The sequence below is a fragment of the Nymphaea colorata genome, chromosome 14 (genome assembly GCF_008831285.2).
Source record: "Nymphaea colorata isolate Beijing-Zhang1983 chromosome 14, ASM883128v2, whole genome shotgun sequence".
Classification (NCBI taxonomy): domain Eukaryota; kingdom Viridiplantae; phylum Streptophyta; class Magnoliopsida; order Nymphaeales; family Nymphaeaceae; genus Nymphaea; species Nymphaea colorata.
In genome coordinates, this window is record NC_045151.1 from 514,995 (window position 1) to 655,767 (window position 140,773).

The 140,773-nt window shown below is 37.7% G+C and overlaps 14 protein-coding genes across 29 annotated transcripts in view; 7 read left to right on the plus strand and 7 right to left on the minus strand.

The window, feature by feature from the left end:
* LOC116267608 (DEAD-box ATP-dependent RNA helicase 39) overlaps nt 1–2,308 on the minus strand; it is a 6,413-nt gene extending 4,105 nt beyond the window's left edge. The window contains exons 1-4 of the mRNA XM_031649447.2: nt 1,719–2,308; nt 745–840; nt 458–646; nt 204–344 (exon numbers count right to left, since the gene is read on the minus strand). Coding sequence (XP_031505307.1) covers nt 204–344; nt 458–646; nt 745–840; nt 1,719–2,243 — 951 coding nt within the window. The 5' untranslated portion in view covers nt 2,244–2,308. The remainder of the gene's footprint in view (nt 1–203; nt 345–457; nt 647–744; nt 841–1,718) is intronic.
* Nucleotides 2,309–6,211: 3,903 nt separating this feature from the next.
* LOC116267761 (polyadenylate-binding protein 2-like) lies at nt 6,212–14,233 on the plus strand. The gene is made up of 7 exons (XM_031649650.2): nt 6,212–6,649; nt 9,500–10,278; nt 10,385–10,462; nt 10,575–10,664; nt 12,560–12,865; nt 12,996–13,220; nt 13,712–14,233. Exons 1-7 carry the CDS (start codon nt 6,394–6,396, stop codon nt 13,943–13,945), a joined length of 1,968 nt encoding a protein of 655 aa, XP_031505510.1. The 5' UTR covers nt 6,212–6,393; the 3' UTR covers nt 13,946–14,233.
* Nucleotides 14,234–16,214: 1,981 nt separating this feature from the next.
* LOC116267426 (uncharacterized) lies at nt 16,215–18,646 on the plus strand. Of its 2 annotated transcripts, XM_031649133.2 has the most exons (5): nt 16,219–16,494; nt 16,575–16,784; nt 17,026–17,313; nt 17,607–17,768; nt 18,128–18,646. In XM_031649133.2, exons 1-5 carry the CDS (start codon nt 16,462–16,464, stop codon nt 18,317–18,319), a joined length of 885 nt encoding a protein of 294 aa, XP_031504993.1. In that variant the 5' UTR covers nt 16,219–16,461; the 3' UTR covers nt 18,320–18,646. The 2 variants fall into 2 exon arrangements, with proteins under 2 accessions (XP_031504994.1, XP_031504993.1); XM_031649134.2 differs by lacking the exon at nt 17,026–17,313 and having other exon boundaries at nt 16,215–16,494.
* Nucleotides 18,647–23,512: 4,866 nt separating this feature from the next.
* LOC116267520 (protein transport protein SEC31 homolog B-like) lies at nt 23,513–47,320 on the minus strand. 2 transcript variants are annotated; one of them, XM_031649279.2, is made up of 22 exons: nt 46,699–47,320; nt 46,167–46,221; nt 45,954–46,076; nt 45,151–45,247; nt 45,020–45,056; nt 44,820–44,925; nt 44,673–44,730; nt 40,251–40,348; nt 40,006–40,125; nt 36,969–37,035; nt 35,369–35,487; nt 35,008–35,135; nt 34,361–34,904; nt 33,482–33,574; nt 32,052–32,237; nt 31,761–31,971; nt 28,919–29,034; nt 28,577–28,780; nt 27,592–27,711; nt 27,184–27,466; nt 25,237–25,475; nt 23,513–23,984 (listed from the first exon to the last, which is right to left on the minus strand). In XM_031649279.2, exons 1-22 carry the CDS (start codon nt 47,013–47,015, stop codon nt 23,895–23,897), a joined length of 3,411 nt encoding a protein of 1,136 aa, XP_031505139.1. In that variant the 5' UTR covers nt 47,016–47,320; the 3' UTR covers nt 23,513–23,894. The 2 variants fall into 2 exon arrangements, with proteins under 2 accessions (XP_031505139.1, XP_031505140.1); XM_031649280.2 differs by having other exon boundaries at nt 27,592–27,708; nt 46,699–47,319.
* A 1,158-nt stretch (nt 47,321–48,478) lies between these two features.
* LOC116267453 (uncharacterized) lies at nt 48,479–55,616 on the minus strand. Its single transcript, XM_031649183.2, has 9 exons — nt 55,265–55,616; nt 53,690–53,777; nt 52,644–52,757; nt 51,885–51,967; nt 51,553–51,667; nt 50,503–50,594; nt 50,029–50,094; nt 49,852–49,945; nt 48,479–48,825 (listed from the first exon to the last, which is right to left on the minus strand). Exons 1-9 carry the CDS (start codon nt 55,513–55,515, stop codon nt 48,715–48,717), a joined length of 1,014 nt encoding a protein of 337 aa, XP_031505043.1. The 5' UTR covers nt 55,516–55,616; the 3' UTR covers nt 48,479–48,714.
* A 1,395-nt stretch (nt 55,617–57,011) lies between these two features.
* Nucleotides 57,012–61,947, minus strand: LOC116267782 (iron-sulfur assembly protein IscA, chloroplastic). Its single transcript, XM_031649679.2, has 3 exons — nt 61,655–61,947; nt 59,902–60,120; nt 57,012–57,261 (listed from the first exon to the last, which is right to left on the minus strand). The coding sequence occupies exons 1-3, from the start codon at nt 61,803–61,805 to the stop codon at nt 57,125–57,127; spliced, it is 507 nt and encodes a 168-aa protein (XP_031505539.1). The 5' UTR covers nt 61,806–61,947; the 3' UTR covers nt 57,012–57,124.
* A 1,635-nt stretch (nt 61,948–63,582) lies between these two features.
* On the minus strand, nt 63,583–69,667 carry LOC116267580 (uncharacterized). Of its 7 annotated transcripts, none has more exons than XM_050075235.1 (6): nt 69,511–69,667; nt 69,255–69,430; nt 68,094–68,145; nt 66,027–66,100; nt 65,559–65,666; nt 63,583–64,145 (listed from the first exon to the last, which is right to left on the minus strand). In XM_050075235.1, the coding sequence occupies exons 2-6, from the start codon at nt 69,380–69,382 to the stop codon at nt 64,130–64,132; spliced, it is 378 nt and encodes a 125-aa protein (XP_049931192.1). In that variant the 5' UTR covers nt 69,383–69,430; nt 69,511–69,667; the 3' UTR covers nt 63,583–64,129. The 7 variants fall into 7 exon arrangements, with proteins under 7 accessions (XP_049931192.1, XP_049931194.1, XP_049931189.1 ...); XM_050075237.1 differs by having other exon boundaries at nt 65,559–65,648; nt 69,511–69,665; XM_050075232.1 differs by lacking the exon at nt 63,583–64,145 and adding an exon at nt 64,432–64,793.
* Nucleotides 69,668–72,510: 2,843 nt separating this feature from the next.
* Nucleotides 72,511–85,286, minus strand: LOC116267529 (uncharacterized). 2 transcript variants are annotated; one of them, XM_031649302.2, is made up of 15 exons: nt 85,148–85,286; nt 82,752–83,410; nt 82,338–82,650; nt 78,731–78,877; nt 78,439–78,527; nt 78,217–78,309; nt 77,855–77,981; nt 75,543–75,607; nt 75,281–75,455; nt 74,915–75,106; nt 74,784–74,831; nt 74,289–74,435; nt 73,851–73,933; nt 72,944–73,059; nt 72,511–72,847 (listed from the first exon to the last, which is right to left on the minus strand). In XM_031649302.2, the coding sequence occupies exons 2-15, from the start codon at nt 83,342–83,344 to the stop codon at nt 72,765–72,767; spliced, it is 2,271 nt and encodes a 756-aa protein (XP_031505162.1). In that variant the 5' UTR covers nt 83,345–83,410; nt 85,148–85,286; the 3' UTR covers nt 72,511–72,764. The 2 variants fall into 2 exon arrangements, with proteins under 2 accessions (XP_031505162.1, XP_031505164.1); XM_031649304.2 differs by having other exon boundaries at nt 82,752–83,413; nt 85,148–85,260.
* An 18,807-nt stretch (nt 85,287–104,093) lies between these two features.
* LOC116267777 (probable WRKY transcription factor 51) lies at nt 104,094–107,843 on the plus strand. The gene is made up of 3 exons (XM_031649670.2): nt 104,094–104,374; nt 105,227–105,361; nt 107,285–107,843. Exons 1-3 carry the CDS (start codon nt 104,097–104,099, stop codon nt 107,562–107,564), a joined length of 693 nt encoding a protein of 230 aa, XP_031505530.1. The 5' UTR covers nt 104,094–104,096; the 3' UTR covers nt 107,565–107,843.
* Nucleotides 107,844–110,163: 2,320 nt separating this feature from the next.
* LOC116267778 (DCC family protein At1g52590, chloroplastic) lies at nt 110,164–114,044 on the plus strand. 2 transcript variants are annotated; one of them, XM_031649671.2, is made up of 5 exons: nt 110,180–110,939; nt 111,746–111,803; nt 113,146–113,253; nt 113,454–113,546; nt 113,695–114,044. In XM_031649671.2, exons 1-5 carry the CDS (start codon nt 110,738–110,740, stop codon nt 113,774–113,776), a joined length of 543 nt encoding a protein of 180 aa, XP_031505531.1. In that variant the 5' UTR covers nt 110,180–110,737; the 3' UTR covers nt 113,777–114,044. The 2 variants fall into 2 exon arrangements, with proteins under 2 accessions (XP_031505532.1, XP_031505531.1); XM_031649672.2 differs by lacking the exon at nt 113,454–113,546 and having other exon boundaries at nt 110,164–110,939.
* A 149-nt stretch (nt 114,045–114,193) lies between these two features.
* Nucleotides 114,194–116,188, minus strand: LOC116267776 (pentatricopeptide repeat-containing protein At2g42920, chloroplastic-like). Its single transcript, XM_031649669.2, has one exon. It carries the CDS (start codon nt 116,050–116,052, stop codon nt 114,493–114,495), a length of 1,560 nt encoding a protein of 519 aa, XP_031505529.1. The 5' UTR covers nt 116,053–116,188; the 3' UTR covers nt 114,194–114,492.
* On the plus strand, nt 116,101–123,018 carry LOC116267775 (uncharacterized). The gene is made up of 4 exons (XM_031649668.2): nt 116,101–116,211; nt 117,620–118,331; nt 120,931–122,387; nt 122,527–123,018. The coding sequence occupies exons 3-4, from the start codon at nt 121,119–121,121 to the stop codon at nt 122,887–122,889; spliced, it is 1,632 nt and encodes a 543-aa protein (XP_031505528.1). The 5' UTR covers nt 116,101–116,211; nt 117,620–118,331; nt 120,931–121,118; the 3' UTR covers nt 122,890–123,018.
* Nucleotides 123,019–127,582: 4,564 nt separating this feature from the next.
* Nucleotides 127,583–130,989, plus strand: LOC116267421 (uncharacterized). The gene is made up of 3 exons (XM_031649124.2): nt 127,583–127,826; nt 128,986–130,390; nt 130,525–130,989. The coding sequence occupies exons 2-3, from the start codon at nt 129,122–129,124 to the stop codon at nt 130,885–130,887; spliced, it is 1,632 nt and encodes a 543-aa protein (XP_031504984.1). The 5' UTR covers nt 127,583–127,826; nt 128,986–129,121; the 3' UTR covers nt 130,888–130,989.
* Nucleotides 130,990–133,183: 2,194 nt separating this feature from the next.
* LOC116267718 (translation factor GUF1 homolog, mitochondrial) overlaps nt 133,184–140,773 on the plus strand; it is an 8,298-nt gene continuing 708 nt past the window's right edge. The window contains exons 1-13 of one of the 6 annotated variants that reach the window (XM_031649587.2): nt 133,184–133,688; nt 134,415–135,165; nt 135,374–135,530; nt 135,669–135,723; nt 136,404–136,471; nt 136,548–136,652; nt 136,726–136,797; nt 136,878–136,991; nt 137,395–137,535; nt 137,631–137,690; nt 139,094–139,262; nt 139,968–140,053; nt 140,459–140,620. In XM_031649587.2, the coding sequence (XP_031505447.1) occupies nt 133,350–133,688; nt 134,415–135,165; nt 135,374–135,530; nt 135,669–135,723; nt 136,404–136,471; nt 136,548–136,652; nt 136,726–136,797; nt 136,878–136,991; nt 137,395–137,535; nt 137,631–137,690; nt 139,094–139,259 (2,028 nt within the window). In that variant the 5' untranslated portion in view covers nt 133,184–133,349 and the 3' untranslated portion in view covers nt 139,260–139,262; nt 139,968–140,053; nt 140,459–140,620. Of the gene's footprint in view, nt 133,689–134,414; nt 135,166–135,373; nt 135,531–135,668; nt 135,724–136,403; nt 136,472–136,547; nt 136,653–136,725; nt 136,798–136,877; nt 136,992–137,394; nt 137,536–137,630; nt 137,691–139,093; nt 140,054–140,458; nt 140,621–140,773 lie in introns of all 6 variants that reach the window. The other 5 variants (XM_050075271.1, XM_031649585.2, XM_050075272.1 and 2 more) reach the window with 5 other exon arrangements.

Consider the following 140,773-nt stretch of genomic DNA (forward strand, 5'->3'; position numbering starts at 1 on the left):
ATGTGCACTGCCTTGCCCTCTTTTAAAAAAAAATAGGAACATATACTTCCCTATGAAATATATTGAATGCAATTTCTTCGATACAAAAACAGGATAAGCAGGTCAAACAGCTGCGTAATCTTTAACTAAGGAGTTTGTTTAAGCCCCAGTGGATTGGGACAAAAGACTGTGTTTATGCAATCCAAAAGTAGCCAACATACAACCTTTGTCAGGGTTGCAGTAACCAAAACTGTTTGGTATCCTGGGTCATTGGGCTTGGCTGCACGGTTCTTCAATGGGCTCAGAAACTTGCGAATATCAGGACCAAACCCACGATCAAACATCGTGTCCGCCTCATCTAAAACCTGTCATAAATGCAAGAAAAAAAACACAAATAATGCAAAAGCAGCTATGTGGTGCATAAACCCATCCAAGATATAACAGTAAAGCAATCATAAGAATTGAAGCTAAACCTTACCAAGTATCTAATATCACCGTACACCATATTGTCATTTTCTATATGCTGAAGAATCCTCCCTGGAGTCCCAACCACCATGTCAATTGGCTCACCCAAGGAATCCTCTTGTGGCCTTAACCTTCCACCACCACTTATCATGGTTGAACGAAACTTTGCATGATGACTGATGGATTTTGCCACGCGAAAAACCTAAATGTATATCAAATCACGATCACCTCTAAGAAGAAAAAGGAAGGCAGATAGATAGAGAAAGCTATTTCAACCATGATACATGTACAAAGAAGAACCTGTTCAGAAAGCTCCCTAGTGGGACACATGACAACTGCTCGAGGACGCTTAGGCTTCATAAGCATACCAAAAGTAGCTTCATCTTGCCGCAACAACTGCAGAAGATATCAAATCCTTTCAAGAACTGTTCCCAATTATAAATAACAAAACCACGATTTAGATGTGAGGAGAATATCAGCGATCAAATAAAAATGGAACCTCACAAAAAAATAGCAAAAACTTCAATAAACATAAGATACAAAAACCATTTTACTCCAAGAAGAAGTGGGCAATTTCCACTTACACATATCTACATCGACATGCGTGTAGACTTTGTCATTGAAAGCACTCCGAGGAGTTCAAACGATTACTAGAATTAGTCAATGGTTAAGAACATAAAAAATTTGTGACATCGAAGCTCTACATGCATAAGGTTGGTCTTAATAGACATCTAGAAATGGGAATGGTGTGATACCTACTAAAGTAATGCATAATGAAATCAAATTGAGTGCCCCTCTTTCAAACCGCCCTTCCCCCTAGACCCTTCTCTCGGATATAGAAGGATTGTGATTCACAGAGGCGAATAGCTTAAGTTTACAAATAAGATAGCAGATCTCGCAATAACTCAAAAGAATGTTTGACATCTGTACCTGTCACAAATAAGCGCACATACGAAGACGTGTACATGTATTCAAGTAGCTCTTACATAATTAGTAGACACAAGGTAATACTATGACTAATGTTACTAAAAGAAACGAAGACCAAATAAAATCACTTCCCTTGACTGCACTTCCAACATGACATGAAGCACTAAAACTTCCTTCAACTCCTAATAACTTTGAACAGAAAGGGACATGTATTTTCTTACTATGAAGCCATAGTTAGCTCAGAGACTAAACAATAACAAAGTAACAAGGACCGGTACCCGCTTCAGAAGCACCATTACAAGAATTAAAGGGAGAAATGTATCCAAATTTTCCAATAACTTGGGTACCTGAACCAGAGGAAGCATATAAGCCAATGTCTTTCCAGAGCCAGTATGTGAGCCTAGAACCACACTCTTCCTATCCAGCACCGCAGGGACCCCAATGCACTGTATCTCAGTGGGAACCGAAATCCCCATCTCATTGACAGCACCCAACACCTCTTCGCTCAGACCCAACTCTGAAAATGAAGAAGCAGCTACAGCCCCACCACCATCCTTCCCTTTCTTGTGCTCTTCCTTAACAATAGTGGAAGGTGATGATGGCCGACTAGGCTGCGTCTTTGCGGCGTCTTTGAGGTGCCTGATTCTCAGTTTCTCTAGAAGAAGAGCGTGACGCTCGGATTCCAGATCTTGGTGTGTTAGTTCAGTGGTGGGAGTACTGGTGGTGGTGGTGGTGGTGCAAATAGGCCTAAACCCTAGAAAAACCTTAGTTTTTGAAGGGTGGTACCGCCGAACTGCGGACTGGAGAAGTGGGTAGGTGAGAAAAGATCGAGAAGATGAGAGATTGATGAGAGCTCTGCCTGCATAACCCATGGCGGCTTCGCTTTTGCTACGAGAATGGGCTCCTCAGGCCAACCTTCCCATAGGAGCTTCATGCCAGATGATAAGAAGGGCTTTTAACATATTTTTTTTCTTTTTTTTCTTTTTCATCCCCACGTAAGTAGGTGAAACTCGGTTCTTTTCTTTCGTACTTTGGAAATACAAAGATTTTTCAATGACCAATTCATTTTTCGATTGTCAAAATCTTTCAATAGGACAAAGATTTGCATGAAGATCGTATCAGCTATTTGCCAGCATAATATAGAACCTCTATGGGTTTTTATTTTTAAATTAATTTTAAATAAGAAATAGCAGCACACTCTGACATGTGGGTACATATTTTAACTTAAAATGGAAGCTAACTATAGAATAAGTAAAATTCAAATAGTAATTCTATGCCCATTGAAGTGAAATGTTCCAAGAACTTCATGAAAGCAAATAAAACTACCCAAGTTTTGAATTTAATGAAAAGCTTTATTTAGTTCAATTTTTCATCATGAAATGGCGATCATAAATTTCTTTCGAAGCCAATTAACTTTAATTGTCATGAACTTCAAGTATATTTGAATATGAAATTGGGATTTTTGTTTCTGCGTAACTTCTAAACTTCAAGTTTGTATTTGTATTCTTCGAAAAAAAAGGTAAACATTGGTGACTTTGACGGGGTAGAAAATAAAACTTGACATCTTATTTGTTTCAAGCAAGTTCTTCATTAATCTTGTTCTATCAGTATTTCACTGTGTGTGTGCACGTGCATGTGTCTTGGAGTGACCATTGACCAATTTGCATGATTGTATGACGCAGTTTAAATCCAATGCAGTAACTAATTAAGTCTTGTATATGTTTATCCACTTTTAAGTACTAAAATCAAGTTGGTATAAAACAACCTCCAATCAAACGAAATCAAAATAGTTCAACCAAATGCTTTAATAAGTTGTTCTTGAACCCATATGAATTGTTGAATTTAAAATCAACCACAAGAGTATTAGTTGGCATGATCACCCAAAAAACTATATAAATAAAAGTGCATTTGTTATTAAGGATAAAGTGTTTGTGACATTGTTTCAATGATGTTTGTCTCATTTTTATTTTTTGTAGAGGGCATTTGACAATTGGAACAATGCCTAAAGTGTCTTAGAGCATATCATGTTTCATGAATATACCTTAATTTGTGAGACAAATTTATGAAACACAGTTAGTGTTTCAGAACACCAGAAGGCATGCCTGTGAAGCATATTTGTGGAGACATATTCAAAGGTATGTAGGTATGTGTGTGTGTAAACGATGGTGAAGGGGTAGTTTGTCCATACATTGTATTTATAATATCCTTCCAAACATCAATTATCCATCTCTCTAGTTTAAAACATCTCTCTAGTTTAAAAGTACATATCTAAAGCAAATATAACATATTACTGAAATGGTTAGTTGTGCCCCCCATAAACAAGAAAGAAATAAAACATTTTGATGACTTATTAGCCAACTAGTCACCATATGACATAAGAATTAATGCCATTTCATGCAAATTACATCAACTTGACCACTTTTGACTGGTAGTGCCAACAAAATAAGTAAATTATACCAAAGTAAATCATGTAAAATCTGAGGAATTTCATAACAATGACCAAATGAACAATATTCACTGTTACAGCCAATCCAAACATTTACTTTATGGGTAGATAGTTGGTAGAGTTCAAGTGGATTTGTATATGTTTGGCAAAAAATGGAGTGAATAAGAAAAGCTATGACTGGAGTCGCAAAATGTCACGAAGACGACAACACAATAAACTAGGTTTGTCCCTTGATAGTATCTTCAACCTTCTACAGACTTGTGTCTGCCCTTATTTAAGTGACACCTAAAATTAGCATGTAGTGGCCTACTTCCTTCCAATGTGACCTAGTTTTGCTGTTGTAAACAATTTATGTCCTTGAAAAAGTTACGAGAAGCTGGTCTTTGAGAAACTTCAATGAGATTAAAATATTTTTTTTCAAAAGAAAACTTAGTCTATAGAGTCCAAGTAATGGTGGAGCTAGGATTTTTTTAGTCATAGGGCACCTGCATTGGTGACACAAATTTAGTGTGGGCAATGCATATAATTTTAGAGTCGTAACAATGTAATTTTGAGACATTATAATGAGATTTTTAATGGTCTGGTGTGGGCAGTGGCCCACCCTAGCCCACGAGTAGCTCCACTACTGAGCCGAGGAAGGAGGGCTCAGCTCCATTCTCTCCTTTAGTACATAATAATATAAATGGTCATAACTAGCAAATATAGGCTGCCTACCATAATAGTCATTTTATGGCTGATTCTTTTTCATTTTATGTAAAACTACAAACTTTGTCCATTTGAAGCCAAACAACATCTACAAAAGTAGATAGCTTTGATGAATAGCAATAGTGAAGCTACCATCTCTAGTGTGGTTGGCTGTAAAATGGCTAAAAATATATATTTTTTTGGTAGATTTCTTTAATTCTTAACCAATTAAGTGTTGCCCTGAGGCGAGTTGGTGCACTAGCTTAGATTAGTGGCCGATAGACAGTTGGTATTTGATTAAGAATGAGCATCCCCCTCTTTTACGCCAATTGATGGAACTAATATATTAATTGACATGTATCGAGGACTCTGTACTAGACACCAATGCAGCCCTACAACCTGGAGGTAAAGGAAAGAACCAGGGTAGTGGAGAAGGGCTTAGGTTCTCATTCAGGTGATGAAATACTCATTTTGTTCAACCAAACTAATTACTTATTGAATGACCATGACTTGCTGCAGCTAAAAATGGCCATGGTGGGTTTGTACTTTGTAGGTATACAGTTAGTCATGAACTCAAACATTATTTATAACTTGATATTGCTTGATTGAGTGAAAGTTTTTGAAATTTAAGGTTCATGTATCTGGAGAGAGTTTATAGTCATTGTAGGTGGAGAAGAAGTGCATAATCTTGAGAAGAAAGGGTCTTGATTTAGTTCTTTTGTGCTGTTGTCACAATACATTTGATTTCCAACGCCACTTTTAATAAATTAGTTCATTTATGTTTCATGTAAAGGTAATCTTCACTTCATTCAAGGCAACCAAATACTTGGTGAGGAAGTAAAAATTTTTCTTCCACCATTTGATAAATTTTTAACCTCCAAATAATGGATATAAGCTCTTCATAGGAGCGGCGGGGTTCCCTTATAAGATTATATACTGTTCATATCATCCATTATTCAAATTCTTGCAACCAAATATAAATTTGGACCTCAACCTTTTAAATATGAATTCAAATTCACATAGCATAAGATCTAGCACTTATGTAATTGGCCATACTTTTATTTGGGCATCAAATTCAAATTAATAGTCTTATTGGATTTTTTTTTGGGGACCAACTAAACATATTTTCAAATGGATCCATATTATTTATATCCCTACTCGGATTCAATTGAAAAAAGTCCAATAAAATGAAAGAAACTTAAAAAGAATTCAAGTTTTTAAATTAGAACTTGGAAACCATTTTAAGCAAAGAGGGCTGCTAATTTTGGTGATACCCATTTTGTTAGTGTTTCATATATTTGTCTCAAAAATCGTGATAAATTCATTAAATATTTTCAAAAGTGTTACATGAATTTATCTAATTTACCCATTTTGTTAGTGGTTCATATATCTCTCTAAAAAATCGTGATAGATTCATTAAATACTTTGGAAAGTGTTACATGAATTTGTTTAATTTTTGAATTGATAAATAGAACTAATAAAGTGTTTGCTAAATAGCAACTCAAGATTGAATCTTGAAAGAAGATCCTTATCTTATAGGGTTAAATAGATAAAACAAAACCCTAAATCAAGTCATCAATTTTTAAGATTTTTTTTTTCCTTTTTGCTTTTTTAACCGAGCCTTTTAACCGCAGGCCCTCTGAGTAAAAAAGAAGAGCGCGGAAATTAAGGGGAGGATCAAAGCCGGGGCTGCTTTTCTTCTTTTACTTTTTAACCTTCGCGCTTCTCTCCTCCTCTCCCTCTTCTCTCTTCTCTCCTCTGTCTCTCTCTCTCTCTCTCTTTCGCTGGTGCAGCTTCCCTCTTTTCTTGCTGAATTTAGCGGCAACTTCCTAAAGTAAGTTCCGCGGGGGCGAGGAGGACGAGGACGCTCGTTTCTCTGAGAGGAGAGAGGAATGGCTGCCCCAGCGATGCCGGCGTCGCCGCAGCCTCCAGCGCCGACATCTCCGGCGGCGACGGCCATCGGAGCGCAGCAGGGCTTCGTCAACTCATCGCTTTACGTCGGCGACCTCGACCCGTCCGTCTCCGAGGCACAGCTCTTCGAGCTTTTTAGTCAGATCGCCCCCGTCGTTTCCGTCAGGGTGTGCCGGGACCAGATCAGGAGGGTCTCCCTCGGATATGGCTACGTCAACTACAGCAGTCCCCAGGACGGTGAGTTATTTGTCTGTTTGCTTCTTACTTTCCTCGATCGCTTTCTTGGTTAGGATTTTCGCTATCGGCGTCATTCGTTTAGGACTCTTACTTTATATTTTCCGGCCTCTTATTGGGTTTTTGAGTTGCTTTCTTGATTAGAGGGTCGTTGAAATTTCTGTTGACTTGTTGTGGGCGATAGTGGGTTTTTGTCTCTCTCCTGAATTGACGCCTGTGATTATCTGGGGCACTTATAGCGATTTTGTTGCTTGTTACTTGACGTTTCTTTTCAAGATTAATAGGCGATTAATATTTTATTTCCCGATCATAAGGGGCTCTTCGTGTACGTGATTCGATTTGAGTGGTTGGTCTTAGTCCTTGCTGGCACTGTCATTGTCATCATTATTCATTAATCCGGGATGGCTTGTCGTCATTAGTTCAATCTGTAAATGATTCACTAGGTGGTGGTGCAGTTTTTAATATTGGAATTGAAGTGCTTGACAAAAGGAAGAGAGGGACGAAGTTGTTGCTGAGTCTGGGATTAGGTACTGTTAATTGGCTGTTTTAAGCTTGCTCGTGGCTCAAAGGGATCACATTGAATTTAAGGGATTGCTTACGGTGCTTGGATTATGTAGGGTTTCTGCCTTGCTGTTCTAATCACACAAACTGGTTTGCATAACTGTAATGATCGTAGGGCAATGCATTTATCATAATTCATAACAGATGAAATGCATCTCGCAGGGAGCACTCTGTACACTAGCTTGCCACTGTAAACTTGATAATGGTGTACCTCTGGGAGTTTGGGTGTTATAATCTGGTGCTTGAGGAGAACCTCATGTTTATTTTACCCTCTTAAGTTATGAAACAGAGATCACATTCTTGAGTCTCGGACTTATGCCACCTAAGACATGTTGCAGTTTAGCAGGTTGAATTAATAGATCAAGTTAGACCATAAAAACACAAACTAGATACATAAATAATCATTTATTTTCTGCAAAATTACTTAACAAAAAGCACACAATGGTGGTGATTAAATGGTTTTTCATGTGAGATAGCTTTTTTGGCCAGTTGGTTTAAGTTCGTAAAATGAAAACATAAAGGTTTTTAAGAGGCAACTTAAATATATGTATTCGTCTTTGTTCAAAATATCATGTCGTCATATGCATAGGTAGGTCAATGGTCCTGATCAGTAAGTGATTTGGGGTCTGAACCGTCTGATCCAAGTCGACTTGGAGTCTTGGACAAGTCGTGAGTGGACTTGCCTAGTGTGCTAAGTTGCTAACTGTGCATGATGTGAAATATTATTAGTGGTAAGGTGAGTTTACACAATTGAGTTATCAGAAGTCTTAGTAAGCTTTTAATAGTTCTTGAAAAGTGGAGCTATGACCAAGGTTATTGTCTTACTGAAAGCCCTATCAAAAGAGGGGAAGCTTGCTTGGGATCTGGACTCTGGAGACTTGTTGCTTTCGAGACATGCAAGAAACTTACTTTTCCTTTGCTTCCCAAATCTTTTATTTCTCACAGCTTTTCTTCTTCTGCTTCCCTTTTGGTTTCTGTTATGTTCTCTTCATGCTTCCTAAAGATTTTCTCCAGTGGTTTTTGTGTGTTTTCCTAGTTACCCTTGTACGGTCTTCTCTTGGTTAAATGTCTAGTCAACATGAATCAGACCTCGTTCCTATGTCAGGGCTGACCACTTCTTCTTTTATAACTTAATTATATGGTCCTTGGAAAGGCTGTCTTTGCCTTTTAAAAACATGTTTTGGCACTGTTGAACATTGTTCCTTTAGTTCTTTTTTTTATAACAGAATATATTTATGCTGTATTTACTATTTTGTCCACTAACGACTTGTTGAAAATGGAAAAGGAAGAAAAAGGAAAATGATCGTGCCTTCAGCCCTTCCTGGAAACATATACCAGTGGTTTTGGTCCCCACCCCATGCATGATTGGCTTCTGTCATGCATCCTGACAATTAATTGTTAGAGTCAGAGAACACTGTAGTTTATACTTTGTAGTTTATACGTGTGGAAGTGGCTCTACACCAGGGCACCTATTGGACATGCTTCTTACTTGTCCTGAGAGGAACTTGCATTTGCCAAGCAATTGTTAGTGAAATTTTGTACTTTGCATGCAACCTATGTCACATGGGTGTAGACTGTGGGTACAGTATGGGCTTGGGTACGGCGGGATGGGTTCAGACATGCAATTTTGAAATGGGTATGCTGATACGGCAAATTTTATATTCTCAAAAATGATAAAATGAAAAAAAAAGCATTAATAGTCTTATAATTCACAAAAATTCTCAAAATTAAAGAAAAATGGGAGGAAAATATAGAATCTTAGTGGAAGGGAAATATAAAAGAAGAGAAAAATCAAAATTAGAGAAAAAATTAAGTTTGAAAAATATAATTTTAAATGTTTTAAAATGCAGCGTACCCACGTACCCGTGTCACCATACCCACTTACTGACACGGGTACCTGGGAAAAAGTAACGTAACCGTGTCACATAGCATGCAACTGATTTTGCATCAAGGAATTTAAGGGGCATATGCTTCCATGAGCAATCCCTTGATATATATATATATATATATATATATATATATATATATACATATATATATATTTATTTATATATATATATATATATATATATATATACATATATATATATTTATTTATTTATTTATTTTTGTGCTGTTCTTGCGAATACTTGGCATATGCTTCTATGAACAATTCCTTGATAGCTGTTCTCACAAACTCCTGGCCATTTATTGTTGGAAGCAACATTTACATTCGGAGATCTTAATTAATGTGTAATTGATATTTGATTTATTCTGCTTGCATCTCACAAATGTCTTTGTGTGGAATTGCAGCTAGTCGTGCTTTGGATGTGTTAAACTTCACCCAAGTGAATGGGAAAGCAATCAGGATCATGTTTTCACATCGAGATCCTAGTATTCGGAAGAGTGGACATGCAAATATATTTATAAAAAATCTTGACACCTCAATTGACAATAAGGCCTTACATGACACTTTTGCATCATTTGGTACCATTCTTTCTTGCAAGGTTGCTACAGATAGCAGTGGTCAGTCAAAGGGTTATGGATTTGTGCAGTTTGAAAGGGAAGATGCAGCACAGAATGCCATTGCAAGGCTCAATGGGATGTTAATAAATGACAAACAAGTATATGTTGGACTTTTTATTCGTCGTCAGGAAAGGGACCGTTCAAATAGTTCACCAAAATTTACTAATGTATATGTGAAGAACTTTTCTGAAGCAATAACAGATGAAGAGCTCAAGAATATTTTTGGAAATTATGGTCCTATTACTAGTGCTGTTATTATGCGGGATGTAAATGGACAATCTCGAGGATTTGGCTTCATTAATTTTCAGAATCCTGATGATGCTGCCGTTGCAGTTGAAAAACTAAACGGTTACACATACAATGATGATAAGGTCTGGTATGTTGGAAGGGCTCAGCGAAAAGCTGAAAGAGAGGCTGAGTTGAAAGCCAAGTTTGAGCAGGAAAGAAATGGACGCTTGGAGAAACTCCAAGGAACAAATTTATATTTAAAAAATTTGGATGATTCAATTGATGATGAAAAACTTAAGGAGATATTTTCAGAATTTGGAACAACAACCTCCTGTAAAGTATGCATCTAATCTTATTTCATCAACCCTCTTTTTTGAAAGATTGCTCTTGCCATCTGTTTTATGAAAAGAGAGTTCAGTACTGTGTCTTATTCTCCTTCTACAGGTTATGTGTGATTCTCAAGGGCAGAGTAAAGGCTCAGGTTTTGTTGCATTTACTACACCTGAAGAAGCCACACGTGCAGTAAGTTTTGGTTTAGTTTTGCAGCTTTTCAGATGGTCATGAAATAGATTTGCTTGTGTTGCTTACAGTGTTGAAAGTTTTCTGAGTATGTTTGCTTATTATGGCTGTTTAGGTTGCTGAAATGAATGGGAAAATGATTGGAAAAAAGCCTTTATATGTTGCACCAGCGCAACGTAAGGAGGACAGAAGAGCGAGATTGCAGGTTAGCTGTGTTTCAAGTGCTCATACTTTTCTGAAAGCATTTCATGGATGTTAAAGCATATTTAAATATCTATTGTCAGTTTTTTGGCGTGTAAAATGATCGCCTCCACTTTGTAAGTGTACTTATTGTTCGAAGGCATGAGAGTCTTGTAGCTTAGAAGCTTAATCTTTTCGTATTGTCTTAAAAATTTAATATTAAGTATAATCATGTTGCTATATCTATTCTGGTTCTGTGCCTCTGCATTGGAAACACCAGCATAAATATTCTAAAAGCCTTGTGTATTTTCAAGTGATTATTCAGCCTCCAAACACATCTGGAACTGGGCTATATTATCATTCTTTACCCTATGTGCCAAAGTTCAAGGCAGTTCCCAAGCCAAATCTGTCTAAATGACTAGAGTTTGGGTAATGGGTCTCAGTTTAAAATTGTTACATGTTTGCCATGAAAGTGTAGTTATAATTTGAAAATCTACTCACTTCTAATGTGTTGCTGGTAAAAATGCATACAACTAAGAAATTTAAAGCAGCCCATAATAATTAGATGAAATATTTTTTGCTTTAAAATTTAAATTACAATCAAGTAATAACAAAACCAAATTAAATTCCGTGCTCATTATCATTGGTCGCTAAGTTTAAGAATAGTATGGAAATAGTGTAAATATGTAGACCGTTGACCATGCTATTCAAGAACTTGTTTACTGGACTTATGTGACTATGCTATCCAACAGATCACCTGAGTTTTACGTGTACGTGTGATGGATGACTGGAGTATTGGCACATGTGCTTGATGTGACATGAGAGTTCTTGAGAAATAGAATGTAAATGACATGGCCAGACACACACACACACACACACACATGTAAGAAAAGGTGTTGATGCAATACATGCACTGTAACTCTGTATATATATATCATTATAATTAAAAGCTTAATATCCAAATTAGAATGTGATACAATTGACCCTGAGTTTTTAAACAAATACAAGTGAGTGCTAATCAAGATAAAATAGGTTGGCAAAGTCCATCGGTAAGCTGTTCAGTGTTCACTTTGTAAAAGTTGCGGGCTTGACCATGTCCAGGAAGTAGTGCCTTCTGTGTCTGAGAATTTGGTATGTGTATGGGATGGACATCTAAATGTTTGTGTTACATATTCATATATATGTTTTGGGCACACAGAGAGCGAGAGAGAGAGAGGGAGAGAGAGAGAGAGGAGTTTCACCCCTTTTTCTTTAATGTATGCATAAAAAAGTATCAATCAACTATTCATTTCTGGATACTGTAGGAGATATACTTTTCAGGACAAATCTTGAATGACAGTGATTTTGAAAAGCTTTGAGGATTTTTTCTTAAATACTATGGGCAATATAAATTAAGTTGTACTTAGGAATAATTTTTTATGAGCAAGAAAAACTCAAGTATGAAAATATCTTTTAATATTTGTTAATGCTGATTGGATATGTCAACAGCACTGATAGTTGCAGTAATGCATTTTCCTGTAAATAATGGCATTTCAAAATATCAACTTAGTTATCACGAGGCCCAACTAGTCGGTTGAGTTGGTTCTCGACTACGCCGTCTTTCAAACCAGTAACTAGTTGGTCAGACTGGTTGTTGGTCGGTTATTTATTTCATCCATTCCATGACCAGAACAAAAGGAGATACACACGAGTAATCTCTGACATGTAAATATATATGTGCATCTTTGTATAGACATATGTTTTTGTATTTATTTTATATTTCTTTATTTGTGGTGTACTAACTTGTACTGAGTTGGACCAAATAGTCTTTTTTGAGGGTCTTGAACAACCTGTATCTGACTTCTGATTTTGACAACTTAGACTATCTCAAGTGTTTATACATTCGGATTTGAGTGAGTGTGAGCTGGTTTGCTTCTTCAGGCACATTTTGCACAATTGCAATCTCCTGCTGGAGTGGCGCCTGCAATGGCATCAAATTTGCCTGCATTCCATCCTGGTGCACCTAGGCTCGCTCCTCCACAGTTGTTTTATGGCCAAGGAGCTCATGGCATGATTCCTCCTGGGCCAGCTGGATATGGCTTTCAACAACAATTGTTGCCAGGTATCCGTCCTGGTGTTGGTCAAATGACGAACTTTATAATGCCATACAATCTTCAGCGGCAAGGACAGCCTGGACAACGAATGGGTACAAGACGAGGTGGAGCACAACAGTTGCAGCAGCAGCAAGTATTTTCTCTTCTTCTTTATTCTATTTGAGATGCCTGCAACTGCAGTACTGTTTGAAGTGAAAGATTTGATTTATTCTTTCTCCATTTATTAGCTGTTTATTTTTTCTTAATTTTGATGTGAGATATAGTTAATTCAGCGGAATGCAAATCAAAGCTTTAGATATCTGCAAAATGCACGTAATGGAGTGGAACCCCAGATGATTCCGCAGGGATTCATGGGCCCTATGATACCAATGCCGCTTGATGCTTCTGGGATGCCGCTGTCTCCAATGGAGGCTCCAAGGCCACAGGCGGTCCCAATTACAACACTTGCCTCTGCTTTGGCTTCTGCAAGCCCTGAACATCGAAGAATGGTATGCCAACATTCATTTCTTATGTTTCTCATCTTCCGGGTGATTTTGGTACGGGAAACATTTACTTTTTTTGTTGTATGACTATGACGCTGCCCATCTTTCTTTCTGTCGCATAGCTAGCCTTATAAGTAGGCTGTCTTGACTCATAAATGCCATTTTGTAAGTTTATAGCAGTGGCATGTTTGTCATTTGAAAGATCATGCATGGTAACTTGAAAATTCAATAACTTGCTGCATGAACGGACATGCATTTTAACATCAGTTTGATCGGGCTGTTGCTATTGCTTCAGCATTCATATTTTCCTATGGAGTATTTGGTTATTATGGGTATGTGACTGTTACGTGCTAGTACAGTGTGATGTTTTATGCTTTTCATCACCCTTTCTCGTATATCTTAAACCATTCACTTTCATTGCATGAAGTGGTGAGCCACATATGTGATTGTCCTGTTTTTTACTTGAACTAATATTGCGTTCATTGCGTGGAGTTCAGATGTTGGGGGAGCAACTGTTTCCACTTGTTGAACGCATTGAACATGACCATGCTGGAAAAGTGACTGGCATGCTGTTAGAAATGGATCAGACAGAAGTTCTTCACCTGATTGAATCACCAGATGCTTTGAAGGCGAAGGTTGCTGAAGCAATAGAAGTTCTACGATTAGCACAAGCTGCTGCTGCTGCTGCAGATTCAGCAGATCATCTTGGGTCATTGGCTCTCACTGATTGATCGGAAGCGGGTGGACCCTATTTTTGGCGAAAAATTAAGTAGTTGCCCAATTTTTTGGCAAGGGCTTGAGTTACATAATTTTTCAGGGGTGGTATTATTTGTTTCATTGATTTTGATTGTCTTTGGCTTTAGAAGTTCCCAGACCTTTTGTCTCCGCTAATGGTCATTTATGTGTTTGTGTATGCATGTTGACTGTGTGGGCTCATCTGTGCGTGTGTGACTATGCGTGTCAAGTTTTTGGAAGACATGAAAATATTGGATTTAATTTTCGCAGACAAATTTCTTTTATTTTGTTTTTTTCCTATGAGCGTGCAGTGTTTTACTCCATTAATTTGTTACTTCTTGTTTTTAGGTTGTACTTTGTTGTTCAACCTGTTGAGTTTTTGCCCATGGCATGTTTTCTGCGAGTGTTGGAATTTTTTGTCGGAAATTACAAGGCGTGCCTACAAGTTTGCCTATTAATATGAATCCTCTTGAGTAGACCATTTCCATGGTACACCCAAAAATAGAGGCTCTGTGGAAAACTTTCGGGCTTAAACGTTACAGCCTCGAAAGAGTTTTGGAGCACTAAAACATAGGGTTCTAGAGTAGGTGCACAGCTTCTCTTTAATTTGATGGAAAAAAGTTGCATAGAATTTTTGAAACAGACGTTTTTTCAAAAGTAAATTATAGAGATTAAGAGGAATTTTTTTAAACTGACGTTTGTTGACGTTTTTGATTAAAAAAAAAAAATCATATGAAAATTGCAAGGGGTTCCAAAGCTTGAACGAGAGGAATCAGTTATCTTGAATTGAGAAAAGATTTTTGATTTATAATCCTGTTGCAGGAAATAGTTTTTATGGTTTTTTCTTTGGGCTACTTTTTTAGAACGTGTATACGAGAGTTCTGTCTTATTGCATATGAGTTCTCTCTTATTGCCAAGAACGTTCTGTTAAGGAAATGTTGGTCCGTCCGATTGTGCTGTTCCATGCTCCTTCAAGCGCATTTAGCATCTGTAGTTTTTAAAGATTTTGGCTAAAGCTGATAATAAGACCGGTCTCTCTCTGCCACAGCTGATGTTCATGTAGCTGCCATGCCTGGGTGTGATATTCTCTAACTATTCTCCATATCAACTTTGCTTGGGAGATGGGTATGTGTGCACGCACGCCACGCACTTAGTATTCCTGCATGGATGTTGGGTGGCTGCCGAGGTCTTTGTATTCGTAATTTTCTTTCTTCCCAGTAGCATGAACGTTGGGTGTTGGTGGGAATCCTTGTGAACAAGCAAATATTCCCTGAACAGCTGAAGCCTCTTCATGATGAACCCATCCGTTTCCAAAATCCTGTCGAGCTTCCTTCTTGTTTGCCTAAACTTTTCGGAAGGACCGAGTTGGTGTTGTTGCGGTCGATCAGGCCAAGGTGGTCGTCATGCGAATGGTAGCGGTTCAATTTCAATGGCTGTTTGTGAGATTACAACTGCACAACCTGAGGACTAGATTTACTAAAGTGTTTGTTAATTACCAAACTTTTTTCTTTTCCAACATGAATTACCAAAGCTTCTAAATTTAATTATCACTGAAAAGTTCATCAACTTGAGGGGTTCACTAAATTTAATTATCACTTTGAGATATCAGTTCTCAAGAGTAGGATGGTGACCTAACATTTGAGAATCGGCCCTCTCTCTCTCGATTTCTATAGTCTCTCTTTCTAATCGTTAGGGTTAGGCTTAAGGCTTTCAAGGTGAAGGAGGTCAAAAATTCAATGTCCAAGGTACCTCTCTCTTGGTACAGCTATAATTCGGTAATTTAGGGCCTTATCTTATGAATAAGTTACATCTTGAGAGCACATCAAGTCAAAGCTTTTTCCGATCTCCAAGGGGTTGTTTGTATGGTGGAGCTCATTACAACGTCAGAGATGCGACCGTTGTTTGGTTCTCATGAGCATCTGCTCTTGTTCAAACTAAAGTGCAGTTTAACTGATGAGATCGTGAGATTACTTGGACTGAACAAAAACGTTTTTCTGATTTTCTTTTAAATATGACCTTTATCTTTTCTTGTTTAATGCAAAATGGTAGCTGAAAGATGATCAAAACTGTTCTCTACAATTCATAGCTGTCGGTTTGATTCGGGGAGTTGAGAATGAATTAGCGGCAAATTAACACAACTTCATTGGCTGCTTAAACGGTGCCACATTGCCCATTTTTATTATTTTCGTAGTTCTTTTTTTTTTTATTTGCCTTTCACTGTATATAATATTGCTTTTTGACGAAGTTACATCGGAGTCTGTTCATCCAATTCGCTGTCCTGTTCGTTTCAGACATCGGTTTTAGTAACATCGGTTACGAATTGTGAAGTCATTTAGCATGAAAGAGTGATGAATCTGACGATGAATCTGAAGGTTACTCCAGGAACCATTTACCATAAAAGAACCAATTCAGGGAGAAGGGGAAAAAATGAAGACACCCACTTACGCAGTTCTTAAAATGATATATAGCAGAGGCTAGCCAAAGGCCAAGGTTGTCCGTCACTTCTCAGGCCATGGCCGGAAAAGGGCGAGTAGAATACGCAGTGGTAGATTGGTTTTGCGCCTTTTCCTTGAACACGAATCACAGCGCTCGTCCTTATCTTTTGGTTGGCCTTTTCCCGAACAGGTAGATGCATTCACGGAGTCCCCTTTTGGTGGAAACCCTGCGGCTGTGGTGCTCTGGTTGGGTGGCGCCGACGCGGACGCATGGATGCAATCGGTGGCTAAGGAGTTCAATTTATCGGAGACCGCCTTCGTGTCGCCTGAGGATGCGCCGTCGTCGTCGGGAGAGCCTGGCCGGAGGTTCCGCCTCAGATGGTTCACGCCGGTGGCCGAGGTCAGTTTCTACTCACTGACTGCCTCCGAGCTCCATTGCTAATCTTGTTGCTTGAGAGTGGTTCCTTTTTATTGCGACTAACGTCAATTGTGATAATAGGATCTGGGTTGGACCCAGCGGCTAGAATTGTTCTTCAAGTGCTCTTTGTTCGCCATGACTGCCTCCGTTCAGTGGGCTTGAGCATAGCTAGAATGATCCTATGGATTAATTGTTTGAAGTTTTGGAATGGAAAATGCTGCAGGTAGATTTGTGTGGCCATGCAACGCTAGCATCTGCCCATTTTCTTTTCTCGTCTGGGTTGGTCAGTGGAGACAAAATCGAGTTCCTTACGAGGTCTGGACTTCTAACCGCAAACAAGGTTGGACTTGGAAGGACGAATGACTTGATGGAGGGGAAGTTTGCAGTGCAGCTGGACTTTCCTATGGCAGCTCTTGAAGATTGCGATCCCTCTGATTTCTCCTCGATTACAGCAGCACTTAATGGAGCTACAGTTACTAACATAAAGAAGGCTTCCACTGACGATTTACTGGCAATATTCCTACTCAAACTCTACTTCTGCTCTTTTTGTGTCGTGTATGTGTGTAGCTGTGCGCGTTGGCGCGCATCTTGTGACTTAGAATGGTTGGAATCTCCTTTGGTTGAATCACATGCTCAGCATGATATGCTTTTCTCCTAAGGGAAATGCAAATTTCTTTTATATTCCAACTGCCTGTGTCGATTTGTACGTCTATAAACTGTCCTTTAGAAGGTTTTCCACTTTTTACTTGCCTCGTCTATTAGCAATCTGTGATTGTTATGATGGTAAAATTCATCTATTTGTAGATTGAGGTTGCTTCAGAAAATATGTTGCAAAATCTGCAGCCACAGCTTAATGTGCTGAAGAATTTCCCTGGAAGAGGAATCATTGTAACAGCAGCTGCTTCCCCCAGCTCCGATGTTGATTTCATCAGTCGTTTCTTCTGCCCCAGATTGGGTATTGATGAGGTAAACTGATAGGCGTTGAAGTGCCACTAAAGCAACTGTTTGAGCTTAAATCTGGTGTTGCATCCTCCCATAACATACTTCACTGCTATACCGTACTGCTATCTCATCTCAACTTCATAAGTTCATCACCAACTTCATCACAAGATCCTGCCGGGCTCGTAGTTTCCACTACCGGGAAGTTGGAAGATAAAAATGATATCCCGGTTGCAAATGGGATAAAATTTAGAGCCTGAAGTCTAAGTGTTTATTACTCGTCTCTTGCTTCCTGCCTTCTGTTATTCAATGGTTTCCTCTTAAAAATGGTCCAACATTCTTTTTCTATGGGATAAGTAAACACAAGTGCGTTTCGTGCATTTCAGGATCCTGTTACTGGGAGCGCACACTGCGCTCTGGCGCCGTATTGGAGCAAGAAGCTGGGTAAGCACGATTTTACAGCTTATCAGGCATCCCCAAGAGGTGGGAAGCTAATCCTTCAATTGAAGGAAGACCTTGGTCGTGTATTGATTCAAGGTGAAGCCATTTCCATCATGGCAGGATCCATTCGAGTTTGATAATTTATATTCAAGGCTATATTGGGAAAAGCCAAGACTAGGAAACTAGAAGACGTTTGTTGAGCTCAATTGTTTCCTTTTTCGGGTCAATGCTCTTTGTAAGGGCGCAGCCATCTTAGGCAGTAAGCAGCAGGTAGCAGCACGGTTAATGCTAATGCAGGTGAGGTTGACATGAAAGGAAATAGATGGAATTATTGAATGATATAAGGCAGAGGCATGGCTTCAATTTGGTGTTCTGATTAGAGGAGATGTTTCCTCCACAACACACGATTACTGTTTTCAAAGACTTGAAGCATTAGTCATTTTAATGAATTACCGTTTCCTTCACCAACATTAGCCATTTTGTTATCTCCTCTTTATGTTTTTGCCATAACGGTCTTGCTCCCTAGTACAACACTGTCAAGCACCATTGTCTCACTTGATATCTGATCTAATACAGAAGCAACTGACAGTTGATTAAAGTTTCTGCCAAAGTATGGACTCAATCAATCATATATTTAATCCCTATGCTCATAAAAGATGCATTTAGCGAAGCACAAGAGGCACTAGAAGTATGAGAACCTAGGGCCCATTCCAAAAATCTTTGAGCAACAGGATACAACATGCAGAGAAAACCGAAAATTGCACGAATGTACTTGAAACAACCTAAATGTATAAATTATGGTCCACAAATAGCAAATCAGGATTCAAAAACTCTAAAATTAGACTTGCAAAGATGGATATCTCATATTGTATGAACCCTATGGTTGATCCTATCAGCAGCCCTCAAGCCAGCATTTTGCAGTCCTTGTTTCTCCAAATATTTTTGAATGAGCAACAGGATACAACATGTAGAGAGAGAACCGAAAATTGCACGAGTACTTGAAGCAACCTAAATGTATAAATTATGGTCCACAAATAGCAAATCAGGATTCAAAAACTCTAAAACTAGACTTGCAAAGATGGGATGTCTCATAGTGTATGAACCCTTTGGTTGGTCCTATCAGAAGCCCTCAAGCCAGCATTTTGCAGACTGCCATGTCCTTGTTTCACGTAACCAGAGACGCTCTGTGCTGTCTCTACCGCATGAAGAAGATTATGTTTTCCACAAGAAACTCTACATCGATCAAAAGTTCACATGTTTGGACCTGAAACCAAATTTGATTTGTATACTAGTCTCCATGCGGTTGCACACTTCAATGGTTGGTGTAGTCAGTAGAATTTTGCATCCCTTTCCATTAGTTGGCCGAGGAACTCCAAGCTGATTTAAATCCAACCAATTCCTCATATCCTCTAATATTAGCAAACATTGTTCTTGTTCCAACCTAGAAAAAATTGCTCTAGCAAGTTCATCACTACCAGCATCTTCAGATAATGATATCTTCAGTTCTTTAGCTATACTCGACCGAATCTTGCGAAAATCAGGTTCGTCGGTTACCTTAATAACGAGGACGTGATGAAAACCTTGGACCCTGCTTCGAACTTGTTGCACAAGATCGGCACTTTCGATCGCTTTGATCCCGTAGATCCCGATTATTGTTTTGTGATCATCTTTAAGACAACCAAGAACCGTTTCGATTATATCAGGGCCTTCGTCTTGTTCATCCGCTTCTGCACCTGGGATGTCTATTACGGTATCATCCGGAACAGAAAATGCCGCTTCATCAAACTGAGTTCTGGCGTTGAGTTCACGGACCTCCTTGAGTTTCTTCTCAGCTAGTTTTCCTAGTTCATGGCGTTGATAATAATTGAAAATCCACCTTCTTAAGGGTCTCTTCTTCTCTTCATAGTTGGTGTGAATGAAGTCCACTTCTTTCTCAGCAGTATCTGCTGCATCTAGCCAATCTTTTACCACTGTCCTGCAGGGTTTTCCTCTTCTTCCTTGTTCCTCTACTTGTTCCTTGATCTTCGACCTGTTTTCTTTCAGTATGTCTGTCTCTCTCTTGAGATCTTCAAAATGACTATGGTGGTCTTTGATGTGGTGGAGAACTGGTGCAAGGCCATGGTACAAAAATAAGAAAGCTTGCAAGAATCCACTGAACTGCTGCCAAAGCCATGATTGCATTGGTGAGATAATTGCAATTTGCAGGTAATGGCTGCAAGGCTTACAGAGTGAAGATGGTGAAAGGCAGCACAGAGGACGAACAAGGTTAGGATCTTTTGACAAAATTATGCGAGCCTCTTCTTCAATCCTTCTTAACAACAAAAATAGATGTCTTCTACATCCTAGAGATTTGGCCTGGAATTATTGGAACAACCACCATCGTTGCTACGTGGGCATTTGCTTATTGAAGAGGAAATGTGAGCTCACGTTCTTCCCACTTCCTGCCTCCATTGCCACTCTTGCAACCATTTTCAAGTTTTAAATAAAATTTTAGATTCTGAAACTTATTTTTTTATTTCTTGCGAAGCTTATTGTTTCGGATAGAAAAGTATTGCATTAAGGAGGTGGCGGACAAGGAATGAAAGATGTGGAGCAGCATCCATCTAACAGGGGTTCAACTGCATCCACTCCCAATAGCGAAGGTGTCCACTAAAAATTATCCATCTCCCAGTTACATTTCGGGTCGTTTGACATCCTTTTTTTTTGGGAATTTCAACCAACAATTTTCCATCCGTAGCCAAATCCAATCATGGAGGTTAGAAACCATCAATCCGATCTAGAGAAGCTTCTCTTTTGGTAGAAGAAATAGTTTTCCCTCTTTTATGGATAATATTGAAAGTAAAAGGAAAAGTTCTCGCCATGGAGGTTACAATCCGATCTAGAAAAGCTTCTCTTCTGACAAGAGAAATAGCTTTCCCTATTGAACCTAAAAGGAGAAGGCCTCACTTTACATTTTATGAGAAACATAAGAATGAGTTATATATATATATATATATATATATATATATCAAACTCTAGCTTTTTAGAATCACCCACCCATCTAACTAGGACCCTTGGATTCAACATGATTGACGGTAAAAAAAAAAAGATAAATATTTTCATCATCTAAGATAATTTTTCACATTTTACTCGTTGTTTTTCTCTCAGACCATTCATCTATATTAACACATTTAATAAAAAGAAAGGAAAGATGGATGTATGTTCTTGCTGCCATGTACCGAATACTGTCAAGTGACTAAAAATTCAAAGTATGTCGCTAAAAGTATTATGAGTCATTGCTAAAAACAATACGAATAGTTGTTTTATCATAAATCACTATTAATGCTTATGTGACAGCTGTTTTTCATTGACAGATTTTTTAATTTTTAGCGATCCAGCACTACACCATGACAGTATGAACTCTCTCTCTCTCTTTCTCTCTCTCTCTCTCTTTCTCTCTCATGCAACAGCCTTGTTGGGTGGAAGGTGACAACTTTGCCTTGAAAAGCCTGCTTCTTGACTGAATATATATATATATATATATATACGTATAAGATTATTAATTTTATGTTGAAATAGCGGTTAAAATCTTCTGTATATTTACTTTTTTGTCTTGAAGTTATGGTTCAAATTTCTGCTAATTAAGGACAAAACCAAACGAAATATCATTTGGATATAAAGCGTGATCTAAATCCAAACTCTAGATTCAGGGCATCATAAAGTCTCTAGCTCCTCTTCTAGCTATTTCTGTGTTAGTAAACATATTTCAGGGCCTTAATATTCCTCTTTTACTCCTCCACGGCCGCGTCCTTTCTTTTGTTTCTCCCCATCCAAACTCCATATTTTTTAATTTTAAGGATTGACAACCAACAAGGCTGTTGCATGTAGCATCACCCACCACATCTCTCACTAGTGACAAATATCAGGAGTTGTTTATCCCAAGCTCAACTCGTTTGTAAATGAGTCGAGCTCGAGTGTAAATATGTACTTGAAATATTAAACGAATCGAGTTTGAGTTGTAAGAACTCAACTCCTTTAAACTTGGCTTGTCTCAACTATGTAAACCTGGTTCGTCATAGTTGAATTAGTTAAACTCATCAACAAGTTGACGAGTTAAACGAGTTAGAAAAATAAGACAGGTTAACACAAATGAGTTAAATGAGTGGAGCTCGATCTCGACATTGTATAGTCGAGTCGAGCTCGAGCCTGTTCTATAGAACTCGACTCGAGTTCGAGCTCTAGTTTTTTGTGCCAAGTTGAGCTCAAGCTAGCCCCTATGACTGCATTAATTCAAATCCTTATTCTCATGCCCATTGACCAATTGCAAGTTGGTTCAATCAAATTCTTAAATTCGAAGCTATCTATTCCTTATTACCTAGGCCAAAAGAATGCCAACCTCCACAAAAATGATCAGTGTGTAGGGCCTGACCAGTCATGATAGCTACAGAGAGATACTAGAAGACCATGAGAGCTCAATCTCCTGTGTCACATAAAATGCTTAACCTCGCTGTTGTTGTACCTCCATTGCATGCGATTTTGCCAAATGAAGACTTGCATGAGAAGAGACCTGTCTGATTCCACAGTGTTTCAGTTCAGATTGGTTATTACAGGCCTTTTTCGGTAGTTGTTCTTAGAAAGAGAGGAAAGATGAACAGATTAGAGTAGGATTAGTTATCGAGCGCTACACTTGTTTGTGGCCAAACTCCTTTGCTCATACATGTGATATTTTCTACTTTTAACAATGTTATCCACCGGTGTTTCGTCCTTTTTGGATGGGATCCTCGCTTTGTGCAGATGCTCGCAGTGGTTGCTTAACCAGAATAGATAGATCCAGTATGTCTCGACAATTACCTGTGAAATTTAGTTTTATTATACCGTTGATTTTATTCCCTTACAAGAATTCGATCTTCTTATTTTTACGTGAAATTTTTATGCTTTTGAATTTGAACACTTTGCAATCGCTCGTATAGTGAGATCCGGAAAACGAATCACAAGACCAAACGAACAGCCATAGAAGCCATGGATGGTGGATAGACATGGAGGCCGGAAGGCAAAATAATTAATGATATACGGGAAATTATTTAACAAATTTTCTCAATCATACAATTTATTGGTGGTAAAATGTCCACGAAAAACATGTTTTTAGAAAATAAGCTTTTGAAACATAATGTCTTAAATCAATCTTTTTGTCCAAAAGGTTATTTACATTCTGTTGGCGGCGAATACCTGATATCATCCAGTAGACCGAGATCCAAAGGTATGTTCCCACTTCATGGCAAGTCTAAAATTGGTTTAACATTCCAATTTAGGTAAAGTTATTACGGAACGAAAAATAACATTTGAGAGCAAAATGGGAAGGCTGATAACATGGTATATATAAAATCTAAAATTCACATCTTCAACAAATTTACATCCAAAATTACCAAAAGTAGAACAATGGAATCAATAAAGGACACAAAAATTGCTGGAACCATAAACTGTTTGTTTGTTTGTATAACTCACAACAATGCCCTAGCTTGTACACCCACCAACTGAAAAAAGAAGCATCGAAGGGCACTGTGCTCAATGTTTCATCAAAATGAAACGACTGAAAAATTGGCACTACCATGTGGACAAATTGTTTCCATAGATGAATGATGAAATGAGACTGAGTCCACGATCATAAGGTCCGTTGCAACTCTTTTTTGGCATGGGCAATCACAGAAAAGCCGTCAGATGCTTAAGTTGCTTTCTTCATCTCACATTTTGCTTCATCTTTATCATTCGCTTGAGTGAAGAAAGCCAGAAATTGCACTCATCCCAATCACTCGTCGTCAGAAGGACCTATAAGAAAAACAAAATGAAGCTGTCACTGGAAACTGGCATTCGAGCAACAATTATGCAGTGTAACTGACCAGACCAACCAAAACTTGCGAGAAACAAGGACTAGTTTGAAGAGAGTCTGGCAGAAGATTCAAGCAAACACTATATAGTAAAAAAAGGCTAAAGTACATTGCCGATTGCTCATACAGCAACAATAATCGATGAATGTCAGCAAAAAACAAGGTTGAAGCTGGGTGTGCTCACAGGGAATAGTGGGACCTCCAGGGTTTTACCATCCAATGAGAGGGTAGTAGTGTCCTCTCCCCTAAAGATGCCGAAATAAAGGCTTCTGACAGTGACCAGACTCATCTCTAAAATTTGGTACTTTTCCTAACAGAAAAATCTTTGGAACAAGATTCTGAGAGGAATGAATCAAAATAAAGGCAATCCAAGTCTCTGAGATGCAAGAATCATATTCATTTTTCATAACCAAAAGAAGATCAACTCTCGTGTGAAAAAGCCTCAGGGCTTCAGGCCCACTTTTCTTTGACTGAATGAAATCCGTAGCCGGATTCGGCATTAACCCGGTATCAGAAAAATTGGAATATGAATCAAAATCGGCCAGGTTGCCAACTTGGTGAATTGGTCCCTTCCACAATCAGCTGATTGTGAATCAGACAAAGTTATTATTATTATTGTTAGTTATTACTACCATTATTATAAAACATAAAAAGATAAAAATACTTAAAAGATAATAATAAAGGACACACGTCACCCCTGTATAAGCCACTGAAGCTAAACGAATTGCCACCAATTTGTTTCAAATCAACTATATCCAGGACAATTTTCATAACATCGGCATGAATCTTAAAAAAATAATAACCAAAAGATGGGAATACTAGCAAAATTTTCTTTAACATGAATAATCACAAGATTCACAACGCAATCCTTTTGAAACGAAACAGGAACCTTACTGAAGAACATGTAAGTACCATCACGTTGGGTCACAATTTTATCAGGCCTCCCAGACTAACCTTAAGGCAATTGGTATATGCCTTGCATCTGGACATTCTTATGGACAAATACCATGTAATGTATCTGCTAACAAGGTCAATCGCATTCCAGAACATCATGGTGCACAATTAGAGAATGGTTCTGGAGATGACATAAGCTACAGAATACTATATACCTTTGTGGACCTCAAAGAATGAAATGAAGCAGAATGTGGCAATTAATCATTGTAAACTAGACCAGGTCATACAGCAATACATACCTGAATATGGAGAGCACCAGAGATATCCCCTTTGTCCAAAGCTTGACACAACTGAACAAGCTTGGAGGCAGCATTAGGTGAGATATCTGCAGAGTTCAGTTTAGCAAATAAAGCCCCAATTCTCTTAGAGTTATCATCAATCTCACGTTTTCTTGCTGCAACTGCATTTGGAGCCCCTAGTGCTTTGGATGTATCTTCATAGAGTTTAGTCAGTGCCCCAATGACTGGTCTCAGTTCAGCTGAAACAGGAAGACAAAAAAAGTTATGGTATAATACGGAGTATCTGATGCATTAAATATAATTTGTCAGCTTATGATCATCACTCACACACAATATAGCTTTATGCAATGCTTAGAATAAATAAGTACGAGGTCTGTTTGCTCTATCAGCCATCTTATCAACTTGATTAATGGTACACAAGGTTACTCTACATCACATGGATACAGGGATAAGGTCCCAATACTTGTGTTACTATGCCAACACTGCGATGCAGGCATGGAGTCACATCCTGGCATGTTTTGGATCGGGTTTGGGTCAGACTCAATCCAAAATGCTTAACCCTTTTTAAAAACTTAATACCCATTGAACTTTGCATGCTTCCACAGCCCTTCACCAACCTCAACTAGTAATGGCCAGCAATGTAATGACGGTCATTGGCTGGCAGCAAGGAAAGTCGTGATTTTTTAATTTTTCTTAAGTTCTTTTTTGTCAAAGCTGAAAAGGCATCAATAACTGAAAACCTTCTCAGGGGAGGGACAGAGAGAGAGAGAGAGAGAACAAACAAAAAATCCTCCCATGCAAGGGTTTTGTGTGAGAAAAAACGAGAGAGAGAAGAGCCAACTGAAACCCTCCACCCTTACAGAGAGGAGGGAGGGCTTTCAGAGAGAGTAAAAAGGAGAGAGAACCAGGTGATTGGGAGGGTGCTTCCATCAGGACAAAGAGAGAGGGAGACGGGCCTCCAACATCCCCTTTTAAAACATTGTCATTTTTATTGTTTTAACTTTTGTTAAAATCTCTATTCAAGTCCTATAGAATTTATTCATATTAAGAACACAAGCTTAAGCATTTAAAACTTGCAAATCAATGCAACAAAAGTTACAAAACTATAAATTTCTCAAATATGTCTATACACACACAAATACTCTCCAATAACCCCATACCCGCATTTTGTAAAATTGCTGGGCACTGTGCCCGCACACATCGCCATACCCAGGACCCGAACACATACCACCAGTATCCATGTGACTTAGGTGTTACATGTAAAATTAATTTTCAAAGCCAAATAATAGCACTATCCACCTTTTCCAAAGCACATGCAACACCTTTTGGATCATCAACTAAGTTGATTGGATGTACCATGACCAATGCACATAGTTTTCATATTAACCTAGTATATATATATATATATATATATATATTATGGGCATATGAGACTGGCTTTTCGACCCCCTTTTTCTCCCTTTCCACCCTTCTTTTTTCTCATTTTTCATTTTCACAACGACCCTTCCACACAAGGATTGGCCGATCCTGGGAAGGGAAAGAGCCCTACAAAACCAGTCCCAAAATGGGACTGGTTTTACTTGTTTCACACGCACATATATAAGAGGTGTGTGCGCATGTAATTTTGTTGAAGAAATACATATCAATTCAAATCTCAAGTGCAGTGTCACACAAATATCTAATTCATCAGACCAAGTGACAATAACATGTGATGCAAGCGACAACAATCCCAAAAGACAACAGCGGGTGCATGTGGATGCAAAAAAAAAAGAAAAAAAAGACGATCATAAAATAAAACAGATTAAACTTAACAGCCACAATGTTTACTCTTGTGTCTGAAATGGTCTGTTGTACAAGAAGTCACATCATGATGACGAAGGACATGGTATCCTAAGCGTCCATGAAATGTAATGATTTAAACAGTTGAGCTAGCATACAAAAACTTACCAGATACTTTTGAAGTATCAACTGTCTCCACCGTAGGTGGTGCACCTTGTCCTGATGGTGGGGGAATACCAGATGATTGTGGCTCTGCTACTTGGGCTGGTGTTGATGGCTGGGCAGGTTGCTGAACAAATCCTGGGCTTGTTACTGGCATAAAGCCCTTAGGAGCTGATGCAATTTGACTCGGCATTTTATTTGGCAAGAAAGGAGTTGGTTGAGATGTGTTTGCTACATGAGAAATGGAAGTCGGCATTGCAGGTTGGAATAAGGGAGTAGTAGCATTTCCCTGAAGGAGTAAGGTGTCAGCAACAGGATTACCAGCAAGACAGTGCAGCAAAAATATTCTTGTTAGTAAAAGAAAGAACAATTACTGAATGAAGATTTGGACATCAACAAAACAGAAATACCCACAGGATAAAGATGGGCAGCCAACGAAGATTGTTGATACTGCTCTACATTTTTCAGTGCAGGTGGGGGAGTAGGAGAAAATTGTCTGATCGGGGGTGCTGATGGCATAGCTGGGGTGAACTGCTACATCAAAACAATGAAAACATGGGAGTGAGCAAACAACACCAGCAAGCATAAATAACCAAACAAACTTCTTTCTAGAGAACAAAAATGTAACAAACAACACCAGCAAGCATAAATAACCATAAACCAAAAGATGCATTTCAAATATAGAATCAAATCAATGTGGTAAAATACAAAATAGATGTAGCACTCAACTGAAGATGTCAAATGACAAAAACATATGTAAGGTTTAGGGTTGTCAACAGTTCCAGTGTGGGTGTTGGAGCGGACATCCAACCCAAGCTCACTAAGCTGGGTTTTGTAAAAAGTTAAAACACGTTTAACTGAATCAGACTCAATTTCACTTAATCAGGTTTGAAGATGGAATCAGATTTCAGTAGATATTTGATCAGATCCCCATCATCCACTCTAAAAAGACTAGACCACCATGAATTAAACATGCAAGCTGTAAGCCTGTAAGTAATGACATCTATCCAACAACCACAATAACCACTTTGAATTCTCAATGCTATAAACAGCCATAAAAACTTCACAAAATATGTCCAATTCTCATTCTAAAACAGATAATCAGTCGAATATCAGTTAGTGTCTTCTTCCAGTCAGGAAAAAGTTAGGATTCATTTTCATGCCTTCTATATATGAATACTTGATTGTAAGGGTATAATTAGTTCTGTTTGGTAATGCCCATAGATGACACATCAGATCCCTAGTGAGAATAGAAGGATGCATCTAAAGGACTATAAATGATAATGCAATTCAACAGAGCAAAAGAAAGAAAAGAAAGGAAAAAGCAGACAAAATCAAGATCACTGTCAGAAGAAGACAAAGGACAAATGAAGCCTAAGAATACATTACAGAGACATACCTGTGGAACTTGCTGAACCGGTTGTGGGACAAACATCTGGGAAGGTGTTGCTGCTGTTTGGTATGGCTGGTTCACATAATCTTGGAACTGCTGCCTAGGATCAACTGGCTGATAATTTGCTCCATATGAGGCAGCAAAAGGCTGCTGATAACCTTCTCCATAAGGACTGCCAGGTAAACCACGTGCTTGTTGTTGTGTGTGCTCCTACATGAGAAGAAATAAGGCCAACAAGGTCTGAAAATTAAAGATGTTGGGCAGGAGGCTTAAAGACATTCCCCATACTAAAAAACGCCTGCATATAACTCGAACAAACTTTTGAAATACCAGCAGCAGAAATGCTACCTGATAGTACTGCTGAGAATTATCAATCCTGTTGAAGTCTGATTGCTCAGATCCATATGCCGATGTTTGTTGGGGATGCATGCTATCCAAATGTGAAGCCTTTAATCCCTCCTTTTCTAAAACATCAACAAGCATAATAGAAGACAGAATTTTCATTGAGTATGAAACATGGATCTTGTTGAAGACTATTACAAGATAACTAAACATTAAAAATTTAAAACCATAAAATTTTTTGTCCTCAAGAGATGCATGGAAGATAGACAGATTTAGAACCATAAGATTCATGTGCAATTAATCAGATTGTTATCTAGACAAATTCTTGCAATTAACTAAGCTGGGTCACCAGAAAATAACAATATAATCAAACAAAAAGCATTATAAGAAGACATCAGCATGATGAGCAGTAACTGCAGCTGACTAGACCAACCAGGAATGAGAACAAAGATTTTATTGCATAAAAGGAATTTGACAAGACAAAACTTTCCAGCTTTTATGGAAAATATATGATGAAGAAAATGCTCATCACACAGACACAACAGTAACATAGTATGCACACACACATTTACTTATATTTACATATGGGCTATCAAAGTTGAGTTCCCATAATTACGGAAGTCAAACCTAACAACTTGAATCCAGACAACCAGGGAACTCCCTTTACCACTCTCCTCATGATAGAGAGATACAGAGAGTTTTCAAGGTGTAGCCAACACTGTGCTGTTAAAGATTGACTGTCTGGCAACATCCGGTGCATGGCAGCATTGAACTCTCCTATATATATATATATATATATATATATATATATATATATATATATATATATATATATATATATATATATATATATATATATATATATATATATAGCGAGAGAGAGAGAGAGAGAGAGAGGATCATGACAACAGAAAAATGCTGAGATTTATGAATCTCCAAAGAATTTTCCCTATCTAACACTATGGAAGTTTATTATGGTCCATTTGCTTAGGATAGTCAATTGAAGTTTCAACCATGTTTCTTGATGAAAAGTATGATATTTTTTAGGATAGAAGATCCATGAAAATTAGGTAGTTCATAAATATCTACATATAGATCATAATCAAGCAATCTATGTAACAAAAATCAATCATGCACAAGTGCACATGGCTTATTGCAAAAAGCAGATAGAATTACAGTAGATTGTAGTAGAGGTACATTGTTAGCTTAGTATTTAAAATATCTAGTAAACCGACAGGTCCAAGTAGTCTGTTGAGTCAATTGTCAACCGACTTTTGCTATCAGATCAGTGACTAATCAACTTGGACCCTTTATAAGTCTTTTTATGGTCTCAAACGACTTGTATCCTACTTCCACTTCTGACAAGTTAGGTGGCTGGCATATTCCCATTGGGATAAAGTTGGGGGATCCACATTCCCAAAACTCCTAAAGTAGCTAAAAACTTTAAACAAGAAACAGAAGGATAAAAAAAGGAGAAAGAGGTCACTTTTCTAAAAATATGGAAACCTTAGAAGATTTTTTGCAAAGTAGAGCAAAAGCATCATAATATGCAATTAACCATGATAAGTAAGTGATGTGAATAAAGAAAAATACAAATTGAGTCAATACGAATAAGGCAATGTTACCAAGACTTCAAGAAAGTGTAGGAGTCAATGTCCAACATTGCCAGACACCAGCACTCTTCGATACTTCATTCATTCATTGGACACTTGTTGCCACATATATCACACCCTTAAGTGTCTTATATATTAATTATCCATCAAGTGCACCACAGTAAAATTTGTTTTCTTTGTTTTCATACTTGGAGATTTTGAAGAGTTAAGCCTAGTTAACTAACATCTTGAGATATTGTCAAGATTAGACACAAAGTAAAAAAAGCACTCTCTCTCTCTCTCTCTCTGAGTCTCTCCGCCCCCCCCTCTCTCTCTCTCTCTCTCTCTCTCTTGCCCCCTCTCACTCTCTCCACTCATTTGTGTGTTGCTACAGTAGTTCTGTAGTTTCTAAATACAATCTAGTAGAAATTTTTCCTCTTTTCTCTTCTCCTTTTTCTTCTTTGTATATCCAACGATTCCAACCTGACACATGTAAACTATAGGGATTTATGGAATCAACTTTTGAATTGCTAGAACCTAATATGCATCAAGGTCTTTGTAATTCAGAAGTTAGTGCCTTAAAATGCATCAAATTTGTAGTTTGAAAAACATGTTCCTGGTCAAAAACCATGAGTTGACTTAATAGGTTTTGGATCACGCGGAACACATCCACACCAAATGAATTGGGTCAAACAACTTGGATGTGAAATACTAACCAGATAGCAAACTTCAAATGGCTCCAAACTTCCAATATACATGTCTACATACAGGCATATGCACACAAAAAGTTTGAGAGGATGACAATGAACCCTACAGATGACACGCACATGCAAAGACACAGATACACAAAAAGCTGAATTATAATAAACATCATAGATTGCACCGAAACAAATAAATACATTAAATTTGCATAGGTTCTTGCAAAATGAACAACTGCCATTGTATAGGCTGTACAACTGCAATGCACTAACTACAGTGAGCGAGCATAAATAAAAAAAATTTTTTAACAAAATTCCATTTCATGAACATTCAGATTTAAGAGGGTCTCAAGCCTAAGCACAACCTTGCACATTGACCAATGAAATAGTGAAGACCATAAAGACACCAGACTTACGACATCCATAAGAATTATCAAGATGATGATAACAGGGAACATCTGACACCAACAAAATAAATCTGAATAGCATTTGCAATCACATGGAGGTGCACTTAATGTAAAATGGTGGATATAAGCCAGAAACCAGATATGTTATCACCTTCTGCAGAGAAAGCAATACGATCTCGGAGAATTTCCAGCTCATGGGAGGAATTGCCAGTTCCCAACAGTTTTAGATACTCCATTGCTGTAGTTAGAAGTCCTTGACTAGCAAGAAGTTCAGCATAGTTCTCCAACAGCTTTGACAAGGAGGAACTGAATTGCTTATGTTCAGTTGCCAAAGCAAGGACAATTGTCTTTTCCATCAGATCCTATACACAGTACATGAAATTAGTGACACATAGCCTGAACTACATTCTCATGACTTAAACTTTTAGCAATAAGGTATCACCTGAAGACGATCGACATAGCTCCTTCCATCATGATCACATCTTATACTTCTTGACCAAATGTCCACTGTTTTATCAATATTTCCAGCACAAATATAGCACAATGTAGCAGGTAATGTGTTTCCTGCTATCATTAGTCTCGAAGCAAGGTTGTCACACAGAGTAGTCCACTCATCTCCTTGTGCATACTGAACAAGATAAGTTTCAAAAGAATATAAAAATATAGTTTTTTTGGCTTCCAAGATGGTCTGCAAGATAAGCCTAAAACATGCAAATGGACCACAAAGCTCAACTAATGAACATAAATAAACGCATAAGACTAGTCAATACAAGAGACGAAAATGTGGGTTAATAGTATGAAGCAACATATTGTCCATATTTTTACAGTTTTCCGTGCTTAAACAAGCATTAAAAAACATCTATATTCTAATTGTTTATGCCTTGTTTTCTAATGCAACATGGACATGGGGAGAAGGTCCCCGTACTTGCATCAGTACACCAAAACTTAGTTGCGGATACTGTAACACACAGCACTACATATTGGATCAGGTATTGGACAGACCCAATCCAAAACCTAAAACATTTTAGGTGTTCGGCCAATGCGCATCTAGAGTGTTTGATGCCAAAATTCCCCTGACGCCTGCATTAAGTATTCCATCCAGTTGACCATCGAAGATGTGGAGAACAGAGATGGTAGGTGTCTGGCAATGGGCACTAATGGATGCCGGCAGAGAGGTAGGTTTTTTCTCTCTAGGTTTTACAAATTTGGTTTTTTATTCAACTTTTTTCCCATTCAATTTCAGTCAACTGGCAATGGGAGGTGATGGACATCTATTTCCGGTTCCTGCTTTTGTTTGGAACCTGAATTTACTGTTTCTTATTATCTCAGCTGTTTTTTTACTGGCATTACCTGTTGTAGCCCAAAGGTCATGTCCTCCCTATTGTTTTTCTCCCCTTTATACTGTTGTTATTTCCTCTTAATGTGCTGCTTTTGAAACAGCAAGTTATTCATACATTCTGAATGTGCTACACTGCTGCTTTTGGTTTGAATGTGCTGCACTGTGATGAATATTCATGCAGAAAATATCCATGCTTTGTGATTTTATGATTAATGTGGTTTGAGTATTAGCGTTCTTGTTTTTGTATGTTACTCATGCAGGTTGCTGTTATTGTTCTGAATTTTAGAAACATTTTGTGTGTAAGATTCATAAGTTGTATGTTTGTAAGTAAGTGCAGAAGTTGTATTTAAGTTCTAACTGCTTCCATTTGCCAGACAGAATAAAAAAATATCTAGTAGAAGGTCACAACACCTTAATATGCTAACAGACTAGATATTGTTTCAAAAAATTAAGTAAAAATTTCTAACTAGAGGATCATGTAATTTGATTTGATTATTCAACCCCATGAGAATCGGAAAGACAAAATGGCATACCGTACAAAGAAGGGCAAGTGTTTCCCTCCAGGAACTCAGAGGCCTGGTGTTGACAAGGTTCACGAGATCATTTCCCACTAAAGCAGATATAACCTGCACAGAAAGATACTCTGATGAAGTTACTGATCTGAAGATCCACCACTTCTCAAAGTAGAGAATCTAGTGATACTAAGACACATGATGCATAAACATTAAACATGGTGAAACTGACAAGGAGATACCCCTGCAACCTCAAACCTAATGCTTACATGGTAGGGCCTATACTGCTTTGTAGATTTAATGGATACCACAGGGAGATGGCACCCATAAAAATCAGAAAGTAACTGCCAGCAAGCAGTCCACTCCAATAACCTATATGCCAACTCCTTCGGGTCTGAGTAAAAGAAGTATGTGAAAGATTTATAAAATACTGTCACTATGACATGTTCTGGAGTGATGGGAAAACGAAAGCTAAGGTATGCAAGTTATGATAGTTGAGTATTTGTGCTCAGGAAAAGAGGTGATGAGAATGTCTGCATTATAAGACAGTCAATTACACTTTATTTTTCTCTCTCTTTTCGCATCATTGACCTTTTTAATAACTACGAAAGAAAAATGTGCAACTATGTGCTCAGAACGGAAAAACAAAGGACTGCAATGCAAACATCATAAAGTTTTCTTCACTGAGAAGGTGTAAGATCAAAATTCAAGCTCCTAGTAAGATTAAATAATGCAGAAATCACTTCACCGCATGTGAAATTCACATAAACATCGTACTTGAAAATAAAGCAATAAACACATAAATTTTCATAAAAATACTGCAATATCCATCTCTGATCAAAGACAATCCACTTTAATTTGCTGCTGTGTTAAAAAAAAAGTTAACGAGATAGATGAGACCTTTAGATAAGAGGAATGACTTCTTTTCAGGTATTGATCCCGAGTGCTCTCCCACATACCACCCCAATGAGCAATAACTAGGGCATCTGCCATTCTGTTTGCAGAGAGGCAATGAGAGATAGCACCCTTATAGTCACCAACGATTAAAGCATGCTGAATAACTTCATCAATGGATGATCCTGGGCTTCCACCCAATCCTTCTGATTCCTGATGCACTTCTTCACCATTAGGAATAGCTGCATTTTCAACAACCACATCTTCCGAGAGAGAAGCTGGCGCTGCTTTTGGGCTTTCAAGATTGTTAAAGAAGTCTTCTCCATTGTCTGTTTCTTGTATCCCCAGGAAAGAAGCATCCGCCCCTAATTTATCAGTTATTTTTTCATCTAAAGAAAGAGAGTTCTCCATTTCCTGGCTAAGATCATCATTCACATTCATGTTTTCAGCAGCAGGAAAACCCAGATACGTGCGTAGCTCTGTCCTGGCTGCACCTTCAATGTCAAACATCACCTTAAGGAAGCCCCATGTTTCCCTCTCATCTTCTGACCTGCTCAGAGCAACATATGAACAAACATATGAACTTTGTCCACCTCAGACAAAGGACAACAACCAATTAAGATCTAAAGCAACATTTGCAGCTTAAGACATACTGGGTCTCTTGAGACTTAATCTGGCAAAGGTTCCTCACTGCAGCCTTATCCCCATTTCTAATCGCCGCTTCAAATTCAGTTGAGCGGTCCACTAAACTAGTTTCTGTCACCAAATTATGTACATAAACCTGCACAAGAATTGAACATATGAAGCAACAAGCAAAATTGCAAATGCAACATAAAATTAACAAGGGAGGCAGTTCAAGGTAGAGAAGCAACATTAATCACTTGGGCTATGATAGAACTCTTCTAATGCATAAATTACAAATTACTAATCACACTCAGATAGAGAACCTGTCATAGTGCCATAATGATCATGATAATGAGGAAAGCAAGCTGAAAAACAAATAACTCATTTCACCTCTGAATTTCCAGGAGCACCTGCTGGTCCAGAACTAGGACGGAATGAAGCAAGCTTTCCACCAAAGCCAAAACCAACCCCAACTGGACGTTTCAACCACTTGGGAGCTCTCAAATGAACTAAAAAACAGGAACATAAATTATCAGTTTAACTGCTCCCATAACTTAATTTTCTAAATAATATCTGGAAGGGGCACTGACACGCCGCTTTGAAGCTCTAAAATGAAGAAAGAAACAGGAACATATAGTTTTGCTGCTCTCGCAACTTAATTTCCTAAATAATACCTGGAAAGGACAAGAAACTTATACACTACATGAAATATCAACAGAATCCTAAAATACAGAACCGATTCATCATTAAGATTAGACACAACAATTCTTAAACTAAAAAAATATCCAACCTAAGTAGCATGAGACATCATAGCTCATTTACATGGGAAACTCTGTGTCTACATGAAAAATGACCCACATGGGTACTGAAAGTGCCAGCATCACATAGACACGGCCCACCTGTCAGACATGGTCAACATTGTTTGTATATGGAACCGTTGCCATTTGACAAGACAGACACGGTCAACATTGGATTTATGTGTGCATGTTTGTGCACATTTTTGTGACCATGTGCAATGCTACCAAACTCAAACCCAAAAACACAAGTTTGGTAGCAAATGCAATCTTAAACATCCAGAATTCACTGGAGGAGTCCAAATTCATTAAAAAACAAAAAGAAGAGAGGAATGTTTTACGAACCTTATTGACCTCTGGAAGACTTTTCAGTTTATAAGCTTTTCTTGTTTTATAAAACTTGTAAGCATTAGTCATTCAGCTTCATTAAATTTGGCATTTAGAACTTTCAATTATGTATATTATCATGTCATAAAATGTTTAATGTGTTTGTAATTTTGTATCATGCAATTTTATTGTTTTATGGTTACAACTTACAACTATTATAGTTACACGTTTTCCATTGAGAAATATTTCAGTTTTGTTGCTAATTAAAACAATCAGTATTGCATTAATGCATTTCACTAGTTCCCTATGCGCCTAAGCCTACCTATGCTACATATAAAAGATACATACATACATACATACATATACATGAGTGTGTGTGAGAGAGAGATTTAATGTAGCTGTTCTGTATTTATTTAAATTATTCCAAATAATTTTAACAATCTGTGACTATATGTAACTAGATATTAACTATATATAATAACATTCAGTATTGCATTTCATTTGTTTGTACAACATTTTTTACCACTTAAAGCACGTGTAAGCCCTAGGTGCTACTCATTGCCTAGGCTCCACCCTATGCTTTTAACAACGTAGGTAGGAAAAGGAGTAATATTACAATGCTAAACAGAAACTTCCGTCTGCATGAAATAAACAACCTAAATGTTAAAACTTAAAACTGAGTTTGTTGACATTAGGCTAATCATTTCTCAGCCCCAATACTACCCAAACACAAAAATAATTCGAGATGCAAGGAAGGTCAAATGCATGCAAGTGCTTGCATGTCTCCAAACAAACATGCAGACATATATAACATAAAACTCACACACATAAATGTGCACACTCCTCCAACTTTTTACTAAAAAAGGTACCTGATGCCCCTGATGTTGATAATGCACCACCAAAATCATTTTCCACAGATGATAAACGGCTGCAAGCCTGTATTATTTTAATAAGTTAGAAGAGATACATAGTACTTAAAAACTTTCTGACAGATACATAAATCATTGAAGAAATAAATGACACAATTAGAAATGTACTGAGTTAATATGTAGGACAATTCAACTATGTTTTAAGAATTTTTAAAAATAAAGCACCCATGAACGATACTGTTGTTATGAACTATTGAGGCAAACTATAAAATTCATAATAACATGAAGACATCTGCATTCATGCACAAATCTCTAGATTAATCAGTCACACTTCCAATTTCTGGATGTTTACCATGCCTCCACTTCCATGAATTTCTGATACACTGTAACATACAGCTTCTTGGCATCAGAAACAATTTATGAATTACAGTTTTAGCCCTAAAAGTTACTGAACTCTACTGTGTTTCTGTGTGTATATTGCTAAGACACTACATCAGAATTTGAAGCTAATAATACATATAAAAAGTATACAACCTAATATTGCTCGTGTCTCAAACTAGACGGAAGATGGATTCGCATTCAAACTAGGAGTCCAAAATAGTCCAAGAACCAGACAGACCAGGGTATTGTGGTCATTTGGTCAGCGGCAAACTTGTAATTTTCAGTCATGACCAGTGGTAGATTAGTGATTGGCTAGTCGAGATTAAATTATAACAATCGTGATTAAGCTTAGCTAATGACAATTTAAGAGCTTAAACAATAATTAATGACATATAGAGCTCTTAAGCTATGATTAGAAACTAAGCCAAACTGAAACTGAAACTGAAACTGAAACTAATCATTTAAATCTGATTAAGTGAACAAACCTCCTCAAAATATATTATCACTTTTCTAAACCTCCTCAAGATAGATTATATAAAGTATGATATAGTAAATAATATAAAAATAATAAACTTTGGCTATAAATAGGGGTTGCCACCCCCATTGGAATGCAACGAGAGGGAGAAGAGGAAGAGAGAGAAGAGAAAGAGATGAGCGGAAAAAGAGGGAGGAGAGAAGAAGAGAAAGAGGGAGGAGAGAAGAAGAGAAAGAGGGAGGAGAGGAGAAAAAGAGAGAAGAGGAGAAAGAGAGAAGAGGAAAAAAAGAGAGAAGAGGGAGAGGAGGAGAAAGAGAGAGCAGCGAGAGAAAGTGTCAGTCAGCAACGAAACTTTGCTGAATCCTTCCTCTCACACATTGTAATCACCTGGAGCAGGGACTTTGCTAAAATATCAGCTATATGAAAGTTATTATAATTTTTTCGGTGATATGTAAAATCTTAGATTTTTAATTGTAGAGATTTTAACTACTTCTTTTAAGCTGCACTCTGTAGCTATTCTTCACGATTCCGACAGATCGGAATCGTGAAAAACAGATCAGGCTGATCAGTAGACGAGATGCTGCTGAGTTTTAAAACTTTTAAAATTATATTTCAAACTTAATTTTTCTCTAATTTTTTATTTTTCCTTTTTCATATTTTCCTTCCAATAAAATTCTATATTTTCCTCCCATTTTTCATTAATTTTGCGATTTTCTGTAGAATATAAGACTATTAATGTTTTTTTTTCATTTGATCATTTTTGAGAATATAAAATTTGCGTACCCGCGTACCCATAATTTTCAAAATTGTCGTATCCGAACCCGTACCGCCGTACCCGCACCCATGTGACATAGACTTTATGTAATGTTTGCTCATGGCCTGAGTTATCATTTTGATGTGGGAGACGACCTAGGGCCGGTTTTATATTTCTGGGTCGATGGTATAAGGGAAAGTCCGAGAGCGGCCCAGTATACTGGAAATGAAAAGCCTGAGATCGGCACATGTTGTGACTATAAAGAGTCGAACCCAACTGCAAAACATAAAAAGGGCCAGGTGGCGTAGGGATCCAGGGACCCGTGAGCAGAACCTTCCCTGAATGCTGGGATTGAAAAAGTGCTCCTTCCCTGAGCTACTTAGAAGAGTATCCCCATCTTAAGGTAGCGAAAGTGGGACACAATTACTGCAGTAATACAATTGACCTCAACGAATGTGGAGTCATGGCAGTGGTTACCCCAAACTGTACCAATATTCCAGTGACTCAGTGCTTGGGCCACCCTAAATACGCCAACGAAATAGGTGGCGTCATTTAATCTTACTCAAGCGGTGTGTGTATGTATTATTGAAAATCATGCTATTATTACTAATGTGATCACTGATCATACTACGACTCAAATTGAATTTGCTTCGCTGGAATGTCGAAGAAATCGACAAACCAAACTTAGTGATCATTTGAACTACGATTCAAGTATTATCACCAGTGTTAGAGTGAGCTTGCCTACAGTGATGATACTCACTCATTATTATTTTAACAATCAATACAATACATAAATTTTACACTCAAATGATAGGAGATCTTGTGATGATTTTCATAGTACTCAGTAAATGTGTTGATGCTATGACTATCTGCCTTCATTAGGTTCTCACTATGTCATGGATGAAGCTCGTTGATCGAGCAACTGAAGAGATGGGGGATTTCTAGAAAGCAATGAGACAATATCACATACATTTCTCCTATGTACTTTTATTTGTACAAATGTGTACAGCTTTATGGTGTTTGAGACTAAGACTTCAGAGTCGTGGCTCTCCAACATATATATAAACTATAAAGTAATGTTTTTTTATTAATAGGTGTTTTTCATTAGCAACATTAACTGCTAGGACAGATCGTGCCATGTGCTAATTACGCAAGCAAGTTATTTATACACAATAGACAAATCGGGCCTACGCCAACTACGTAGAGTGTGATTGTTCTGCTTCCGCCACAAAAAAAGAAAATACTCTATATCTAATTCCCTTTTGTGTTCAGTTGTGTATGACATTGGAGCGTTACATACACATTCTCATAAGAAATTTGCCATGTTTGGACACTTACCATATCCATGGCGCTTTACAAATCTAGTAAGTTCAAACTCCAAAGGCAGCACCTGGAAGAACTAACAAGACAAACATAGATTGCTTTACCTCAATATTGTAAATACCAATTTTCCCATCAAATGAAGATGCTGATATGACTCCAGGAATCTTTGGGTACCAGTGAATATCAAAGTTCCAGTTCGTGCTTGCAGGCAGTTCACAAACTATCTGCACATGGGACAAATATTTTTCAGTTTTCAGAAAGAGAAAATGGAGAAATATGAGAAGTCAGACACAACTGTATTTTTTCTGACTCCCTGTTCTCATATAATGAATCTAAATTATGAAATAACCTCTCCAGTAACTGTGTCCCAGCACAATGTTCGATTATCTTTTGCACATGTAAGTAAAAAGGCACTATCCTTAGGACACCATGACATTGCAATGACACCTGCAGAAACACACAATCAACCAACTTAAGATAAAAAGGAAAAATAAATTGATAAAGATGACTAATTCATACCAAATAACGGATAAAGAACAAATATATTTGTTTACCATAGGCATGCTAAAAAGATAAACAAATATATTTGTTTACCATAGGCATGCTAAAAAGATAAAAAAAAAATGCACTCAAATATATTATGTGCTTGGAAAAACAAACATAAAGGAATATGCAAAAATGCAGGTGAACAAAAAAGGAAATGAAGGAATGTGAAAGCAAAGACATAGAAATGTAAAGACAATCTCCATCTTGATAGTGTTCTACATGATATACAGAAAAAAATAACAGATATTCAATATCCTATTGTTTAAAAGGCAAAAGAAGAAACATAAGAACTAAAGATAGGTTTATCCCACATGGATGTAGATATAGGTGCACCTACCTGCTGCTTGCAGACATAGGTTCACACTTCAAAGCTACATATATATATATATATATATAAGTCATAATCAGACATTGCATATACCTGCTTAGGCCTATACAACCAAAGTATTAATAACTAAGTCACTATAAATGCACACAGACACACACACACTCTCTCTCTCTCTCTCTTTCTCTCTCTCTCTCTCTCTCTCTCTCACACACACACACATATATATGCTGGTAAAATTGGACCAAGACCAAATCGGAGCAAAAAATAAACATGGAGTTCCTACACTTGGAGCTGTCTTCATCATTGGCATACCCATGGCCACCTCCTGTCTTGCAAACAATAGTTAAACACCCTTGTAAGAGCAGCTTTGAGACATATGACAGGCTAATGTGAAGTTTAACCTAACTTTCTTGCTGCCAGATGGCGCCTCCATAATCCCAACCAAAGATGCTAAATAAGTCAAGTCACCTTCTAAAAGCATTGAATCTCGAGCAACCAAGTGAAAAACTTTTCCCCTAATAAAGCTTCTTTTGAAAAAAGTAACAACCATCGAACACTAAAATGCTCGTTTCAGAAAAAGAGCCACCAAAGTGTCAAAGGAGGATCATCAACTTTGTCATATCAAATAGGAAACTACAATCCCATAGTAGTTGTTTAGGTTTCAGAAAATTGAACTTTCAAGGGCCCATTCACCTAGATGGTCAGACAAAAGCAACTGTGACTCAAAACCCTAACCTTCACCTTTTTATACCTTCATGTAAGTGTCAAAAATTAGTACTAGATGCCACCTCTTCAACATTTCAATAACCAAGAGGACATTATACACTATAATTAAAGTACAAACCAATATAGGAGTATGTTGCACTAATACAAGAAAGTGTCATGCCTTCATCATGTCCAACTCTCACGTGACCCCAACTTGCTCCAGCTCTCTTTATAGGTCCACTCTTGTTGCCTTACCATTACCCTTTGACAACTGTATTATTAATAATGCAGCTTGCTTACCTATTGACTGCCTCCATATTCCATAACCAATGCCTCTACGTGTCGGGTATTACAGATTGTATCACAGTGTTAGGCACAACAATAACAGCTCTTAGGCATTTTGCTCAAGTTGTTTAGTGTAAGATCCAACTTGATGGGAGCTCTAGGCAACCTTTCAAAAGAAAGAAAGGGAGATTTAGTAACCAGTCAAAAAAATGGAGCAAGTGAGGTTACCAAATGAACAGTTAAGACTTAAGACATTTCTCAAGTGAGGGTGGCAGTCCAAAGAATAAAGATAGAGAAAATGAGACAGTCATGGGGCATTCCATTGCACTGCATCTTCCAGTACAAGTCTATCCTTTCATAGTTACAGTTTTGTTTGAGTATGGTCTAAAGAGTTGGGGCTCGGACTCTTAACTCAAAGTCTAGCACCTTTTCATAAAAGGTGTTTTTCTCTCATATCAAACAAAATTGAGTGAGCGCTGGAACACTTGAAAAAATATTTCATATCCAAAGGGAATCCTTAGAGAACAAACATTGGTGGATGACTGACTTGTGGACATGGCTTCTCTTGATGAATAGAGATGGACATGGGGCAAGTCAATAGTGCATACCACAGGCTTTATTGCCAGGTTTTAGGGGCAAACACCAACACTGACCCCTAAAACTCCCAGATAATGAATTAGAGGAGACACCATATCATTAAAACAAATGGCACTCAATGATCTGTATCATTCATACCACAGACACTCATTTTTTTATTGATTGATATTTCATGGTGTCCTTTAGCAGATGTTCTCAAGACAATTGGTTGATAGGAACAACCCTATACATATCATACCCTATGCCATAATACTTTCTGTATCATAATGAATTTACCTTCAAGGAGCAGTGGTAACGTGTAGGGTGTATCATATGGTACACCTCCATAATATAGCATAATACAAAACAAAGTAACAAAAACCTGCAAAGATTTTATTTTTTCTCCTAAGTTCCTAACTCAAGCTCTTCAGGCCTATGTCATATAGGGTCGGAGTGCAGATGCGAGTGCGGCATTTCCCCCAAAATGGGTATGGGTCCGATGAGGATATACATATATATTTATATATATATTTGTATAAATAGATGAATTCACTCTGATACCAAATATAATGTCCCAACCCACTCCCACACTGGGCTCTGGCTCCTAGTTTGACGGATCCCAACCCCCTCCTAGCAGTTTCAGTTCCAACTCTAAAAAGGCTAGAAACTAACAATCGATCACTTAACAGCTCCCTTTGTATGTCCTTAAAGATATCTCACAATTTTCAATATGGGACTAAACTTTTGATGGGGTGCTACAACGTGCATCTGCCACTACATTAGCAATTCTCAAATGGTACTTTATCTTGAAGTTATAATCCTTTAGTCTAGATACTAGAGCCATCTCCTCTATCTTACATTCAATTCCTTTCGAGATAATAAATACTTAAGAAACTTATGATCAGAAAATATCTCAACTTCCACACCATAAAGGTAATACCTTTTTTAGGGCAAGCACCACAACTTTCAACTTCATTTCGTGAGTGAGACAGTTTTTCTCATATGGTTTTAGTTGTCTAGAGGCATATGCTATATTTTGTCTCCCTACATATGCGCTGCTCCATAACTTATTCCTAATGCATTAGTGTACATAACAAACCCCTTTTGCCCTGTCGGCAAAAAACTAGCAACAAAATTGTTTGCAAGTAATAAAAATAGTAATTTAACAAACTATGATGTTATCAATGGTTCAATGGAAAAGAAAGGAATTTGTTTTGCACCCACACTACAGCCAAACCACAACAGGCATGACACAGGTGTGGCAACCTTTTTTTGAAGAGTTCATGTTACTTAGCTTCAGATTCAACTTTACACACACTCAAGAGTTGAATGTGGAGCTTTTAGACCTTCAATTAAGAAAACATCAACTTGGGGTCAATTGATGCAAGAAGAGCTTCCCGACATATTGTATACATGAATCCATTTCTACCTATAGACTACTTTCCCTTTCATCCATTTATCAATTTTTTAAGAAGCAACAGAAAGTGGTTTTGCCTTTGCAAGTTTTTACATAAGTTGGTGAACGGAAGGAGAGCATAATTGCATTGACCCGACTTACAAGTCGAGTAATTTGGTTAACTTAGACAGAAGCCAAAGGGTAAGAGTCAAATGAAATTTTGCACAAAAAAATTACATAGGTTTGTAAGTATAAATTTTCACAAAGAGAAGAGAAAAAATATGCTTGAGAACTGATCAAACACCAAGCTATGCTGTCAAAACAACTAAAACAAATGACGAAATTGATTTTGTAATTAATACAATGCATTATGCACCATGGTTGACAAACCGGACAAATCAACTCGGATTGCCAAGGGACTCGGTCACAAGTAATATACGTAAATGCAATCGAATTTTAGAGGACTCAATTCTAGATCGTCTGAATCAGTTGAATCAGCTCAGTACCACCTGATTCTATATTGCTGCATTCAGCACATATATTTTAACTATTACTCAATATCACTAGGAAATAAATGATGGTTATTTATTAAAAATAAACTAATCTAGAGAATAACGTTTACTAGTCATTATTATTTTGTATTTGTGTTCATCAACTATAACTATGTAATTATTTGATTGTACATACTTGATATTTGTTATTTTCTAAATGTGTTAAACACTTCCATTTCATTATCATTTTGTAGTAAAAATACTAGAAAAATACAATATAAAAATTTATGGCTGCTAAATCAACTCGTTAACCCATAATTCAGTAGCCAGCCAGTCTGAGTCATATCCACTGATTTGCTAACTATGTAGTCACAAGACATGGTTGCAGCACAAGGCACTAGAGAACTTGTAATAGTTTAGGGAAAGAAAAGAGAGGAAGAAAACCTTTAGAGTGCCCCACAAATTCCTTCATTGGTGATATTGTGTTTCTCATGTCCCAAACCTGAAAGGAGTTTCACAAGAAGCAAACCTTAAATGTTACAAAACTAGGAAAAAAAATATTAACAAGTTAGATATATGAAGGCATTTCACCCTCAAGGATGGAGATCTATCATCATCAGAAGCAACAATCAGCTGAGTAGCGATATCAGGATTCCACTGCAAAACAGAACATCGCCTTCTAATTGAATCTGAAAAGCTGTTTCACATGTTTGGGGATACATTAGAATTTAAAAAACCACAGCTCATATGTAGAAAATAGCCACCTAATCTCATATGTCAGAACAGCTTACCTTATCACTGGCTTCTGTCTCTTCAGATCCCAAACAACTATACAATTGTAAAGAAGATAAAGGTGCATGAGTTGGCCTACAAAGTCGGGACGTCTAACCACATAATGTTATAACCTTAAATATTTGTTTACCAGTAGTTCCATTATATGAAGTGGAAGCCAATATGTGTTGCACTTTATGGTTCCATGACAGAAATGAAATTTCACCTTGTGCACCAGATCCAACACCCTAGACAAATAATAGGAATCACATTGTCAAATTTTTTGAACAAATATCCACTCCTATCAAGTTCTCTGTCAATGTACATAAATAATCAGAAGTGCCAAGACATTGTGAAAGACATAGGGACAAGTATCAAATTCAATGAGTGGGAGCAATATAAAATCCAAATACCATTCTCTACAACCAAGGCACAAAAGAAATTCTGATGTTCACATCCAGAAGTTCCAACATGCTCAGACCATCAATTGTCATGGCCATGACAACCCTCAAAGGAAACATTCACCAAACACTCCATTAAAGCTAACCATACGCATGCACAGAGACACACATATTTGCATATAACTCAAGATTCTTTAAAATTTCTCAGCACCTGCAACAACGTAATGTGGTAACATAAATAGGCGTTTGAATTATCACCACTGGTGAAGATTTAACTTGCTTGTATCACTTGACAGCGCAGCAGATGGGTTGCCCAAATGAAGGAACTGAGAAGAATAAACATGACAAACACTCCCACTGCTTTCAAATTCAAACACCAAAATAGGACTTGCAATCATACAAATAGGAAAGGAAAGTCAACTTACATTCTTTTGGCATGAAAAACTAAAGGAGATGACAATTAAGGTATTACAACTTACCAGACATTCAAACTACAAGGGCAGGAAATATATGAAGCAGTCATTTTAATCAGAAAAAAAAGGGAGAATCATACCTTAAGAGAAGGAAAGTGTGAAGGCTCTGCGGGATTTGAAACATCCCAAATGCAAAGTTCTCCATCCTCCGCACCAGAAGCAAGAAGGTTGGGTGAGCTCACATTGAATTCCAAGCCACGTACCTGCAATACAAGCAACATGACCTCGGCTCCATGTTTGCCTATTGAAAAATCATCGTTCGCACGTTAAATTGTTTCAAAGTTAAAACTCACTGGTCCCGTGTGCTTCTGGAGGCGTGCAACCAGAGAGCCTTCAGAATCCGTTGAACTGTAGAACAGATCAAGACAATAATAAAATGACAGTTCGTGGATAAGCGAGAAGCTAAATCCCCAATAATTGCAAACCAACACCAAATCCAACCACACCCCCCCCCAACGCACCCACCCACACAACACCCAAAAAAAAAAAGTGAAGCTCAACACAAGAGTTGGATATCAACACGGAGTGTCTCATCCTAATAGAAACTGAAGCACAATCAGAAGTTGGGAACTACCCTACTAGCAAGGAAAGCCTATTATTAGAGAGGTCAAACTTGCCAAGAATAATACATGACATGAGTGCCAAACCTAATTAATTCCATCAGCCTAAATGAGAAAGAAACTATACCACAGAATGATGAAGAATCGGGCACCACCATAGTTAGAGTCTCAAATGCCAAAAACCAATAAATGATAAGTTCAAATCCATGGCTGCCGTGTAAAAAATGAAATGAATGAACTATAAAATTCCAGGATAAATAATAACCCTATTAATTTTTGTGGGTTCCAGACGTTGATGCTCCCGTCGACAAGCCCTCCTGCGATCAACCCCAGAGAGTACTCTTCGCTGCCGGATCCAGGCTTCCCCCACGACAATCGATTGAAGCGCTCGCTGCTGGGGCACTCCCCGACCACAGGAAGCTCCCACTCATCCGAATTGAAGTCCAAATTGAAAATCTCCAAGCTAGCCGACGAGCTAAACGACAGATCAACAGCTCCCGCCATCGTCCCCGCTGCCAGGTGAGACGAAACCGGCGAGAACGCCGCCGATGCCGATCGCGAGGCGCCTTTGATGCACGCCATGGGCACCGATCAGGAGGACCCCAATTCCGAACAATATTCCGCCCTATCTACCCCTCGCTTAACCCCAATTTAGAACACGTAGAGTCCAGATCTGAGGCCACTCTCAATCTTCCGAAGCTAAATTCTTCCAGAAATGGAACCTTATAACTCTAAAGATCTCGATCTCCAGATGACCGAGACCGCAAAGAAGTAAAATTTAAGGAAGAAGGGAACGGTGGATTCGCTCTACTGCTGCTGCTGCTCGGCCTTCTTCTTCCTCTTCCTTCCCTTCGTCGTCTCTCTTTCATTTCTCCCTGAAAGGGTTTACTCTTACGTGCCCATAATCGTTATGTGTGGGAATGGGACCAACAGGTTCGAACTTTGGATCCAGATCCATTTAACATTTTCTCTTGCATCTACTTTGTGGATCCCGTTGTATCAGACCACTGCACAAGAATGTCTCTGTCACTTCATATTTATATTTACATGCTTGAATCATGTTGATGAAAGTTTTTAGTTAGATTCTCATAAGTATTATACCTCTTAAAAAGTAACCCTAAACCTTGAAAAGGCGTTTAGATTTGGATCTTATGATCGGATGGTTTTCGAGATTGACTTTTAGATGGGGATCACAAATGCGTAGTTTCGGATCTCAAATGCTTTGGGTTTTAGGATCTGGATTCGGATCTTACATGCTCGCTTTTTTTGGATATTTTCAATATGATAATATTTTGAATTCACCGCAGCAATATTTCACTCAGACAATGTCATAAAAAATTTAATTTTCCATATTCGTTTGGCATAAACTGGTACAAGTCTGGCTCGAGCATCATAGTTCAATAAATATTTGGGATTTTCGTAAGGGTGTCGATTCAGTTGAACTTATTTGTATAGAAGATAATTGAATAATAAAACACTTCTTTTGAGATATTAAAAAATGATACCTGACACGGCTGTAAAACGGATCTGATTCGCTTTAACGGACCAATTTTCATGGACGCCGATTTAATTTTAGACCCAAGCAATTTTTCATTTCAATATTGTTCAAAACACAGGTAAAATGTCCAATGGTTAAAAATATAAATAATTTTATGTTAAAATTTATTGGATAATCAATCGGCACTTTTATCGAATGATCACATTCGCTGGATGCCTTTAAGGGACCAAAGGTCCAAAACCCGTGCATGAACAAATTGTTTATAAATTGTTGCGTTCAAATCAATTTTTAGAGTCAACTTATAATTACATATATTTCTAAATCTTTGCTTCTGGCATAAATTGATTGAAGGATTCATTATATATATATATATATATATATATAATTTTCTTTTCACACACAGCCGCCTTCTCCACCCTTGGAGGCTTGGATTGCTGGGTCTCAAGGAGGGAGAGAGACTTCAAAATCCATTTGGAGCTTATTTTATTTATTTCATGTTATATATATATATATACACACATACATGAAATTTAAGAACAGTAAAGTCTTTATGTAATCTGCTTTTACATTTATTAGGTAATAATATATGCCGCCAAGCCTTAAGAGGTCACCTAAGTGCTTCCAAGAGAAAGAGAGAGAAAGGCACAAAAAGGACTAAAATCATTTATGTACAGGATACCTACTTAGAGGACAGAAAAATAGTTCAACAGAAATTTGCAAGAATAAATAATTAAATAACTAAGGCAGAGCCCGAATATATTTAGCAGCTGCCAAAGTATCTGATCATCTGGAGATGGCCTTCATGAAACGATTTAGCGAAGAGAAAATGCTCATTGCACCACCCAACAGGGAAGGCCCACTCTCTGACTTCTCTGTCACATTGCCAAATATTATCTACACAGAAAGGAACACCGAAATTAACAAGAAAAATCATGTAGACATGGGATATCTTGTTAACTCCATTGCCTTATATACTGTATTGCTGCAACTTTTATGCTCAGAAGAAACAATTTCTAACTACAGTCAACAGAAGCTTCCCAAGATAGATGCTATTCATAAGCAATACAAGCATATGAATCAACCAGGTTAATTATCTGATCCTGGTGTTTTTTTTAATGAAGCATAATTGGTTCTAAACTCTTGAAATGGGCCTTACTGCCAACCTGGGCCTACTTCCTAGATGAGATCTCTGTTAGAAACGAGGCTCTCTCACACTTTCTTAACGCACAAAGAGAATAGAAATCAGAAGAAGAGAAAGAAAAAGAACATAAAAGTATTTACGTGGTTCGGAGATAAAGTTCTACGTCCACGGCTGCCACACAAAACAGTTTTGACTATCACGAAAGAATTACGGAGTACAAGCCAAACAACGCCCTCATAAACATGAGATTAGGGCAAAACCCTGTGGAAATTAGGGAAGGCTATCAAGTATGGATCAGGCTCCAATTCCAACAATCTCTTCCACAGACTTCAAGGGAAAGGCCAAGGAAAGCCTTTGGATCCTTACCTATTATAATTTGTCTTACTAGATACTCTCTTAGCCCGTAGTCCCTACCAGAGGGTTTGAACTTTGAACCATTATCCTACACAATCATGTTCCCTTGAGTTGTCCAATTCACTAAAATTCACTACTTGTGATTCTAACTATATGTCTTAACTCTTGCCAACCAGACATACAAGACAGAGAATGTAACAGGATATGAAGCAAATTATGCAGCTTCAAACTGGAATCTGCCTTGAGGTGCAGGTCTTAACTGCTGACTTGTACAAGAGAATACCTCCATTTTACAACCATGGCATGAAAGCCAATTCCATTGGTAACAATCGTTTCAGGCTTTCAGCATTTCCAAAATGCATGCTCATGCATGGGGATACAGGGAAAATGATCAGGAAAAAAAGGACCAAATTGGAGTAACATACCTCAAGTTCTTCTGCATCAGGGCGAGATGGCTGCTCTTTTGCTAATAAATACCGGTTTGGTCTGTCCTTATCATCATAGAATACCTTCCATAATCTTGTAAAATATAGTAACTCATTAGCCTAGACAATGCATACTAATTCACATCAAATTGTATTGTCAATAGAGACTTTTCTTACCCAGGATAGCATCTAAAAACTGCACCAGCTGGCAACGGTCTCATGGAATATACTGTTGTGAATGTGCTGCAGTGGACAGGCAAAATCATCCATAGAACATGAATGCCAGACTCTTCATTATAGATGAACTTACAATGTAAGAAAATCAAGGCAATTTTTCCATACTAAAATAGATCATATTTTTTTGGTCATTTCTCAAAGATCGGGTCCATTTTCAGACCAATTCCTTCAGCCATTGTCCAATTTATTTCACAAACACGTCAGCAAATGAAAGAAATTGATGCAAGAGAGTAAAAGAGGCTTCATGAGAATGATCTAACTTTCATGTTTATGCTCATTTTTCATTTCCATCAACATGGCAGCAAATTACAATAGCTGTAATACTTCAGCTGTCGAAAGCTAAATTAAGAAATTTGCATATGCAGAAAAAAAAAACATGAAAAAAGAAAGAGAATAAGATAGCACATTTCTTGCCTTAAGAAATATTTCCTTAGCTGCCGAACATTAAAGCCAACGCCAACATCTTCACTTATGAGTCTTGGATTCCACATGATGAGTGGCCTTTGCTGAAATCATCATCAAAGGAACAAAAAAAAAAAAAAGAAAAAAAAAAGAACTTAGCAATCATTCACTTCAAACTCTAATTATATACATGGTGAGTCGGTGACATGTCATAAAAGCATAATAAATTGCATGCTTGTCAGATTCTTGAAAACCTAATTAGAGATCAAATATCATAATGTGAGAAACAAACAACCAGTTCGACAAAGAAGAAAAATTAAATAACAAAATATTCTACCGGAACAATTATCAAATTGTAGCATTATTAGCATTGCCAGCTCATTGGCACGTACACGAAAGTTCCTACAAACTTCCTAAAAGTAAATCTAGAGTCCAAGCAAAACGAAATTATTCAAGGATTGGTTACAAACCGATATTTGAACAAAATTTTCCACGTGAATGCAGAGGCTGAGAAAAACAAATAATTCATGGATCATCAAGAACCATGTAAGCCTCTAAATTCTCAACTCAAGCGGTCATCTGAAATAATGACATGCAAAGATCGTAACAATCAACAAAGAAAAAAGAAAGACATGATACAATAGACATCCTACCCAAATGTGAAAGCCCAGGAATGCATGGATGTGATGACATCCTGGAGAATATAAGAAGCTTAAGCTATAAAATATTACTGTCCAACTCATCACATACATGAATTGCTTTGTCATGTACATGGACATTGTGGCCTATTTTTCCCTTTCAACCAATCTCACAGACCAAGCATTCGGTAAAAAAAATAAAATAAAAATAAAAAAGAAAGGACAAAAAAAATGTCATGAAGATCCAGGATGTTCTGTAATTTGTAAAAGAACTTCATGGATGATGAACAACAGCTTTTCATCACCTCCACAACTAAAGGATGAAGAGATGTATGTCTCAAATTTTTACAGATGCAGGGAACAATTATGAAGTATATTCATTTACAGAAGTATGGCAAAACATGCCTGCAAAGTAAGTACCTACCGGGAATTCTGATAGCAGGGCTGCAATTTTTTCAACATATTCCAGCATTTGATAATCAGGGAGCACCAAGACTACAACTTCATCCTCGTTATCTACAGGTTTCCTATCACTTAAGCTGTATCACAAACATAAAACAATTCAAATTTTCTGTTTAGCATGTGATAAGACTGATAGAGAGGCAAATGAATATGCAAGACGTAATTTAGAAAAGCTCGATAGTGAATATTTTGGAAACCTTGATAGTTCAAATATATGTTCTAGCCATTGCAAAAGTTCTTCTTCACTCTAAGAGCTCAAGCAGAAAAGATTTGAGCAGAAGGCATTTACTTGACCTGGAAAAACCAAAACTTGCATCCTTCCACCGATATTTGAGAAGAGCAGCAGCTCCAGCATCAGGAAATACGGCCTTAATTCTCTACATAAGAAATAGATTAGCTAGCTTACTGAGATAATAATGGGTACAACATAATGAGTGCAATTGTAGACGAAGGGAACAGTAACACTTCTGCTGTAATCATTACTATTAGCAGCCCCATCAGTTTTGGATGCTTTCTGAATGCACTATGAACCATCTTCACATGTTATGAGAGTAAGTTTTTCCAGGTAACCCCCATTAAATTAGAACCTGTGTAACAGTTAGAATTGAAGTTGTCTGCTTTGAAATGTCTTCCAGATTAAGAACAGCATTACCAGTGTTTGACTGGAAGAGCTTATATGCATACACATTATCAGCAGATGAGGTGCATCCATAAGGTCCATCATTGTGGAATCAAGCTTGTCAGAAGGTGATAGTTTTACCTTATTAAAACCTTGATTATAAATTTTTGATGCAGCAAATTCGTTGCAACATGCAAGAAAGAGTTGTTTGAGCACTGGAACAGTATATTTTTATATTTATATTGATCTCTGATAGACATGACAGAGCTTCTTCAAAAAAAGATATACATGGTTCACTCATGGTTTAACTGCATCGGTTTGGTCGTTGTAGCAGATGATGCTTCTTACAACTAAAATCAGCTTCTTTATTCAAAAACGTATATATTACATGAAGCAATTGAGAACTTAGCCTCAGGTATTATCTTACTCATTACCTGGGATCCTGTTTCTTCTCTAAGCGACTCCAGATAGATCCTTGACAATTCCCATAGCTCCACTTGAGCACCTTCATCATCAAGAAACTGAAGCTCTGGTATCAAAAGTTCCACCTGCATTTTTTGTTGGGAAATTGGTCCAGTGGTTACAAATCTTTTGGAATTCCAGATCACAACAAAAAATGGTACAAAATTGGATGAACTGGGGTATACGTGTCTATATATATATATATATATGCTACAAGTACAAATATTTGTACATTCAATCTAGTTAATTTTTTAAATTTTTCTAGCTTTATTCTTTTTTTAGTTTCAACCTTGTAAATGTGATCTATAAGATACATAAGTGAAGAACAGTAGGATTGCCAGAAACGTACACGTATCAAGCTTTTTCTAGTGATCCAAAATCAATGACCGAAAATGCATAAAAAATTTCTAGGCTCAATCACCTTTTTTTTGGGTTAAAAAAAAATGTTTCCGGTTAAACCATGCCATTAGATTGGGCCCAAACAGCATGCTTTCCAAAATCTCATGTACATATAATCATTTTGAGCAAATATAAATACCCTCAGACACCAAAAATAGGCACTTTACTGAGTAAATTTCAAATATATATATATATATATATATATATATGTATGTATGTATGTATGTATGTATGTATGTATGTATGTATGTATGTATGTATTGAGAGAGAGAGAGAGAAGACAATTTATATCTCAGATAGATCCAGTGATTTTCCAAAAAATTTAAAGATAAATAAACGTCATAACTATTGATCTTTGGAATACTTGATTAGGCCGACGTGTCTAATATTTTACCGGAGGATGAAAAAAAAAAAAGAGAGAGAGAGCAGTGCCAAGCCAAAAGGCTTTTGCTAAATTAAACTTAATAGCAAAATAAGCTGTCATAACTCATAAGTAATATGAGCATAGTAATCAGAAAATGTTGCAGAATAAAGGATACACGAGTAGAGAATATAGCATGGTATCAGTAAAAATACAGAGAAATAAAACAAAATGAGGTTGATTCTGGAAGACACTTACAATAGCTCTAGTTCCTCCAGAAGCAATGAACAAAGCACTTGCATGACTTGATTGCCGGATTGCACCTTCCATGTCCGACGGCAAGACACTAATATATAGATGTTAGTACTGACATCCGATCTTAGTCTCGAAGAGACAATATATCAAAATAAAGTTTCTTCAAATGCTCTTAGAAGGTTATGTGGTACTCTTATGTTAGCTTCTGTTCTAGTTGAAACCTGAAAGGGTGAAGATGAACTCTGGTGAGTTGAGTTACAACGCACAACAACCGTATGACCACTTATTGGGCTATGAATCAAATGAGCCACTATCATAACTTCGTTTGCAGTTTGCAGGGAGCCCTTTTGATTTCGGAAAATTGATTTCCAAAAGCAGTACATGGACAAGACAGCTAGAGAGCTCTAACCTTTAGGCTTGTTTAACCAATAAAAATAACGCATAAATTATATCACGACTATAATTAGATTAAAGTTTTAAATTCTAAAACTACCTAAACTTTAATTCTAAAACTACCTACTTTGCTTGTAAAAAGCCAAACACATTACAGAGCGTTTCATGAGACTAAAATTTTCGGGTGTGCTGGAAGGGTGAAATTTCATCGTTCGTACACGAGGGTCCGTAGTACATCGCTCTTCAAACACGGTGGCATTTTTCTTAAGGCGGCTGGGGGTCCAACTGTATCTTTCAACTGCAGTACGCACCAACAAGATTGACTTTAACATTTTTCCATGCCATCTGGGCGGGTGCTATAGATGCTAGCCAATAATGTGAAGTTTAAAATCTATTGTTACTTCTTCTCACTAATATGTTTTCATTTCGAAATGATCAATTTGAGCTTTATAGCAAAAGCAAGGTCTAAGTTCTTCATATTAAGCACCGTTCGGAATTGTTTTCACGTACTCTTCATACTTTAAAAACAAAAAAATATTTTTCTTCTTTCAGAATAATACATAATAAAATTGATTGGGTGCCTTCGTTCGCTTAAAATAAAAATGAGATTTAAGGGGAGGGGCGGTGCTAATGAATTGATGATGGCATTGGGCAAGGATGGTGGCGACAGAAGTCACGGTGGGTGGCGGACTATTGTATACTGATGGTGGAGACACGCGGTGATAGCAGCTGCAGCAACAGTCACAGATATAGTGATAAAGGTGGCAGGCGGCGGCAGTTATAATGGTCATGGTGGTGGTGGCGACGGTAGCAGTAACAACGAAGCGATGATCGGCAGAGAGAACAATAGCGGTAAGTTAACGGTGCGCAATGGTGAAAGCAAAGACTATTTGAGCCGATTAACTTGAGCTCAGGTAAGTTTCCGAACGATGTTGCGGGGGAAAAGCATGCTCCGGAAAAGTATCATCTGTTGGTAAAAGTTCATACAGAGGCGCTTTTTCAAATTGTACTAAAGAAAGGCCCCTAAAATGACATTTGCCTATTTTAGGTAATGAGAGATTCAGAACTCAGAAGCTTCCTTGCAGACGTCACTTGTTATCCCCACCAAGTCATTCACACACACACACAGATGGCACAGCTTTGAGAGAGAGAAAATGATGAAAGAGGCGGGGAAGGATGCCTAACCTGTCATCTTCCTCGGCGGGTTCAGCGGCCTCCGGGACTCCCCCGTCGTCATCGCCGTCGGCATTCGCTTCAACGTCCTCGAACTTCTCAAATTTCGCGCGCGCGTGGAGCCTCGCCAGCCGCGTCCCGCCAAGGCCGGCCGCTCCTGGAGCACGAGAAGCTGCCGCCCGTGGGAAGGCGGCGGGCTTCGTGCGACTGGAGAGGAGCGGACAGGGTGAGAGACGGACGAAGAGGGAGGCGGTCGATGCCATCGACGGTACCGTCCCTGCGATCGAAGGCTAGCGTCGTCTCGGGTTCGAATCACGCTGGGTTTAACCACCTTACGTTGTTGACGTAGAAGATGACAAGCCAATTTGGAGTTCGAAAAAAATATAAAAAGGAAAAGGGAAAAGCTACTGCAGCGAATCCAGAACGCGAGTGAGAATGGATCGGATTGGATTAGGTTGGACCCACTACGGGACCCTATTTCGGATCATGAGCTAAATCGGATCCAAATTTGAAGAATAACCCTTTGTTTGGATGGAGAGAGAGGGAAGTAAAAAACAATCAATTTTTTGATTAGTTAATTAATTAAGAAAAAGAGAAAGAAAATAAAAGTAAAACAGTTGCAAAGGAGGAAAATGAAAAGGAGAGAATGAAAATAATATTTTAATATAAATTTAGTCCTTCTAAAATTAAAGAAATTGAAAAGAAAAGAAAAGACTCATCGCTTTCTACCATATATGCCCTTTCTTTCTCTATGTGCATGCATGAACAAGGTTTTAAGTAGAAGCATCTTTTTTTTATCCAAAATCTCTTTTTACCACCAGCAAAGAACTTTCTTGAGGTTTGTCTTTTTTTTCTTCTCTATCTTTTTACCACAGTCTACAATGCCCTTTTCCTCGTCGTTTGGCGCAGATATTATTGTAAACTAATATAAATTTTATCCATTCATTTTGTTTATCTAATTTAAACAAAGATGATTTTAACAATTCATTCCTTTTTATCCAAACATGCTCTATCATCACATCTTTCCTTTTTCTTTTTTTTTTCTCATTCCCTTTCACTTTCTTTTTTTTCCTTTCATTTCCTTTTCACCCCTTCCTTTCTTTCCCTTTCCCTCCATCCAAGCAAAAAGTAAAAGGAGAGTCAACTTTGAAAGTCATGCTCATTTGAATATGATCCAAATCAAATTTTTACATGACTCAAATCTAAATTTTGAACCGAATTTAATTCTTTAGGCCAGGTTAGCCGAATCGTCAGCCTTGCAAATTTGCTCAAAAACCGATTTTTGTAACACTGGACTTGAAGCTGATGTAACCACTGTTGTAGCAGATGGAGTTGAAGCCGATAAACATAAATGCTTGAAGCTTGAGTTCGCTTGCTGATTAATCTTGCGGGACAGAAATATCTCAGTATAACAAATTAATTTGCGGAGAGCAGATCTACCATTCCTGCAACACTTTAAGCCAAAATCTTCTCATATATCCGACTTTTCGTTTTGTAGGATCTAACCATTCGCAAAATGGTGTTCATCCATAATAAAGGTGTCAATCAGTTGATTACAAGACCATCACAAGATTCATAGAACCCTGCTGGCACTTTGATGTAGATATAAATCATAAATGAAAAGAAGCGGGCGTATCTTCTCATGGAGATGGCCCATCCGGTGAATACAAATGAAGGTTCACCCTTTCGATGAATATATTTGACAGCTGCAAACTTCCCTAAGAAATGGTTTAACAGGAACAAAGAGAGCGGAAGGAAGAAAACTGAAAACAGAGATGGAGGATTAGTAAATCTGGTATTTGCTATTTTATTTTACATATGTGGTGACAAGGTCGTACAAAAGCGTTCATTTATCTGTTACATGATCTACACTTAAGCTGCGAAAGATTTCCCGCATCCGCAAGTTTGTGTAGCATTTGGGTTCTTGAAGGAAAAGCCACCACCAATGAGCGCATCACTGAAATCCAATTGCATGCCATAAATGAAGAGGAGGCTCTTGGGGTCACAAACTGCAAATTGACAATACAACAGTACCTTTATTATTTTTCACATGCACATGGACAACGAAAAGTAAGAATAAGACATCCAGCACAAGAGAAAGACAAGAATTCATGAAATCAATGCGGATATATGGAAGCATACAAGCAAAAAGTGGAGTTGGCTTCATATGAAAATACAAATAGACAGCCAAGAACAACAGTTATGGATTTGAATTGTTGAAACAAATGGACAACTGGTCTAGTGGCCATAGCGGCCACATTGGAGCAGTCACATTATTCACCAAAGAAATACCAAAACGAAGTATAGACTGCATAGACAGACTACCAAGATCCAACTTTTGGAGTAATGTACCCAACGAGCAATGACTAAGCCTCTGAAAGTAGTACACACATATGAGCATGTGTTAAAGTGCTGCAATGATACAACACCTTAAGATTTTATCCAAAGGTTTATCCTTGTGAGAGAGAGAGAGAGAGAGAGAGAGAGAGGTTATCCAAGCCAGAACATTTTCATTGTTTTTAAATATTGGATAGGAGTCATAATGAAACCGAGAGCTCTTTGGCTGCCCAGAACTTGAACTTTTACCAGGAGATTAGTTTCAGATTCATTAGACGTTGCAACAATCTCCTGTCAGGCTGTCACTAAGTGTTCTTGCTTGGCAGGAAAATATTCAGCCACAACAGATTCATTTTATTCGCCTCAGTCAGCTACAATAGAGCAAATCTGACGGGAAGCTCACCTAAATTACTAGACACAATTACAACATTGAAAATGGACATAACCATGTATTTTTCCCGAGGAATGAACTTTATAGTTTTGGGATTTTAGAAATTTCCGGCAGCTAAAACAGACATGTTCCTCTTCAATTTGTAACATGCATTCAAAACAGGAAAAAAGTGGTGCTGGTGACGTTTAAGGCAATTCAATTGGGTTGAAAGCAACACCATGGCTTCTTTCTCTGTTCTTAAGACATATTATTGCTGGTCATCATTTAGTGTCTCAAGAATCCCAAAGAGAAACCACAAATGCAAAAACTTGATCCTCCATGGAAAGTTGGTTCCACATAATCTCAAAAGTCATAGAAAAATTGAAGTGATAGAATCATGACACAGGCATCAACTGACAACAAATGCTTAATTCGATACCCATAAAAAAGTTTCCATGATAAGCTGCAAGGGACAGTTTTCAGGGTATGAAATGGATATGAGAAGTAGAAGAAAGTGTCAGAAAGCATTATGAAGCAGTACATGTTTCTATAGTGATTGTCAAAGTGGGAAAATTGCAGTAAGTTACAAATGAAGTAGATATGAGTAAGAAACAAAGTCAAACTGAGCAGAAAGAAAGAAACAAACAAAAAACAATAAGATGTAATTAAAAAACTAAGAAACGTGGAAGGAGTCAAGGACAAACTCGAGAGAGTTGGGCGAGAAGTGAGAAAGGATCAACTAAGACACACGGAGGAAATGACAATTTCTGCTGCTGTAATAAAGAACGAGCTTGCTCAATCCTTCCCACTTTTGAGAGAAGCACGAAGTTTCCACTTCCAGGGGAACTAACCTTCCCACCAGGAAGAATTCTTTGACAACAATCTCCAAGACCCTTTAATTAAGCTCTATTGAGTCCTTTGAACGATACTGAAGGTAAAGGAGTGATAAATGTCTTAAGGAATTCTGGGCATACTTGGTGAAAATCTGGAATTTATGCTTTCTTAGATGAGAGTCTCAGACTTGAGTGATATTGAACAGGATTAGCTACAAAAAAGAAAACTTGGACATTTATTTTTCCGTCCCTTCCAACTGTTTTCCTCTCTCCATGGGAAGTACAGGCTCTCCATTGATGTTAGCCCATCTCAGCATCATTTTCAACCCCAAATTTCGAGACAACAACCTCAAATTACTTGAGCTGACCTAATGGAACAATCTGGTCCAGTTACAAAATTGCCAACTAGCAATAGGATAACCAGTGACTTAAACTCAGATAGAGTATCTAGATCATTGCGATTGCATATGGAAAACTGACTTTGATTATAGTAAGCAGAAAAGAGAGCTGCTGAAATGGACAACAATTTAAAAAACTAACAGAGAAAAGGCCAACGCCAATGTTTCCATATAGACCATTATACGAAGTAGAAATAAGATAATTAGTAACTCAAACTGAGCTCCAGACTATTTTAAACGCTATATATGAAGAGCTGATTTGGTAATGAAAACTGAAAAACCAAAAGTATAAGATGCAGAACACTCAGCGGCAAAAACTATTTAAAAAGGTTTGCTAATCTTTGGGCTCAAAGTTTCCTTACAGAATAGATCCTAATGCAACCATTTCCACTGGACAAGGCATAAAGGTTATAGAAAGGCAACCCTCCCAGGTCGTATGGGAATATAATTGCTTCTTGATCAGAGCATTTGTTTCTGTAATCTTCTGCATCAGTGTAGTCTCTGGATTCACAAGGAGGTTTTTCGTAAAACATTTCAAAGTTAGAGGATGTCAAAGACCTCACTGTAGGATCAAATTCAATTTGTAGATGACAAAGTAAAAAAAAACACTTTACAGACAGAAAACAACATGCAGGCAAAAGTATGAAACCAAAGGTAAAAGAAAGATGATGATGATCATCCTCTAAAGCAAAGAAAAACTGAGAAGCGTACCAATCACGAAACCGTCATATTCAATGACTGAATCATCTGGCCTCATATTGGCTTGGTCCTCAAAGTCCATCAAGTAGGACATACCAGAACATCCACCTTGTTTCACCCCAATCCTCAGACAAAGGTCTGCTTTGCGCTCAGATCGCATCTTATTCAAATGTTTTAGTGCATTATCAGTCAAGGAGATGGCTGGTTTAAAGCTTTCAGAAGCAACTGCAGCTGAAATATTGCACAATATAGGTAATAAGAACAATACTTTTTTATACTTGCAATAAGTTATCATGGATGGCAATAACAAGTCACAAGGCAAGGACTAAGGACCGTACGTTTCATTTTAGCGAAACTATCAAAAACTAGTTAAGCCACAGAGATGCCAATAAATACATAAAAGAGAAATAAAACCGAGTGAGCCTCGAACACATTGCTAGGAAAAGTTTACTACAGGGCCATAAGCACAGAAAATTAGTCAATGAAATTAGAGGCTTATGATCAAGTAACTTAAACCAAAAGTTCTAGGTGGCCTTCCATTCGTCACTTGGAACAGAAAATGATATTGAACTTTTCCCAAGAACAGCAAATAAACCCTCATTTCAAGTGCTATATGGAATAGGCGGTACCCCACACTATTTCAATTTAAATGGAGAAGAAAAATACAAAGAACAAGTACCACAAGGAAGAAGGGACAAAAACTTGAAAACAACACAAAGGATTTGATTTGGCAACTAAAAATCAGGCATTTTTCCCTTCTTACACTCCCCAAAATTATGAAGCTTATCATATTTGCAAACACAGTGACCTAGAGAACTAGGATAATATAATCATAATCCTGCCCATATCTCAGTTGCTCGATGAAATGCTGCGACCTAAAAGATGTCAACAATTTCATAGTCATGGTGGTTTGCTTAATGGTATCCTGTCACGTGCCTCATTCTAGCTTGTGCTTTCCCATTTCCAATGATCTATCGTATAGAAGCGTCTTTGAAGCAGAACAGCTTGACTAAAGTAGAATAAGTTTAAAAATATCGACCCACGATTATTACATTTTTAACAAGTTTTACCATGTTTCTCATGTTTGTCTCATGTTTATACAGAAGAGGATGTGATTCCAGATGCATAAACCATGAAAGCTGGATAGGGTAATTTATTTCCTTTGAACCCACCCAATGAATCTGCCTCAACTGCCACCAAGTAGACAATACAAAACCAATCGAATGAAAACAGAAATTTGTGACAAGGAAAACTAAATAGTGTTCCGCCTGGGGAAAAGGTTGTACCGTTGTAGCCATTTCTAACAACGTAAGAGCTACTCCAAATAAGGCCCAACTTCAGAGCAAGAAACCTCAGGTGGAACCAGTTGAGGCAGCTAAAACTGCATGCATCAAAGATATGAAAGAAACCCGCCATCTGCCTTCTTTAATAGGATTGAAATAAAAATGTAACAAAGAAATAATTGCTGTCATCGGCCCTAAGATCCAAAGGTTACTCTAAGCCGACGTTAATATATCATAATTGCAACAGGGTGCTCCGTTTTGCAACATGATAGAAAGAGAGAGAGAGAGAGAGAGAGAGAGCGTTAAAGGACCCATCTCCTGTAATCTAATAAAAGCAGGAGAAAAGGAGGAAATGCCAAGACTAAGCACCAAATAATCCCAAACTGCGCTCAGAGTCAGGTGCTGTAGATCACATCCAATGGAAAAAGGAAAAAGAAACACCGAAAAATGGGGCACAAAACCTGAAGACCAAGAATTCTTACACGGAGCAGAGGTCGCCCGGACGGAAATTGGTCTTCTCTGGCGGCCAAAACTTGAGGACAAGTACGAAACGGAAGACGGTCCGTTGCCAGAAGGGGTACACTTCTTCAGAGGAAGGCAAATAGAAGGAGAAGGCGTTGAAGAGAGAGCCATGGCTATGTGGGGAGCGGGCACACCAGAGCTCCCAGAAACGCTTTACAGAAGGATCTAGAGAGGGCCAATATTCTGGGGATGCCTGTTCTGCCTGGTCCTTGTTTCAATCAGCAACACGCAGTAGTTGGCCAGAATGACAGAGCCAGAGCCCAAGTTTTTTGGGATTGATATGCAGTGGGGCCGTGATCTATTCCATTTTACCAAATAACCCTTCCATTTGGCTCATGGTGTGTGGCCTTAAAGAGCTTGGTCAGCAAGTGGTTAAGGGCAACAAAGGAAAAAGGTAGTGGGACTATGTGGCCCGGAAGACTCTAGTAGGAAGTCCAACATTGACATTTTTGTTGGCATTCAAGAGTATCAAAATGGGTAGCTCCTCAGTCTTCCTCGATTGTTTTGGAACTTGCAACTAAAAAATGATGTTACGGAGAAAGAAAGTAGTTTTGTTTATATTCATAAGAAGCAAATTGTAGTTGAACGAATTTCTCGAAGAGAGATGGACTTTGAGTACGGATCTCTTGATTTATTATGTTTAATAACCTTTTAAATTCATTGGCACAGCATAGCTGGTCGGATTTTGATTTCTTATGTTTAATAACCTTTTAAATTCATTAACACAGCATAGCTGGTCGGATTCAAGTGGTGCAGTATAGGTGATTGGGTAGGCTGGCACGTAAAAAACACGTTGTTTGTTCATTTCTTATGGGTGCTACTCTCTTAGACCGTTGAAGGAAGGAGTGCGACACTTAAGTTGAATGATCTAAATAGACAATTGAGAATCTTAGAAGCAAGAGGAGTGGCAGAGCCTTTGGATCTAAAATAGGATGGTCAATTGTGTGCCTCCCACTCATCAGAACTTCTTTGGCAGCGCTCGTTTGCATCTCAAAATCAACCTGCAATTCCTGCTTTTTAGAGTCCTCCGTGTGCAAGCAAAGCAAGCACTGCAATTGACTCTTTCAAAGCTATCCTTGTTTTTCTCAGGCTTTAGCAACACGAAAATAGTGGCGGTAGAGTGCAGATTTTTGCATCGGCTTACAAAAGTTGGTTCATCATTGGTCTGCTGAAAGAGACGAGCCTGAGCACAAGCTTGTCGGTGTTAATACATGAGCCAAGTATCGACTCAAAGGCATTTGGCTCCTATTGAGGTCCCTGCGGTATTGATTGGTTCCAGAACATACAAAATATTATATCGAGTCGTACTTTTATCCGGTAAAGTGTAAGGAGTTGAGCTCGGTTTGGCTCACTGCGATATATCATGAACCAAAGTACATGTTTGACTGAAAAATAACGTTTTGGAGTGCACTAATCCAGAAGGAAAGGTTGATGTCAGACTGAAAGTCCAGGGAAAGGATACCCTTAACCTGGCTGTGTTAACCAAATGAGAAGTTACAGTGGATGAGACAATTTGAAAAAGAACATTAGTAATTGGTAGTAGAGAGGAGACTAATAACTCATCTCACTCCCACACCAGGCTTGGTCTTCTACAGATCCTAACCTACTTCCTACTAGCAACTTCTGTTTTAAAAACTATGACAATTAATCATTTAACTACCCCTTTATAAGTCCCATGATATTCCTCATAATCTTATATACCAGGAGTAAACATTCCACGTGTTATATCTACCTTCCTTTAGGCACACATATGAATGCATGTAGGACTGAACTAGCTTTGATACCCCTATTATAATCCAACCTACTCCCACACTAGTCAGGATATTTAACCATTTAGCCGACCACAGTATAAATTCCTCAACATATCTCACAATTTTAAGTACAAGACTAAAATTTTAAAGTATTAAGGTACATTCATATGTAAATGTATATAAAGATACGAACTCCATGGGTTGAAATTCTTTGCTGTGAACCAAAGCTAGGTATACCGTCTGGGGTCATGGAAAGGACATCATTAAGGTTTAGAACAGCATTCTTTCCACACATTTTCAAAGCTCACTGGTCCCCCTCTCCCCCAGTTAAAAAGACTATTAGCGCTCGTCCTTATTCAAACCATTTACATTCATGGATTAGGGCCACTCATTAGTAAAGCAATTGTTCTTGTATAGGAGGCCACCCATAGAGAATTCAAGACGCAATTGTAAAGACCAACAGATGCTCTTATCGAACATAATTGTCAAAGTGCCCCGAGTATGAAAGTGACTCAAGTTCTTATGGAACTCTCATGTTTCCCAATAAGTCAAGCGTAGGCAGCCATCTCAGTTCCAGCCACTCCAACTTCTTCATGCCTACGAGTTTTATATTGAGCTGCAAAAGCTGGATAGAAGACCAATGCAGGAGCTCCCATGCTGGTATTTTTCAGCACATGTGAAAAATTAATTGTCTACAACACTGCACAAATGGACTCCTCGTGAGCAAATTGAATACAATACATGAAACAACAGATTCCTTTTCACATAGTCTAGGAATGAAGAATCAAATGGAGGAGGAAGGGTTTAAAGAATCACCAAGACCGTGAGGAGGCGGTGGACTAAAATCAGTTCCAAAAGAATGGCTGCTGCTTTAAAAATTTCAAGCACAGAAGACTACTTTAAAAGTAAACGCCAATTCAACAATGAATACTAGCGACATTAAATAATTATGCAATCATAAATTTACATCATTGACTAATACGACATGCTAATGAAAGACATTTTCATCATTTTCATTAATAACAGAAAAAAGTTCAAAGTAATACAAATCACTATCAACATGGAAAAACCAACTTGCTATCAATACAATTCAGCAGCTGCTGAAATTGTAGGAAAACAGATCATTGGAGCAAGCATGCAAGTGAAGACCTCCATACTTTACTTGTACATAAGCATTTCTTTACGATTGGTCTGTTCACCAAATCAAGGCAGAATTCAAAGAAAAGAATTACAATATTATGAAAGTAGATCTGGAGTTCCCCATGACAATTTCATGCATGTTTGCGATGCCACCCCAGTTTATTGCTGTTAGCATGATTCACATTCCCTTCCTGGCACAGAAGAAAATCTGCTATAGCTTCAGAAGATTAGAATGACTAATTAGTAAAATAAAAATAAAATAGAGAGGCCACAACAGTTTGTCTTGAGATCCAAGTTCGTGGCAGTTTCACCAGTAAAAATGCTTGAAATATTTTAATTCTTCTGATACAGTCATTGTGCTCTACATAGATAAATGTATATCTACAAATGTTAAAAGTTTAAAACCATTGACAGTCAAAGACTCAAAATCTATGGAAATGAATCATGCACAACTACGACATTTAGGGGTGATAGATATTGTTTGGGTGATTGTTCCTAAGGACTGAATGGCAAATACCGAGACAAAACCAGAGAATTTATTTGTGCAAAAGGTTGGTGGAGGAGCATAAAAATTTCAGGAAGGCTATATATCATTTTTTTCCAAGAAAAAAAAAATGCATGAAATTTCTCAAATATCCAGGTTCTATGTGTGCCACGATAGGGAATCTTATATGAGGCCCTTGGGTTTGAACATCCACAAGGGAAGTACATCACTATCAATGGATGAGAAAAAAAGAAAGAAAGGAGGAAGGGAGTATTAAAATAAAAGACTCTGTGATGCATATGCAGTAGATCTTCAATCAAATTATTCAAATCATACAACATATGCCACTGTAATTTCATGATGGAATAAGAAGGTTAAAGTTTGTCGTTCTTAATTTTCAGATTTTTCCATATTCTTGTAGCTAACAAAAAATGTTAGCCTTAGGCATGAACTTTAAGTGTCCCTTATGCTGAAAGAAATGATGCTTGCCTGCTTCGTGAGTTTAAGAAGACAAGGTACAGTGGATCTTCAGGTGAGAGCTTAAAAAGCTCGATAACAATGTAGAGGCATGTGGAGATGCTGCAAAACAAGATGTAACTAAAATTCAGATATATATGACTCCATACTCCCACATAATGTGCTCATTTGCACACAGGTGGGCTTGTGAGCATATGAAATGCATAGAGTGCACAAGTTGAAGAATCAATTCAGCTATTTGATACTCACAGATATAAACCCTAAACATATCTGAGACAGAGGAACTAGCAACTTAAATCGTTGTCAGTTCCATTTATCATACTATAATGTCCATAGGATCTCGCAAAACTTTTGGATAAGCAGGACTTGAAAATCAATACTTGTTGATCAGTCAAGGGAAGAGCTTCCCAATGATCACCGAATTCCTTTTTTCCAAATGTATTATTATTAAATGTACAAAAAAATTTTGTAAACACTTACCTGCCAAAACATATCAACAAAACTATCCAAAGAAGAGCACCAAAGCAATTAGATTCCTTGTAGATCACCCAGGCCTACGTAATCAAGCTATTGGGATTAAAAGAAAACTCATCATGAACAAATTGGCAGCAAAATCAAGTTTAAGGATGAATAGGCAACATAAAATGAAACTATACATACATGTATGCTATTTTCTCTTGTTAGAAAGAAAGTCATAAGATCACCACAAAGAAGGTCACCTGCTAAATTTCAAACAACATAGATCTAGTGTCCTATGTCACATGGGTGCGGGTGCCGGTGCGGGATGCTGCAAATTCCAAAAAAATTGGGTACGGTTGAGGCAAGAGCATATATATACATCTATATATATATATGTGTGTGTGTGTGTGTGTGTGTGTGTGTTATTTGTTATATAAGAAATTTTATTTGTCTATATTTTTAAACTTTTTTTTAATCAAGGTTACCTTAACCTCACACAAAATTCAAACTTTTATTAAATAAAATAGGGGAAGAGAGAGAGAAGAGGGAAAGGTAGGAGAAGGAAAAAAGTGAAAAAAAAAAAACATGAGAAAAGAAGAGTGGGTGTAGTCAGCAGCACATGATTCGGTTTCACTGAGTCGGGCCGCACCCGCATTATTTGGTTAACCCGTGTGACTTAGCTAGTGTCTCATGGTCAATATCTGAAAATCAGACAAGGATTCAAGAAAACTAAAAACCTCACAAACAGACAGACTAACTAACTAAATATATGTATATTTTCCTCACCATAATGGATGTGGACATTGTGAAGAAAGATAGTTTCAGGTGCTTACTAGTTCATCTGGACCTGCAGGAAAGACCGACCTATGGTTTGACCTTAGGGGACCTTAGGGCAATGGATGCATACTCTAGGTATTGATCTGTAGTCTGCATTCAACTTGGAGGCTTTAAACCACCCCAGCTAGCACGATCCTCCATGGGAAGTGGCCAACCCCAGGGCACTGGGAGTGCATGCTGATCCTGTCAAAATGATTTGCAATAGGTTGGGTTTGGGTCAGGGTGTGCAATGCCCACCCTGCAGCACAAAAATCACATATGCCCCATTCGTTTTGTGTCATAATTTTTTTACATAATTTTCATAGATCTCTCTCCCTCTCTCCACTTTGTGTTAGTTGGCATATGATCAAATGTCTATAAATTATTTTGCTGAGATATTGTTATCATCTGTAAGTAATTGGTAAGTAAATATGTTGTTGATCTTTGTAAGGAAGTATTTGGTTGGTGGTTTCTCAGTCATATAACTTACACTTCATATTATCTGTCTTCTGTATGCATGCTTATGGAACAGCTATGTCCAATTTTATTATGTCAGTATATTGCTTACATACTTATTATACATCAGATGTATAACAAGTTCACTTTTTAATATTTATTTACCTTTATTCTGCTACATACTTTTGTACTTAGTCTAAGATTCTGACTCCTTGACTGCTTGTGAGGGAAGGAACCGAGTACTCACAGACACAAACCAAGTTAACCAATTCACGAACATAGTTCCCTAGGACCCTAGCCATCAAAATTCAGACATTGCTGTGACAGCAATAGTAGCAACAGCAGCAACACAATCAAATACCAACAATAATAATAGAAGACCTCACCATGAGCAAAGATCTGCTGTAATATTAGATAACAATAAGAGAGCTGCCTACTTGCCTACCTATTTTCTCACTCAGATACCACAACATCACATGAATCTCATCAAATGAGAGCAACCACAAACGAGAGACACAGAAAAACATGTCCGACCACCAACACACTCACATCTTACTCAAGATTAACTCATAAGCTTAACCTCCATACGACAAACTAGAACCTTTTGTCAGGGAGGTATGATATTTTTATGCTTGCATCATCTGCATGTCACTTTGAACTTCAGACAAATGGCCACACCCATTAGTCCCATTACCACATCCATGTGACATAAAAATATGACTTCCAGCTAAGCATGTAACTTTTGCAAATCGTGTCAAGATGCATATGCATATACACACACAAATTATTGTTGAGAAGTTTAGAAAATTCTCATACCCAAATTGCTGCAACATTGATATAGAAATCAATCAAAGTTGCTCCCATCCACCTGCAGAATTCCAGTACTTGAGCCAGCATAACTTTAAAAAATAGTACAAAAAAGAAGGGTGTGTACACTAGGCAGTTTAAAGCCTGCTTACTTAGTCTTTTTAGGTGGGTGGGATGAAGGTACTGCATGTAGTAAGAATACAAATATCTTTTCCGATATATGCACTTTTTGGAAAAAATATGCACTTCCGTGATGTTTTCATTTGCCAACTACATTCGCAAGTCACAAACGGGTGAATGCGTAAGCAACCAAAGAAGAAGTTATCTGCAATCCCAGATCACTAGAACTTACCTTGCTAGTCACTGACCTGTGTTTCTTCCAACAAACAAAACATAAAATAGAATAAGGACATGAAAAAGCCTCATTCATGATGTTTAGATTTCTCCTCCACAGAATATCATCAGCTCAAATCATGAGATTTTCCACACGAAGGTAATGTAAACATATGTAGACAATATGAACTTTGAAGAATTAGGGAGACATATACAAGAGAAACTCCTAGAACAAACAGTAGGTGATATATCCAACTTGAACAGTATAAGAATGGAAGAAACGACGTAAGACAGACCTTTTCAACAGCCTGCTGTTTAACACTTCATAGGAATTCAACTTTTCAAATAAGGAAGAAGTAGGGAGCACTATGACTTTACAACTACAGGACCGACAAATTTCCGTAGATAAACAACCAACAAATAGAAGCATTACGTCTCCAGAACAACAAACGGCTACAAAAACAGTCCACATCAAATAAGCAATCCTTTCTCCAAATTGTCTTCATCATTCTAACTTCTCAGGCATTATGGCATGATTATTATGAGAGACTATGTGGACATGTCTTAATTTTTCACCCATCACCTAAAAATTCAATTTTCTTAAAAATTTTACTCTGCTCTCCAACCATCGGATGCGAGTAGAAAGCAAAGGCAAGAACGAAAGAGAGAAGTTGCTTCTCAATATTATCTTTGATATAATCGTCGTGCAAAAGCCTGTGGGCTTCTCCCAAATTTCCATCTATTCGTACAAAAATGACTTATTTATTATTCTCTTCAACACCCACCTCTGATTTGAGAGCTAAAAGAGCGGAAGAGGAAGGGAAGAACGGAAGTTACGGAGTCAGGACTTCTTTCCGAAAAGGAGAGCCGTCGGTGAAGATAGTGTAGAGGAGAGTCGCCAACATGAATAATCCCAGCACGCTGAACAGCACTCTCGCCGCAATGACTGGTGTGATCGCCACCATCTTCTCTTTCTCCTTTCTTTGCCTCCTCCGGTCCTCCTCTTCTCCCTTCTGCTGATTGTGCAAGCAAACTAAAGAGACCAACAAAGAAAAGTCTTGGAATGACTGCAGCAAGAACACGACAGATTTACCTACAGAGAAGGCAAAGCCGCGGAAGCTCAGCTACTGGATAAAATTGTTACACGTAAGACGCGGGAAAACCGGAAATGGTGAAACGTGAGAGGCGACAGCTCGAACAAGCCCCTTGAGTAATTTGGCGCAACGTGTAAAGAGAGAGAGAGAGAGAGAGAGAGAGAGAGAGAGTCGTTGGACCGTGTTGCCTTTCATACGATCTGTGCCATCGCAGCAAGAAATTCCGAATTTTTTGATGGATTTTTTTTTTCTCAAAACAGGAATGGACGTGATCATAGATATAAAAAAAAACATGAGTCTTCTTTTGCTTTTGGGTGGTGAGCGTTTCATTCTTCCAAAAGTTTGTATCTAATTCATCGTCTTAAAATATAAAAGATCTATTTTTGATGTCTCGAGTGCCATCCTCACAGTTACATTATATTACACAAAAAAAAAAACAAGCTTTGAAAGTTTGAAATTATCAAATTTCTTTTAACAATTTAAAAATTTAGTTTTGTATTAAAGATTGTGAGTCAAAAATTAATAAAAAACATTACTAAAGTATTTGGTTGTCTTGGCTTTTAGTTTTTTGAAGCTGAAAACGAAACTGTTGAGAGATGAGTTGAGATCCGTCAAACGAAGAGCGTACGCGTAATGCAGGTTGGATCGTTACAACCTCTATGACAAATGTATAAATCTATTGAACTTCATTTTCAGTTTGTAGATGTTATTTGCTGATTAAATATAAAAGGTGACTTTTTGGCTTCTAAAATGTCACACGTTTCATGTAACTATCAGATAAGAGCTTAAACTTTTGACATTATGGTTTAATATAAACATTCACACCCATCAAGATACCTGGATTTGTATAAAACAGCAACACCATGGTGAGGTGCCAAGAGAACCGAACACAAACACCAACGCGCTCTTGATCTTCTTCAATTGAAGACATTAAGATTAAGTTCCTTGGCAGGAGGATTAAGCTCTTGTTGGCAGTGCTTTTTGTAAGCCTAGTACTCACATGCTATTGAGCACCACCGTTAGCTGCAGGGTTGAGCATCCATATGCAAGCGCTATACTGTTCAACCTTCTAATTGCATTGCATTGTCATCAAAGGAAAATATGTGTAGAACAGTTTTAAACGGAGATAATTGAATGGGTGAACTCCTTCCCCGAATGGTGTGGCAGAAGCAGGGGCAGAGGAGTAGGTAATTGCCCACACAGGCTCACAAGAAGTGTTTATTTTCATATTGAATGTCCATGGCAGTTTTTTTCATTTACATACCGGTGCCCCTTAAATTTATATTATATAAATAGTGCCTCTTAATCAAAATTTTCTAGCTTCGGCAGTGGATAGAAATAAAACACAAGAAGCAAAGTTGACCCCTCCTTCGATCGGATCTTAGATCCACAGTTTTTAAATGTAAAAGGGATTTGAAAAACCTGGCCTTCAAATCCCCGTGTTTGTTTAGGCAATGAATCTCTTTCAACACGGGTCTCAGTTTACCAATGGATCTTAGATTGGAGGCAATCAAACGCTCCCTGCCTCAGAGAAATGTACCAAGCTTGTAAATCTCTTTGCATGATGAGTTGATGAGATACCCAAGAAGCGAAGGTGAATCTTATATCTAGTAAATGCAATCACAAACAGAAGCTGGAAAATTGAACATTTTCTTATGGAAATAGAGACTGTGAGCAATAACCACCTGAATGAGACCTTCCTAATACTCCTGAAAACTTCTGCATTGATTGTATGGGTTTTTTTTATCACAATAATAAACTGGTAGCAGTATGCCCCTGGAAAGTAGAAAACAAAGGGATAATATTATATACCAACCACATGATTTTCAAGATCACTAACCAACAAATATTTCAGACCTACGTTTTATATCGTTTGTGTTTAAGTAATTGACATTATATAGATATAATATTTTTTTTTGACAGGAAGTCACTTTCCAAATATATCCTTTTATTTTTTGTTGATCATACTTTGTAGCTGTGCTTGGACGAGCATCTCTAGCTTGAAGCAATGAAGAGTTTTTCTCACACCAATTGAGTTGGACAGTTGTTTTGCAAACACTTCTGAAGTTTGGTTTCTAGAAACTCAGAAAGGTGCAGTTGGGAGAAGTGAAAAGCTTGTAGAACTGATAGTTGCAGTTGTAAATGCTCTCAAGAAGGTGTTTTCTGTTGTCATGTGTTGCTGGATATTTTTGTTCTTACTTCTTTAATGCTTTTGTTGCATAGATCGTGTAAATGGCTGTTTCTCAATGAAATCCGGGTGATCTCCCAACAGTCCCATTCGAAAAAGTAACTTCAATATCCCCACGTTGAGCAGAGCGATCAGATCCAGCTTCATTTGGAAAAACACATTTCAGTGTCTTCCTTTTTGGCCAAAGTAATCTGCTCTTGTTTGAATATATAGATATCATCTGCGGCCGATTTCATCTATAATCCATTCATATAGTTGACAAAAAACCATATTCCAAAAAGATTTAAGTCCAGAAATTTGGAATTAAAAAGCAGTTGCAGACTTCTCAACGTTTGTTTCTATAATTTGATAGAACACTCAGTTATTTAAATAAACTAAAAATTATATACTTTTAACACCTTGTGCGAGTAAAGCTTGCCAATTTCGAAACATTCTTTGAGAGAAAAAGGGATGCTCAAGAAGACATCAGCTTTTCAACATGAGCCCGCAGTTTCTCTCTCTCTCTCCCAAAAAACAAGAAAACTTTTGTCTTCAGAGATTTTACAGAGGGAATATGATGCGTAGGCCTCAAAGCCATACACTCCTATATTCAAATGACGAAATTTTTAAGGCTGAAAAATAAATTTGAAAGCAAGGCAAAATTTTCTCCTTCGAAAACAATTCCTCGTCCGGAGGTGTATACTGTAATTTTTACCCTACCTTTCTTGTAATCCGAAATTCGCAGACCACCTGGTTATTCTTTTCCTCTTCCTTGCGCAGCAAGCACTTAATTTAGTAAATTATTTCACATTTGCAACTGAATTCGAGAACAGAATACCAAGTGACAGGCTTTTTTTGCCTTTATATTGCACTAGAATAATATTTTTGCATACAAATGCTTTGATTTATAGAAGTAAAAAATATTACAGCGGCCATAAACAGTTGGGATGATTTTTTCCTTCAAAGAATCAGAAACTAACATGGATGAACTCTATAATCAATTTATAACCGTAAATAGTAGGTCAAAAGAAAAAAGGCCTACTCGGTATAAATTTCTAAGGTTCCTATAATGTGTGGGAAGCAAAATTATTTCTCTTTTGATTCAGATGAATCAATATCATCGCCTTGTGCACCAAGCCTGACGATGTCTTCCACGAGGATCTTCCCTTCTGTTAATTTAATGTAGTTTGTAAGCGCAAGATTACATTCTCTGTATAATGCAAAAGGAAAACAGTAATAACTTGAAAAGGTAAAAAAAGGAAGACCTCTGTCTTTTGCAAGATTGCTGACGAGTTCTTGAACTCCTTCCTGGCCTATCGTGTCTTTGAGGTACATGGCTGCAGCCGCCACTTCTTCTGGAGTAACCTTACCATCATAATCTCTGCAAATGTAGGAATTTACGTGCTTAGAACATTTGTATGTGAGATAATAACTAGCACAATATAATCAAGAAAATCTTATTGTGGAAATATTATGAGAAAAGCAGAATATCCCAGGTACCATGTCCATAGATTTATAAGTTCTAACAATTGCATGGATGAGATCATGTGAATGCTCGAAGAACTATAGCATGGTTAATGGTCAGTACAGTATTACAGATGAGTTGTATGCAGTCCATAAGAACCACAAGAACAGGCATTTTCCAGACAATGCAGAAATCACGAAAGTGGTGCTAGCAGGAGCACCATACTCAAGGTTCAACATTTGCTGGCCAAAAGGTTGGTACAATGTAATGACTATTCCAACAGGTTGATTCGCAAGGCACATCTTTGAGAATTTCAACTTAGAAAGGGGAAGCAATGATTGCTACAGAAGCATTTTACTGCTGTTTTAAGAGAAAAACAAATAAAAACATGCGATCTGGGTACTTTTTCATTTGTTTTTTCTTACAGGTACTGTAAACTATCCAAACCATTGACACGACAATTATGGCAAAGTATTTAGTTTTATGCAATTTCAGAAACTGTAATCCAGAGGTACCATCTCAACTGGAAGCGCTAATTTCCTTGGAGCTTGGCTTCCTGTCCAACTAACGTACTACCTCACTTGAAATAAGAATGTCAGAACTGATAATCCTCCAGAATTCAAAGCCCCACAAAGTTTCTTGAAGGATTTTATTTCATATTGGATCTTTCCACTGAATACGGGTGAGAAGATTTTGACAGAAAATACCTATCAAGCAGTCTCCAGCGATCACCTATGATGGCATCCACATCATCAATTTCCTTCTCCAGCTTTTGAAGCATTGCATCAACCTGAAACATGGTCAATATAGTATTACATTAATGCAGACAAGTTTAACTGATTATAGTAAAGCGTACCTCAACTTGCAAACTAGGATACATAATATTCACATACAACTGATACAAAGACAACCTTAAACGTGACAGATTATAATATTCATGTTCAACTAAAGACAATGACAACCTTAAATGTGACAAGAGTATGGACCACATAAACATCGAGTAGCAAAAAGGGAGCTTTGCTCCATGCCATGAAAAGTAGACAAAGACATTGTCTGGGAGTGGAGCCCATTTTCCGTTTTATATACGGAGATGAAGAAAGAGAGATAAGATCTAGTAACAAAAGGATTTGTGAAGAAGTCGTTACTCTATTAATGAGTGCAGATGACACTTTGTGCCCCATAGCCATTTCAGCTGCATGGTCACTTTCTTCTCTTGCAGCACGATATGCTTTTTTAGCTTCTTCCTCACCTTCTTCACCTTCTTTTCGCACCATGCTATTATACAACTCTATCTGTTAAAGAACATCACCAGAGTTAACGCACATATGCAGTACGAGGAAAATTGTTGACCTAATGTTGAGTTTAGGAAAAGAAAAAAGAAGAAAGACATTTGACGTCAGATAAATGTGCAACCACACAATTATGAAGGAAACTGTAGCAGCATAATAGAAGTAAGACAGCAAATCTCAATAAATTTCTGCAAGATAAAACTAATTCCAGCTTCCACAAATTCCTTGTTACACAGGCAATGTTTTGCAAAACTGGCCTCAGTGTGGAACTCTGGAAGATCATTAGTTCTGAAAGCAAAGAATCCGACTTTAGCAAACGCTGAAGGACTTTTTCAAGTGTCTATGGAGCACCTCTTTGTTGACCAGGCTTAAAAACTCCTCACGCTCCCGGCTGACAGACTGAATAAACAAAAACATACAAATAAGCATCCGACCCACTAAAGAATAACTGACAGGCTATGCTTAGCACAAAATTGTTATACCGATGCAGATGCTAGGACAGCCAGAGCACGGCTGAGTTTGCATAGCTGCTCCTCCTTCTCCGTTGCTTTGGCCTTTGCTAGCTCCTGTGCTTCCCTTGCAGTGGGAATTGTCATCTCCCTCAAAGCAACATCTTCCCGATCAACTGCAGATTCCTTTTTCCGTGCTTGCTCCTCTTCCTCTTCAGCCTCCTCCTACAAATGGTGATCAAATATGCATCTTTCAAGAACCAGTGCACAGGCCAACAAAAGCAAGTACTCTTAAGTCTTAAAGTGGTAAGCTTAAAGAAATAAAGAAACTCACAAGCAAGATGTACAATGAGTATACCATCTTGCTTGAAATAATGATAAAAAGGCAGCGTACTGTACCTTGATTAATTCTTCTTGCATTTCAAGGAACTCCAATTTTCTCCTCCTCTCAGCAAGAGAATCTTCACTTGGCAAGGCAGTCACACCGACTGTATCAACAACCTCATCTGGAAGTGAGGACAGAGTGGCTTGAACAGCCTCCTCGGGTTTGATCTTTCCAGATACGGTGAAGGCTCTGAATTGTCGTAGCAGATCAGCATGGACATAGATAACAAAATTTCAACATTTCTATGTTATGGGTATCCTAATACGAATCTCATACCTAGACAGAATAAGGAGAGAGGATGGCACTGAATGGTTGAGAGACAAGTCCAGCCAATCACGAAGCTGCAAATGAAGAAACCAATAAAAAACTGGAAGATCCATGATGATATAATCATCCCCATTTTACCGGTAGTCAACTAGACATGGAAAGATTTGCGACATCATCATATCCATGTTGATAGTTCATTGTGTTCAAAACTTAAAAGAGAGAAAACCATCAAAGCATATAAAGAAAAAAACTATCACTTAAACAAGAGCAAATTTTTATCACAAAATTCTATTATTATGAGCAGTTCATTTCTCTTGTTTGTGCATTTCTTTTTTATAGTCCAAGTGAGAAAGCCCCTATTGCCAGCCATTGCATGAAAACCCGATTGGTAAGACATTCAAGCCTCCAGGTCCTCACCCACCATGAAGTGCATCAAACTTTGACTTGAAGAAAAGGCCATCCACCATGTACTCATAAAATCTAATCATGAAAATGAACCTAATTAAGTAAACACGTTCAACATGAAAATCCATCCCTAAATCCTTGAACCTCCTTTTTCATTTGCTGTTGAAATCTCTAAATGGTTCCCTTTTCCCTAATTTCCTTTCCCTTCCACAAAGATTGTGTGGGGCCTCCGGAGTCTTGAAACTCATTATAGCCTCACTCTCCTACTTTTCTCTCCACCTTGACAACTATTAAGCCTCAAGAATTCTGGGACTCCTCAGACAACGCTTAGTTATGTGCTGAAAGTACACCGGCACCTCTCTCTCTCTTTTGAAAAATCGTCTCTCAAAATGGCATTGTGCTTGCTTTTCATGGATGGGTTTCTTAGAACCACATTCCAGTGTTTGATGGGCATACAAGGAGAAAAGTTCCAACAACTGGAATTTAATCATCGTTTTGAAATTTTCTAAAAAAAATGTGGGGGAGTCTTGAATGTTTTAAGGAGTATAACTATTCCTAAACATTCTAAAAGGTAAGGGACGTGGATGCAATTTTTTAAAGCATGTCTCCTTTTCAAAATTCACACAAAAATCTGGGGATTTCATGAAAATTTCCTTAAACAGGTAGGAAAACATGTTTGATGCTTCTTTTTTCATTTTCGCTTTAATTTTCCCCCTCTTCTTTCCACCCTTTGAGGGTTTTACTATTCCATCCATCACTCCAGCCTGCTCGAGTGACTGGAAAAGCATTGAAGGGCCACAAAACGGGTGGTGACTTTTGACCAAGGCACCAAGCTTTAAAGGAGAAAACCCATCGCTGAACCAGGTGATTTTCTGGGTTTTTTTTTTTTCACCATCAGAAAACGATAAACCAACTAGGCTGTTGGAGAAACCTCTACACCAATGCTGCTGCATCGCCTGTCGCCACAGCAGTCCCTGCACCCAACATATTACAATTTGGTAATTGGGAAAGGTTTTCTGTTTTTTTTTTTGGCTACCAGAAATAAATGGTGCTGACCTCAATGAGGGCCAGATAACACCGGATTTGGTGCTTCACGCGTTGTTTTCCTTCTAGATGCTGCCTGGGGTTGGTTGTAGAGGAAGAGAAGCGGGCACTGGCTATGGGAAGACAATGCATTTTTTTTTTTTTGGGTGGGGGGTGTGGGGGGAGTGAGCAACCTGCAATTGGCAAAAATTTGGTTCTGGAAAGCTCGTCGCACCCCTTTGGGTGGGACAAGATTCCGGAAAAGGCATTCTGATTTTGCTCTAACAGGCAGGAATCATCTCTAGTGTTTGCTGGAGATGGAATGCAATTTAAAAGTTTGAATTGTTTTCCCTAAGTTACAGTGCATTTTCAGGGCATCAAAACATGCCTAATTTTTTTCTAAGGGAAAATGTTGTGTTCTGCACAATAAATGTATCTTGGCAACAAATTCAAAATATCATCAGATCTTCCGTTTATTTAGTTTTTGCCAGTTTCCGCAATATTGTCACAATATTTTGAAAATATCAGCAATACAAGTGACAATGTCAAAGACAACTATGATAATGTTTTAGTTGCTTCAAGACTAAAACAAACAAATCAACCTTCAGCCAAAATCTTCAAACTTGAAAGTGAGAGCCACTTCCACTAACATCACCTCAACCAGTTCCTTTTTTGTAATTTAATCTGGAAGCACCTTTGGCTCACAAAATGACTAAAGAGCAGCATCCAAAACTATTAATGTTAACGAGATAAGACTGAAAAAATTGTAGTGGGAACAAATAGATGAACATTTCTAAATTTTCAATCAAGTATTTTTACAATAAAAAAAGTTCACAACCTTGAAGCACCAAACCATAAATATTAGCAAAAAAAACTGGTTAAAGCCTAAAAACCTGTTGGCGCATCTCCTCAACTGAGAGAAGTCCCAGTTGGCCTCGGTCCCTGCAAGCTTGCCGAAGTTCAGCTTCTGACAATGACTCAATGCCCTCGGCTTGGATCATCTTATCGTCATTCTTAATCCTGTAGAGACAAGACCACTTTTCATTCAGAAGGTCCCTTGAAATCTAAGTTAAGAGCTTCCTTCGGGAAATAAAGATAATTCACCAAAGTTGTAAGCAAAAGATTTTGCAAAGTCAGCAGTCACATTTTACATGAGCATGTGAGCATCTGTGTGAGTCTGCACGTATCTGTGTCTTTCTATGTGCTGAAGAACGACAGCATTTCAGGTGTTCATTCAATAACTCTGAACACTTACCAAGCCAGCCTCTTACGAAGCATGTAACGCAGATATGCATCTGTCCCATAAGGGCTGATTCCCATGTACTTGCACATGTTTATTAACCTCGGTCTGCAAGAGATGTAACAAAATCAAATAAGAAATACCCATGAGGCTGTTGGTAGTCTCATAAATCATGAGAACAGAATCAAGCATCAGATGCAAAAGAATTCATAAAAAGGTGATCAAAGCAGTAACTACCTGCTGATGTTGTCCAAAGTTAACTCGTCATTGAACAGCTTTGCAAATGCCAATATTTCCTCATTGCTGACATGACCACCAGTCCTAACCTATTCAAACATTTAAATTTGCACACAAACAGAATCAAACCACCAATCTAACAGATATACATACAAGGGTTTGCAATAAAATGGCCAATGACAAATACACAAAAAAAGCTTGCCCTTGTTTGGAAGGTTCATGCACAAAACAATGCCATCAGAGAATAAGGACAATATTAAATTGTTTTTATGCCATGAGAATTAGAATCCACCTTGTTGAGGAATTCATCAAGATCCTCCGCTGTCTTCTTAATTTCTCCACTACGAGTTTTTTGTACTTCTTTTGCCATTTCCTTAACTGTGTCTTGTAAGAATTTTGCATATTCGATCCTTGCATTAAGACGCCTTTTAAGTGCCTCCTGTAACAAGCATGCGATTAGCAACCAAGCTCAGAGGACTCCATATAGCAAGAAAACATAAGCACATTAACATGAATTCACATGTAAAATCTAGTCAATAGCCACTACAGAATTTTGTTCCCATAAAAAAGATAAAAAACAGAGAGAAAGTCTCAGAAATGTGAGCCAAAATGTGCATGAGGAAACCAGAACCGTACTTTCCCTGCATTCAACATTTTGATTTCTCTTCTTTTATTTTAATGAAAATCACATTTCCGTGTAGAAAACGTAATTGAATATTAAAGCATTTGCTAAAGTGTGTGCGAGTGTTTACAAGTCTGAAATGTTTATAGCACTCATTAGGCATCTGTAACTTGTATGAAGTGATAAATAATCATATACAATACTATCACACTGATCACTATAGATAGAACAAAGAATGTTGAACACATGTAGGAAACAACCTACGCTTCCTTGAAATTGTTAGTGGTGTCTCACCATGAAAACAACATAGACATTAACATACATAGACATTTACAACAACAATTTCAAGAAAAAACATTGTCTGCCAGTGAAAGATTGGATGGATATTGCTCAGCTTCACCACTAATGGAGTAAAGACCTGTGATTAATGACACAAGAACATAGACTAAACAAAGAGTCACTGGATTTTCTAAAGAGCTCCACAAAGCAGAAGCGAAGTGAAAAGCTGGACCAAAAGAAACAACATTGCAACAAGTAGAAGGTTGATATGCAGAGTAAGATAAGGCAACCATGCTTGATGCTGCCCACTTGTCAGAGAATGTGATAACTATCCATGGCCTTGGTAACACATGCAATAGGTTAATAAGGCTTTAAACTTAACATGAGCTCCAACCAACCTTGAATACCTGTTCCTGTGATTGGCTTCTTCAAGCTTAAGCTAACACAATAAAAAAACCAAAAAGTTGGTTGTTTATGTTTATTGGAGATAAAGGGACAGGCTTTAAGGAATTTTACTGCAAAAGAAGAGTTCATTTTCCCTCTCTGTACTTATTGCGTTTTCTAATAAGAAAAAACTTGAACAAAAATCAATCAGTAGATTACTTTATTAAAGTATCTAAAGTGGTCCTGTGTAAGTCAACTTTAAGACATCTGAATCATCTGATAATTGATATTATCGACAGGGTCGAAATGCCATGTATTATTTCATTGTGGACTTTGTGTCAAGCAGTTTACTTATAATAAACTGACTCCCTATTTTTCCTCATTCTACATTCAGTTCCTGCTCTCAACTTCCTACCGCTCCTATTTGTATTTTTCTTTCCCATACACAAGTAAGCACATTGTCTTTTGTAATTGGATAATGTTTTACATTAGAAGGAGACAAAATGACCAGAAACCACCAGCTAATATTTCAATCAACCATGTGAAGATTTCCAATGTTTTCAGACACCTTGAGCCCTTGACATATGTCCAATGCATCAAATAAAATAATAGAAAAGTCCTCTGCGCAGTTTATTAACAAGCACACACGATTGCAAAGCTGGTGCCATCAAGCCACTGCATTTTGGACTACAATTTCGCAGACCCCATCAGCAACATCCCAAGAGATTCAGCAAGATCAGCCTTCAAATAGGCACCTGGAAGAGATTTTCGGCCTTTCTGAGTAGGCCAGGTTCAATCTCAAGTTCTCTATTCAACAGAAAGCCTAGTTCAATTCAGCTAATAATAAATATTAAGTGACAAGAGTCAGGGTAGAGTTCTTATCCATCCAAAACACACTTGGGCAAAAAAATGAAAAGGGAGTAAAACAGTGAGCAAAGGACTCTAAACCTCTCAGGAAGAAAAAAATGAATTGATTTTAATAGAATAAGTTGCTTGTACTCTTGCTTGAGAAGGGATGTCAATATTTGGCTTGAGGTCATCCTGGCTAATTTGAAGCTGATCAGTCTGATAACTTGATAAGTAAATATGCAGAATCAAAATATTAGTCAGACCTGGAATTTTTATGTTGGCATGAAAAGTTTACTTGAATCTGAATTTGATTTAGAAGCTAGTTGACTGAATCTGACCTGCTTACCTTTCTAGCCTGTTTCGAACAATAATAATTGCTAATATCTACTTATTGCCTAGAGACATTAATTAGCCCTCAAGCTGAACACTTAATTCATGGACTTTTGAGCAAAGCTCCCAATGTTCCAGCTAATATCAGAATGCTGCCCTGGCCATTTTACTGGATATATATCCTGATGCATTGTAAATTTTACCACCTACAGAACCAGAGACTACAATCTATCCATTTTTCAAGTACATAGATACGCATGTGTGCATACACAGAAACATGTGTATCAGTATATTCATAGTCTCATACATATATATGTTTCCTAATTGGGGGTGGCCAAACAATTTGGTTCCATGAGGTCGATTTTGCGATTCACCATAATTATCAAGAAAAAAAAATTCAGAACTTTTCTTATAAGAAGTCTTAACCAGTTATGATTCTAGTGAGAAGGCTGTACCTACAACATAAGGATTGTCTAAGGAAGTTGTTGCACCCATACCACAACTGCATTGGGTGGTGGTGCATGTATTGGTGCAGCTCCAATTCACCAAATTGGTTACCCTTGTAGAATGCAGCCAAGCGCGTCCATCTGAACATATAGATACCTTTATGCACACTGGACTCAACATTGACCCAAGTTAGGTGATATCAAATGAGTCATAAACTCATATAATCATATATTATTTCTGCTACGTAGCATTTCTAGATTTTGCTTTGCTTGATATGAAAAATTATGGAATGGTTCATTATTGATTGACTTTTTTCATAAATTGATAGTTTCATGTCAACTAAATGTTTAATTTCTAAACTGACAATAGAATTGATGCTTTTAGATTTAATTTTAGTCTAATCATTTTTAGCATTTATTAGTTACCGAGCAACAATTGTTACCTTATTGCCATAATGTACGATCAAAGTTTCTCCTAGTCAATAGGTGTGCTCCATGCCAGCACCAAGAATTCTTAAGCTGTTTACATAAATGCACTAAAGGTTGGGGGGTGAGAATTCAGTCTACAGATGGACAACCCGATAAAAAATTCATGATAAAGAGAAAATAGCTCAACTTAGTTGCAAAAAATTGGAGAAATCAAATAGTTCACAGTTCCAATTCTTTTTCCAGTTTCCACTGATGGTTTCATGTAGCATAATAGAAATTAGAAAGAGAGAAATAAAGCAAGGATGACGCAAGAAAACTTATTGGCTCAGAAAAATATGAACAGAATAGAATAACATACTAATCAGCAGAATTAACATTTTCATACTTTTTACTTGCTTCAAAATGAGCATAGCTTCTAAAAAAGACAATAATAAGAGACATCAACTAGCTAAACAAAACTCCTCCCCACATTGTACACTTCATTGGCTCTTAGGACCTGCCTGTACTTATATTTGATCCAGAAGGTGTTTGAGTTTTCAAGAAGATCTCTCAATAAGTACCTGTTCTTTCATTTTGTCCTGGAACGTAGACGGTAACATGTTTGGAAATACTTTCAGAAACACCGGCAGCAAGAACTCCATGAATGGAACTATAATAAATACTGCAAATGGAACTAGCCTGAAAATGTCAGCTGTAGTTCTGGTTAGCTGCTGCCTTTCCCTTCTTGAAAGGTTTCTTCCACCAGCAAGCTTCAAAAGCAGTCTTGAACAAATCCTAACATCAGCCCAAAGTAGCTTTGTTCCAAGCCAATAGTGTTGGAGAGCTTCCCAAAATTCATTCTTCCAATGAACCAGTTTCTTAGCCCAGTCTTCCCTGAAAGAAAGAATAGAAAATCAAGCAAAACAAATAGTCCCTTCAATCTTTGATCAGCTGAATATTAGGAGGTGACAGCAGCAGACAATATTAGCAATAACCTGCTCATAGAAGCAACTGCACGTAATGCAGGTCCAACTCCCAGAAGAACAGCCCATACCCTCTCTATAGGAGATTTTGCTTTCTTCTGTGATTCTTGGAACTGCTTAGCTTTGGCTTTTGCAGAACTCAGACCCTCAACTGCCTGATCGCATTCCTCTGGTGATGCCTCCTTTATTTGCTTCTTGGTCTGCTCTTCATTAGGTTCAACCCCAGAATCAATGCTAGGTTCCTTGACTGTAGCTGTTGAAGCAGTGCGTAAAGATTGTGACATCCACCTGACTCCCAAGGGAAGCATCAATCCTGTTCTTCCATTCCCAGGGCCAATTTTTGATATAAAATAATGATCTGAACTCCATAATTGTTTTGTGGGTGAATCAAGGAGCCTCCCAGCAATGCCCAGTTCCACAACCTTCACCACCCTTTCATTGTTTTCCTCTCCAGGTGACGGGCCAGAGACACATTCAGGGCCATTTGAGCATTGAGAGAAAAGTGGCGGGTTGCATAAATTCGAATAACTAGAAACTGAAATGCAAGACAACTTCAGACGATCTAGAACAAACTTTCTGCTTCTAATTAATGCAACAGAAGCCATTGTGAATTCTTCCCTTTGACTTGTCTAGGAGATGAACAATGGACATATCTTTCAGGCACTGTCAATCTGCTATATCCATGGAAAACACCACATGAAAAACATGAAACGAACATATCAGACAAAAATCAGACTTCCAAGTCAAACAACAGGAAAAAATCCTTCTCCTCTTTAGAGGTTGTCTTTTATATGAGACAAGCAGCAAAAATCAGCAGGAGGTGCATGATGAGGACAAAAGAACCAACTAACAAATTGGCTGCTTTCAGAAACAAAAAATAACCAAGGTGGAGAAGAGAAACCTAATTAAATAAGACCAAAAAGTTAAAGAATCCTAATTTTCCACCACTTCAAGCAATCTATGTAACCGGCAACCTTCATAGCAAAAAAAAAAAAAGAAAAGATAAAAGATATCAGAAATAGATTAAAATGAAATATCTCTTCATTTCCAAACAAGTGTATTGGAAACAAAATACAAGCAAGACCATAGTAATTTTCTCATGTCCAGTGATAATTCCAAGAATACCATGTATTACACCGATAGTATAAGCTGGACCCAAAATGGCAACAATATCACCGAGATATTTTTCTAGTTATTGGTAATATTAGGGACCGTCATCCAAGATCAAAAGCCGAATGTGGAGAGTTTCATAAAGATGACATCAAATTACCATATAACTCGTGCATTATTAAAAAAACATAAACACAGATCACATCGTCACACCTGACCACAGGAAAGTTGAACTCAACATAGGTGATACAGTAGAAGTTATCAGAGATAGGTAACAGGTAGTAGTCCTTGATAGCTCAACCTTCACATCAGGTCGAATTTAATTTTTCCAAATTTCAACCGTAGACATTGTCGACTCCCCCATTTAAACCTTAAAAGAGGCCAAAATATCCATCTATCGGTAATCTCCAAACGTAAAAATGATTGCATCGACAACCTTTCAGGTGATAAACTTTTCTTTATTTGACGAGCCAACAATTTTAAAGCAAACACAGAGAAACATGACAAGCGAATGCTTCTTCATCCCTTTTTCCTGAAAAAATGGGAAAAATAATTGGATCTGTAGACGTCTGAGCTTCTCTTTTCTAAGTGAAAGATTTCGTAGAATAGAAACGGCCATCCCTTGCTGCGATGGTATCGATACGAGGCTGAAGATCCAGCTGACTCCGGCTCTTTGACGAAACAATGGAATTTATCGTCCATCGAATACATAGGTTCCTACTCGTGGTGGTCTCTGAAATCGACTCACGTGAAAACTGGAGTCTTCGAAACTAATCTCGCCATGAGTGAGTCATTTACAGCAGCACGTGGGAAGGAGTCAGCTTTCTCGATGACATGAAAGAAGGGATGTCACAGCCACAGCAGAGGTGTGCGAAGGGATATTTGGTAAAACAACAAAAAAATGGCTGCCGCCAACTATAACAAAAACAAACTGGGGGAACAAAGGAACGTAAAATCAATAAACCATGCAACCATTAAAACTCAACAAACCTAAAGCGATACAGAAACCAACCGCACGACGAGGACTAAAGCTGATCCAAAATAATTAATCAAGAATGAGTAAGGAAAAATAAATTCAAAATCAATCATCTCGTCCTTAAGAAGCTATACAGAGCTGACGGAGAGCAATAAAATCGGTAGAAGAAATCTCCAAAACTTATCTAATTCAAATTCCCTCGCCCCAACCAAACCCTCGCAAAAACCCCCTCCTCCTCCTCGCATCCAACTCTGAAACCGAGTAAAAAACACAAAAAAAATGGACTAAAGAAACACATAAGGAGACCAAATAAGCATGTTACCTTCCATATTGGAATCCCCAGCCTGCCTCAACCTCCCTTCTTCCCCTCTCTCTCACTCTCCCCCCTCTCTCTCTTTCTAGTCTCTTCCCTGTGAGTCCGGAGCTTGTTAGGCGAAGGTGGAATGCCGTCGCCGATGACTTTTTTTTGGGGGCCAGAAAGTCGGAGCATTCCAGGAACCGGATCCAAATCAATGCCACTTCGCTACTGATCCATATAGTTTGCTTGGACGAGTTTCTTGACTCGAATCGTTTTCTAAATTTTCTGAATCGGATAAACACTGTACACGAGTATTTGTGAAAACTGGAAGAGAATGCTCTAAGAGCCATGATTGATGGCTGTTTGGTATAGCTTGGTATAGCTAGAGTAATTTGATTCATGTGAGCACTATGTCTCATTTGATTCCTGTGAGCACTATGTCTTTGTGTCTTAAGCTCTAAAGTATGGTATTCGAGTTAAAATGTGCACTGCTGTCATCGCTAACACCCATATAGTTAGGAACCATGAACCCAAGATAATGGTCAGGGGGTCATTTGGATGCACGTTGAAAACCGTAAGAAATTTTTTATGTAAGGAACTGAATTACAGTTTCTAAATTTCGACTAGAACCGAAATATTATTTTTTTAAATTTTTTATATAAAAGAATGAACAAAAATTTTAAATATATATATATATATATATATATATATATATATATATATATTAAAATTAAGGTAAAACTAAGGACCAAGCGAGCCCTACCTTGGAGAAGGAGGTTTTTTGAGGTTTTGTTGTTGCAAGTATTATTTGTCTGTTGGATGAAATGGGTAGAAGATATCAAATAGATTGGCGTACTTTTCATTTACATATTGGGTTGTGTAAATTATTTTATTAATTTTAAGCAGGCAATTGTGATTTTTTGAGCTCGCTTTTTACAAATTCATCAAAATTTAAATGAATACATTCTTAAACTCCTCTACAACTAATATCGCCGCCTTTCCCATATGAATAAGCTGCCAGTTTATAAAATCATATGTCACAGGCAGATGATATTTGACAAATATCAGCGTTTTTCTTTTTTTTTTCTGATGCGTCAAGCATGGTTTTGAATTGGTAATAAAAAAAATTAAAAAAAATTAAATCTCTTTCTCTCTCTCACACATCGAATCTCGGAAGAATATGCTCTCATGTCTGGATCCGGAGCAACTTGAAGATTGTGGGCCATGTCCGGTCCCCTATTTTGTAGGGAAGTGTGAAAGCCACTTGCTGATTTTGCTTATAAAATAATTGAATCTTTTGCCTCAAAGGAACATATCACAATCGAGCGTTAAAGTGGTTCACATTTAAGGAATTATAAGTTTTAATTCAGTGATTGTGATGTGTTATTTTTCTGCACTCCAAATGGTAATAAGACATATATATTACAAATTAGGACAACAAAAGATTACGAATGTCAACGGATCAGATTTAGATCAGATATATTTTTTCATATCTACTTTTTTGGATATTCATATATTCCAATTTAAATAAACAAAAAGACCTGTCCAAACCCCAATCTGAAATTCAATTTTACAATCCAAATCCAAATTTTATATACATCTGAATTCGAATCCAAATTTTGAACCAAATTTTGTCAATTTTCAAAATGTAATAGCCTTAGATACATGATACTTGTCTAAAAATGAATCAAATCTGAATCCATATCCGAATCTGATTGGATATTTAAATATATCTGAATCTGATCAGATGTCATTTATTAAATGTGAATCCAACCCGATTTCTTAATTGGATATTAAATTTTTTTCCATGTCCAATTTTTTTTATCGGTTTGGTCAGATATCCGATTCAAATCGGATATATTGACATACCTACCAACAATGCTTTCCTCCCCCTCAGTCTATTTCTTTGTTGCAATAAGGGTTGCAAACTAACAGCTCTCACCTCTCTCTCTCCCTCCTTAAAAATTTTTGTTAACGTATTGTTAAATAGATTAATTTTTTTCTTGACATTTTTGCTTTTGACATACTTTACTTTCTTTCTTGTTGTGATATTCTAATTTTTCATCTGTCATTGTATGTCCAAGTAGCCTGCTATAAGCAAAGTCGTAATCCTTTTAATTTTTTCTTATTTTACCTTTAGATTCAGGTGATTTTCTGTTATATAGTGTTAGGTAATAGTTTATGAACTGTTTATAAGTTATAAACAATGATCAATACGAGTTAAATGTGCTCTTTTATATGTAAAATGGAGCAAATTGTCATGCTTCTCGAAACAAACTTGGATTTAGTGAAAAGAGTACATGCCAAGCCGAAACTAGATTACATTAGATACTAGCTACTTCTCACTAATGAAGACATTTGGTAACAGGGGATGCTGTATTACCTGAAATATAATGTTTCATGAATCTATCCATGTTATGGTTATAATGTTATATGAATGTGTCCATTTTATGAATATGCTTGAAAAAAAAATGGACATATTCATGAAACATTATATTCCGGACAATTTGTCCGCCCCTATTAGCAAATGCCTCTATAGATGCACTTAACAGTGACCTACTTCTTCACATTAGTCATGCCCTAAATGAAATTATTGAGGAATAAGTGATATTGATTTTTATATACTAGCTAATCTAGCACGCGTGCACACACACACACACATATATATATAGAATGATTAGAGTCATCTTTTAATCTAATCAAGACGGTCTGATTCAACATAATAGACAGTTAAAAAAAAAAAAAGACATCTTTGACATCTATTTTTAATTTTTATATTTTTCTTCATGTTTTTCTCTCAACCATCAATCTGTATCAGATGGACACCCCTTGTTAGATAGCTAGTTAACTCTGAATAGCTATAGTTATCATTCACTTACTCTTATATATATATATATATATATTCTGAATAGCTATAGTTACCATTCATTTACTTTATATATATATATATATATATATATATATATATATATATATATGTATGTATGTATGTATGTATGTATGTATATATCATATGGATACCCCTTGTTAGATAGCTGGTTAATTCTTAATAGCTATAGTTACCATTCACTTACTCTTTATATATATATATAGCCCGGTGTTAGGCTGGAATATCTGAGGCGCTCTGCCTAAGTTTGGTTTTCGTTTGTTCAATCACTTCCTCAAGTGCAAATATTCAAGAGATTAAATGTAGCATACACCTATGCAAACATGAGATCGTTTTAGCCATCTCTTCAAGGCAGCTTTTTTTTTTTTTTGGGTAAAATTTTCAACTCAGAATCTTGATGATAGTAGCCATTAACGTTTGTTCTCAGTTGCTTAGCTTAGGTGACATTTTGTAATTGTTCAACAGGCAGCACTTGAAGGAGAGTTTGCGGATAACAGTTTCTTCTTTTTGAACAAACTTTCCATCAATTGAGAAAAGAAAAAAAAAATCTAACATCAATAAGTTTTCATTTGCACTCATAAGTGCTCTTCAATGTCTTCATTGATCTTCATGAAAATCAAAGGGGTAGTACTGTCTATATTAGTGGTCCTTATCCATCATATTAACAATCAAAATATGATAAAAAAATATATTCTTTATTTAATAGGGCTTCTTCCTATACTTATGAATTCCATTCGGCCCGACGAAATCTTTTTTGTCTCTCAATATCATTAGGTTGATTATTTTGCTCTATCGGGAAAATGATCTCTTAGAGTTATTTTGTGGATCTAAAAAAGAGTATTTGGATCCTCCCAACAACTAAAAAGTGTTTCATGCTCGTATCCGACTGAGAGGCGGGCAGGGGCCTTGGTCCCACTTAGATGTTAAAAAATTCAAAATTTTTCTATGTAAATTTTAAAAATTTAAGTTTAACATATAAAAAAAAATTATTCGGTCTCTGTTAATTTTTTGAAACTATAGTTCCACCTCCGTAACAAAAAATTTTCCGGCTCCATTTCTAGCTCAAGGTAAGTCTTCTTTACCCAGCATATATATCATTTCATGTCAAGCCACATTTGTGTTCTTCAGCTATTCACAATGCCTACTCTGTAGGAATTTGAACTTTTTGATGTGCTGCATCTTGAAAATATGCTTATTCTTAAAGCCATTTGGATTTAATAATCTACAACACCTGTCTGTTTCGTGCAATATGCGACTGTTAAAATTTTATTATTAATTACTGTTGCTGAAGGCACAGCCGAGGGACGTTATTAAAGAACCACGAACATAAAAAACAAATATGGTTGGTCTCCGTGCAGAAAATAATATTCTATATTTTTTTATTAAACACTGATATTTTTAAGTCATATATTTTGATAATAATTTATTCTATTATTTATTATACATTCAAGTAAAATCTAGTTTGGAGTTTATTGTCGACGACCCAAAATAGTTGTCCTCGAGACTACTGCACGATAAACATTCCCTTGTTCTTGGGATGGCTTGGCAAAAATAGATACATGTAATATTTAAAGGGAAAATTTTAAGATAAATAATATAAAGAGAAATCCACAAATAATGCTCAACTTAACCGTGGTTTTAGGAAGTATCAGAGGCTTTTTAAGCACCACATCAACTCTTTTACTGTTTTAAAAATTATTTGGGAAGATTATTATGCATGAAGCATGATTTGGGTGGTGCATGAGTAAGCCTGGGCCCAAAAAAAAAGGATGTCCGGTCGGTTTGATAATTTTTAATATTTATTTTATTAATTAATATTTTATTATAATTAATTATATATATTATTTTATATTAAAAATAAATATTTTTTAATTTAATTGTGTCAGGCCTGGGTGGGGCTCGGGCTCAAGTTTTAATTGTTATGTCCAGGCTAAGCCCGGGTTTGAGGTCTCTTGCCGGCTCGATGCCCAGGCTTATATGGGTATAAAAGAAAATGGTATCAAACTGATTATATACAAAGTTTGGTTGTAGTGATGGTCTCTAAAAAAAAAGCCCTTTTATAAGAAAAAAAAAAGTAGAGAAAACTAAAAAAAAAAAAAAACATGCATTTCAGAAAAAAAATCATTAAAATACCTGGACTCCCCTCTTCTTTTCTTTCGGGTGCATATCTATTACTTGCACCACCTTGATGCACACAACCCACTCCCGTCCTATGTTCCTCCAATCTACATGTGCCCCCGGACACATAAGACTAACTCCTCTCTGATGATAACATTAAAGATCAGTCGAAGTTTTCAACTGCTTGAGAGGATCAGATGTGTTCTTTCTCCAACTTAAATATTCCATCTTCATTTCATCTCCCACACTCCCCACCTAGAGCTTTAGTCTAATTCCTAGATGAAAGATCTTACTTTCTACAAACACATTAACATAAATCAAAACAAATAAAGCCTAAACAAGCAAAGAGATTTGAATTTGAAACAATTTGAACCCCACTAGTTTTGTCGTTCTTAATTCAACGTTCGGACCTCCTACTGCATCTTCCATCTAACTCATTGGGTCTCTTGCTGGTTCAGTCCTTGTCACGAACTTCGAGCGTTCACAAACCCTGGAAATCGGCCAGGTTGCTTTCTATTCTTCCATTGTTCATCATCGTCTTGCTCCCCTTGTTCATGGACTTGCTCCTCATGATCTTGCTGCCAATAATATTGCCTTAGATTCTTCAACGTCGGTTCTAAATCTTTCCGCTCACCGTCGTGATAGAAGACTTCCTTTCCTGGGCTACCAATGAAGACTTCCTCGGTATGTGTCCTTTATGGATGCCTTGCAATTCTTGAACAGACAAACAAATGCCCACCAGCTATATAGATTTTTCATTTTTTGGTATCATATTGAACGTTGCATTCACCTTTGTCATCGCTGATGCCAACACAGCTCTGGACCCTGAAAGCAAAAGAAAACATAAGAGCTTTCAGGCCTCAAAATGATTCTCTTAGATTGTCTTGGTTTGTAGTTGAGAGCTCTTCCATGCCTTTCACACCTTTTGGTTTTCTTATTTTCTTAAGTCTTGGTGGTTTCACATACCATTAATTAGGTCTTAGTCTAATCCATTTCAATGAGAAAGATTGATTAGAATTACTGTAATCTTCTCACAGCCCCATCTTGATTTGGAACAGGGAAAGTTGGATTAGGCATACTCTTGCTAGTTTATGCAGAAATGCATGTGGGCAATTGCTCACACTAGTCCCTTGTATTTTTTTTTAAAATTTTCATATTGGTGTCATCCAATGTTTGCTGTTTTATACATATGGATGCCTCTCAAAATACGAGAGTTTCATAATTAGCACTCCTCTGACCAAATTTTCTGGCTCTACCACTAGGACAGGGGTGAGACCAAAGTAGGGCCCGCATGGGTCTTGGCTCCACCTCAAGAAAAGTGTTTCTTTTTTTTTTTAATTTACATGTAAATTTTAAAAAAATTCACTTGTTTTATATTAAAAGCCCCTGCACTGGGATGCATTTGATAGCTCTGACTCTTGGGTTTCCTCAAGTTGAAAGCCTTAAGTCCAACTTCCTCGTCGGTAAGGCGAAACTATTTTCATGCGCAGCTCGCATAAGATCTTTCTCATTCTCCAGATATAAAAGGATGCACGATCCTTCCTCGATCTCACTGGAATACCATGTTGGTAGTTGAATTCTAGTCCACATAGTTTATGCTGAGTGTTTTTTTTTTAAATTATTTTGAACATGTAGAGGTCTTTGTTCTACCTTTACTGCTTCTTATAATTAAGGTCCCCTTGTTTTTCATGACACCAGTTATTTTATTGGTTCATTTTGATCACCTTTTGATCCTCTTGTAAGTTTAATAGCCTGTTGCTTAGTTGATAATTGGGAGCTTACATTGTTACTCAACTGTTAACATTTATTTTGATCTTTCATTCATGCATCATATTTTGGCCGGCTGGCTTCGTATATGGTGCGGGTAGTCACCATTCAGTATAGTTCAATTGGAATCAGTTACATCCCGATTTTGAATGTATGAAATATTAAGCAGATTTTGAGTTTTTTCTACATGTAAATGAACTTAAATATGAACCTTGATGTAGGAAATTGGACATTCCACGCAGAAATCATGTACCAACTTGGAATTTGATGACTAGCTGTAATTAAATTGTCTTACCATTAGTTAAACTGGTCCATTATCTTCATGTCTAGAAAAGCATAATCGAAGAAAGCATTTTCATCAATACTAAGTTATGCTGAAAACATCCATCTGGTCTTCGGAAAATATTTGCAACATAGTTTTAGGAAGGAGAGAAAGTTGTGTGCGCAATGTGCAAGGTACACAGTAAAGGAGGGAATAACATTTTTGTTAAAAAGAAATGTCTTCTATAGTTTTTTTTTTTCTCATTTTCATTTTTGTCTTTACAAAAAGTATTTCTTTTTTCAGCGTGAACTAAGGGTATTTTAGTCATTAACTATACAGGCACCAAAAAATTTGTACCAATATGGTGCATGTAACCAGGTTCGCTTAGAAAGTAGTACTGCCACACCATCCTATTCCGCGCAAGACATTTATATGCACCAAAGGAAATTTTGTGCACCAGCACTGCACTACAGTGGTGCATATAACCAGTTTCACCTAACTGCAATACCATGCCTAATTAGAGCATCTTAAGCTTTAGCTGAGCTTAGCTCGAGCTGATGTAGATCTGCTGGACATGGTCTAAAATTTACAAATTAATTGACTATTTGTTCGTACCTTTTTAAACTAAAAACTTATCTTTTTAGCCTACAATTTGATAACTTTTCGTTTACTAATTATTTTTGAATCACAAAAGAGACCTTCTTACATGTTTCATTTTGCAACAATTCAATAGCTAATGGCCACTAATTTCACATGCAGATATTTTTTAGTGCATGGAAAATAATTTAATTTGAAATACTAAGAAGTATGTGTAGGATATATATATATATATATATATATATATATATATATATATATATATATATATATATATATATATATATATATATATATATATATATATATATATATATATATGTAGTCCTAGAATGATGTCTTCATAAATATACCTCCTACACATATTTCTTAGTAATGAAAGTATTTTCCATCAATCTAATCATATAAATAACTAGATACAAAGTATATGAGTGTAAGAGCACCAAAAAAGAAAAAAAATCTAAATTCGATATTTAGAATGGACTCTATGAGCTATTGAGAAAGCTAAGACCTTTAGCTCTGAAACCTTATGAAAATTAATTTTCTGATGAGTAGGAAGTTTAACAATCCATCTCCTCGAAAAGACCAGTCCTCCTGGGGTCCCAAGCCGAGTTTGGGCCTAAGTGGTGTACGGTACACTCATCAATTAAATTGTTACCATCGCACTATTTGTGGTCCAAGAAAGTAGCACTCACAAAAATCAAATAAGCAACATTGGTTTTATGTGCATGTCCGACCAGCTATGCTACATACTCTCTCACACACTCACACACCAAATCATGGTTAGTGCCAAAGGCAAAGCCGCATATGGGCTCGTGTGGGCAACACCAGCCCTTCATTGTTTTTTTTTTTTTTTAATTTTGATATTAATATTTTCAAATATTTATTCGTAGATATATAAGTTTGAGAACAAGTGCCCCTCCAAATTATTTTTCTGACCCAGTCACTAGCTAATGCTACCCATGGGGCAGGGTGGCGTGTTATAAGCACTTCCTTGATATGATAGAGGAATGTTGATTTGAGGATGACGGGCAGATGATCATGAGGCTAATGTAGCTGGGTCGTTCTCTCTTTCTTTTCTCTCTCTATATGGTTTTTCCACGCTTTGGCCACAGCTAATAAGAACAAATGGGGAAGACTTACTGAACCTTCCAAGGGGTTGAACTGCACTTGATGGTGTTGATATATATGGCAGATCCAACATTGATCAATCAATCAGTGTCATATCAGCCTAATCCTTTTGTCACGATGGTTCATAAGTGCTGGTTTTGAGGCGAGGAAGAAGACTCCATCCACTTGCTTGGAAGCGTGGTCTGGGAGCCGGCCATGGAGGTCAAGGCGAATTAAGCATGGAAATCTTCATGGCAGATCTCTACTGTAATCCCATGTGACCGCTCCTGTCCCACTGGTTCACTCGATGCCTTTTCGTTATAAATCAACGTAGACCATCGTGGGGTCCTCTGGATTCTACTGGTCTGCAGTGGAAGGAGACGCACTGTCCATATCTCACTTGGTCTTCTTTTCACACTTCCATTCGTATTGAGGTTGATAATTAATAAAGAGATAGCGTAGATGTTTCATTTGATTGTTTATTATACGATGCCAACAAGTTCAACAAATCTTTTGATCTACAAATCTTTTGTTGTGTGCATGGTGATGAACATTCAGTGAAAAGAAAGATACCAAGGGTTCTTAAAGTTGGTAGAATTCAATCTCTCTCTCTCTCTTTATACACATCTTACTTAACTTTTATTTCAATTAAATTAAGGTTTTCATGGTTGCATGCTTTTACAAAACCTGTCATATGAATTCATCCTGCTGCCCATGACCCAACCTTTAAAGAACCTGCTTTTGGTGTCATGCAAAGAGTTGATGTCTCGAAGATTCAAAATGAGAATTGACTGTCAACTATCCTCTGCTTCTACTTTGCACCAACCCTCTTAGGGACAAAATCAATCATCTTTATATTTGAAATCTTATAAACACATATGATTATGAAGATGCTGCATTGTTACTAACTAGATATATGATCATGTCATAACAAATTAAGAATCCAATCGTTTTTTACATATAAAGCTCATTTTATAAGTTGAGAACATATGGTTGTTTATGTGAACTACCTTTTAATGCTTCTAGACATGAAGATGTGAGGTGTGCATTTAATCTTATCTTATAAACATGGCACTTTCGAGTGATGGAAAGAATAGATGGGTCATGGTCCGACAACCGACCAAGTAGGGAAACGGGCCAAAGTTCTACTCCCCACAAAAATTGATTGACTATTGACTGTTGGCCTTGACCTTCTAGTGGTCTTCACTAAAGATTCGCAAACTCAGTGGCTTTCACCCCTTTTTCATTCACTCAAACTTCCTCACACGTCGCTCGCAATTGTGCAACATTTACTCTTCAAAGAATCATGTTTGATTTTTCATTTCCCAAAAATTTGACCAATGTTCTTTGTCATACATATCATATCTACTCATTGAAAAGATAAGGTTTCTAGAAAAACCATTTATTTTTCCTATTTCGTTTAGTATTGGTCCCCGAGTAGTTGGTGACTTGGTGCAAGTATAGCTTGTGGTGTTTCAATGTGATTTTTAAAAGTGTCAACTTGAAATACTGCAAAAAGGGTCACTAATGCACAAGTTGAAATGTAGTGGGGGTGCTAACATTCTGAGTAGGGGTGAGCATTAGGCTGAGCCGACTCCATGTTGGCAGCCCGGCCCGGAGTTGGGCTTCTGGGTATTATATATAATACACACACACAATATATATATATATATATATATATATATATATATATAATATAGAAAAAAAATATAAAGACACAATTAACATTAATTAAAAAAATTATTTGGCTAGGCCGGCTTCATTAATTCTGGGGCACTAAAAACAAATTTTGTACTCTAAAGAGTTAATGGGTTGGATGAAAGCTTATGCTCTCTGTTCGATGGTGAGTCTTTCTGATGGTGAGTCTTTCTGGCGTACTAAAAAATCTTGTTTATTATTTTCAAAAACAAGAAACAAGATTATGCGGGTCGGCGTAAAATGGTGGGGATTGATCATTCAATAATGTTATACTTGTCAACTTACATGGTGGTGCCGACGCTGACAACAATGAATTTAACAAGAAGGCCGTAACTTTCATGGCGTATGTGGCAGCCTATTTTAATCAATGAATAACCTTTTATGGCTTGCAAATTTCCAAGCAATTCTAGACGACAAGTTCTTCTTGTCGTTCAAAATTTCACTTTCATATCTCATTCAAGAACTGTCTAGGCTTAATTCGATATCCTCACGGCTAGAAAGTCAAAAGCAAACCCAAAAACTCAAGGTTTAGAAGCATATTCCTTTCTGCAACGATAATGAAAAGAGTGGAGGATCGATTTGCAGCCGGATTTTGGCGGTTTTGAAAGGCAAGATGCGGTCCACATCAAGGACATTCAGGCACATATGAGGCTTCTTGTTTTTGTTTTCCCCAGTTCATATTATTGTTTTCAATTGGTAGCTCAAGCCCCAAAGAAGAGAATGGATGGCCTAAGACAGACATATATGCCAATATTAGTTAGACATGTAAATGGATTAGAGTTATTCCTGAGAGGTTGGTGCAAGGGTTGGGACTAGGGGTGAACAATGAGTCGAGCTCGACTCGTTAAAGCTCTGTTCGTAAACAAGTTCAAGCTGAGTCATTTGCTTAACAAGTCCAACTCAAGTTCATGAGTTGACTCGTTTAAATAATCGAGTCGAGTTCGAGTTCACTGAACTCGAATTGTTAAGCTCGACTTGGCTCGAAAATGATGTGTAACGATTTACCTCATTTTTTTAAAATTAAAAAACTGGTATATTGACGTTAATTAATTATGTAAGTTTTTACTCCTTCAAGTTTGTTGAGCCTTAATCAAGTCAAGCTTGATTCATCAAAAAGTAATAGTTCATATATTCAAACGAGTTTGTCGAGCCTTAATCGAGTCATGCTCGAACTCATCACATAACTGCCAAATCGAGCTCGAGCTGCTTCTGTCGAGCTATTATCGAGCTCGAGGTTTCATTAGTCGAGCCGAGTTCGAGCTGACTAAACTCGGACTCGACTCGGCTCGTGTTCACCCTTAGTCGGGATGGGGGCTGGCAGGCGGCCAGTTTTTTGTTTCGGATTTCTGTCGCATCAACTCTTTGTATCCATATTCAATTTATAAAAGGGTCCGATTTCAGCTGAAATCAGAATCCAAATCGGTCGGATTCATTAATAGTGGGTCGGAATGTTTAGCAAACCCCTTCCTTTCGGACCACATGTCATATTATTATTCTATCACTACATCAAATCAATGGCAGGGGGCCCAAAAAATAAATTTATTATTGTTTATATTTTCTGAAAATGCTAATTTGTCCCTTACAATAATTTTGGAAGCTATGCAATGTTCTAAAAGTTTAGTTCCATATCTAATGAATCTTGAGGAACTTATGAAGATTTTTAGTTGTTAAGTGATCAGTTGTCTTTATTTTTAACCTTTTTTTTTAAAAAAAAAATTGCTAGGAAACGTATTGAGATCTATTAGACCAGTAACGAGAGCTTGATATAGGAGTAGATTAGGTTGTTACAAAGGTATTAAAGCAAGTTCAACATACGGACCTGGAGGTCTCATATGCACAAACACATGTGCGTTAAGGAGCTATATTGTAACATTTTAAAAGTTTAATCATGTATCTAAGATTTTGAAGAATGTTGGATGACTTATGATTGGTTGTCTAAGTTCATAATTTTTTTAGGTTGGATCCGAAACTACTATATGGAAGGTTGGAATCTATCAGATCATAAGCCCAAACCTAATGCCAGAGCTTGTTACAAGCTATATAATGTGTCCCCAAAATTCTGGTTTTGTCCTTGTATTTAGTGGTCTATTAATCTAAATATAGTCTTTTTGATCACACCATACTTTCCTATACAAGAAGATGGGAGTTTACCAAAAATGTGTTCCAAGATCATCTTCTTATCAAATTCTCTCTTAGAAAAATAGGTAAAACCTCATTTCTAAGCTAAGATTACCAACAAAAGTATTTCTTTGGTAGTAACAGATTCTTGTTTCCAAATAAGTTTGCACTTTTTGTATTAGATCATTTAAAGTGTTGCACACTCTGGAAAAAATTGTGCAGTTGATTTCCATGCCTCCTAGATGCTGCATCAACCTAACATCATCATAATTCACTTTTCTTTACTTTGGATTACTTGCCAAGTTCATTGTAGAATTCAAGTCCCTTTCACACCTGAGAACAAACATCAAATCAATATCCTATTCGGGGTCAATACCAAATTGACGTCAAATCACAAGAGGGCTCCACCACAGTGGCATTGGGAAAGTAATCAAGTGGTAAAATTAGATTTCTAACTGCTATGCCTTAACCGGTGGGCATGAGCATATAGGGGCAGAATTAGATTTTTTTTTATGTTAAAAGCTCAAATTATAGTTTCAAAATTTTAACAGGGTAAAAATAGAATTTTTTAATTTTTTCATATAAATTAAACTATAATTTTGAAATTTATAAGTAAAATTTTGATTTTTTAAAAAATTTAGAAAAGAGCCATAGTCCCTAACGGTCGCTTGTCATACATACTTTCATGTACCATAAAAGTGGATATATGATGCCCTAGTTGATAAATATATTGCACTCCACCTTGAGTCAACACAAGTAGGGGTGAACACAAGCCCAGTCGAGCTTGAGTTCAATCAGCTCGAGCCGACTAATGAAACCTCGAGCTCGACTCCATTCAAGGTTGAGAATAGTTCAATGGAAGCAGCTCGAGCACAACTCGGCAGTTATGTGTTGAGGACGAGCTCGACTCGATTAAAGCTCGATAAACTCATTTGAATAGAATTAAAATTCATCGTTACGTATATATATATAAGTTTATATGCTTATCTGCTTTGGAGTTAGATAAGCACGAAAGATTGACAAAAAAGAGCTGATCTGGTGAATTATGGTTCTTTCTTACATGCATTCTCTTTCTATATTAAATATAATTGAACTTTGTAGGAAGATAGGCAAATGAAATCAGAGGGTCCCAAAACCTAGCGTGAGGATTGCGTTGCCTTGCCTGCCATTATCTATGATTCATCATATCCTGTCAAACTTAATAGTTTAAATCGGCCAACCCCTTTTGTACGTCTGCAACTTCAGAAATCTCCTGTGAATTTACTCACATGAAGTTTGTTTTCATTCGCCCTTGCCTTTTTGTGTTTCATAATTTTGCCGTTGGTGATGAAATTGAAAGGTCCCCATCACCGGATGAGGCTGCGTACCGTGAAATCATTATCAAAGATCAAATAAAAAAATCCCCACCATGTTATGTCGATATCATAAATTTTTCTTCTTTTTTTTTTTTTTGAATTCTCAAACATTAAGAAAATTCCTCTTAACCTTTGGGCTTCTTTTTCGAGCAGTGAGTTGTTAACCTCCTACCCACCTTAAAGTATAGCAGTTTTAAAGTTTAATTGTTGCCTATAATGAAGTCAGTAAGTTCAATTATAGAATTGATTTGTGGAGCAAGAAGCATGACTTTGTCATGAAAGGAAAGCAAAAAGACAATCAAACTTAACTTTGTGTGAATCGGCCAAACTTTTCTTCAATTTTCAGGCCCAATATTTCCTTGTATGAAAATTTTTTGAGCTTTTTATTTGGCCCTGTAAAAGTTTTGAAAAATATTATTTACCCCATAAAAATTAAAAAAAAAAAACTTAATATAGTTAGGCTCCTTCAAGAAAAATTCTTAGCTCCGCCTCTGTCTGCACTTGTCTCTGTTATATACAGTTCAACTTTTTCGGGGTTTTACACCATCAACTAAGAAAGTTTTTTATGACTATGCTCAGCCCGAGTGGCACGTATGGGTGATAATATTATACATGATCAGGATTGATCATCAAACTACTTTAGTAACCAGCCACCTTGGTGACAGTAACAGCTTGTGGAATGTGACAATATTCCCTATATATATATATATATATAGAGCTAATGGGATCCCTTACAAGTCTTTTTCTAAAACTACTTTTTAGTTATTTTGGTTTTATATAAGGAGTTGTCAGCATTTAGCACTGGCTTGGATCCACAAAGATACCAAAGTTTCAAGATTTACAAAAGATCTTCTAAGATATGTGAACCCTAATTGTGTTGCCTACTACTGTTGAGCCACTGCAACTATATTAGGATCTTCAAGGCTTAGCAGGGTTGGAAATCTCCATCTTATTCTAAGGGCATAGGCCCTAAGCCCTCTTCTAGAGCCAGAGGGTGCCTATCCCACCCAATATCATGCACTCATTAGTGACCTAATGAGGCTCCTAAGTTTGAGATAAGATTCATCATTTTTTATTGTTATTTCATGTCATTCTTGTTGCCTTGGCTGCCATGTTTGTTTGGGTGTCTGGGTTGGAACACGGGCCGTATTGGACCCTTCACATGTGACTCTATGAGGGATAGTTTCATTATTTCAAAAAAGTTATTTGTTTCCAGTTTTATCATTGAGAGGGTTTTTTTTTTTCACTACAAAGTGCGTGTTGTTTGACTATTTGTGTAATGCCTCATTTTTGAAAAGTTTAGTGTTGTATCTAAAATTGTGAAGAATCTTTCAAGACTTATAAAGTGGATTGTTAAGTAGTTGATTGTCTTAGTTCATAGCATTTTTTAGGTTGAAGCCGAGGCTGATAGAGGATGGGTTGGAATCTACCAGACCGGGGGCCAATCCTGAATCAGTTCTTCATTTAGACTTGAGATCCCACACACGCATAGATGCGATGCATGTGCCTTAAGAGGCAGATTGTAATGTGAAAATTCTTAAATGACTTTTATACAAGGTTGTTAGGTGGTTGGTTGTTTCGATTTCTAACCTTTTTGAACTGAAACCAAAATTGCTAAGAGGCGAGTTGGGATCTACTAAATCAAGTGCCTGAACTCGGTGTGTAGAAGTGGACGAGTTATAACATGCAATTTGTTCTTTTAATAAAGAGATCTTTCATATTTTACAGATCCTCCTTCACTTCATGAGAATCAAAGTGATTCTCCTCAAAGTAAAAACAATCGAACAAATGTTGAACAGATGCAACCCTTAATTTTTCGATCACTAAACAATTTTTCCTACTCGAAATGAAGTAAAAAAGTTGACCGCTACACAAGTTCAACTTCCTTCACTTATTGAGTGTAAACATAAACATCATGGGAAAAGAGTTGGCTCCTATTTAACCCCTTTTATTGCCAAGAGAACTTACACAAAAGGAATTTACGAAACATGGAGAAAAACAAGAGGAAGAGCCAGAGCCAATACAGAAGGTCCCAGTTCTACTTGTCTCAGGCATGTTATCCCATTATATTGCCGTGTTTGAAGGGAGGAGAGAAAGATAAGCCCGACAACTTCTGACAATGGGATGCACTTTATAGTGAATAGTTTGTTTTCTTGCAAGAGTTGGATCACAAGAAGAATGTACTCCTCATTCACTAGAATTCTCTCTCTCTAGGGATGTTAATAGATCTGATTTGGTTTTCTGTCTACCCAAACTGCTTCAAAAAAAAAAAAAATCCAATTAAGAAAAAAAATATTGGATTCAGACTTCAGAAATAACAATGCCCAATTGGATTCAGATTCAGCTTAATCAAATATATGAAGGGATTCCATCTTAACAACACATTATAATGGGTTTTGGATCTAATTGTGCATTTAGAGGTAAGATTCAGATATGAAAATAAAAGTCGGACTTGGATTGTGTTCAGATTATGAATTTTGAGTCAGACTTGGACATGATATAGATTTTTCTTCATGCATAATGGAATATAAGGATACGAACATCCAATACCATATCTAATTTTACTGGATATGCATGGTTAAAGGTACATCTTATTCGAACCCCTTACTTAAAAATCTCCAAACCAAACTTAAACTATGTTCTGGTGCTTTCTCATGCTCAAGACAATTACAAGGAAATGTGAGCCACCAACATCTTTCGACTCATTTAAACTTGAAATTTGTCTTCTACCAACAAGTCTTTGCTTATAATTTGCCATGCTTAAATTAAATTTAAGTTACCAAAAATCTTCATGTGGATGAGATCGTTTTGCATTTGAAAAATATGTAAGAAATACTCTTCTTCAATCTTGCAAGATTTACACCCATCAAAGTTGAGCAGTTTCCCATCATATGCATCGGATTTTAATACACCAATAGCATCATTTTGCCGGAGAAAGATTCGAGAAGAACTTGGTTGCAAATGTGATGAATAGATCTGCCATTGTGGCTTTCCTTTTACTCATTACGAGATCTTCTCATTTCGAGTTTTTCATTTGTATGTCATGTTCATTCTTATGAGGCTCTATTTTGAAGACTTGTATGTCTACAAAGCCTTTTGTGCTTGGATCTGCTATGTTGTTACTATTAGTCAAATAATGTATTGGTGTTTCTTTATAATCTATCACTTCATGAACATAGAGGTATTTAGCAATTTTTGTGTATATTCATTACGCTTTTTGTATAGTGGAGGCTCCTTGATTATCACAATACAGTTGAATTGGCTTGTCGTGTAGATGCATGGGGGGATATCACCTCATCAACGGCGAGGAGTGGAGGTAGGGGATGGCAAGGGCCATGCCTCCCTCCCCCTTCTTAAAAAAAAAAAAAAAAATCAAAATTGTACTTATAATTTGAAAAATTATGTTTTGGCTCTTTTTAAAATTTTGAAATTATAATTTTGACTCCTACATCCAAAAAATTCCCAGCTCTACTCCTGCCATTCATTTGCTGTAAAAGAAACATGCTGTAGAAACTTTAAGAGTAGGGATTTGTCTTTTCTTAAATTTTTACCAAACCCAAACTATATATTTTCAAGACTTATAAAGGGCCAATTGAAATTTTTTATAAATGATAGTGTGCATTTTATAAATTAATGAGACCCCAACATAGAAGGCAAAAATGAAGAATACATCATGCTTCAATTCTTTAATGTTATCAAGAAGCTCTGCGGAGACAACTGATAAAATCTGAACCATACAGAGAAGATTAGCACGACCACCGTGCAAAGACAAACCTCACTAAAAACTACATGAACTGAAGACCCTCTCCCCATATCTAGATTTTGTTTGTGTGCCATCTTCTAAAGTCAAATTTTGATGCTCAACCACTGGATGGATGGATTGAATGTGAGAAGAAATTTTGCATCTTGACTGGCCTTATCCCCACCCAGTTCATTTTCTTTGTTCTTGTCTTTTCTTCTTCATGAGCTCTTAATCCCCTGGAATTATATCTTTTTCATAAAGAGCTCTCAAAATTTTCCTTTTGCGGTTTTCTTCCCTCATCCATTAGACCACATAGTTGTTGTGATTTACTAAATCAAAACCTAAGAAATCACATTATTTGTATGAGAGTTCATTCTTTTTCTTAATGTTTACACGAGGAAACCACCCAAGGTGTAAAACCCTTAAACCATGTACCCTTTGTTTGTTTCAAGATCAAGTAAACCTACAGTACACCATTCAACTTGAGTTAGTGACTCAATTATAAGATTTTTCAAATTTGAAGAAAAAAATATTAAGATAGCTAAATTCTCTAAAGTGAAAATCTCGATGTAAACAACTTTTCAAAGTGCAGCTACACAATTTAAATTTAAGCTCTTTCATAGTTTCTTTTATAGCAATTAAACAAAAATTGGAAAATGCCGTGCAATTTCTAGATGTACCTTCTTGACTACGAAACAACAAAGATGCAAGACCGACCTCGTGCCGTCCACTTTATCTGAAGACCAGATCCGACGGTCACCGTCATATGCTTTTCCACGTGGCATGTTCCCGACCGTAGAAACGTCTGGATGTTCCGCCAGGATGTTGCCGCCACAGAAAGCTACGTGAGCGACGCCTTACCTTATCGGTTCTCTTCCATGAGAAGCTTCATGGCAAACGTGCGGTGTCCAGAGGTGGTGACGTCACAGGCATGACGTTCTCGAGGACCAATAGCTGGCCGACACCTGTCAGTTAAGAAACTTCACCGTGGGGCTCAAGGAAAGAGCCTCATAATGACGGGAACTGCGAATTACGGTAATCCATCACCACGTAAATGGATCCGGGTCGACTCAGATCCAAATCATGCTACGAATAGAGTGGTTCAGGTGACGACCTTTTGGATCTGGACCGGATCCAGAAGGTCCTGACATGACGAGATCGAGTTCTGAAGGCTACTTTAGTCATTTTGGGAAGCCCCATTGCGAGGAAGCTGTAAAGGGAAAAGCGTGGCAGATCTGTGATTCTGTGGCGTTGCGAGGGCAGACGTTATTCACGGGGGCCTATATAATTGGCCTGGCTTCCCACGTTCCGGAGAGGAGATGCGAGTCTCGCCCCACCGAAAGATGACCGACTTGTGCAAGAGCGCGAACCCGCCGGATTTTTTTCCGGCCAACTTCCAAGAGGACCACTTCCCCTTCGATATAGCAGACCTCCTGAACTTCACCTACGAGTCCGACGAGTCGTCCGACGTGAAGTTGGTGGACTCCGGTACCCCGGTCGAGAGCCCCAACTTCCCTGCTGCCAATTCCGGTGAAGCACTCCAGCAAGTAGGCGATTCCGGCGAAGTGCCCCACCAAGTGGGCGATTCCGGCAAGAGGTGAGTAAACTTGGTCTCAATTCACAGTACACTAGAAGTGCTAGAATCAGCAAGAATCTATGTTGGTAGGCTATATATATATTCTCACTAATTTGTGATTAGCAACTATAAGAGAGGTGATGTTGATCCTTCCTTTCTGAAACTGAGGAGGAAAGGAGAAAGGACAAGTTGGTAGGCTATTTATATATATATATATATACACTAATTTGTGATTAGCAACTATGAGAGGTGATATTGATCCATCCTTTCTGAAACTGAGGATGAAAGGAGAAAGGACAAGTTGGTGCAGAGGGGTGTGGCTCATGGGACCAAGCAAGCGTCCAAAATTAGCCGGTAAGTTAAAAGAGATGGGCCAGGCTGCTTGGGACCTGCCGGACCAACTAACAATAAGGCCGAGCCTTCCGGCCTAACAACCTACAGCGTAGGCCGCCGGCACAGTCTCCTCCTCTTTCTATGGGCCAGTTTAGCCGGAGCAGCTCCAAGAACTGATCGACAATCATCTAAGCAACATAATTCAAATTCAACCATAACTATAGATCTCTCTCTCTCTCAAAAAGTTTTTAGTTCCAATAAAATTTCTAATCTATAAAATCCTATGTATAAGACCTGTGGATTTATTGGTGCAAAGTTTGGTTGGAAGGAGAAATCATCCGGCAGATTTTTCCATCATTGGCAGTGTTTAATTACATTCACCCACCATCGGACCTATAAGAAAAGTCTAAGATGATCGGAAGATTTCTAATCGCCATTGAAGAAAAGTCAAGATGACCGGAAGATTTCTACTACTTGTCATTATATTATAGATGTACATGCATTAGAGAGGTGCTGATGATAGTCTGGGTTTTGGTTCAGGAATGGATCGAAGAAGAGAAAAGGAGAGCCATGCAGGGTTGCATTCAGGACAATGTCGGAAGTAGAGATCATGGACGACGGCTACAGATGGAGGAAGTACGGGAAGAAGTCTGTCAAGAACAGCCCCAACCCTAGGTAACCTACTTTCACGTCAGCTGTACTAACTCTATCATATCATATCATTCTTGTTTATGCCCTGTGAAATCTTCACCTACTAGTACAAACTCCCACTCATTATACAATTTCCACTTTTGTATTATATGTATATATTATTAATACTTATATAATGATGTACCCATGACTAAATTAAGAATACCTTCTGTAAATTGTAGTGTCTTCTCCAAGTAATTATTTTTATTTTTTTTTAATGAGGAGAGCAAGGTATGAAAGTAAATGATCACAAACTTTACAACAAAAATATAAGCGAGTTGAGACTTTCAAATATGGTCTTGAATTTGACATTTTTTCCATCAGTTTGTCTTGATGCTCTAATTTAGTTGAGATGATGGGGGAAAGTCCTATGGTCCTTGAGTTTTGGCTGGTGGAGCCGAGGGGGTTGAATTAAAGTTTTTAAATTTTGATTATGACCAAAATATTATTTTTAAAATTTTTTATATAAAACAAGTAAAATTTTTAAAATTTAAATATAAAGTTTTTTAAAAAAACTTTTTGAGTTGAGGCTAAGGTTCATGCAAGCCCTACCTTGGCTCTGTTGCCTGTGGGTTATCTAATGCATTGGGGTCTTCGTTTAACCAGAACTTTGTAGTTTTTCATTGTTTAGGTCTGTGACAAATAAGAAGTGATTTTTTTTCTCAAATCTTGAAATTGTACTGTTTGCCTCCGAAACAAACTCCATGAAACTACTTACTAGACTTTATAGTTACAACACACTCAACCTCTCACTCACTCAGGCTATACCATCTTGGAAGAGCATATATGCGCTAATTAAAAAAGCATGGGACTTTAGAAATTGTGCGTTTAGATTACGTTAGGTTGTCGGCTCTATGATGAGCGTAGTCAACAACCAGTCAAGCTTCAGCTTGACTGGAAGGTTACGCTTGAATTCATGAAATCAGTGGTTTTGAACCACAATAATTGACCTGGTTCTGCACAGTTTTTCTTGTTTATTTTTTTAAAACGCCGTTTTTAAATTAGTTTTGAAGAAAAACGACCAACAAAGTATGGTAATTGAGAAATAGTAAGAATTATGATCAGTTATGTGCGAAGGGATCTTTTGAACGGATTTAGTGGCCCTTTTTTGATAAGGCTCGACGCATTTATATGCATTCAAACTTACAAAGTTGACGGACTTAAGAGAGCCGTGTCAACTTAAAATTCTTTTTTTTAGATAATTAAGAAATTTCTTTGCATCATCCTACCTTATTTTTGGTCCCAAATTAGGACGGACGTACATGTTGACGTACATGTTGACCGTGACTTAAGTATTATGTCCTTTCACCTACGATGGTAAAATGATTCGATTACCTATGACAATGTTGCAGGTGAAAAAACATGACATTAATATGTTGTTAATACCATTTCCACTTTTTACTCTATAACTAGAGGGATATTTTCATAATAGTATATAAAAAAAAACTTTTAGATTTTATTTTTGCCCATATAAGAAGAGTATTTTATATAACCAAGAAGATTATTTTGGTCATTTCCAACCTATAAGATATGGTCCTTTAGCTATAACATGTAACCTGCTGTATTACGCCGATTTGTCTTTTTTTTAAAAAAAATTGGTATTTTCTTAATTGAGGCTACAAAAAAATCAAGGCTAAAATTAGGGCATTTAAACTTAGTCCATCTTTTTCATTTTTTAAACTACCGCTTTAATTACTTGAATGAGACCCTTAAAACTAAAACTGGTAAGAGAAAAGAAGTTGGTATTGTTGATTTTACTGGGTATCGTTGTACTATATATATATATATATATATAGAGTGAGAGAGAAAGAAAAGTTGGTATGTATGATTTAGTTATAGATACACACATTATTAAATGGCTGAAAATCCCGCTACTAAATTCAAAAGAATCTTTACATGGATTTGCAGAAATTACTACCGGTGCTCCTGTGCTGGATGCAACGTGAAGAAGAGAGTAGAGAGGGACAGGGAGGACAACAGATTCGTGATAACCACGTACGAGGGCGTGCACAACCACGAGAGCCCCTGCATCATCTACTGCATCGCTCCTCGCCCAGCCGATAATCTTGGTCAATTGTTCCACGTCAGTAACCCTGCCATTAATGGGGCTAACCAGACGATTGCAGCTGCTTTCATGGCGCAAGACGCGTCCCTACAACTTCTGCAGCCATTACAGTTGCCTCTGTAGCTGCAGATGAACAGCGCCGCTTCTATGAATGTCGACTTCATCCTATATGGAAGCCACAAAAGCGTACCTGAGCCCTTCTGCTAGGGAAGATGAAGGGGGCGCAGGTCGTTTACAGAGCGGATTATCAGGAACTTGCTACCATCTTCCTAATTTCTTTCGTTTTCGCCGTTTCGGAAGGTTGTGGTCTTCCTTTTCATGGGCTCCTTGAATCGAGAGTTCAGGTACCCTTTTGTGGTTTCCTCATCTGTTTATACAGTAATCGCCATTTTAGATTCAGAAGCTTTCAGGAATGCATTGGCTGGGGGATGATTCCGAATTGAATTGGTTAAAAAATAGAAGAAATCAAAACAGATCAACAACCAAAGAACAAAAACTACAAGGTTCGAAGCCCATTAACTTGCCCTTGGTTTATATTCAAGAGACAATCTCAGCAGAAATAAAGTCTTGACAAATCACCATCCCATTAGCCTGTTCTACAGAATGCATGTATACAGAACCTAATTACAGTTTGCAGCAAAACATCCCTGCAACCATCTCTTCACATTTCCACAATCCATCCTCTCCAATCCGTAATCAACCACAGAATGGAAAAAAGTTTCCGGATTTCAGCCAAACCTCCATGGCATATTTGGCCTCCTTTGACAAGATTGTTCTAAAAAGACTTCACAGCACCAACACGCTAGTCTTCCCGTTCATTCTTCATTTCTTTGCAGGCAAATCTCCCCCGATTCCGCCAAGCAAGCTCAGAGCAAAAATCCCCATGTGGGATTCCTTGCACACCGAAGCAAGACACCACAAATTTCCAAATCCCCGGTGCAACAGGACAATTGAGCAATAAATGAGTCTGGTCTTCGCACGCTCTGCTGTCCAACCAGCACATGGAAGCCATTACAATGCCAACATCTGAAGGCTTCCATCAATAACCAACCGATTAGAACAGCTGACATGTACAAACCAGCAGGCACGAAGGAACGACCCACCTGCACTAATTCATCTTTACCCTTTTTATTCTTCTCCGGGCACATATCTTTTTTCTTGGCGTCACCAATTTATGAGAATCATTCATGTAACAACAGGAACCACATGAGCCTCCGGCTCTTTGTTCAACCGATTCCAACTTGCACCTTATCTGTTTTGGTTTTAGTTTTAAAAGTGTTGGAAACAAGTGACAATTAATCATTTTAAACAATCCCTTTTATAAAGGTTGGAAATTTCTCACAATCTTCAATAAAATAGACATCGGTAAGAAATTCAATAAGATTTTGGAAACCGGGTCTGTATAAAATTGCTCGGGCTAAGCTCAGCTTGATAATATATACAAATATGTTTATTATATTCTAACCTATTTTTTTCATGAAAAATGTGTTTTTAAAATTTATATACTTTAAATATTTTTTTATTATAACTGAGTCGAGATGGCCTTGGCTTCGGTTGTGCCCAAGCCAAAGGCTCAACCACTGGGCCAGCTCGAGCTGGGCTTCGAATCGGGCCGGGCCCAGCCCTAATAGCATATCCTCACACTGAGCATGCCCTGTAGATTGCCTGGTAATTCTGCCACCTCATTCATTGTTCCTTATATCCATCTACTGCTCTTTCATCAATTCTTACATGCCAAGTAAACTTCTTATTAATGGAGAACATTAAATTCTTCCACATTTGGGGAAGCACTTACTCTTTGTTCTTCCAGCGCTCACCAGGTATTGTCCTCTTACATCATGCACCTCATGTAAGCAAAATCAGTGGTGCTGACCTCAGCAATTTGAGAGCATCTTTCACGATATTCAATGCATTTTTCTATTCGAATTCGAGTTCCGAAGGGCCAAGGTAGGTGTGGACATCGTGTGGGCAATTACCTATATTGGCTCAAAAAAGTATTTATTTTCATTTTCAATAGTTTTTCTCATTTACATACAAGTACCACTTATAAATTTAAAATTATATGATTAGTGCTTCTTCATTACTCGAGCAGGAATTTTAAAATGAGATTCCAGTATCCATGGAGAACTGTCAGGACTCGAGCTGAGGAGAAAACAAACAACCGGAATTTTGTTTGGTTTTGATCAAAATCAGCCTACTGCTCCTTTTATCCACGCCAGATTCGATTACTCAAGCACATACGTCATCAGATCAAATCGTTTTCATGAAAAAAACTTGTCTTTTCTCGGCTTGATCTTTAATCCTAGCCATACAAAAAAAAAAAAAAAGTACACATTTTCCTTTAAAATTCTTGATATATACTACAAGAAATGCAGTGTGACGCATGTGCAGTTCGCCATTAAATTATAGCTGTAAAATATTCTATCGCATTTTTTATCACGTGGCAATAATACTTTTACTGACATTTTTCTTCCAGCGCTATTGATGGGAGGAATTCTTCCAATGAAAGTGCCAGTTCGTTGTTTATATTTACTGACGTTTACAAAAATTTTCACTAGACTCCGATGAAAATTTTGGTTTAAATTATATAATATTAACTCTTGTCAGGAAAAAAATTCTTTAACTCTGCCCCTGGAACTATATTTTATCCTAGGTGTTAATAAGATATTATGTAAGTCTTAGTGGGTGGTGATCAAGTCGTAAGATGGAAATGTAATGAGCAGTAAGCTAAATCCTAGATTGGTGTAATGCCCTTGTCCTCTCAAGGCGTGTTTGAATGGCTGACGAAGCTACCATGGATCCATCTTTCAGGCTGCGTGCAAACACGAGATTAAAAATTACGAGATGCTCGGTCTCTTTTTCTCCCTTGCATTTTGGCTGCGCTGATCTCCACCATTCAAACATGCCCTTCAAAGCCAACCAGTAAAATATCTTGACCTTTAAAGTAAGCAAAATCTCTTTAAAAGCAACATTTCTTTAATACAACACATAAAAAACTGTAGTTTAAAATAAATAAATTCGGCAAGGAAGGTCTACCACTAATTAGAGGGGGTTGCCTGTTCTCATGAAAACCCAAGGAAAAAAAAGGGGGAAGATGTTCCAGCCGTTTTAGGAACAAGCCAGATTCGACTCTGGATTTTAGTTATACGAATGCTGACCACTGATATGAAAAATCAAGCCACATTTTCCTTGACCCTTCCTTCCCTTCAAGGCCAAACTAGAGGCACTTAACCGTCCGCGTATCTTCCTCAGCCTACACACACACACAGAGAGAGAGAGAGAGAGAGAGAGAGAGAATGGCTATGCGGCTTGTCTTCCCCAATTGTCCGGCATCATCATCGTTCTCTTGCTCAAGAAGTGGCCACCATCATCGTGTGTGGTGTTCGGCTTCCTCACCCTTACCACCTGCAACTGTGTTGAAGAAGGGAGCTGTAGACTGGAAGAAGGCCACCTCCCATTTCTTCGAATCCGACACGAGACCCATCATGCTCTTCGATGGTAATCTCCCACTTAAATTCTTTTGCTCGCCCTTTCAATCTCTTAGAAGAGGAACTTGCTTTTGTTAATCGACTGCTGTGCACAGTAAACAGAGAACGCACGTGCTAAGCATTCCAACGGAGCATGCATCCAACTTCCAAATCCAACACCTGATTTTGTGAAAAGTGTCCATACAAGAGTTTGTTGGTTCTGAGATGTTTCTGTAGTCTAGTCTGGTGAAATAAGCATCTAACAATTGGCTATTGCCGATTCAACTGTTCTCACTTATGTTCTACCTGATCTAACAGTGGTATTTCTTGGTTGGGTAGAAATTTGGGATGCCATTAGAGTATGTAGGGATTTTTTCGCAAGAACATATCGGAATCGTACTCAAAAATTTGATATGGCAATATAACAATAGGTCACTTTGTTGGCTGTACCCAAAAGTATACATATCAATGTTTTCTTTATTTTCACCAAAAAAACATGGATTTTCATCCTTAAAGAGTGAATCTTGCCCTTATTTATAGAGAGAAATAAATGAGGAACAATGTAGGAAAGCAGAACTAATGAGGATAAAATTTAATAGGTTTGTGTCGGCTATTAATTATCGTTAAAGCGAAACTAGTAATACAAGTACATGTTTGAAAGTTTCAGAGAATAAGACCTTTGTATCAGGTGCAATTTTTGAATAATCAAGAAAAATCATGCAATTTTTTTGAATGATCCATCATGTGGGTGGGTAGAGGGGAAGTTTGGGAAATGGTGTTTAGTTTTACTTCATGTTCCCAAAGTTTCTAAAGGCTCGTATCCTTTTACTGCTGTAGGTGTCTGTAATTTATGCAACGGCGGAGTAAAGTTTGTCCGTGATAATGATCACAACAGGTTAGTGTTTGTTCATACCTTTTGCATAGTACCTTGTCCCTCTGCACTTCTTCTACTCCAAAAAATAAAACAAGTAATTGGTGCATTCGAAGAAATCATATTTTAGATACACGTGCGGTAACAGCAGAATCTTCAAACTCGCCTACTTTACTTTGATTAATCCTGTAGTTATGACATTTGCAGTTTGAAAGTTTTCATCCATCTTGGGCCAGGTGCTCAGAAAGATTGGTGGCAAACACAGATATGTGATGGCTTGAGTGAAAAAATTAAAGTTGCTAACTCTTGATTGAAGTCAATTCACTTGAATGAAATGGACAGTGATTTTTCATCTTCCATTTCTAGATAAAGTGAAGGAGAATGAGCAAGCAACAGTAGCAGTTGGATAGCTCTTTAGTCTCACAGTCTGGAAGTCTACATATTCTGTACCACAATGCTCTATTTGGCAAATTAGAGTAAGCTAGCAAGTAATGGTACTTCAGTGTCATGCTAATTGTGCTGTGTCAAGGTTAATCTGTCAAGACGCATACAGCAATCTCTTGTGACTTTAGTTTGGTAAAAATTCGCAGCGTGAGTAACGGTTTCCAAATGCTTTCTCCAAAATTTGCAAAAGATTTTGGGTTTATGAAATTTAATTAAGCGTCTGTGTTAGAATGTAAGCTGGATACATGGAAAAGCAATTCGGCTTCTACTGATTGTGGTTCACAAGGTAGCAGAAAACAAAACCAAAAGAATGAAATCTATAGGTAAGAAAAGCAAGGGACTAGAAAACCTTGAACAAAAAGCATATGGCCGCTGTTCTTTCTTGTCGTTCTCGTCAAAAGCAAAATTGCAGTTTATATCAGAGGAAAGTTGTCTGTGAGGGGTGTTTTGAGGTACAGTAATTTGTATAACAATCATTGAAAGGGAATAAGAAACATTACTCCAAAGATACCGTTTTTGCTAAACAGTTTGCCTAGGATCTAAGCAGTTAAAATCTGGTGATTGCAGTTTTACTTGTGTGCTCTATGCTTAGGGGCTTATTTTGTACCAGATCATATTAAACCTCTAGAAGGCATTTCGTATGGGACAGGCTAACCAGGTTATCCATTGACAGGGATGTATCGTTCTAGTTGGACACCCGGTATATCTTTGATTACACAATTCAGGGTTCCTGTAATAAGTCAAAGTTTTGCTTTTCCCCTCTATCCAGGAATCTTGAAGTTTGAGTCACTGATTATATTAAGCGTTTATATGTTCTCTATTAGTGGATTATCTAACAGGACCTTATACATGCAACCAAAGTTCCTAAAAAATAGCATTGAAACAAAAACACTGGACTCATTAGATGTGAACTATTAAACAGGAGGATCAGATATGAAGCACTTCAGAGCGAGTCAGGTAGGAAACTGTTGCAGAGGTCTGGCAGGTCACCTGATGACATTTCAAGTGTGGTGCTTGTTGAGAAAGATAGGTGAGGTTCTTCCTGAAGGAGCTCCAGATTTCTGCTTCGAAAGTCTGAAGCAATCGGTTTGGACTTACTCATATCCAAAACTTTTTGCACCTATGAGATCTTTCCTTACTGCTTCCTATCTTATTATAACATCTAAAAGAGAGTGAAACTTTGTTCCTGTCATCGCTATGTTCTCACCAGTTTCTGCCGTAAATAACCAGGTCGTATATAAAATCAGAAGCAGTGCTCAAGATCATGGAATATCTGGACATGCCTTTTCCTCAACTGTCTCTTTTTATTAAGCTCATACCCTTGTAAGCTTCCAATTGTTTTCAAACAATGCAATTCAGAAATTCCTAAACAAATTTTCTGCAATTTATGTTATTGGTTCTAAATTTCTAATCTGCTTCCGTACATCAACTAACTTATGTGCCTACTCGGCGTAACTTGCATCTCTTCCAGGTTCATGAGGGACACTGTATATGACACAGTTGCAAACAATCGATATGCGTTCTTTGGCCGATCTGATGCTTGTGAAATCTAGGAAATCTTCACAGCCATCTTATCTGAATTCAATGACACGGCTGGATATATTGCCATGTCGACTTGGCAACTCTCAGGCGATGACTGTAAGTCCTTGCCAAATACTTGACCAGCGCACACCGTCTGTGGTGTTACCATGTAACAGAGCTTTGTAATGTATCTGTATTTGAAGCGTCAAGATAGAAGTCATTATTACTTATTTGTCTTCTCAGACATCTGTACAGTCACAGTTTACGTTATAAATCACATAGAGATGCACACTTTACATCTTCTCCATCCATTTGAATCAGGTCAGCTATTTGTACCCAAAAAGGGTTGGTGGATCTCTTCCATCTTAAAATACCCCTGAAAGCCAGGATCTCAAATTCCTCATCCGATGTGGGAAATAAATACATGGATCCATCAAATGCATAACCTGAGATCGTCCAACTGTTTCAGATGCTCTCTAAAGAAGGATGGTCGAGTCTGTGAACTGGAAGGATGGTCGAGTCTGTGAACTGGACCACCGCCATCCATTTTCAGATCACTGCTTTTGAGATTCTTGGGGCCTCACATCAGCCCCAGAATCGCAGAGGCAAGGCATTCAAACGTTGCTAATTCCATATCTTCAAGCAAATTTGATAATGTATCTTCCATTTTATCGCTGCCTCATTTTCTCTAGCTTCTTCTTGACAGTGTTCCACACCTCAGTATGATGGCATCTGTATTTAGGGGAATCTAGCCACCCTCCATTATCAGGGTTCTCGCCATTATTTCAAGCATCTCAAGAGTTTCTGTAGAACAAGGATGCAATGAATTTCCAGCAAGAAATTCCTGGATTTTCCCATTCACTTCTATAAAACTACAGCCCGGTACCTTCGTCAACCCTTTGTCATCAATGGATTTCCTAACGCTATTAGCATCTGCTAGCCAGCCAGCTGACTTGTACAAATTGTACAAAAGTACACGAGAACCACAGTCATTCATTCCGAATTGTGCCATCCGCTTACGAACCCGATCTCCAATTTCAACCTTTCCATGTATCCTGCAAGCACCCAATAAAGCTCCCCAGATATTGATATCAGGTTGAGCTGAAGCATTTGCAAACTTTTCTGCTTCATTAAGATAACCAGCTCGACCCAGGAGGTCAACCATACATGCATAATGTTCAGGCTTGGCATCAATCTGGTAAACATTTACCATAAGATCAAAGCAGTGACAACCATCTTCAACTAGGCCTGCATGAGCACATGAGCTGAGTACAGCAATAAACGTTACGTTGTTTGGTCGCACTCCTGATTTCTGCATATCAGAGAAAAACTCAAGTGCCCTCCGGGCATCCCCATTCATTGCAAGTGCAGTGATGATACAATTCCATGATTTCACATCCTTCTCCAGCATCCCCTCGAAGACCAACAATGCCTGATCGATGCATCCACACTTGGAATACATATCGATTAGCGCGGTTCCAATGAAGACATTAGGTTCCATGCCCATCCTTGCAATGTATGCATGAAGCCAACGACCCTGAGCCAGCGCCCCTAGGTGGGCGCATGCAGACAGCACGCTTACAACTATAGATTCGTTCGGTTCTGTGCCAACAAATTGCATCCTTTGAAAAAGCCCCAGCGCCTCCATGAACATGCCCACCCTCACATAACCCGCAATCATCGCACTCCAAGACACCGTGGTCCGCTCAGGCATTTCATCAAACAATTGACGAGCTGCAACGATGTCGTTATTCCTTGCATACCCATCGATCATCGCCGTCCAAAGCACAACATCCCTCGCGGAGCTTCCATCAAACAGTTTGCGAGCAGCGGCCATATCGAGATTCGACGAGTACATCTGAACGAGCGCACTCCGAACAAAGACATCAGAATCGTTGACGGCACCGGACACGACGACGTGGGCATGAACCTGGCGGCCGAGCTTTCCGGCGGGGTCTGATCGTACGGAGGCCTTGATCAGCGGCGGGAAGGTGAAGTTGTTGCCCTGGCCGCCTTGTTTGAGCAAGTCCATGTAGACTAGGACAGCGACATGGGGGTTGTCGGACTGAGAGTGGCCTCTGATGATGGTGTTCGCCATGAAAAGGTTGCGTGTCCGGGAATGGCGATAGATGGAGCAGGCGTAAGAGAGGGAGGAAGAAGAGGTCAAGAGGAGGAGGAGGAGGCGGCTGAGGGGCAGCTGGTGGGAGTCGAGACCGGATTTAAGGAGGTAGGCGTGAAGCTGCTGGAGGCTTCGGAGGCTGCGAATTGACCTGTGCAGCAGAGCCACCACCTGCTGCTGCTGAGACATCCTTCCAATCGGAAGGACGACGGAGGAACTTGTCTGATAACATTGTCAGAGCGACACTCGATCTGTCACCCATGGTTTCGCGTATGTACAACCCTCCTAACAAACGTGTCCTTCCCGGTCTTCCCAAAGGGCGAACCAAGAACACCGAGCAACTTCCGAGTAAGCAGTGAACAGTGACTTTCTTTTAACTCGTTAATTCATTTTACTCGATTAACTCATTTAATTGCTACTTGTTTAACTATTTTTCATTATAATTCAACATTTATTTTTCACTATAATTCAACATTTATTTTTCACTATAATTCAACATTTATTACTTAATCGAGTAGAGCTTAGTTTTTATAACTCAAACTTGACTCCTTTAATATATCAAGCATACATTTGAACTCGAGCCCGACCTGTTTATAAATGAGTGGAGTTTGAGCCGACTCGTTAGCTCAAGCTGGCTTGACTCGTTGTGTAGACCTATTCACCACCTGAATGAAGGCCGAAGTATAAGGCTTGCTTTTGGTGTCTTTATGTATTGCACTTCAATTTGTAAGTGGTGACCTCTTTTTTTGCTAAAAAGTTGATGCTTAGTGATTAGAAAGCAAGACTGACACTTGCCAACCCCAATTCCCTTGCATATCAGAAATACCTAGTAACTTGGAACCCACCTACTTTTTCCAATTCCTAGCCATACTAAATGCTTAAACATCCAATCACTTTCAAAAAAACGCATGATGAATGCTTACTTGCCAAACTTTTGTTCTTCTAGTCACAAAGCATAATCATGTAGATCTGCCAAGCATAAAGTAGTAGTTTTGATGTGCCTAATGTGGGACCTTTCTCCCACAAACAAATTTTCCCTTGCAATTGGATCTTATAACTTCACCTTTTCGATGAATATAATGTTAGACTTCGAGAAGTATAGCACGATATGTGGGTGGCTAATAAGCAGTCAGTTTCTATTCCGAGTGGCATGAGTGCTCTTCTCATGTCAATGGATGTCAATGGAGGTAGTGATGTATAAGTTGAACTGCATTGCTGGCTTTTACGACCCACCAATGCAGTTCTAAACCCTTAAGATAAAGCGATAAAGCAAAGGGAGGATTTCAATTCTTTTCTTAAACTTTTTAAATGAAATACTTATCCAACTCACTCAACAAATGAATACAATGTAAGAGGCCAATTTTACTTGCTTTATTCTACTCTAATTGTCATCTCCATCTTCAAGCAACCTTCTCCTGAATTTGCCTTCTCCAAAGTCAATTAAAGTTGAGGGTAAAAATCTAATTTCCAACCTTCATAAGAACAATGGAAATAAAAGCCACCTAGGTTTTCCCAACCTCAAGATTGCTCCTCTAGAAGCCATGGCACGCCTTACAGTACTTAAAATGTTATTAAAATCGGCCTGATTTGAATTAAATCAGTGGCAAACGGATTCAATTTCATGAGCAGTTGATTGAGAAAGGCCATGAATCAATTTTGTTGAATACTTTTCTATTCTCAAATTACTTTTTTAACATTCTATAATTGACACTTGATCTAGTGAGAGATAGATGACTGACTTTATGTGATCAAACAGATTGTGGAAATGCAAGCACGAGAGCCGCAAAATTAGTCGGTGCTTACGTGTTGGGAGCTAATTAATTTCCACTTGAGCGGGAAGTCCGTCTATTCCCTGGACAGACTTACAATCTAATTCAGGATCTATTCTTTTCCGTTTTACGCTGGCTTCCGATTGAATCAATCGAAGTCTTTTTTTTTTTTTTTTTCCTCTTTCTTTCTTTGGAAGGTGAGGGGAACGAAGATGCTTTCATTTTAATCTGATGATGGCAGATGTAAGTGGCGCATATCAGATCAGATCAAAAGTTATGAAATGCCGATAAGTGGCTCATAAATATGAAGAAGGACTACCAATCTCGGGTTGGAATTAGATCTGAAGTATGAAGAAAGAAACGAAATCGAGCTCTGTACTTGATTCTGAATTTAGAAGACGCGTAAGATCAAAGACCCCAACATCAGCAACGAAGACATGCAATTGGATCGAGTCTCTCTCTCTCTCTCTCTTGTTGCAGTGTTTGATTCTGAATGTGCGTTTTGCCTGCACTGCAAGTTGGGGGAAACCCACCTTCTTTCTGAAGTGACTTTGCACCTTACGCACACAATCAGAGCCTCTCTCTCTCCCCTTCATAAAGAGAGGAGCATCTGCGACTTCGAAGATGCAGAAATCTATCTTTCTCTCCATCTCGGTCTCCCAGAGAGGACGACGAAGAAAGCCAACCAAAAAGAGCAAGGTTCTCTCTCTCCCCCCTAAGAAATATCTTGTTTCCCTTTCTTTCCTCTCTGGGAATGTAAATCTTTCTACATTCGCTTGCAGATTTCCGGTATATTGGTTAGTTTGTTCTCTCTTCTTGATTCAGTTGGAAGTCGAAATATTTCTGGTTTCCGATGATGGTTCTTTTCTGGAGGTTGAAATTCTTCCCGATGAGTTCCTATATTTCTCATCCGGTTGTAGGTTGAGACGAAAGGGTTCGTCGTAGTGTTTTGGGTTGTTTCTTCTTCCTGGTCGCTTCCGGCGGTTTCATTCCTGATGCTCGAGGAGATTTCTCGTGTTTGTAAAATTTTTAGATCATTTAGATCATATTTGCTAACTACTTAGACTGATAAATGGATGAATGAATGACTTTGCCTAGAGGGAAAAGGGCACCAAGTCGAATTCCTGCAAGGGCAATCTCAAAAATGGAGTAGGAGCGTTGCCCTAGCCGACGTTCGTTGGGCTTAGGTTAAACATTGATGTAGTTGTGGACTTAATAATGAATGTAAAAATCCTAGAAGTTTAACCGTCTTAACCTTTTTAACTCATAAATTTCATTTAGACGTTGGATTTATGATTCTTTTGGTTGATATGTTTTCATATATTTCACATCCATTTATCTAGTCACATTCGTGAGAAGCAATTTAGAATACTTAAGAACCTAAACCCATCAATCTTTATGTCTCTCTTAGGCTTAACCACAACTACAAATATCAGTTTGATATTTTAGAAAACTCGCGATATTTTAAGAAAAACAAAGAAAGATATCACCGATATTTTGATTATATATATATATATATATATATATAACATTTTTATCGTGATAAAATGGTGATAAAAGCACGATAAAAAAAAAATTCGTCTCCATTTCATTCACTCAAACTGGAGCAGTCTTCTTCTTTTTTCCAAAATTTAAAGCTTGAACTGCACATTCTCCATTTTCTTTTAGGATAGTCTAGGTTAACAAGAGACTGACAGTTTTGGACCTGTTTTTTCTTGTTAATGGTAACAAAGGAGAACTCAAACAAGATTAAAGCTTTTAAGCCCTTTTTTCCGTTCTTCACATTTTGTACATCAGATAAACATCTTTATACATTTAACATAAAAAACGTTATTTTTATAAGTTTATCGTCCTTGTTGGACATTTTTTATGTGTCTTCGTTAGTTTATAGCTTTATGTGCATTTTATTTGTACATATTTTTTTTTTCTATTTATAAAAATTACCAAGATTTTCTTCAGATCTTTTTTAAAATAGTTTCTTGAAAACTACCTAACAAAAGCCTTGTCGATATTTTCTCAAGAATTACATTTGTGGCTATGGACCTCAACCCCAAGAAAGCCCCTCCAAGATCCAAGGTTTGCCTTGGTGTATAGAATTTCATCTTGGTACCATACCACACCTTACGACATACAAGCATCCCACAATAAAGATCAAACTGATTACTGAGCTCTCACTAGTTAGCAGCTCTACCAGCTATACCATATCCCTACTCCTTGAGACCCATAAAATCAAGTTGATAAAGGGGGTTTTCCAAATGTTATAATTTGATCTTCCATAACATTGCAGCCTTAACATATTTATGCGCATTTTAAGTTTTCACTTTTTTAGTGTTTTTCCCTTCTCCCAATTTCACATGTTTTCTGTATGTCAACTTTCTTTAAAACAATGGTCTGAGGATTATGGGGGTAGTTATTAAGTGCATCGTATTCGTGGTTTCTTTTAATAGACTCGCTTCTTAGTCGTGGTTATTGAAGATTGCTGCCTATTCTGGAAAGGGCTGTTGAAATCTGAATCCCCCGGTTTTCGATTGAGGTATATGCATTTTAACGACTAAGTTTTTTCTCTTTTTCCAGGAACTGAAATTTATCTATAGGACAATCAAATTGCGTAATTAGTAATTACTAATGAAAAAATCATAGTTCATAACTTCGTACAGCATCACCCATATACTTGATCAGTTTTAATTAGAGTGATGAGGCAAGTACGAAAGCCTTGGCGTTGTATTTTTTGTAACTCTTTTCGTTGGTTCAGTGAACCTCATTTTTCTTGCTTATGCTTATTCGATTGCTTTAGAATTTTAGTTTCCGCATTGCAACCATGATCTGCAAGGAATATAATACAACAATTGAAATTTCCGTTAATCGACGGCGACTCTCTGCTTGATTGGTAGTTTACAGAACACGGTTTTAGAAAGACAGAGCAGCAGAAGTTCTGCTCATTTGATGTTTTGATTCTTCAATTGTTGGGATTTCTCGTTTGTATTTCCGATCTGCATACTTTTTTTACTTTTTTACATAGTTGAACGTGCTTATAGGTCAGAGGAGATAATTTCTTTTATGGTTAAAATCAACACTTTGAGTCTTCCTCTGTCATGCTTTTCTGCTTTTCATATGGTACTCAGTTGGATGTGCTTATGTTAGTCCATTTATCTTTGCTATTCTTTTGAGAGATTTTTCAATTTTTTCCAGCATTTATAATGTGTTCATGCTAATGTACTTCTATTATTTCATCATGGTTCAACCAATATCTCTCAACTTCTACTCGTGTACTCATGATATTCTCGTTATACCACTTCAGGACTGCTTTGTCTGCAACCTCGATCTGAGATCTACAGGGTACAGACTGCTTTATGTAGGGTGCTGATCATTACTGTTCATTCATATTGTGGGTGTCTACGTAAACTTATGGCTTAAGTGGGAAAATAGTGCAATCAATTTTGGTGATTTACATTCTCGTATGGTCATAAGTAGGACATTCTTAAGAAGATGAAGCCTACGGCGGATCTACCCTTTCACTACCTCAGAGCTAGATGCTTCTATGTTTTCAGCTTCTGCATGGCTATATTTTCACTTACTGCAGTTGTGACCTTTCAGTTAACTGCTTTTAGTGTGGGCCAATGGTTTGAACCTATTTGGAGAACTGCATCTTCTGCAAATTCTAGTGGAGTTCAAGAACTCAATTCTCAAACCATTGATGGGAAGGTTTTGCAGCTCTGTGCTCTTAGAGATGATCTAGCTGGTAAATTCAATCAGCTAGATATGGCAAAGTTGGAAGCATTCTGTAAGCGAGAGCTGTTACTAATTAATGTGAGGAACAAATTGAATGATTTGGATAATATTTCACTTCAGAGACTTGCCAGCAGCCAAAAGATTCTGGACCCACTACTAAGAGGCATTACCGAAGGTAAAGATAAAGAGATGATGAACAGGACTAATCAGTTGCAGCAAAGGATTGATGCAGTGGGGAAGATGGTTAAAGATTCTGTAACATTTATTCCTCTAAAGGATCTGCGTTTTGAAAGCAAGTCAGAAGCAGGGCATACGTGGTTCATGAGCAGCTTTTATCAATCGATAGAAGATGGGAATGGATTCCTGCACTTCCCTTCAAATGCATCTAAACATAGAATCCTTTGTGTAGTCGGAAGGGAACATTCTGATGGAACCAAAAATGGTTATGGATTAGCTTGGAGAGACTACTTACCACCAAATTCCACTCTGCTTCCTGGACTGACTTTTGTTGCAGAAAGCAATTATGACTATGGAAACTTATGGCATGCGTTGATGTCTTTGGGTCCTTTTGTGTTGTGGAATAGTAACAATCACTCTGTCATGCCCAAGAGAATTGTGTTGTATAACAAGGGGGCAGTTGTGCATGAAATGGGATCATGGATTTCTGAAGTGCTACATTCTGTAATAGGTTATAAGCTGCCCTTGGATATCTTGGATTATGGCAGTGGCCCTATTTGCTTTGAGCAGTCGCTGGTGAACCGCCACAGCTTTGGCAGTCTCTCATCAGAGAGCCGCCACAAAGCATTTGATGTGATCAGATCAAAGGTACGTGCATTCTGTAACATAACAATTGCAACCAAGAGAAATGACATTTCAGCTTTCAATTTTACACTTCTGACTAGAGCAGGAGGCAGATCATTTAAAAATGAATCAATAGTCTCTTCCATCTTTGAGAAGGAGTGCAGAAAAGTTCCTGGTTGTCATTTTCGTAACATCAGAGCCAATAATCTAAGCTTCTGCGATCAGGTAACCTGTTTTATAGTTGCTGCTCATCTTTGCTTCTGCACTTTACTAGGCATCATCTCTTCTTCCATTTATTCACGAGCTGATTCTCTGTTGTCTTTGTTCTATTGTGCTTATCTTCCTATTTTGTGTGTCTCTCCAGGTTGGTTTTCTGAGCAGTACTCATGTTTTAGTTACTGTGCATGGAGCACAGCTCACAAACGCGGTTTTTATGCAAGAAGGGAGCCATATAATGGAGATTTTTCCCAAAGGGTGGCTGGAGTTTGCTGGGGTTGGACAGTACGTGTTCCACTGGTTGGCTGATTGGGCTGGAATGAATCATGAAGGCACATGGAGAGACACAGAGGGGCCAGAATGCATAAGGCCAGAGAAGGAGAGGTTGCAATGCTTCTCTATTTTCAAAGATGCGCAGGTTGGGTACAACAAAACTGCCCTTTCAAGGTGGTCTGCAGATGTTCTTAAAAAAGCAAGCAGCTCCATCGCTGCTGCTAGGAACACTTCTTGATAGTAGAAAAAGGAAAGAGTGGGAGCAATGTATAGTGTAGTTGCTAATCAAATTTAACAATGTAACTAATTCTATGGATAAAAATACTGAAATATTTTGCTTTTCAATGATCAGTTGAAAATATCACAATGGCATTCTATGCTCGTTTAGAAGCTAATTTCAACTATCAATTATGAAATAACAAGTTCGAGGCAAGTTAAGAAAGTGCATATTCAGTGGAAGCGAATGTTTTAAGCGCCTTCATGTCAAGTTCTGGTAACCTATGCAGCTGTTGATTTTGACAACTGCGGCAGGAAATGGGTATTGATTGGTCCAAGTATAACCAAAATATTTGCTTGAATCTGGCGATTTATAGAACAAAATGTATATGGCTGCTAAGATCAAACAAAGGCAGCTTGAGTTCCCCTCCATGACCCATCGGTTTCAGTAGCCTCACGTTCATTTCTGTTGCCCGTCACAATATCGTGGGATAAGAATTCGCTGTTCTCTTCAAAAACTTAATATTTTTTAACCCTTCCAACTCATTCTCAGGTTCTGTTATGAAGTTTGCGTTTGATAGATCTGAGGCTACGTTAAAATGTATGTTTTGGGAGATTTAATAGCATGGATTTTAAATATATGCTACATGTTAAAAACCATGGATTTAATGAGGATGGAAAGAGTCCAACCTTAGATCAATGAACATCATATGTAACTGCGGATATCAGATTTACGGTGAAACAAACACAACCTAAATTAGTTAGATCACAATAAATTGATCCAAATCCAGTTTATATATATACATATACACACACACACATTTTTTTCTTTATTTTTCTCTTAATCCTTCATCATGTTACATTAGATGGTTGAGTGACTCTAAAAATATAAATGGACAATTAGATATCGATCTGGTTTCGGTCTTCACGTATAGATTCAACTGGAATACAGATTGAAATCTAAGCTTCCCAATACATATAAATTCTTTCTAGGGAATTTACTACATGTGTACATTTTTCTGGTCTCTTGAGTAAATTTTTTTTTGTTCGAGGCAGGAGTGCCAGAGCGAAAGTATGTCCCTCAGATGACGGATTGTTCATGTTGGGTGCCAAAATTTAGCAGGCAAAATTTTATGGAGAGAAAGAAGTCGCACTTCATTAACTTAACAATAAAGATTTGAATCTGGGGATCTGAATTGCTTCAAAAAAATAGATACAGAAAAAAATGGTAATGACTAAGAAATCAGATCAGATTTATAGAAATGAAATTTGATGGAGTTCGGATTCGGCCTAAATAACTGTTCAGATCTGAATTCGGATTCAGATTTGATTTTAAATGAGTATCTTATATTTAATACCCATACATTGTGAAATTCATGTTCTTAATATATCATAATGCGGTTTCAGATTTGGACGTGAATTTGAAAGTTGGAATCGGGGAATATGAATTTACAATTGGACTTGGAAATGGAATAAACTTTTCTTCATTTACATTCACTTGGAAATTGGAAACTGTTCTTGCCTGTCATTCTCTTCCTTTCTTTAAATTTTAGATAGTATGTTCTTCAAAGTCTGCATTCCATAAACCTTAAAGCTTTCTTTTTTCGAGATCATAGCATTCCTATTCACTTTTTTTTGAAGAAAACTGCAATACTCAAATGTGAGAAATAGGGCTTAAAAATACCTCTTAATTGAGTTTTTTGAGAAATTTATAGGTAAGCCTGGGCATCGGCCCAATGCCCAACACCTGAAACCCGGGCCCGAGCTCTGCCCAACCATTCAAATTGAGCTTGAGCCTGGCCCAGGCCCAGTCAGATTAAATTAAAAAAAATATATTTAATATAAAATAATATATACATAATAAAATAGTATATATATAAATTAATAAAATAAATATTTAAAAAATATCGGGCCCACCCGGGCTTATATTTATCGGGCTGGCCCGGTGTCCGAGTCAGGCCAGGTATCGGGTACCCATCGGCAACCCGGCCTAGGCACCCTAGCCTTATGTATAGGGTCTATGAACATGGGTTCAATACAACCTAGTCTTACTGTTGGTACTAGAATATTATTCAAACAAACTCAGTGTGTCTTAAGAGACATAGCATAGTTGGTCAGCTTGAGTGTCGTCTGACAATGCATCCTTAGCTTAACACTTGAGTTGAAAAGTATATTGTAGTACCACCCAGTTCTCAAAGCAACCCTTGACCCTGAGGGAGCGCGCAAGTGGTACATCACCCTCAAGAACCACCACCACTGCAAATCTGACATGTAGTGACGCTAATCTCTTCTGTGGAGTTTATGACCTTCAGCAAACTCATAAGACAGAACTAGGTGTCAACAAATTGACTTGATGAATAAATATATAGATATGTGGGCTGCAGTTTTGAACAGCCCACACTAAATCATGACAATCAACTCTCGAAATGACTTATTAAAGCAAAACCCAACTTTAATCTAAAAACAAGAGTTGCCAAGACCCAACTTTGCTTATACATTTATATGTAGAAAAAGCAAAGCCTAAGACAAGCTGCTTTTTAATGGCTACCATGCAAAAAATTACAAGTTATCTGCCTAATCCCAGCTCAGCTAAGTCATGACTTCACTTATCATATGTTGAATTCATAAGGGTTCATATATTTGCTAACGCTCTCCATGTGGGACCTTTCTTTCCACTTTGAACAGGGAAAGCAAATCTTGGAAAGATATGAGGGCCTTTTCCCTTGCAATTGGCTTTATTATACTTCTCCAAGTTTGTGACTCCACCTCTTGAATAGATTCAATGTTAGGCACATGTAGAAGGTCAACTTTGCATGCTTCTATTCCACTCGATTGTTGCCATCTTCACAACCTTTTCTTGAATTTATTTTATGTTATATATTTCTTTTATGTGGGGAAGGAGGGTGGGGTTTACTTATTAGCCATTTGATCTGATGAGAGATCCAATAGCATAATAATAGATGCTTAAGTAGAAATTGCGAAGGGCCTGAGATCTGTAGATGTCATGTTCCGCGGTTTGGTAAAGGAGAGAAGGACATTTTTGTAATTTAATTTATTAAAAAATGTTCTCCATAGTCTTTTTACTTTTTTTTTATTTTTATTTTTATAAAAAGTTTTCTTTTTTCATGTGAACTAACAATATTTTAGTTAATAATCATATGATGCATGCACCAATATGGCGCATGTAAGGAGGTTTCACTTTTTTGACTGATTGCTTTTGAAAGAGACCAAGAGCACTGGAGAAAACCAGGGGCAGAGCTAGAAACTTTTTTTGCCAAAGAGCACTCATTCAAAAAAAAAAAAAAATTAGACATAATAAAATGATCAAGGGGCGTGAGGCAAAAAATTAGATATGAATAAATTAATTATTGGAAACAACACATATGGAAATAACTAAATTTTTTTCGATAGTATAGGCAAATGCCCACACAGTGCCCACATGCAGCTCTCCTCCTGGGTGAAACCCTCGACAGACATGGTTCGATTATCATATTGGTAGAGGTCAGTTAAGAGAGAGAGAGAGAGAGAGAGAGAGAGAGAGAGAGAGACTCTTTTGTTAGCAAACATAAGATCCAAGACACCCTGGAACTTGAAACCTTGGATCTTAGATCTGAAGATTTTAAATGTACCTTGATCTAAGAAACAAGACAACCAAACACATCAAATTCTAGATTTAGTCCTTCATGGAAAGAACAGCAAGAAAAACCCTTCAGGTCTTCTCTGACCCTCTCATGGAAACAGCGGCAGAACTTTCCGGATCCAATCTGGTTTCAAGAGGTAAACTCAACTTTGGCTTGTGGAAAAGGTGATGCCCACGAGAGTCAAACCTATATTGCTCCTAAATCTGGCAACTATGGCCCGCCATACCAAAATATGACGGGTCTACCAAATTTTAGAGAACTTTCACAATCAAAATTAAGTCTGAGCATAAATCTGACTTCTATATCCAAAAATCACATTTTTTCTAAAATTACACATTTTTTTTTTACATTCTGTATAGCCAGATTTTCAAAAAACCTGCGCAACGGCAGCACATACAGCTTATATATATATATATATATATATATATATCATGATTCAATGTCAAAAGAATTGGTGCAACTCAAATATGCTTTTTAATCAAATACTCATTCTGCACATTTATTGAAAAGAGAATTAAAAAGCTGTCTCAGTTATATAACTCATTTATGAACAGAAATTTTCAGTTCCACATTGTCAAGAAATCTGACTTAAATCAACTGAAGTTTCTCTTTTTGGGATGCCGGGGTGGCTAAGATACTTTCATTTTTAAATCTGAGGATAGAAGATCTAAGAAGTTCAAATCAGATCAAATTGGAACAAGCAGTTGCTTTACGCCCATAACTGGTCCGTATAGATCCGACTGGCAGTGCCATTGTGTGAAAGCAACTTGGAAATAATGTGATACAGGCAAATTTAACGAACTAGGAAAACCAAACAGATCGACGCCAACTAATATTAAGAAGGATTACCAGTCACAATTTGGATGTAGATCTGAAGTCTGACAGTAGCACCAATCTGTTTAGCTGGAACCATTAAAAAGTGTTAGATTCATTAATCAAATCTTGAGTACGAAATCGTGGTCTGCATTTCAAATTTGAGCTGCAAAATAAGTGGATTCCCAGTTTAGAAGACGACTAAGATGGTGGTTTTATAAACCGACCGACGACGTTCTACTTCGAAGAGGTCAACACTCTTCTTTTTTTCCTGTTTCTATTCGTCCGTTTCGTCTCCATCTGAAGTTGGTGAAAACCCACTCTTTCTTCAGTGACTTTTGCACCTTACGCACACTCAGAGTTCTTTTTCTCTATCTCTCTCCCTCTCTCTCTCTCGCGTTCTTAAAGGGAGGTAGATCGATGACTACCAAGATGCAGAAATCTCTCTTTCTCTCCATCTCGCTCTCTCAGAGAGAACGACGGAGAAAAACAACTAAAGAGCAAGGTTCTCTCTCTCTCTCTCTCTAAAGAAGTGCCTTGTTTCCCTTTCTTTCCGTTCTGAAAATGTAAAGCTTTCCGCATTTGCTTGCATATTTCGGGTATCAGTTTTCTTCTTTTTCCATTCGGTTGAAAATCGAAATTCTTTGTCGTTCAGATGATGATCCTTTTTTGGGGGTTGGAACTTTCCCGATGACCTCCTAGCTTTCTCGTTTTGGGTAGGTTGTAAAAGCAAAAGTTCATCGTAATCTTTTGGGTTCCTTCTGCTTCTTAGTCGCTTCCGACGGTTTCTTTCCTGATGCTTCCGGAGAGTTCTCGTGTTTGTTAAACTATAGTTTGTCTGTTTAGAACGGAAGGGCTGTGTCAGCGTGTTGGTGGAGGTTTCACGTTTCGAACGTCTCCCGTCGAGCTCCTGAGATATATTTAACAATGGTAGACTCTAAATCGATGAATGACTTTCGCAGCAGCTTGGATGATTTCCGCAGAAAACAGTATTTTCAAAATTGTCAATAGGGAGTCACAGGCGTGAGACTCTTCATTATAAAAATAAGATGTGTAAATGATATTTTATAAGGTTTTGAAGATTAACTGGCTTGGTTATCTAAGTTAGATTTATAAATAAATGATTTTGCATTCATGTGTCTTAGATTTATGAAGAACAGTTTAAAACACGAAACATATTACAAAACAAGGATCCTATATCATCCTTTTTGTTTGCGTTTCATGAATTGCTTTAAAATTCTAGTTTCATCATTGAAATCATAGCAAGCATTGAAATTTTTGTGGTTGCCAGACACTTGCTGGTTGGTTGGTAGTTCATACTTCAATACCTTTGGAAAGCCAAGAGTGGCAGAAATTCGATCCGTTTGACGTTTTGATTCTTCAATTGCTCGAAAGTCGAAATTTTTTTGTTGGTGTTTCGGACCTGAATAGTTTTTAAATGTTCGCAGCTACTTACATGTCAGATGAGTTGACCTTTCATGGTTAAAGTCAACACTTTTTATCCGTTCTGCATCCCCTTTCTCTGCGTTTTTTGAAGTATTCAGTTGATGTGCTCTTATTATTTCATTTATTTTCTTGACTTACGAGATGCTTTCATCTTTTCTTTACTGTTTTTAATGTGTTTATGCTAATGTGCTCCGATTATTTGATTTTGGTGTATATAGGGCAGAGATCATTAGTATTTGATCAGATTCTTTGGGTTTCTATCTACCTACTTATGGCTCAAGTGGGAAAATGGTGCAGTCAATTTTGGTGATTAAGAATCTTGTGCAGTAACATAAGTAGGATAATCTTAAGAAGATGAAGCCTTTGGTGGATCTGCCCTTTCACTACTTCAGAGCTAGATGGTTCTCTGCTTCTTGTGTTTGTATGGCTGTGTTCTCACTTACTGCAGTTGTGACTTTCCAGTTAACTGCTTTTAGCGTGAGCCAATGGTCTGAGTATATATGGAAAGCAGCGTCTCCTGCAAGTCCTAGTGGATTTCAATTACTCAGTTCTCAGACCACTGATGGGAACATTTTACAGCTGTGTTCTGCTAGACAAAAACGAGCTGGTAAATTTAATCAGTTGGATATCGCAAAATTAGAAGCATTATGTACGCAAGAGCAGTTACTAATTAAGATCAGGAAGGAATTGAATGAGTTGGATAATGCTTCACTTCAAAGATTTACCAGCAGCCAAAAGATTCTGGACCCACTAACGAGAGGCTTTAGTGAAGGTAAAAATAATGAGATGATGAAAAGGATCAATGAATTGCAGCAAATAATCGATGGAATGAGGGAACTTGTCAGAAATTCTGTAACATTTTTGCCTCTAAAGGATATGCGATTCCAAAGCAAACCAGAAGCAGGACATACATGGTTCATGAGCAGCTTTGATGAATCGATTGAAGATGGGAATGGCTTCCTGCGCCTCCCTTCGAACGCATCTAAACAGAGAATTCTTTGTGTTAAGGGAAGGGATCATTCTGATGGAACTAAAAATGGTTATGGATTAGCATGGAGAGACTACTTGCCGCCAAATTCCACTCTGCTTCATGGACTGACTTTTGTTGCAGAAAACTATTGGGACTATGGAAACTTATGGCATGGCTTGATGGCTTTAGGCCCTTTTGTGTTGTGGAATAATAACAATGAGTCTGTCATGCCCAAGAGGATTGTGTTGTATCACAAGGGGGAGGTTGTGCATGGAATGGTGTCATGGATTTCTGAAGTGCTACACTCTGTAATGGGGTATAAACTGCCCTTAGATATCCTTGATTATGGCAATGGCCCAATTTGCTTTGAGCAGTCGCTGGTGTATCGCCACAGTTTTGGCAGTCTCTCGCAACAGAAACGATCTGAAGCATTTGATGTGATCAGATCAAAGGCACGTGCATTCTGTAACATAACAATTGCAACCAACAGAAATGACACTCCAGATTTCAATTTTACACTACTGACTAGAGCCGGAGCCAGATCATTTAAAAATGAATCAGTAGTCTCTTCCATCTTCGAGAATGAGTGCAGCAAAATTCGTGGTTGCCAATTTCGTAACATCAGAGCAAATGGTTTAAGCTTCTGTGATCAGGTAACCTGTATTATGGTTGCTGCTCATCTTTGCTCCTGTGCTTAGGTTTCTGTCTGTTCTTCCATTTATTCAAGAGCTAATTCTCCATTGTCTTTGTTATATTGTGCTTATCTTCCGATTTTGTTTCTTTCCAGGTTAGTTTTCTGAGCACCACTCATGTTTTAGTCACTGTACACGGAGCACAGCTGACAAACATGATTTTTATGCCAAAAGGAAGCCATATAATGGAGATTTTTCCTAAGGGATGGCTGGAGTTTGCTGGAATTGGACAGTACGTGTTCCACTGGTTGGCTGATTGGGCTGGAATGAAGCATGAAGGCACATGGCGAGACACAGAGGGGCCAGAATGCTTGAGGCCAGAGAAAGAGAGGTTGGAATGCTTCTCTATCTACAAAAATGGGCAGGTTGGATACAACCAAACTGCCCTTTCAAGATGGTCCGCCGATGTGCTTAAAAAGGCGAGCAGCTCCATCTCTGCTGCTAGTGACACTTCTTGATAGTAGAGAAACACGAGAGAGAGCAATGTATATGTAGTTACTAATTAAATCTTACAGTGTAACTAATTCTACAGATACAAGTACTCAATACTTTTTTTTTTTTTTGGTGGTTAACATGAATATTAGAATTGTATAAGCTGATTTCAACCGTTGGGTGAGCAAGAGGGTCAATCGAGCGAGAGGGTCAATCCCATCGCTCAAAGGACCCCCATTCCCCCTGCCTCTGGGGTCCTGAGTTGCGTCGATGTCAGTGATAGAACGTGACACCCTTCAACTTGGATGTCGCGTCCTACCGTCTTAAGACACAAGAGCATAACGCTCACGAGAATCAAACTAGCTCACGGGAATCAAACTAGAGACCTGTCTTTTACAAGTCTCTAGCCCGACCAAACCAGCTACGGTATGCCTCTTGAGCAAACTGATTTCAACCATCAATTATCAAATAACAAGATTGAGACAAATAAAAAAATTGCATTTTCAATGGAAATGAATGATTTGAGGACGTTCATGTCTAGTTCTGGTAATCTGTGCAGCTGTTAAATTTTGACAACTGATCTTGATTCGTAATTATTTGCTTGAATCTAACGAACAATAAATACAAAGTGCTTAAAAGGCAAAATACACAACATTACCGTTTTACAACACTGATTGAGCCTTATAGTTGCATCTAAGAGGAAGCACAATAGGGAGGAGCTTCTTTTGATCTTGTTGCCGGTGCTCTTGTTGTAATTAGGACTTGCGTAAAGGCAGGTATGTATGTCTCTGGAATGGGGGATATAAAAGGATCAAATTCGGATGATTCCAGTGCGTTAGAATTTGGATACAGTTCAATCTATGAAGCAAAAATTGCCGAAATCGGAAAAGTACCAAATCTGAACTGTTTGTGTTCTGTTTATTTCACTTACGCATTTACACTTTGAAGGAGTTCATCAACACACCCCTTTTTTCCTCTGAAATCTCTCTCGCTTGCTAGCTTGAAACTTCTCAACAAGTTCGAAAAAAGGCTTATGGTGTAGGTCTCTGTTATGGAGCAGCTCTCGCTTCTCTTTTAATCATTTAATTGGTTAACTTGTTTCCGTGACAGACCATGCCAATATGTTGCAGCACTTCCAAATTTTTAATGGTCTGAGATTCAGATTCTTTCCGTGCATGTATCAGCATTGCAATCTTGTTTCTAATTATTGATACGCAATATCTTGTTTTCATAGTTTCATTAGATTTTATTCTTAATATCTAATTTTTCAGCTTAAAAATACTCTATAAAAATTTATTGCTTAACTGACTCGTCACCAAGTCAACTCCCTTACCTTGTAACCCGCTTGTCAGCTGATCCATGTCCAATTCCTGAGTTTGCCAACTGTGCTAGAAACTTCAATTATACAATATGTGAATTTATTGTTGATTATTATAAGTACTTCAAATGGAGAATGATACCCACAAATAATGAGTATGAAACTATTGGAGATACTTTACTGTGGATCATTGGTACCGCAGCAAGAACCCATGTTACTTGTGATGATCTTTCATACTCGAGATACTTCAGTGAGGATAAGTGGTACTGCAGTAAGACCCATTGTGATGATTTTTCATACTCGGAGATACTTTATTGAGGATCAATGGTACTGCAGCAAGAAACCATATGGTACTTGTGATGATCCTGTTGAATTAGATGGCTCATCACTCGCTGCATTATGTGGACATTCTTATCTAACAGAGCTTTGTAACTTCTTTACACGCCTTATTTTTTCACTCCCAATATGATATTGCTGCCTCTTTAGAATCATTACAAACTAGAGAACCCGAATCAAAATCTGATATAACTACTTTAGGTATTGCATATATAGTTGGTATATCTAGTTCTTAACCAGTGTCAGTTGCTACAATTTATGCATACGTTATAATCTTTTTTCTCTGTTCACATAACTTGGCGTATCACTATCCAGTGGACCAGTGGTAGCAGGGCCGAGAACAACATAATATCAGACTCAGCTTATAATTGCAAATAATTTGGAACTAATTGTAAGGTTTATTTTAACCTATAGATCATAACTTGCCGGTGTGATATAAAATAGAATGTATGTGTGTGATATATATATATATATATATATATATATATATGAAATTCCATTTACTTGGAGCCCAAAATGAAAATAACTACCAAATGTAAAATTTATCTTACAAGGCAAAAGTATGTACTTCAAAATGGATTTTGAGGAAGGTGAAAAAAGAAAAGAAAAGAATTGCAAAATTCCATTCGCGGATCCATTTACCTCTTTGCCATGTTGTCGAGACTTTCAGTGCATCCTGGTTCAGACCAGATGTCCCGTGAAGGTCTGACCCGTTGACACCCCCAGCTCAGTCCCCCATTGTCTACTGCTCAAGGATGCCCACGAACTAGGAATTCGGAGCCGTCTTCCCTGGCCTGTGCTTGGTTGGCATCTCTCCTGCTTACGGAGTCTCGAATGGGTGTTGTCAATCGAGCTGTGAAGACGCTACATCCTCGCGGAATTTCTTCGTTCCTGTCTGGTTTCTCTTTGTCTCGCCCTCTTTCCTCCATTTCTCGAGGAATCAGAGCGACCATCAATGGTTTAGGATTTTCCAATTCATTTTGCTCTCAATCTCGCCATGTTGACAAAGACAATGGCATAGATGTGACCGGGTTTCCGCCGGAACGGATCCGGAATTTCTCTATAATCGCCCACGTCGATCACGGGAAATCGACTCTGGCGGATCGGTTGCTGGAACTGACGGGGACCATCAAGAAGGGTCATGGGCAACCTCAGTACCTCGACAAACTGCAGGTATTTCCCTCACTGAGTCTGAAGTTCTTTGGAAAAAATGTGGCCTTGTGAGTTTGGTCGCGAGTAGGGGATATGGGTTTTGGCGTGCTGTTACATAGCTATGGTGGTCATATGCGAGGCATGACTGCTGATTGACCACTGTATGGTAATTCGGTGAGTGTTTCTTGTTGGTGGGCGTCCCTTATTTTTGTCTTATAACACAAGTTCATGAGTTTATGTAAATAAGAGTTTGCCTCGTTCTTTGCGTTTTTCTATCTCCTACGGGTCAGAAATTTGGATGTATTTCTACTAACCTAGTTTTGATGATAAGTAATTCTATTAGTAGTCGTGACAATGTGTAAATTGCGCATTCAGGAGGCTGAAACATTCGAAAGCAACTTCCTGGCAAATGTATGTTTATGATTGCTGTCGGAAAATATTACCTACTATAAGAAAGTGTGCATCACCGTTCTTCGTAGTGCGACGCTGATTATTTTCCAATGTGAAAAAGATCTTGCTTCATTTACCCACTTGTTTCTTTGGTTGTCATTCCACGTTCTCTTTTCTAATTCGTGTCTTAGGAAAGTCTTTTGGTCAATGTACAAAAGAAATGGGAATTTTCCTGTTTGATTGTGAAGGCTGTCTTCAGAAGTTAAAATAACTCTCTGTTACTGCAATCTTGTTTCCTCATTCCATGTTGAATTTAGAGGAAACATTGGCTAAAGTAGTACTCTTTTGTGTTATTAGGTTGAGAGAGAAAGGGGGATAACAGTTAAGGCTCAGACTGCAACTATGTTTTATAGATATGATGGCCATGATTCTGAACGCTCTAGAAATACTGAGGTGCCTACTTTCTTACTTAACCTTATCGATACACCTGGTCATGTAGATTTCAGCTATGAAGTATCAAGGTCTCTTGCTGCCTGCCAAGGTGCTCTTTTGGTAGTTGATGCGGCCCAAGGTGTCCAAGCACAGACTGTTGCTAACTTTTACCTTGCTTTTGAATCAAATCTGACAATCATCCCTGTAATAAACAAGATTGATCAGCCTACTGCTGAACCTGATCGTGTTAAGGCTCAGTTAAAATCCTTATTTGATCTTGATCCAAAGGATGCTCTCTTGACTTCTGCTAAAACTGGTGAAGGTCTTGTACATCTGCTTCCTGCAGTCATAGAACGGATACCACACCCACAAGGGAAGACTGAATCACCTCTTCGGATGCTTCTATTAGATTCCTATTATGATGAATATAAAGGAGTTATCTGCCACGTTGCCATAGTTGATGGTACGCTTAAAAAAGGGGAGAAGATCGCATCAGCTGCAACAGGACAAGTTTATGATGCTCTCGATGTTGGGATTATGCATCCAGAACTCACACCAACAGGAATCCTTTTGACTGGTCAAGTGGGTTATCTTGTTAGTGGCATGCGTACAACCAAAGAAGCTCGTGTCGGTGACACACTTTTCCATGCACGAAGTGTTGTTCAGCCACTTCCTGGTATACAAAAGAATTTGTCCTTGATTAATCTTTTTTCTTTATATTTATAGATGTGGTTCTTACCTTGTTCAAGTGACCTTCATATACCATCTTCTGCCATTGCTTTTCAAATTTTTGAAGTATACAAAATCTTTGATTCACCACTTCAAGTATGTTTTCTTATGTTTCTTGAATCACACAATCGAATTGACACAAGTTGCTATTCTAGGTTTCAAGCCCGCAAAACACATGGTCTTCGCTGGCCTTTATCCTGCTGATGGATCTGATTTTGATGCTCTTAATCATGCTATAGAAAGACTTACATGCAATGATGCTAGTGTTTCTGTGACTAAGGAGAGTAGTACAGCACTTGGCCTTGGTTTCAGGTACATTTCACTGATTTCATTGATAGAATTACAGTTTATATTTTGATATGAAGTATTGAAGATGTCTATTTTTGTATCAGCTCTAAGATCTGACAAATTTTATTTATTTTTTTTCATATGTTTTTTGTTTGAATGCAGATGTGGTTTCTTAGGGTTGCTTCATATGGATGTGTTCCATCAACGGCTTGACCAGGTACAGTTTCCTTGACCTTTTTCTGTTATATGTTCTGAAGTTGCACATACTAATAGTAATAGATACTCACTCCTATCATCATGCGATGTTACGTGCACTGGGTGTGTTAGCCACTGATAACACGAACACCCCTGACAAGAAGAACCCAAAAATGCACACACACCTTTCCCTAATCCCCGATAGGGTCTTCCCTTCCCAGAAAGGTAAAACGCTCAATATTCTTCGTTTCCCTCAACCAAGGTCCTTCGACCTTATTTATAAGCACTATTGATCAGCCCCATGAGGATCCAATCCATTTTATACGCCGTGCCTAACAGGGTGAACTATGCATTTTACTAGTCTCTGCTAGACCTTTTAGTTTTAGGGCCTTCAACAAGCTGTGTCCGACTTCTGATTTTGACAATTTAGGTTTTAGTGAAGATACATGGCTTGAAGATTAATTTGCAGGGATAAACAAATTTCTTTCATGTTAAATTGAATTATCTGGATGGATATGTGCCACTATCATAAACAAGTATCTTGTTAAATCACCACAAATATTATCCTCTTTCATATCCACAAAGTGAAAGGAGCAAACTTTAGCTTAACATGTGTTACTTGAAATGTTTTGCAAGTTTAAGAATTTTAGTTATTATTTTTTTCCCGTTTTTATATGGAACTTATGTGTGAACTCCTTTCAGGAGTATGGGGCACAAGTTATATCAACTATTCCTACAGTGCCTTATATTTTTGAATACTCTGATCGGAGGTACCAATTCTAGCACTAGAAGCTCTCATGTTGAAGTATTTTTCTTTGGTCTAACAATTTATGTGGCATTTCTCAGCAAAATTCATGTTCAAAATCCTGCTATGTTGCCATCAAACCCTGGGAAACGTGTAGAAACCTGTTGGGAACCCTCAGTAATTGCTACGATCATTATCCCCAGCGAGTAAGCCCCAATGCAAAATGGATGTAATAGTTTTTTTTCTCTCTTCTTGTTCATTTACATCATGCATGTTCAGATATGTTGGACCTGTCATTACCTTATGCTCTGAGAGGAGGGGACAACAACTTGAGTACTCATTTATTGATAGGTGAAGTATCATAGTGCAAAAAGTGTATATTTTTTTTCAAGTGAAGGATAAAAATCATTCTTCCTTCCCACTTTGTGCAGCCAAAGGGTTTTTATGAAATATCGGCTTCCGCTAAGGGAGATTGTTGTCGACTTCTACAATGAATTGAAGAGTATTACATCTGGATATGCCTCGTTTGATTATGAGGAGGCTGAGTAAGTGTTGGAATTTCTTTTGTCAGACCCATCTAGTTTAGAACTTTTAGATCTTGTGGGAATTTTGACAAATAGACAGACATCTAATGGCTTTCCAGCTTTCTATGACTGTCTGGTACTGCATACTGATACCTCAAACTGCCCTTATTACATACTCATGTTGAAGTGCATCTACATAGGAGCTATGTAAAATATATCTCGTTTGTCCCTTATAGCTCATTCTTTTATGAGTTATTATGGAATAGTGTGAACTTCTTCTCTGCAGTTGGACATAGCTACAAGTGGTGAATAGTATAGGTTTCCATGTTACTTGTTCAGTTTTAAGTCTTGATGCACTACTACAAATTTTTTTTCTGTTCTTTGTGTTAAAAATCTTTTTTTTTAATGATCCATTCATGAACAGATATCAAGCCGCTGATTTAGTGAAGCTTGACATTCTTCTGAATGGGCAACCAGTTGATGCTATGGCAACTATTGTCCACAATCTGAAGGCACAGCGAGTCGGTCGTGAACTGGTGGAAAAGCTCAAGAAGTTTATAGACAGGTCTATCATTATCTAGGAATGTTAAGTATTTCAGTTGTTTGGTTGTTCCTTATAGTGCTTTAAAGTTTAAACTAAACACAGATGCATCTTTGTAGGCAAATGTTTGAGATAACCATACAAGCTGCTATTGGGTCAAAAGTTATTGCAAGAGAGACGTAAGTTACTTCTTTGTTTGATTTTCTCAGTAGAAATTAGAAAATATGTTGTTCTTATGTTTCCATTTTCTTTTGAAACTTTTGTTTGGGGTGCACTCGTAATGTCTTTTGCTACTTTATTTAGACAGGAACGTGGTAGAAAGATGTAATAATACATGTGTATGTCATACGTAATAATACATGTGAATGTCTGTCTCTATATGCCGAGAAAACAAAAAATGCAGTTGTTTCCTAACAATCAGTGTGCTCCTGCTGCAATCTAGAGAAAAACCAATGGGTTATTCTGATGGCTGCATTCTGGAGTTAGTTTAATTTTGTTGAGTTAGAGAAGGTCCAGATCCAACAGTGGGCCCAGCACTAGTTTAATTTCTGTGTTACTATTGCAATGGCTTGTATGAAGCATATGCTGTTATCCACATTATATCTTGGTGTATGAGCTTAGGAACTGATATAGAAACTTACTATCACATTAGGTAGACCAATAATTCTAAGATATTAACTAGTGTAAGAGGAAATGAAAGGGTTCATGTGACTACCTTTTTAATGAAAGAGCTACTTGACTGTGTTAAAACGTGTATAAGGTTTGGGTCATGATGTCTGGATCTGGATCCAGATTCATACGTCATATTAGGTGTTTCCTTTTTAATGTTATGTTTTCTCATTAATGGCATGGCTGTAATATTCTTTTTTTTAATAGGACTTGTTAGTCCATGGTGTAAATTTGTAAAAGATCGATTTTATAATATAATCTTAGGGTTCAGCAGACAGATACTGCTGCTGCCGTCCCTATCCTTTGGCACTTCTCTTCTCCTTCTTTCTTGTTTTTCTGTGCATAAGTCTTTGGTGGATGACAAAGTAATCTGATATTTCAAAATCTTAGAGACTGCATATTGAAAACGTTGCTTTCATTTGAACAATGTTGACATCGTTTAACTTGATCTCATTCTTCAGTCCAAAGAAGGTTGTTGACCAATCATCTGATGATGGCAATCTCCATATTATAAAGGGACACTTTTAAGTCACACTATGTCTCGTCAACACAGTGAAAAATCCTTTAGCTGTACTGCTTTCTTGCCTTGACACGTATTAACTTCTTTCATAACAATGCAGTGAACCTACAGATGTTGGACACACTCTAAGTATCACTAAGCTCATTTCAGAAAATCACATTGCTGGAGATTATGACCTGTATCACAAGTTTGTACTTTCACCTAGATTTAGAGCTTGTGCTTGTTATTTGCATGCAAAAAATCTGTACCAGTCAAGACATACCATATAAATCATTTGTGTTACACATTAGTTGTTAATATTTTGAAATGTAAAGTTTGTAACTGCTATTTGAACTGTTTGTTTTGGATTTGGTACCTCCATAAGTGTTTGTCTAATTCATTATGTATCTCCAGTATTTCAGCAATGAGGAAGAATGTGCTTGCAAAATGCTATGGCGGGGATGTTACCCGAAAGAGGAAGCTGCTAGAGAAGCAGAAGGAAGGGAAGAAAAGAATGAAACGAGTTGGCTCAGTCGATATACCACAGGAGGCTTTTCATGAACTATTGAAGGTCTCATGAAAGGTAACCAAGAAACTGCAAGAATGGTAACAAAATCTTGTAAGTGGTAAAGATGGTTAAGAGTTCCTCAAGAATTTGGGGTTTTAGTCATCATGAAAATGGTGTGCCACTTAAATAGCTATCTCAGTTCTTTGAAGATGTGTTTGTCGAGGGTGTTTACGTTTATTACGTTGGAGACTACATTTTTCCTTGATGTGCTATGTTTTATTTCATATGTAAATTCTTTATCTGCTTTCTGTTGAAGGAACATTCCTATTTTCAGAAGAAATGAGGATCCAAAGAATTTCACTTTATTTTGTCAGCACCATCAGCTGTTACATTCAGAGTCTTAAGACCGTTTGGTGTTGGTTGCTGTGATTGTCAGTAATCCATCCACTTTGAGCAAGAAACAATTTCCACTAGGAAAATTATTGTTGATTGCAGGCATCTTGTCTTAGCTGATCGCTTGCTGTCCAGAGGAACTGAACCTAAAACCAAAAGTAGCCAGGCAATTCCACAGGCTAATTAGGTTAATAGAGTCGAAGTCTCATTTGGCAGTTGGCCTTGTTTGTATATGAGGTAATCCAGCTACTTCCTATGTTAAAGTGGAAATACGGAGGCCAAATTCATTTATGTTTGACTTGATTATGTTTGTCCAGCCACATCCCCTTCAGGAAAAATTGTTGATATACCTGCTTTCCATCTTTTAACTTTTGCAAGTGGAAGCAGGAATTTGCTACTGTGGGATCCCATCCTTTTTCCACCTTTTGTTGGAAGCGGGAACCTTATCAGATTAGGCCAAGCGACACATCCAGGTATTGAACTCCTGACTCCTACTTGAAGGCCTTAAGCAGACCCACCTGGCCCGGTGAGCAAAGCTCCTGTTAGCACGTGTATTGGTTCTCTTGAAGCAGATGATGATGTTAATAGATCCTTTACTAGAACAACATTGTTTTGAATATGGGTCTCAAAATTTTTTGACCTGTTTATGCTGAGTGAGTCATGCTTTTAGGTTAACAACTTCAGTCTTGGAGGTCCTCTCTGATTTTGATTATATAATTATCAATTCACTATGGTCTCTTAAGAGAAAATTAAGTAATTTTTGCTGAAGTTCTACTGATGGTCACTACCAGCCTATGTGTTCTGTCTGCTATTTTACTTTTCATATTGTGTGTTTACTGAAATTCTTGGTGGCAGCAACTAACATATTCTCTGTTTAGTTGTAGGACAAAGAGGAGCTTGCTCTATGAAAAAGTCAATTTGGTCTCCTAACTTCTCAGGAAGTTTCCTGTATAAAGTACATAAAACTGTAACAGAGAAGGCTTCTGACAAGAGACGATTTTCTGACCTTAGCAATTGGCATCGGGAACTTCTAACCAAAGGTTTATAAAACCTTCCTTGGAACCCACTTTATATTGGTCTTTTTTTTTTTTTTTTTGATCCCCATTAAAACCAATGAGGTTTTTGGATGTGTCAAACTTTGCCAACATAGGATAAGCATGTTGCCGTCCCTTGTTCTATTTATCACTCAATGC

Coding starts and splice junctions, on each gene's coding strand:
- LOC116267761 (XM_031649650.2), top strand. CDS start 6,394: ATGGCTGCCCCAGCGATGCCGGCGTCGCCGCAGCCTCCAGCGCCGACA. Junction 6,650..9,499: donor CTACAGCAGTCCCCAGGACG/GTGAGTTATTTG, acceptor GTGGAATTGCAG/CTAGTCGTGCTTTGGATGTG. Junction 10,665..12,559: donor ACAGAAGAGCGAGATTGCAG/GTTAGCTGTGTT, acceptor TTGCTTCTTCAG/GCACATTTTGCACAATTGCA.
- LOC116267426 (XM_031649133.2), top strand. CDS start 16,462: ATGGCCGGAAAAGGGCGAGTAGAATACGCAGTG. Junction 17,314..17,606: donor CTTCCACTGACGATTTACTG/GCAATATTCCTA, acceptor ATCTATTTGTAG/ATTGAGGTTGCTTCAGAAAA. Junction 17,769..18,127: donor CCAGATTGGGTATTGATGAG/GTAAACTGATAG, acceptor CGTGCATTTCAG/GATCCTGTTACTGGGAGCGC.
- LOC116267520 (XM_031649279.2), bottom strand. CDS start 47,015: ATGGCGTGCATCAAAGGCGCCTCGCGATCGGCATCGGCGGCGTTCTCG. Junction 37,036..40,005: donor TTGGTATTTACAATATTGAG/GTAAAGCAATCT, acceptor AAAATAATACAG/GCTTGCAGCCGTTTATCATC. Junction 27,712..28,576: donor CGGTTCAGCAAGTTCCACAG/GTATGTCTCTGT, acceptor GTTTTGATGTAG/CAGTTCACCCCAGCTATGCC.
- LOC116267453 (XM_031649183.2), bottom strand. CDS start 55,515: ATGGCATCGACCGCCTCCCTCTTCGTCCGTCTCTCACCCTGTCCGCTC. Junction 50,595..51,552: donor CCCTGCTATCAGAATTCCCG/GTAGGTACTTAC, acceptor TGATGATTTCAG/CAAAGGCCACTCATCATGTG. Junction 49,946..50,028: donor GTTTTTAGATGCTATCCTGG/GTAAGAAAAGTC, acceptor ATATTTTACAAG/ATTATGGAAGGTATTCTATG.
- LOC116267782 (XM_031649679.2), bottom strand. CDS start 61,805: ATGGCTCTCTCTTCAACGCCTTCTCCTTCTATTTGCCTTCCTCTGAAG. Junction 60,121..61,654: donor CCGGGCGACCTCTGCTCCGT/GTAAGAATTCTT, acceptor GCAATATTTCAG/CTGCAGTTGCTTCTGAAAGC. Junction 57,262..59,901: donor ATATGACGGTTTCGTGATTG/GTACGCTTCTCA, acceptor GTCAATTTGCAG/TTTGTGACCCCAAGAGCCTC.
- LOC116267580 (XM_050075232.1), bottom strand. CDS start 69,382: ATGGTGGCGATCACACCAGTCATTGCGGCGAGAGTGCTGTTCAGCGTG. Junction 68,146..69,254: donor CGGAAAGAAGTCCTGACTCC/GTAACTTCCGTT, acceptor GGAATTCTGCAG/GTGGATGGGAGCAACTTTGA. Junction 64,794..65,558: donor TTCTTAAACTCACGAAGCAG/GCAAGCATCATT, acceptor AAGCTATAGCAG/ATTTTCTTCTGTGCCAGGAA.
- LOC116267529 (XM_031649302.2), bottom strand. CDS start 83,344: ATGGCTTCTGTTGCATTAATTAGAAGCAGAAAGTTTGTTCTAGATCGT. Junction 78,528..78,730: donor TTGATGAATTCCTCAACAAG/GTGGATTCTAAT, acceptor ATGTTTGAATAG/GTTAGGACTGGTGGTCATGT. Junction 74,436..74,783: donor TAAGCCTGGTCAACAAAGAG/GTGCTCCATAGA, acceptor GTTCTTTAACAG/ATAGAGTTGTATAATAGCAT.
- LOC116267777 (XM_031649670.2), top strand. CDS start 104,097: ATGCGAGTCTCGCCCCACCGAAAGATGACCGACTTGTGCAAGAGCGCG. Junction 104,375..105,226: donor GTGGGCGATTCCGGCAAGAG/GTGAGTAAACTT, acceptor GTTTTGGTTCAG/GAATGGATCGAAGAAGAGAA. Junction 105,362..107,284: donor AAGAACAGCCCCAACCCTAG/GTAACCTACTTT, acceptor ATGGATTTGCAG/AAATTACTACCGGTGCTCCT.
- LOC116267778 (XM_031649671.2), top strand. CDS start 110,738: ATGGCTATGCGGCTTGTCTTCCCCAATTGTCCGGCATCATCATCGTTC. Junction 111,804..113,145: donor CGTGATAATGATCACAACAG/GTTAGTGTTTGT, acceptor ACTATTAAACAG/GAGGATCAGATATGAAGCAC. Junction 113,547..113,694: donor TTTATTAAGCTCATACCCTT/GTAAGCTTCCAA, acceptor CATCTCTTCCAG/GTTCATGAGGGACACTGTAT.
- LOC116267776 (XM_031649669.2), bottom strand. CDS start 116,052: ATGTCTCAGCAGCAGCAGGTGGTGGCTCTGCTGCACAGGTCAATTCGC.
- LOC116267775 (XM_031649668.2), top strand. CDS start 121,119: ATGAAGCCTACGGCGGATCTACCCTTTCACTACCTCAGAGCTAGATGC. Junction 122,388..122,526: donor ATCTAAGCTTCTGCGATCAG/GTAACCTGTTTT, acceptor GTGTCTCTCCAG/GTTGGTTTTCTGAGCAGTAC.
- LOC116267421 (XM_031649124.2), top strand. CDS start 129,122: ATGAAGCCTTTGGTGGATCTGCCCTTTCACTACTTCAGAGCTAGATGG. Junction 130,391..130,524: donor GTTTAAGCTTCTGTGATCAG/GTAACCTGTATT, acceptor GTTTCTTTCCAG/GTTAGTTTTCTGAGCACCAC.